The sequence below is a fragment of the Diospyros lotus genome, chromosome 3 (assembly GCF_014633365.1).
Source record: "Diospyros lotus cultivar Yz01 chromosome 3, ASM1463336v1, whole genome shotgun sequence".
In the NCBI taxonomy this organism is placed as follows: Eukaryota; Viridiplantae; Streptophyta; class Magnoliopsida; order Ericales; family Ebenaceae; genus Diospyros; species Diospyros lotus.
Window position 1 is genome coordinate 40,354,754 of NC_068340.1, and position 144,179 is coordinate 40,498,932.

At 33.7% G+C, this 144,179-nt stretch overlaps 11 protein-coding genes and 1 pseudogene across 24 annotated transcripts; 6 read left to right on the top strand and 6 right to left on the bottom strand.

Annotated features, from left to right (window-relative positions):
• The first annotated feature begins 2,350 nt into the window (after positions 1–2,350).
• LOC127797769 (SHUGOSHIN 1-like) lies at positions 2,351–5,505 on the top strand. Its single transcript, XM_052330910.1, has 10 exons — positions 2,351–2,523; positions 3,198–3,364; positions 3,444–3,481; positions 3,614–3,722; positions 3,845–3,868; positions 3,986–4,054; positions 4,148–4,189; positions 4,263–4,359; positions 4,444–4,501; positions 4,606–5,505. Exons 1-10 carry the CDS (start codon positions 2,463–2,465, stop codon positions 4,910–4,912), a joined length of 972 nt encoding a protein of 323 aa, XP_052186870.1. The 5' UTR covers positions 2,351–2,462; the 3' UTR covers positions 4,913–5,505.
• A 3,181-nt stretch (positions 5,506–8,686) lies between these two features.
• LOC127796224 (ras-related protein RABC2a-like) lies at positions 8,687–14,528 on the bottom strand. Its single transcript, XM_052328256.1, has 6 exons — positions 14,188–14,528; positions 12,905–12,973; positions 12,011–12,076; positions 10,238–10,359; positions 9,931–10,053; positions 8,687–9,255 (listed from the first exon to the last, which is right to left on the bottom strand). The coding sequence occupies exons 1-6, from the start codon at positions 14,348–14,350 to the stop codon at positions 9,142–9,144; spliced, it is 657 nt and encodes a 218-aa protein (XP_052184216.1). The 5' UTR covers positions 14,351–14,528; the 3' UTR covers positions 8,687–9,141.
• Positions 14,529–41,911: 27,383 nt separating this feature from the next.
• On the top strand, positions 41,912–49,490 carry LOC127797041 (NAC domain containing protein 50-like). 3 transcript variants are annotated; one of them, XM_052329516.1, is made up of 4 exons: positions 41,930–42,507; positions 43,244–43,521; positions 43,636–43,827; positions 48,600–49,490. In XM_052329516.1, exons 1-4 carry the CDS (start codon positions 42,315–42,317, stop codon positions 49,155–49,157), a joined length of 1,221 nt encoding a protein of 406 aa, XP_052185476.1. In that variant the 5' UTR covers positions 41,930–42,314; the 3' UTR covers positions 49,158–49,490. The 3 variants fall into 3 exon arrangements, with proteins under 3 accessions (XP_052185479.1, XP_052185476.1, XP_052185478.1); XM_052329518.1 differs by having other exon boundaries at positions 41,946–42,507; positions 43,642–43,827; XM_052329519.1 differs by lacking the exon at positions 43,636–43,827 and having other exon boundaries at positions 41,912–42,507.
• A 254-nt stretch (positions 49,491–49,744) lies between these two features.
• Positions 49,745–59,483, bottom strand: LOC127797040 (acyl-CoA-binding domain-containing protein 4). The gene is made up of 14 exons (XM_052329515.1): positions 59,315–59,483; positions 57,166–57,313; positions 56,082–56,159; positions 55,885–56,004; positions 55,692–55,758; positions 55,542–55,603; positions 55,214–55,353; positions 55,010–55,136; positions 53,659–53,773; positions 53,466–53,554; positions 51,691–51,774; positions 50,650–50,970; positions 50,504–50,563; positions 49,745–50,357 (listed from the first exon to the last, which is right to left on the bottom strand). Exons 2-14 carry the CDS (start codon positions 57,259–57,261, stop codon positions 50,193–50,195), a joined length of 1,524 nt encoding a protein of 507 aa, XP_052185475.1. The 5' UTR covers positions 57,262–57,313; positions 59,315–59,483; the 3' UTR covers positions 49,745–50,192.
• A 576-nt stretch (positions 59,484–60,059) lies between these two features.
• LOC127798220 (probable small nuclear ribonucleoprotein F) lies at positions 60,060–71,754 on the bottom strand. 3 transcript variants are annotated; one of them, XM_052331626.1, is made up of 6 exons: positions 71,607–71,754; positions 67,755–67,842; positions 67,239–67,276; positions 61,682–61,746; positions 61,252–61,341; positions 60,360–61,165 (listed from the first exon to the last, which is right to left on the bottom strand). In XM_052331626.1, exons 1-6 carry the CDS (start codon positions 71,610–71,612, stop codon positions 61,150–61,152), a joined length of 303 nt encoding a protein of 100 aa, XP_052187586.1. In that variant the 5' UTR covers positions 71,613–71,754; the 3' UTR covers positions 60,360–61,149. The 3 variants fall into 3 exon arrangements, with proteins under 3 accessions (XP_052187584.1, XP_052187585.1, XP_052187586.1); XM_052331625.1 differs by having other exon boundaries at positions 60,359–61,341; XM_052331624.1 differs by lacking the exons at positions 60,360–61,165; positions 61,252–61,341; positions 71,607–71,754 and adding an exon at positions 60,060–60,350 and having other exon boundaries at positions 67,755–67,866.
• A 5,131-nt stretch (positions 71,755–76,885) lies between these two features.
• Positions 76,886–78,038, top strand: LOC127797579 (putative glycine-rich cell wall structural protein 1). Its single transcript, XM_052330603.1, has one exon. It carries the CDS (start codon positions 77,124–77,126, stop codon positions 77,718–77,720), a length of 597 nt encoding a protein of 198 aa, XP_052186563.1. The 5' UTR covers positions 76,886–77,123; the 3' UTR covers positions 77,721–78,038.
• Positions 78,039–78,309: 271 nt separating this feature from the next.
• On the bottom strand, positions 78,310–85,729 carry LOC127797578 (3-isopropylmalate dehydratase large subunit, chloroplastic). The gene is made up of 15 exons (XM_052330602.1): positions 85,537–85,729; positions 85,329–85,436; positions 85,057–85,227; positions 84,569–84,721; positions 84,396–84,464; positions 84,197–84,313; positions 83,626–83,700; positions 83,372–83,449; positions 83,158–83,253; positions 82,573–82,622; positions 80,612–80,666; positions 80,372–80,503; positions 79,841–79,888; positions 79,598–79,756; positions 78,310–78,654 (listed from the first exon to the last, which is right to left on the bottom strand). Exons 1-15 carry the CDS (start codon positions 85,588–85,590, stop codon positions 78,514–78,516), a joined length of 1,506 nt encoding a protein of 501 aa, XP_052186562.1. The 5' UTR covers positions 85,591–85,729; the 3' UTR covers positions 78,310–78,513.
• Positions 85,730–91,740: 6,011 nt separating this feature from the next.
• On the top strand, positions 91,741–92,375 carry LOC127797611 (histone H2B.3-like). The gene has a single exon (XM_052330652.1). The coding sequence runs from the start codon at positions 91,819–91,821 to the stop codon at positions 92,236–92,238; it is 420 nt and encodes a 139-aa protein (XP_052186612.1). The 5' UTR covers positions 91,741–91,818; the 3' UTR covers positions 92,239–92,375.
• A 1,351-nt stretch (positions 92,376–93,726) lies between these two features.
• On the top strand, positions 93,727–111,312 carry LOC127797625 (uncharacterized). 3 transcript variants are annotated; one of them, XM_052330691.1, is made up of 7 exons: positions 93,727–94,069; positions 102,191–102,381; positions 102,473–102,518; positions 108,087–108,169; positions 108,269–108,385; positions 110,292–110,381; positions 110,931–111,312. In XM_052330691.1, exons 1-6 carry the CDS (start codon positions 93,847–93,849, stop codon positions 110,361–110,363), a joined length of 732 nt encoding a protein of 243 aa, XP_052186651.1. In that variant the 5' UTR covers positions 93,727–93,846; the 3' UTR covers positions 110,364–110,381; positions 110,931–111,312. The 3 variants fall into 3 exon arrangements, with proteins under 3 accessions (XP_052186651.1, XP_052186652.1, XP_052186650.1); XM_052330692.1 differs by having other exon boundaries at positions 110,936–111,312; XM_052330690.1 differs by lacking the exon at positions 110,931–111,312 and having other exon boundaries at positions 93,729–94,069; positions 110,292–110,598.
• A 7,029-nt stretch (positions 111,313–118,341) lies between these two features.
• LOC127797243 (uncharacterized) lies at positions 118,342–126,380 on the top strand. 8 transcript variants are annotated; one of them, XM_052329958.1, is made up of 9 exons: positions 118,342–118,610; positions 118,819–120,192; positions 120,897–121,015; positions 123,184–123,204; positions 123,280–123,810; positions 124,001–124,313; positions 125,032–125,197; positions 125,395–125,494; positions 126,082–126,380. In XM_052329958.1, the coding sequence occupies exons 2-9, from the start codon at positions 119,023–119,025 to the stop codon at positions 126,197–126,199; spliced, it is 2,538 nt and encodes an 845-aa protein (XP_052185918.1). In that variant the 5' UTR covers positions 118,342–118,610; positions 118,819–119,022; the 3' UTR covers positions 126,200–126,380. The 8 variants fall into 8 exon arrangements, with proteins under 8 accessions (XP_052185918.1, XP_052185920.1, XP_052185915.1 ...); XM_052329960.1 differs by having other exon boundaries at positions 123,187–123,204; XM_052329955.1 differs by having other exon boundaries at positions 118,819–118,855; positions 118,962–120,192; positions 123,184–123,810.
• A 103-nt stretch (positions 126,381–126,483) lies between these two features.
• LOC127797244 (non-symbiotic hemoglobin 2-like) lies at positions 126,484–127,911 on the bottom strand (annotated as a pseudogene).
• Positions 127,912–140,755: 12,844 nt separating this feature from the next.
• Positions 140,756–141,076, bottom strand: LOC127797006 (cyclin-dependent protein kinase inhibitor SMR13-like). Its single transcript, XM_052329398.1, has one exon. It carries the CDS (start codon positions 141,074–141,076, stop codon positions 140,756–140,758), a length of 321 nt encoding a protein of 106 aa, XP_052185358.1.
• Positions 141,077–144,179: the final 3,103 nt, after the last annotated feature.

Consider the following 144,179-nt stretch of genomic DNA (forward strand, 5'->3'; position numbering starts at 1 on the left):
CCCATCGGATAAATTTATCTGACTCTTTCAAAATAAGACTCAATTATTTATATGCCCCTTATAGGATAGCTAATGCCATTTAATGCATTTTAAAGATTTAAATTTATTAAAAAAATTATTTATTTAACTCTTATAATTAATATTATTTAATAAATTTTTAAATTGTTATATGTTTTGACAATTTTTAAATTTTAAATGACATTATTCATTTCATTGATTTTTAAAATTTAAATTTCTCTCTCTATATATATTATTAACTAATATAATTCCTTTCACCAATTTTTAAATTATTTTATTTAATTTTATATTTTATTACCTATTATGAAAATATGTTTTGGCCATTTTTAATTATCTAGGTGGAATTATTGTAGTTCTAACAATAATTATTTCTACTTTTTAACTCTTTTTAAATTTATTTTTGAATATAAATTTAGAAAATAAAATATTATTTTTAATTTTAATTTTTTTGACAATTCATATTAATCATAAAATACTATTTTAATCATAAATTTGGTAATAAAGATATTTTGGTAAAAAAAACTCTTATCTTGATATTTATCATATGTATTAACAAACATATAAAAAGAAAAAATACAATTATCAGTGGATTCTAAAAAATTTAACAAATATTTTAATAGAAATCTTGAAATACTTTCCAGTCTTATCTTATCATTCTATATATTAATCCAGAATACATTTTAAATTTATCTTAATATCTTTTATCTTATTTATTTTAATAAATATCCCATAAAAAAAATCGTCAACATAGACATTATGTATAAGAGATAGATGGCTTTAAGTGTGAAGGGCTCGTTGCTTAAGAATAAAGTTATTCATTGCAATTTTGACAATGAAGGTGTCAATTTCTTCAATCATTGTCACTTGTCATCCCTTTCTTCAATAATGCTCCCTAAGTGAATTATTCTCGTAATTTTATATCTTTTATGGGCTCTTTTTTTCTTCAACCACCTTACTAAATTCAAAATCCATTCATTATAATAATAGTTTTAGGGACTTTGATTTAATTATATGCTCACGTTATATGAGTAGCTATTATAATATATTATCTTAATTATTAGTTTTAAATTAATCATAAAAATAATCAAATTTATAATTTTATCTAATCATTTCAATTTTGACAATTAAAATCAGAATTAACTTGAGTATAATTTTATTCAATATGTAAGTTTGATTTAAAGAGAATGCATTCATATTAACTTAACATATCAGGTATTATATAATAATAATATTTATGAAATTCACACATATATATATATATAAGTTAAAACAGAAAAAAATATAATTTATAAAAAAAGTAAATAGTTCTAATTTTTTATTTATTTATGTGTATACGCGAGTCTTATAAATATTATTATTATATATACTTAGCATGTCGAGTTAGTATGAATACACTCCTTTTAAATCAATAGATAAAATTATAGTCAATTTGGATTTAATTGTCAAAATTAAAAAAATTATATAAAATTATAAATTCACAAAATTGATTGAATTATTTTCATAATTAGCCCTTATTTTTATTCTTTGACCAATATGGTATTTGTTATATGTATAATTCTTTTGCGGTCCTTTAGTAATAGAGTATATGTAGAAAGGTATTATAGTCTACGAATAAAAATGATTGAGATAATTTTGAATTGTAAAATTATTTTTAAACATTAATAATTAACTATTCTTATCTTTTTAATAATCAACTATTCTTGTCCCTTACCTTAATAACACAATATAAGAAAACCTATAAGTCTATAGTTCAAACCTATAACCCTAAATCCTGAACTTTGTTTTCATGCCTTAAAAATAATTGTTACTTGAATTAAGATGAAACGTACAAGACATAAATTGTTTTTAATTAATCACATGATTTTCTTGTCACGTCAACTCTCACTTTTTTAAATAGCAAAGAGACTTATCTTGGTCGAGTCTTACTATATCTTGAATAAGCTCACATAGATTGGTGATATTCAAGAAATATTACATCCGATTCATTTTTTATTACTCTTACCCAGTCTTGTTATTAATGAAAACTCGTAAGTATTATTTTTTTTTAGTATAAATTAGTAAACTTGTTATGTATATGCAAATTTCATTTTATTTTAAAAAATAAAAATTATATTATAATTATCAAGCATATATAATAATTTTTATTTGAAATATTTTATTTTTTAACATGGAGGTATATTGGTAAATAAATAAACTTAAAATATTTTCTGGAGCCAACTGTTTGAATACCATGAGCAGCCCAAAAGTGCCGAAACCCAACATTTGAGATATAAAAGCCCAAGCCCAAGGCTCGGGTTGAAAAAAATTCAAGACTAGGCTCGGGAAGCCGTGTGGCACCCGAGCGTCCGCTTTTCAGCGCTCAAATCCCGGTTTGAATTCAGTGCATAGCTTCCGAAGCAGAAAGGGAGGGAGGGAGAGAGAGAGAGGATTTAGCCTTCGTGTCAATGTCGCCGCCGGGAACGGAAGGCTTCTTCGTTCTTCATTCGGAGGGCGCCGGCTTGGCAGGTACTCAAACACAGTCCCGCTAGTTCTCTCGATTTCTTGATGATTTTTCCGACTCGCAGATGCCGGAATCAGTCAATTACGAGTCAAATCCCAAAAGATCAGAGCTAAAGAATACCCTAATGGGTTTTCAGTGTGAATCTAGAATGATTAGTCTCTGGTTCGGTGCAAATACTGTCATCTCACGTTACCACTCTTTTTCTATCTTCGGATCTTGGGTTTGTGGAGAAAAAAAATGAAATGGAGGGATTCAAGCTAAATTCAGTTTTTTTAGGGATTTCATAGAAAATGGGTTAACATGTGTCAGAATGTTTCATTTTCGGTTTGATTGGCTATGAAATGGATCCAAACATGCTATTGCTATTTCCTCTTTTCTGTTGTATTTTTAATCGGTTAGGTTAATTGACGCTTGCTGCAATTATCATCTTTCCACACTGACATTATTGCATCTCTGATTTAGGATGAAAAATTCATTCTGGTATTGCTAATGTTGTGTGTCTTAAAAACCCTAATGTGGGTGCAATTATTGGCATTGTTACCTTAATGGCTCTTCACCCCTTCTGTAATCTGATACTTTGGTTTCCGTATGCCCTAATTCATCTTTTGGGTGCATGTTGGGTATGCATGGAGATGTTTAAGGTGTGTCAAGTAATTGTAGAATTCGATATTGGAAACAGATAAACCTAAAGTAGAGAAAACAGCAAAAGGGTCTTTGGGAGGTGAGGCTAGGAAGAAGCTCGGTGATATAAGCAACTTGCCCCAGCAACTTAGACTGTCAAACCAATATGAGAAGGGACAGTCTGTTTCAAATTCGACTAAAGAGTACATTGACCAGCTCCAACAGGTGCTCTTCTTTTGGGTTTGATACTTCTTCCTTTTGCTTTTAATTCTTTAACTGAGTGGCATTATCTGAAAATTATCAGGAAAATATGATGCTGATGAAGCTCTTAACTGATAGAAAGTATCCTTTTATGATCAATTTGGCTCAGCTTGTATCGAGTCATTCTGATTGGATATAGACTCGTATGCCTTTTTCCCCAAATTTGGATGCCCGAACTTTTCTGCTTTGGTTTTCCCTTAATCCAGTTAACAGTAAAATCATTGAATTGAGTGGAATTGAGCTACAGAAACTAAGGATCAATTTGCAGAAATTTCAACAACAGAATTTGCAACTAGCTCAAGCAAATACACAGATGCTAGCAGTCTGTTGTCTTTCCTCATACTTGAAAATTCAATTACTAGTATTCTTAAAAAATCACATTGCTTTATTTCAATAAATTCCGAATCCAAGTGACATGGATTCCATTGTTCTATAAATTTGCAGGAACTTAATTCTGGTAAAGATAAGGTAAGTTATTTTAGATACCCAAGCGAGCGGATACTTCTTACACCAAGCGTAATCATCTCGTTCTTTCTATTTTGTTTAGCTTCTGCTAAGTTCTTTTAGAGGTTTGATTTATTTCAGCTAAAAGCACTACAACACGAGCTTGGTTGCAAAAATAGTCTGCTCAAAGTGAAAAAAGTGGAACAAACGGTTAGAGCTGCCAGTATCCTATTCCAATTATCAGCAAGCAGCCAAGTCTGATAGTCTCTTACATTGATTGGTTTATGCCCTTCTTTTTCTCAGGGGAAAGCAAAAAATAAAATATGTCAGAATATTGAGAATCAGGTACTTAATATATTTTGGGGGTATGTTGCTTTCCCTCTTGTTTATGCTCAGATTTCTCCCTACACTACTTCAGGTGGAAGCTAGCAAGTCTGAGGAGCAGAGGCAATGCTCAGAAGCAGATAGAGCTCTTAATAAACACTCTAAAACCAACAGGAAGCAGCGATCAAAGAGTAACCGCTGGAACCAAATTTTATATCTGAGATTTAAGAACCGATTTGGTTTTGTGACCTAGAACTCTCTTGTGGCATTTGCAGGTTTGGGCCCTTCTACTCTTAAAGAAGTTCAGTTGAAGGAGAAAACTGAAAGCAAAAGGTTTTGCCCATTCATGTCTTAATATTTTGTTAAAATCTCGTCAACTAAATAATCCTGCTATAAGATTTAAAAAAAAAAAAAATTTGCTTTTATTATCATATCAGGGTTTGTTTGAGAAGACAGTCTGCCAGATTTAAACATGAAGAATCAGAGCCTACGGAGGATGTTGTTGAGAAAGATACCAAATTTCCTGCGAGTTCTTTGCATGAAGATCAAATGCAGGAAGAGGGTTCAACTTCCACTGCTTCATCGGCAAAAAGAGATGGTGAAGGCAGTGGTCGTGGTCCAAGCGATGACGAGGCTCAGGAATTTCTAAGGCCATCTATGGGAAGACCCTCGCGTCTAGCAGCCAAAAAGGTTCAGTCCTACAAGGAGATTCCTCTTAATGTGAAAATGAGAAGATCTGAGTAAAAATCTTGTCTAGACCAAGCCTTCTGTATTCTGAAGAAAGGAGCAAAAAAATTGTAACCAAAAGCTCTTTAAACTGTTTTGTACCTAGTAGTTCTTGTTGGTCTCTAAATGATACACCTTTTGTAGAATTGAACCTAAAGTATTCAGACTTTATCATCTCTGGATGATTACTGTTAAATAGCAATTAGGTTTGTACCCCTCAAGTTTGGTCGAACTGTGTGTCTGTTTGTGAAGCCATATTGGGAATTCAATTACCTAATTAACTGCTTGAAAACCAGGATAATGGTTTCTTCTCAACTAGGCATCCAGGAGGAGGATCTCCTTCCCATGGTTGGTGTATTATTACTTGTGTTCCATACATTTATTCAATGTACATCCCAAGACTGAGTGAGGAGTAGTACTTATGGCTTTATTGGTTTAAGCAGTTTGGTCTAAATTGTGGAGTACTGGAGGTGTTATGTATGGCCTTCTAGAGCACGTAGGAGTTAATAGCTGTAATTATTGACATTTTTAATTATCTTTTGTTTATTGAGGGTAGATTAAAGTTGTTCTTTCTTGATTTCTGATGTTATGAAGTTGAAAGTGGTCTTTGTGCAAAAATATTAGAGAAATAATCATTCTCTTTTAAGTTTTTTCAATTTTCTTTTTAATTTTTTTAGTTTAAAAAATTATTCAATTGATTGGATTCGATTTTTTTGAAAAGGTTAAGTTTATTTGATTTGATCAATTTGATCATTTCAAGTACTCCCTAAAAAAAATGCGTTCTTTTTTCTATGTTATTAATTAAATTATTTATAATTATTATTAGTTAAATTATTTTTTTAATAATATTATCTGTACGTTAACATTTGAATTATAAATACTTTTTAAGAAATTAACAACACTCATTTATAATTTTAATTTTTTGGGTACTATTTCTAATTTTTAAATATTATAAACACTTTTTACTCATATTAAAATTTTATAAATTTTAAATGATTTATAATTTTTAAAAAGTCATCAACAATTGATGAAGAGGTATTTATAATTTTATGAGCATAAAATATTAGTATACATATAGCGTTATTGTTATTTTTTTATTTTTAAATATTTTATTTTTTAATAAATAGTCAGTTAGAATAATCCTTTTCTAAATATAAAAAATTCAAAAATATTATTCAAACACTTAAATTTAAGACCTTACATGGTATTCTATAATAATATTTGGTGTATTTATATTAATATAAAAAGTAAAAAAATAATTCAAAATATCACAATAAGTGTGAAACTTTAATCTATAAATAACAGTTTCGTTAATAAAAAATGTTATTTGTATTAATATAATATAAAATATCAAAAATGAATTTGGGGGACATCAATTTTAATAAAATAAAACCCTAATTTTATTGCATTGGGAAACATATTTTGGGGAATATTGGGGGCAATAATAGGCTTCCCATCGATGCAACGAGGCCTGGATGGGCTTATGCAGCAGCGCAGAGAAGAAGATCCCAGAGAATGAGAAGATGTACGGATTCGAAGCTCTGACCTTCAGCATCCATGGCGGTTATCTGGAGGCCATCTTGAGGGGCTACAGATCGGGCCTACTCACAGCCGCCGACTGCAACAACCTCTGCTAGTGCGAAACCCTCGACGACATCAAGATGTACCTCTCCGCCACGGACTACAGCCGCTGCCTAGTACCTGAGGAGCATGTTTATCAAAGCGTTTATTTTGGAGCCCTCTCGAGTCTTGTCGGCAGCTTCATCAGCCCATCCAGTGGCGGAGTCAGCATTTTGGTTCAGTGGCGAACTTAAATACAAAAAATATAATTTTAAAAATAAAATAATAATAATATTAAAATAAATTTTTTATAATTATTTATTACAGCTTTTTAGACTAAAAATTACAATTGTTTAAAAAAATTACATTGATTATTTGAATTTTTAGATTCGTCGTAACCATGAAAAGCTAGTTCTTATCATAAAAAAAAGTCGAACATAATCAATTGATGCATTTATCACATAGTATTTGTTTTAATTGTCCGAAGAAAATTATCTTAATATTTTGTTTTTAATTCATTAAAGTTTCATAGTTGTTTCGAATTTAATTGTGTACACTATTAGCATCTCTAACATAAACTTAAAATTTATCTTTTTTTAAAAAAAATTACTGAACCCTCTTTCATAAAAAAATCACTATCTTCTTGTTCTCCATTATTTGTTTTAAAAAAATAACAATATAAGTAAAATACAATATTTTTGTTTATATTATATTCAAACCAATCATCAAATTTATTAAACCAAACTGGAACGAAACGTCTTGATTTTAAGGCTAACATAAACCTCTTTGCAAGTAGGCTCTTCTAATTTGATCTTGAAAATTGACATTGTAATCCATTATTGTAATTTTTAGCCGAAATCTATAGGAATTTGTGCAAAATCAATTTGCTCAATTTTTGCTTTGTTAATTTGTTTATTTTCTTCCGTATAAATTTTTTTCATGCTTGTTTTCTTTACTTCACAATTTTTTTTAATACTTAATTTTATTTACATCATCATTATAAAAAAATAAAATTATGAACAAATTATAAAAAATGTTGTGATTGTTACTACTAGGCCATTATATATTTACTTTTTTCAATACTTATTTTTTTATTTCTAGTAATAAAATATAATATAATTTTTTATTTTTAATAGTAAATTATTATAAAAAATAAAATTTTAAAAAAAAATCTTGGCCCAGTGGGGGCAACTACCCCCATTGGGCCTCAGGTGGCTCTGCCCCTGAGCTGCCCATCTAGATTGTATTGTAAGTGCAAATCTCAACTACTGTTGCCTTCCTCAATTTGGAAGTTCTTCAGATGTGCATTCACTAATTCTCGTTGGCTGATCTGATCTAACCCGACATTCAAATCAAATCTGTTATCTACTAGAGAAGCAAGGTAAAGCCACAAAAGGGGCAAGTTCTCTGATCTCTGCAGCGTTCCGTCTCCCGCACGAGCGTGGGGAATGGAACGGCTGAGTGCAATTCGGAAGAATTTCACAACCTTGCAAGTTGCAAGCAGTCGGGAAACAGCCGAACCGGCAGAGGCTGTAACACTCGAACTTGGTAAACGGCCCGCAGCCTCAGGTACATTCGCAGCCCTTTTAACTCTCGTTTTGCTTCCACGTATAGTTGTACTTGTCGCCTTCTCTCTCCGTCTCCTGCTCTTTTTTCTTCTTCAAGGCGGCGCCTTCAACGATACCTAAACAGCATGGTGTAACATGAGATAATCCCAACCCAGCTTGCCATTTGGAGTGGACGAGGTAATAACCCAAAAGGATCCTTTTCTGATCGTATGCTTATAATTTTCTCACCTCTGTTCATATATAATGGGATAAGGATTGGCTTCCTAAACCAATGATGAGGATTTGTATTGTGTTCTAGTACTATGATATATAATGATGATTTCTTGGATTCAAATTTGATTTTGAGACAGGGTAACTCTGTTAAAATCTAATTGGATTGTGGTTGTGGACACTTGGAGACCTAATCTATTAGAGTTGTCGCATAGGTTCCTTCAGTTTATCAAAAAATAAAAAGTACCTTTTGTTTTAGATAAAACTATTGTAAATTTGAATAAAACTATTATAAATTTGTTATTTATGTAGAAGTATCATGAATTTGTGTGTTACGTTAATTTGTAAAAAAGCTATTGTCAAATTCATTTGTGAGTACAACATTTCTGAATAAACAAACAAGCAAACAAGAACACAAGCAATTTTCCTTTTCCCAGAGCATAAGCTGTACATATATCACCATCATCTATTGTATAGCACATAAAACTAAGTTACAGAACCATTTGTGTTCATATATTTCACTCACTCCTAATTGCTTAGTTTTCCTTTCAGATGTGTCCAACCATCTCAGCTCCAAAATTGACCCAAAAACAAAAGCCTAACAAATGAAAGAACAGCACTTGTGCGTGTGTGTGTGTGTAAGCTAACAATTTGCTACAACAAACCATAATTTTGCATATATATATATATATATATATATATACTTGAGCAGCAAAGCAAGCCCATCGCTGCCATTGGAAAACAGTGTCTCCATCTACGCCGACTGATCAAGGTTGTGTCAGGCCATGCCAACTGATTACAAAGGGTCCGGCAGTCGACCTGATCTATGCAGAATAGCCAGGGCATCCAGTATGGATGACTTGAACCGGGCTTGTGTTGTGCCTCCATTTAGCAGCGTATATTGATCGACTAGGAGGAGCAACAGTTGCCGGTATGTGCCTGCTGGCATGCTTGTTTCTGCTGCAAGATTTGTTTCTTCACAACTATCGATCCCTTCTCCAATAAGCTGGGCGTCTCTAGTATCTGTCAAACAACACAAAATTCATTTTAGGGATGTTGGGATGGAAAATCGAGTCGGGACTATAAGCATAACTAGGTTAAGAGTTATGGCCGAGTCGAGCACAACAATTCTTCCCAAGATGAAAGCAAAGCGTTGATGGGCAGTTTTAGGACAAGTTGATGAATCTAGGGCCTTGCTGTTTAAAAGGTTAGTCGTTAGACCGCGCTAACCAAGTGCGGTTTTCGAATGGTAAAACAGTTGGCATATTTCCATTTTTGATGATATAGGAAGAGCAGTCAGCACCAAATTGATGTTCATACAACATTACAGGCGTATTTGGCTTTATCTAAACGACACAAGTTAAGGTGAGGTGATGTGCGGTCTTATAAGAAAAACTAAAATTAGAAATGAGGATATTTGTAACAAGGCTTATGGTTGTGGTAACAACATTCTTTATCCTTGAATATATCTGACAGGCAATCTTTGTGTTGATGATGTGCATTATAATGCAAGTGTGAATGGCCAACAAAGCAAATCAAGAGACATCGATTAATTACTTATGGAATCATCCCAACTGAAAGGCTTGTAGAAGCAGCAAAAACTACTTTCTGCAATATGCATAATACAACAATGACGGCAATCCCAAGCCTTGATCCCACTAGGTTAGGATATAGAAAAGTATCAATGTTAAATTGTACCCGTAATATGAGCTCCTTGAAACATTGTCGCACGTTTTCACTAGTTTTAGCACTGCATTCGAAGAACAAGCATTTATGCTTCTGTGCAAGAGCCATCCCCTCTTCTATGGTTACAGCCCTTTCCTGAAAATAGAGTCAATAGGACAGGGATCCTCATTTTCCCAACAAGAGCAAGAGAAAACATGTATTAACACAAAACGACCCAACTACATTGACCATCAGTTTCGTAACAAATTACAGATTAAATTCCTGGCCTAGTTAATACCTCTCTGAGAACTATGCAAAAATGATAGAGCATACAGCTTACCCTGTCCACCTTATTCCCGACTAGTATCTTGACGCATTCCTGATTCGAAGAATAGAGCTCAACTTCCTTCGACCATACTTCTGACAAATTTGTATACGTTTCTCGCCTTGTTACATCATAAACTAAAAGGAGAAGTGTCATGTTAGGTACTTAACTTCAACCTGTGCTAGAGGAACATAATAGAAAACTAATCAACATGAATATGATTTAAATCAACCGAAATAGCAAGGAGATATGGAGCAGGTACAGAGTTCCAAACAATCCACCAAATTCACTCCACAGACTCATTTGGCATGTTAATTACTCCTCAATCCAAATGTGTGTCACAATTAAAATGATTACCCATCAGAATTATTTAGGTTTGAGTGTAAGATTGGCAAAATGACGATATCCTGATTAGGCCATGTTGCCCCTGCAGCTAATAATAGCTTATAAACTCTACCAGCAATGCGTTATGCATATTCCTATGGTTTCTTGAGGATGGTTATGGGTGTAGAAGTTAGATTGTCACAATAATTCGCACAATCATGCTGATATTTGTTTTCTTAACTTGCAAAACAAACAACATATAAATTGAAGTTTTACTCTTCTAGAATCTAATTAGTAGCCCATTTAGATTTGTTCAAGTAAATACCGGTTTTTCTCTTCCTATAGGAAAAAGGAAAGAGATATATATGAACATAAGCCAACTGATTGTTGGATGTAACTTTCATATTTATACAGACATGCAATAAAATAAAAGGGTCAAAAACATATTTATGCTCCTAAATTTTTGGCTTTTTTTTTTTTTTTTGGTGAAACTTTAAATTTTTAGTAATTTCAACTATGCTCTTAAACTTAAGCCAAAAATATATTTATCTCCCTAAATTTTTCGTAGTTTCAAATGTGCCATTGAACTGTACAAAATTATTCGTTTAAACACTTGGCCAGCAAGTGATACGTACGTGCATTGATATGGCAGTTTTTTGGCGTTTCCTCAACTCTCTCTCTCTTCGGCTGTGTCTCTTCTCACTTTGGTATTTTTTGCGTCTTCTTCAATTGGGCTACATATCATTTGCTGGTCGAAAAATTGTCACGTCAACACGTGTGCATATAATTTGCTGACCGAGTGTTTAAATGAATAATTTTTGCGTAGTTCAAAAGCAAATCTAGAACCATGAAAAATTTAAGGTCCCACAAGAAAAAAAAAAAAAGGCAAAAGTTGGGGGGGGGGGATAAATATATTTTTGACTTAAGTTTTGGAGCACATTTGTAATCACAAAAAATTTAAAATTCCACAGAAAAAGTGCAAAAGTTTAGAGGCATAAATAACTTTTAGTCAAATGAAAGCTAACAAGGTCGTGGTAAATTTTAAATCAAGAGAAGTAAACGTTGTAATGCAAACCAGAGTTAATGTCATAACCCTAACTCGAGTAAGTTTGAGTTGCCTAACACTGATAGCTCCAATTGTGCAAGCGACATGATTCTATGATTATAATCAGGCATGGAGTCTCAAATATGTCATTAAAAAAAAGTATCACCTAAAAGATCAAACTAGGGGCAATGTGACCAGAAGTTTCTCGTATACTTTTGATACTTTTAAATTGAGAATGAGTTAACATTCGACGGCAAATAACATGCTTCTAAGCCTATATCATGAATAGGGATCTTATAAACATATCATAAATAGAAATCATCATCTAAAATAACCAAACTAGAGGGAATTTAACAGGAAAAATTGATGCCATAACTAAAATTGTGGATTGAAAACATTTGATTTTTTCAAAAGCATACCAAGAATAATTCCATGTGCACCTCTATAGTAAGATCTTGTCAACGTACCAAACCGTTCCTGTCCAGCTGCAATGTAACAATAAGCATTAGCGAATGTAATTCTTTGGTAGATGTATTGTGTTTGAGAAATACAGATGGTAGCTCAGATTCCTAATTCAAGGTTTGAAATGGGTAACAACTGCTTTGGGTATTCTTTAGCACAGACCAAGAACTAAGCCTTTGCTGATAAGAGTGGTTAATACAGATTTTATTTGTTAATGAAAATAAGACACAAAATAATAAAAGTGCCTGCAACTCATTATTGATTTCGGTTAAATAGTATAAATAGTGATTGAACTTTACATTAAGATACAAAAATATTACTAAATTTTAATTTAGTATATAATTTTATAATTACCATCAATTGTCATTTAAAAATATTAACAGGATGTTGACGTGGCTAATTACGTAGATGGCTAAATAATATAAATGATTACTAAATTTTGTACAAAGATAAAAAAAAGTTATTGAACTTTGTTTTAAAATACAAAAACGTCAACATTTTTTTAGTCTCTTTTAATTGCAATTGACTGTAATTATAAAATTATATACTAAATTAAAGTTTAATAACCTTTTTGCTATAAATTAAAATTCAGTAATATTTTTGTATGTTAGTATAAATTTCAATGACTATTTATGTTATTTAATCTATTTTTTTCGTATGAAAAATGAGTTAACTCAAGTATGATCCACAATGAAGAACAACCTTGAGTAAGAATACCAATAATGAAATATTCGTCAAATGAACAAAATAAGTCTGGCAATTAGCCATCATGTAAATTACCCTAAACCCTAAAAATAAATATACGTGGAATGAACAAAATAAGTCTGATAATTAGCATCGATGAAAATTACCGGTGTCCCAGATTGTCAGTTTTACTCTCTTCCCACCAACCGTTAGCTGCTTAATCTTGAAATCAACACCTAGACATGGCCAAGAAAGGCAATGGGTTAACCGATAATGAACTTAATATGGTTAAGTTCACTGGGTAATGAAATTTAACATGAAAATAAATTACTAGTCGAGAGAAAGCATGAAAGGGATCAGTGTTTTTGATCAGTTACATACATAAACTAACTAGTTGGAAGAACTGGGAGAGACAGACTTTGTCTATTGCTTACACTAATGATCTGACAGAAAGCGAAACCCAAAGAACATGAAATATGTAGCAGATACTGCATATACGTTGTTGGTGAAGACGACTCGCTTACACAGCACAACCATTCAACAAGATTAGATAGGATACTGCTATTGATAAAATGAAACCAGCCCCAACATAATTGATATAATGCTTCGCCACTATTCGATCTCGAATTCTACAGATTAGCATAACATAATCCTGGGAGGTTACAAGAGTTTTCCATTGCTGGCCATAAAGATTAATTATCAGAACTTAATCACCAGAATAGACCTTGAGAATCAAATCAAGCTTTAGTTTCTACAAGGCTGTGCTTGTCATATGCTTTTATTCCCCAGTAACCATCCCATGGTCTGGAAGGTCAAGTAAATAGAATCAGGGTAGTTGATTGAATGCATTTATTAAGATGGGACAGCGATATTCAGTCCAAAAATTTGGACCAAATTTGTGGGTCGGTTGGGTAAAATTCCCATTTGACTCATTCTAGGAATGGAATTTTTGGACGGGATATCATTATTCATCAATATATGAACCATGACCATAACGGCCCAGCACCATTACAGGAACAGAGCAAGCATCTCTGTCTCTCTCTCTCACACACACACACACAGAGTTTAATCGACACTGTGCCAGATGTTATGGCCCACTCCAGGACTGAGGAAACAAAGTAGACAAAAGAATTTAAAAAAAACTGTTATAATCAACACCACCAGATGTTCGGGAGAGAACCCAAAATACCCATTTGAATGCAAAAATTAAACATCAGCTCAGCCGAGTATAGAGCAAGTGAATTAGGCATCAAACCCACAGAGTTTTCCAATCAGGGTTATGTCCATCAAACGGGCACGAATTTCGTTGAAGGCTACAAAAACCAACCGGAGAATTCCCCAAAACCCAGGTTCCAAATCTATGTATATATACTAGAACATCCACAACATACGTATATATAGAGAGAGAGACATAGAGAGGAAGAGAGAGAGATGGAGAGATTTATAATACCAATGGTTGGGGAGAGATTCTGGTGAGAGTGGGCGTTGGAGATAAAACTGAGAAGAAGGGTGCTCTTGCCAACGCCTGAATCGCCTATCAACAGAATCTTGAATGAGTAATCATAGTTGCTGTTGATGTTTCCTGAACCACCCATCACCATTCCATTCATCATATATATATATATGTATATATATGATCAGAGCCTTCTCTCTCTGCTGTAGAGAGGGAAAGAGAGAGAGCTTGAGCTTTGGAAGTTCAGGTTGAGCGGCAGATGGAGATGGAGGAGGAGGAGGCGGCTTCGTCTGGTCTTGTAGTGATTCTGAAGTTTTCTATATTTCGAATACGATTCGGACGCCGCGTGTCTGTAATGAATTGCCCTTTTTCATGAAATCTTTATTATTAATAAATGAATGAATGATGGGGGATTCCCACGTAGGGGCAAATATGTCTTTTTATCCCTTCAACTGCTTAATATAAAATTCGCAAAGTTCTCTTATAGAAGATCAAACTTGTTAGGGTAGGTATCGGATTAATCCAAGTTGGTTCATACTCTTTTTTTTAATATAAAATATATTATTATATGTATTAAGTATACACATTATTTTTTATTTTAAGTATTATTAATATTTAATAACATAATCGATTTTGATCTTGGATCATAATATTTGAGTTGGGAGGACAAAAGTCTTTTAAGTCTGTATATTAAAGTTTTTTGATATTATTTAATTTTTTTTATTTTAAAAAAATAAATATTAAAAATATAATAATTTATATACACAACATTAAAGAATTAAGAATAATTTTAAAAATTGAGGGACGGGGGAGGGAATTAGCCACCCTCACATACATGTAATTTTACCCATAATTGATATTATGATTTAGAGAAACTAAATCGAGTTCTTAAAATTTTAGACTAAATCTAACTTCTTCTGAACCAAAATTTGATCATTTCTCGTGAAAATGATAATTCCACTAGTCACATTAAGTCTCCTCATTCCTACAAAATGTCCTTATATGGTTCGAATTTATTTTTTGCTTTTGATGTTAAAAATAGTTAAGTTTAAAAATCGCAAAAAATATGTGCGTAGAGCGATCAAGTCCGACCCCTCAAGTTTAAGCAAACTAGCTTGACATTACCTATTTTAAGATTTAAGGACAACTTTAAAATTTTAAATGATAGAACAACAATATTGCATGAAAAATTCTGAGATAAAACTTTCTTGACGATGAAATACTTCAATGCCACTAAGCTCTCACCCAAAATGGGAAGTGGTGGCAAATTAGATTTTTTACTTTGTAAATAAATTATTTTAATTTAATTCATGATATTTCAATAAAAAAATAGTCTAAATGGCTCACCATACGTGTTCAGAAACTTTGTATACTATAAGATTGTGAGTTTAATTTTGTTATTGTATAATTTTGTACAATCAATTGTGTTTATCCGAATAACTAAGCTCTTGAGTTTTATTTTGTGAAAAATTTATTCGTTCATTTAGAATTGTGGAGCAAACAGATTGTGAGTTTTAGGGAAGATGAAATAAATCTAGATCAAAGATTGATTATAATTGAAGGACTATTGAAAAAATATATATTTATATATTAAATGAATTATAATTTATAATTTAACAAATACCTTGAAAGATTGCTAAGTTCCGTGGCGTTTCGTTCGGGTTGACAAGCGACGCGGGCGGGGGGAGAACGACGTCGTTGCATAAATTCGTGAAATTCACCTGCGAATGTCCAATTTGATAAAGTACACGCGTCTGCAGTGCAAGCTTCATGCAGACGAGCCACGTGGGCCCATCTGAGGAAGGTCTCCTTTTTGCCGCTTCTTTGGCCTCGTCCGGTCGTCCACTAGTGAGTGATCATATCTTGCCTTCCCTGGCATTTTGTCATCTCCACATAATTTAGAGGTCACATTGCCCCACAATTTCTTTTTCTAACCACAAAAAAATCACACATAAGACACATTACCCTCCTCCTCGTACCACCCAAGGTTCTAGTTTCAGAGTTCAAAAATATCTCATCTTGAATATTTAATTTCACGTATTATAGTTCATGAATTTAAGTAAAAAAATTATAATACGTGATAATACAAATTGAATGGAACTATACTAGCTAATTACTTTGGTTGGATAGAGATTTCGATGTTTTGAAATGCGTGACGATGATTAGAATGTCTACAAATGTCTCGAATAGAAGCAAAAAGGCTCTTATATGTTTAAGTTGTCAACTAAACAAATTCAAAAAAAAAAATAATGAAGTTATTAGCTAATTATCTTTGACGAATTGGTCAAAACATTTAAATAAAATTTATCTAAAGTATTATAATTTGCATGATAATTAATTTTTGTCTAAATTAATATATTTGTATCTATTGTTCGCGATGTGTCATAGATCAAGACTCAAACAAACTTAAAAAAGACAAAGTTCAAAGCCTATAAAGAGAACACCTCTCAAAATTCAGGAATTGATCAACTTCTTAAAACCTATCGACATACTCCCAAAAACTGTTGATAGTTCATGACGATTTTCAAGAGATTGTTCTAGAAACTATTAACAATCTTCCAAGATTGCTGATAGTTTCGACAGATTAAATTGTCTTAAAAAATTTATAATAGTCTCGAGAGGAAAGCTAATAAATAAGACTCTATAAGATTAGAAGATCTCCTGAAAACCTCTCATTCTCATAAGAAAGTTTCAACTAATGCGTGAATATGATGTTAAAAGTCCATCTGGAAAACTCGTAATAGATAAACTTCGTTCATAAAAATTTCAAATCTTAGTCAATCTTAGAATACTATGGATACTTATTCTCAAATCTCATACTCCTTTATAAATAGAAGATCTCCCATTCCATAAAAAAAAAAAAAGTATGCCACTAATATCGATTCAAGAGTTCTGCAACTTCTTTAATCATTCTCAAGAATTTAATTTAAATATCGAAGTGGTCACATAAAAACTACCATGCATCCTCTAACAATGCTCTTCTTTGCAAGAATCCATCGGCTTGTAGACGATTTTTCGACATATAGATTGTATTATTATATATAGACAACAATAATTCAGAATCATATTAATAATTTTGTCGAATCTAAAATAAAAAAATATTTTAAAATGTGAAAAGATTCAAATCTGCAATCTCTTATTTATCACTAGGAATGAGTCCATAGATATAATTTTTTGTAACCATATATAAATTCATAATTAATTGAACGAGCATGCAATATTTTAATAAATTTTGTAAACAATTACGTGTAAGTATGGCCCCACAAATAAGCCTAGGTAGTAGCCAAGAGAGAACGTTTGTGTGGCCTAACAAAATGTCCCATTTTTGGGAGGAAGTTTAGACCCAAAAAAGAAAAGAAAGTAACTAAATGCAAGTATGGCCTAACAAAATGGAAAATACTTACCTATTTTTGAAGCATGGGTTAGGACTACATATGGATTGGAATCACTTGATTTATATAGAATCCATTACCTAAACCTGATTAATATATATTATATAATATAAAGTACTTACATATATTTAAAATATAGGTTAGGGCTACATACAAGTTAAAATCACTTGTTTTAAATTTGAGATTCATTTAAGATTCTAACCCTTGGTATTAACTTGTTTATCTAATGAATTTGATGCATTGATCTATCTTTATATTACATTATTTGTGGCCCGATTAATATATAACATATAATATATATAAAGTATTATATAAATTATTTTTATATATTAAATCATATAATATTATTATATATGATATATAATATATTTTAAACAGATCCAATATAAATAATTGATTTGGAACAATCATATCCATATTCAATCCATTTAACTTATACTTGGGTTCAGATCTGAATCTATAGATCTAAAAAAAATACAGTACTCGAATAAAATAAAATAAAAATTAATCAAATTTAGAATTATTGAATAAGGTAGCAGAGTCCTAGTTCTATGGATAGAACCTACGTTGAATGTACATTAAGTATTGGCTCTATTTAGGTTCTTTTTATTTTTCACATAGTCCTAATAATTTTCAAATTCGAGTTTAATTAAATTAGCTCTATTTACTAAAAAAAATGTCAAAAATTAGGGTCTGATCCCTAATAGATATTCTAACAATTAAATTAGTCACTATAGATATAATAATAATATAATAAATCTCATATTTAATTTTTGAAATATTGCACCTTTATATAGGTAAGTAAAAAGTCAGTATGGATTAGAATAGTGTCACCGATCTAATCAAATTTATTTTATATTTTTTTATATATCTAAATTTTTAATCATTTCTATATTTTATATTTTAAGCACGAGAGATGGATTTTGAAGGAGGTTGTCGTTATCCTCAAATTTATTAAATTTAATAAATTTGGGAGTGTGTAAATAAATGAGGGAAGGAATTGATGCCTCATCCATCGCAAGCACCTGGGTTTGTGACACGTGTTTACTCGCCACCACCTCACTTTGAAGTGCGGATTGGGCTTTGACCACTTCGTGGTTTGCCATGACGCCAGTGTCCATAGGGTATGTTGCACGAAAATGAAAGTAAAAAAATGCAGAAACTTAGAAATAGAAACGGAAAAATGGTATTTTTTTAAAAAGTTAAGAAACAAAAATATGGGGTAAACTATAATTTTAAAAAATATAGAGGTGTATGTAAAATTAATATATAATTTATATACTATAACTAATATTAAGTTATAATTTTGCAAACCCTAGATTTGCTTTTCTCTGCCTTGAGAGAGAGACCCGTGCTGCTTGCTGTCAATGGCCGACTACCGTCGCTTTCTCCATCTGCTACCGTTACTGACTCGTTGCCTCTTTTGCCGTCAATGTGTCTGTTGCCCTCGCTCTCGATCTCGCCCGTCTCACAGTCGATCTCTGTCATCGTTGCTGCCTATCTCGCTATCGACGAGTCTCTTGCCCTCACCTTGCCTTTGTCTCGCCTCTCTCGCCATCAACAAGTCTCTTGCCCTCACCTCGCCTTCGTCTCGTCTCTCTCACAGTTGACGTGTCTTTGCTGCCGCCGTTCACCTCTCTCGCCGTCGACGAGTCTTTTGCCCTCACTATCACGTTCGATCTCGCCTCTCTTACAGTCAAAACATTTCTGCCACCGTCGCTCGCCTCTCACCCTCGTCGCCACCTACCGTCGTACACCATCTCTTGCCTCAACTGTCACCGCACACTCCATATCTCGCCTCGCCGTTGACCGTCGCTTCCTCGTCTTTCCGTGACCATTGTCTTCCTCGCTGCAAGTGACCGACCGTGGTCATTGGAAATGCGTTTCAAGTGTGAAATGCGTTTCCCACATTTTCTGTAAATTGCGAAACCACCCTGAGAACGTTTCACAATTTACAGAAACGGCCCAAAGGCCATTTCGGGCCGCCTTCTCATTTTCGAAATGGGAAACGGTTTGAAAACGCTGAAACGACGCCTTCGAGCCGTTTCCGTGCTTCATAGTCCATAGGTAAATGTCTCGAACATAGTTACATATATTTAAGTAATATTTAACATAATATTTTATTAAATTTAAGATATTACTAGAGTGAGGAAATATTTGACTCAATAAAAATTTATTTATATTTGATTCGAATTATAAATGAGTTAAAGATGAGCTCTAATTTAAAGTTTGACTTATAAACAAGTCGAGTTTAAACAAAATAAAACTCAATTCAATTTGACTTGTAAATTTCGTGAATAAGTTTGTTAAATAAATATTTTTATTATTATTTTAATTTTTTATTTATCCTTGTATGTTGTGTTAAGGATGTTTATTTTTGCTTGAAGAAGTTTATTATATTTATTTTGAGAATTTTTTATTATATTTTGTATTACATAAAAATAAATTTCAATAACTTTAATTAAAAAAAAATTTCTAGAGAGTCAACCTCGAGTTGAGTAAATCCTTAACGAGCTCGGATACATTTTTGAGCTCAAGTCAAGTTCGACTTCACTAGAATCCTAACGAGCTGAGATTTACTAAGCTTGACTCGACTTGATTGTAACTTTAAATATTGTTGTTGAGCCAATTTGCTCATATTAATCAAATTTTGATAATTAACAAAAATATTTTTATGATATAAATGTATTTCTTTCTCATATGAGAAAAATAAATTTATTTTGAATTAAAAGTTGGTACAAATAGTAAATTTATTTTGAATTAAAGGTGGATTGTCTTTAAACATGTTTCTTTCTTTTGATTATTTATGTCTCAAAAGTTTATGTTTGAATTTTTATTTATTGATAAATATTTTTATTACTTATGCAAAAAATATATTTATTTTGAATTAAAAAAGAATTATTTTTAGACATATTTTCTCTTTCTCATACAAAAAGTAAATTTATTTTGAATTAAAGAGAATTGATTTTAGACATGTTTTCTTTTACTAGTAAATTTATTTTAAATTAAAGAAGATTGATTTTAGACATGTTTTCTTGTTGTAATTATTTATATCTCAAAAGCTTATATTTAAATTTTCAAATCTTGATTTCTCATGCAAAAAGTAAATTTATTTTGAATTAAATTTGAAATATATTTTCTTATTGTTTGAGAAAATTTAAACATTTTTTTAAATTTCAAACTTCATATTAACCATTTTTTTAGTGGATAAAATACTTATAAATACCTCCAAACTCATTTTTTGAGTATCCATTACACATATTACACATCCAAAGCTCCCAAAAACTCTCAAGCTAATTTCCAAGTATTCCAAGCCTCTCAAAGATTTATTGTTCATCTATCGAAGAGTCACAAGGCAAGAGGAGAAAACGAGATCAAAAAGCCGAATCCAATCTTCTCCATTCAAACTGAGGTCATCGCTTATTTATTTACTTAAATATTATTACCTTATATAATTTGTTCTTAATTGCTTACTTGTATTCAAGTGTGAACAAATTATTTGTAATATTTAAATTACTATTGTGGATTGTACAGATTTCCTAAAACCGTTAAAATCTAGGTGAATCTAGTTTCCAAGGTAAGTTAGAGAGAATCTTGGTGTTGGTGGTTTTCCTAGAACCCATTGTAATCTAGGAGTATATCTAGTTTCAAATGTGAACTAGTGTGAAAACCTTAGTGAGATTAGTGGAACTCCAAGAGTGGTTGAGATATTGGGAGAATGGAGTAGGTGTGCGTGGAAACACCGAACCACTATAAATTATCTTATACCTCATTTATTTATTCTTGCTATATCTTATGGTTTGCAATTTATTAATCTCAAACTTACATATACATAGTTATAAAATCTTAATTTATTTAAAATTAAATAACAAGAATTTAATTAAAAGAAAATAATTTATATATATTCTTAGAGAAAATAATTAATTAATAATATTTATTAAAATAGAGAAAATTTTTAAACACTTAATTTACCCCTCTTTTGAATGGCCATACATTAAGGGACCAACAATTGGTATCAGAGCAGATCCTAAAATATTTGTGTTTCAAATCTCAACTCTTAGGATAAAATCTTATAATGGCCTCTTATTTTAGTCAATCACTAAGGGTGCGTTTGATAGACATGAAAAATGAGGATGAAATTCATTTTCTATCTAAATTCTAGGAAATTCTATCAAACAGCTTTTCAATTCCATGAAATTCGAATTCCATTTTAGTTCAAAAAGTGAATATTTTCCTTGAAATCAAGGAATTTGAATTTCTAAGGGTTGGGGTGAGAATTGAAATTTCATGGAATTTGAATTCCACCCTTATTTTCCAACTCTATCAAACACACCCTGAGTGATATCTCAATCCCTCTAGTCCTCCAATAATCATTAGAAAGGATTATGCTTTTTGAAAGATTAGGATGGAATCTTATGTTGAGCCAACTTGCTCATATTAATTAAGTTTTGATGATTAACAAAAATATTTTTATGATATAAATGTATTTCTTTCTTATATAAAAAATAAATTTATTTTGAATTAAAAATGGGTATAAAAAGTAAATTTATTTTGAATTAAAGGTGGATTATCTTTAAACATGGTTCATTCTTTTGATTATTTATGTCTCAAAAATTTATGTTTGAATTTTTATTTATTGATAAATATTTTTATTACTTATGCAAAAAGTATATTTATTTTGAATTAAAGGAGAATTACTTTTAGACATGCTTTCTCTTTCTCATACAAAAAATAAATTTATTTTAAATTAAAGAGAATTAGTTTTAGACATGTTTTGTCTTACTAATGTAAAAAATAAATTTATTTTGAATTAAAGGAGATTACTTTTAGACAATTTTCTTGTTTTAATAATTCATATCTCAAAAGTTTATATTTAAATTTTCAAATCTTGATTTCTCATACAAAAAAGTAAATTTATTTTGAATTAAATGTGAGACATATTTTTTTATTGTTTGAGAAAGTTTAAATATTTTTTGAATTTCAAACTTTATATTAACCCTTTCTTTAGTGGCTAAAATGCTTATAAATACCCCCAAACTCATTTCTTGAATATCCATTGCACATCCAAACCTCCCAAAATCTCTCGAACTAATTTATAAGGATTTCAAGTCTCTCAAAGATTCATTATTCATCTACTGAAAAGCCACAAGACAAGAGGAGAAAAAGATATCGCAAAGCCGAATCTGATCTTCTTCATTCAAACTGAGGTCACCGTTTATTTATTTATTTAAATATTATTGTCTTGTATAATTTATTCTTAATTGCTTATTTGTGTTCAAGTGTGGACAAATTATTTGTAACATTTAAATTACTATTGTGGATTGTATAGGTTTCTTGGAACCGTTAAAATCTAGGTGAATCTAGTTTCCAAAGTCAGTTAGGGAGAAAATCTTGTTATTTGTGGTTTTCCTAGAACCCATTGTAATCTAGGAGTATATCTAGTTTTTAAGGTGAGTTAGTGTGAAAATCTTGGCGAGATTAGTGGAACCCCAAGGGTGGTTGAGACCTTGGGATGGTGGACTAGGTGTGTATGTAAACATCGAACCATTATAAATTGTTTTGTGCGTTATTTATTTATTCTTACTATATCTTGTAGTTTGCAATTTATTAATCTCAAACTTACATATACATAGTTATAAAATCTTAATTTGTTTAAAATTAAATAACAAGAATTTAGTTAAAAGAAAATAATTTATATATATTCTTAGAAAGAATAATTAATCAATAATATTTATTAAAATGAAGAAAAATTTTAAACATTCAATTCGCCTTGCTCTTGAATCGCCATACCTTAAGAGACCAATAAATGCTAAATGTCAAATAGGATCACATGATTTGTCACCAAATAGTCTAAAATTCTATTTTCACCCTGGCCAATGGAAAGGTGAAAGTGGTATTTTACACCATTTGAGTCGAATGATCGCGTTGGACTATGAATGAGAATGATTATTCCATTTTATCACTATATTTTGCTATGGGTAAGAATGGAAAGATCATTCTATTTCATTATTATTAATAATGATAGAGATTACACTATTAATGAGTGTTTGTGGTGATTGAGATAAACAATTCTTCTTATCGAATTTGTAAAATAGAAGTTAGGACTAACTAGACCGCTTTTAGAATCGTCTTCAGATGCTGAAGTCAATACACAATGTCGAATTGTAATTAAAAATATAAAAAAGAGAAAGTGTAAGAAAAAGAGAAAATTAGATGGAAATGGAGAAATTAAAGAAAGAATTGACCTCCCTATATTTATATTTGGCACACTTTCATTTTAATGAAATGAAATGGTAAAAAGTAATTAATTAACAAAAATATCTTTTATATTATAAAAAATTAAAAATATTATAAAATAATATTTAATTCTAACAAATTCTACAATTACCTAAAATATGTTAAAAAAATAATTTTCTTTTAAATAAAAATAAATTTTTATTTAATTTTCAAATGAAATTAATTTAAGCAGATGGTAGCTGATAACGACAAGTCTATATTCGTGACACTACATAATTAGAAGAAAAATGTGAGGGTAAAAATATATTAACACATCTTGTTCTGTCCATTTTGTGATGAAAAGTTTTTCCATCATTTTAAAAGAACGGATCATCTCATTAGTTTATAACAATTAAATAGTCTTTTGTAAAAATCTCATTCCCAAACCTTCCATTCCACCTAACCAAATGTAATCTTATGTCATTTTTACAAATTTTCCCTTAAATGATACTTTATGATTTCTTTTAATCTAAAATGTTGTAAAATTCTTTCCCTTCATTATTTTCTAGTACCTAAAACCATTTAAATCCTAAATTATTTATCACTGAGCAGTCATTTAAGGGTCTTGTCTGATGATCTGGACTATTTTTCTCTCGACGATGAAGTTTATCTCCATCGTTTCACTAGTCGACCTTAAACCCTATTATTTTAAGGTTATATCTAATATTTAAAGTTTGCCTTGACTTGCACTAAAAGAGTACTTTACCCCTAAATGCCTATTCAATTGCTATGATTCAATAATATTGTTATTTTTCTTTAAATAAATAAAAAATAAGAATGTACAACTTAAGTGGATTTATATTAACTAAAAAACAAATCGAATTGGAAAATAGAATAAATTATTTCCATTGATGTGTTTTAAGCCCAAAGATATCTGCATGGTTGGGCCAGTCCAGTAGTGATTGGGCTTTCTCTAGATTGAACTCGGCCTATTTGAGTCCATATCCATAACATTGAAAACTGAAAATAAATTACTAAATAATAATTTAATAATTAAGGTGGTCTTAGATATTATTGAATAATAAATTAAATAAATTATTAAATAATACCGTCAACTAATAGACTATTTTTGGATTAAAAATGTTTACGTCGCCCTTTGAAAACAAAACTTAACGAGAGCCACTATTCCACCATGTAGCACTTTTAGGTAAAGACTTATTTGATGTTATAAATTAGATAGTGCTATATTCTAAATAAATCAAAATAAAACATTAAAATATCAAATCTTTAGTGAAATATCTTTCAATGGGGAAGCAACAAAGCTCACAACACTACCATCTACTTTTACACTACAACTCCCAATCTTTGATAATCCTTCTTATTTTCTTTGTCTATTTTGTAGAGATTGATTTTTTACAAATGTACTTATTAGTCTATACATTACATATCCAAATTATCTATCTTAGTTAAGTCTCAACCCTCTAGATAGCGTAAATGGTTTACCGAATACATTCAAAAGTTTAAAATACCGTGAAATTGTGGGTTCGATTATGTCTTCAAACGAGAATGAGCAATTGATTGTGTTTATTCGAGAGGCTAGGCTCTCGAACTTCAGCTCATGATGAACCTGTCCGTCCACCTAGAACCATAGAATAGATGGACTGTGGGTTTTAGAAATAGTGAGATATGTCCGAAATGAAACTTAACTGTGATTAAAGGACCTCTCAAATTTTTCATATTATAAAATAATAATAATAATAATTAACTCTCACGTTTTATTTTTAATAAGTATCACTCTTAACTTTAGTCCAATAATTTTTTTTTTAAAATTCTAACTCTATATCTTTTTCTTTATAAAATTAATTCAATTGTAAATTGGATGAAAAATATTTCTCTTTTTCATTTCACACAAGAAATTACAAAAAAAACATATATTCAACGGGGTATAGAAAGATTTAAACCTATAATCTCGCATTTACCGAGAAGTGATAGATCATTATCAGAATCATATATAAAAATATGTATTTCTCCTCGTTCAGAATAGACATTTAGAATTCATCTAAATACTTACTTTTTTTGTCTTCCCTTAATTTGGCAAAAATAAATCAAATGGAATCTAATATTTTTTTTTTTCTAAAGTTTAGGGATCAATTAGTTGTTGAAATATTAGAAAACATTGTTTAATCTTCTAACTCCGAATGCACAACTAAACATAATCCAATGTTCTATGTTTCAAAATCATAATAACAATCATCTCTAGAAAATTTAGAAAATATTTTTTTTATATTTTCTTATTCATAATATAAAGTCTCTCTATATTAGATTTAAAAAATATTTTTTATAACTCATCACTAACTTAAATTTGTAGTTAACTCTATCATGTTCTATCTTTTCATTAAAAAGATATAATGACCATTTGATGATTTATCTCCATTCCCATCCATTGCAAGGGATAATATTTTTTATTATTGTTTATTCCTCCTTGTTGATTTTTTTTTTTTTTTTACTAAATCTTACTCAAATAAAATTTTTGATATTTTCTAAAGATTTTAATCTGAGTTGTTATCGAGTCGAATCAAGTCTAGTTTCACTAAGTTGAGGCTCAATTTAACTAGACAGTTTCTAAATTCAATCTCAAATTTATTTGTATTAACTAACATTTTAAAGATTATAATAAAAAAACAAAGTAAGATAATTATGTCATAGATAACTTTCTTTATCAAAATTATTTCACCTAATTTGGAATAGACATTTGGAATCCACCAAAGGCCTACCTTTTTGTCTCCCCCTTGATTGGCTAAAAATAGATGTTTTTGTCTTCCCTTGATTGGCTAAAAATAGATGGGAATGAAGTTTATAAAAAAATAATTTGAGTTTCCACAAATTTTATAGCCTATTAAAAGCTTAGGATCCGTTTGGTTGTAGAAAATATTTTTTAATTTTTTATTCTAATTTCTTTTATCTAAATATACCAATGATAAAAAATCACATGGAACCTAAATGTCTCCCCCACAAAGCCTTTAAATCCTCAGGCCCTGTTCTCTTTATTGTTTTCAATTCGTTTTTAGTTTTTTAATACAGAAAACATATTCTCTTTTCTATTTTTAAAAATACATTTTCAAAAATAAGAGAAAAATTTGTAAAGAAAACTTAAAACAACATTTTGTTGTTTTGAATGTTTTCAGTTAAAACTAACTAAAAACACCCAAAATATTGAAAACCCAGAAAACACCAGCAGCCCCCTCCCTACCCGCACATACCCACATCTCTCACCTTTCTCCTATCTTCTCTCCATTTTGTTCTCCTATTCCGGCCATCAACAACCATCCCCACCACCAACGCCGTTGACCGCGCCCCCCACTGTCACTGCGACCAGCGCTGTCGACTGCACCCCCCACTGCCACCGAGATCAGCGCCTTCAACCACACCCCCACCGCCATCGCGACCAACGCCGTCGACTACGCCCCTCCTGCCACCATAACTAGTGAAGTCGACCTACCCCTACCGCCATGGCCACCACGACTAGTGTTGTCTACCCGCCCCCACCACAACCACCGTCGTCTACCACCCCCATGCTGGTTACTGGTTTTGTTTACTCTCTCATCTCTTGCTAGATCTAAGGAGATTTGGCTATTGAATTTTATTGATTTTTAGGTATATTAGTCGATGAGCCCTTGGGGGTCAAGTGGTTGCCTCTGATCGGTGGTGGTTGCCAGCGACGGAGAAGATGCAGGGTGCTAGAGAAGAAGAAATGAGAAAATAAAGAAAAGAAAAGGGATAAAAATAAAAAAAATAATAAAAATAAAAAATTTATTATTAAATTTTGAAAATAAAATTATATATTTATTTAAAAGTTTAAAAATAAAGTATATTTATATTATAATTAATAGTATAAGATAATATATGTTATATTATTAAGTGTATAATTTAATATAAATTATTATTAAGATGTATATTAGTAATTTATTAATTAAATTTATTATTTTATTTTAATAGTAGAATTTTATTAAAAAGAGCTAATTTTATTATTTAATAATTAAATTTATTAAATAAAATATCATAATAACCAAAAAAAGTAGTTTTTTAAAATTTTAAAATATACGTGTTTTCTAATTTTCTATTTGAAAAATAGTTTTTTAGAATGATAAGAAAAATATATTTTTAAAAATCTCAAAATAAACACTTAAAATTTAAAATTAAAAATGAATTCAAAATTTAAAATTTAAAACTAAAACACAAAAAAAATATTATCTTAATATCTTGGAGTAATATAGATGGTCCATCACACATGCCTATAATCAAAGAATCGAGTTTGTCTTTTTACAATTGTTGACAATTTAGTGGAGTCATGGCTTAAATTTCAACTGAGGACTCACTTGTTTGAACAGACCCATATAAAGTGTAGCAAGCCGTGATGTACAAGGAAAGTAGACTGTTCCGACCAAAAGTTATTACAGTAGGAACCTCTCGATTTTTGCATTTAAGAAAAAAAGGGCCTTTGGACCCTTATTTTGACTGTAGTGTCCAAAGATTTGGGTGAAAAAAAAAAAAAAAGTGTTTTTTAATTTTTTATTTTGAAAAATAATTTTTCAGAATGATAAAAAGAATATATTTTTAAAAAATTTAAAACAAACACTCAAAATTAAAAATAAATTCAAAATTTAAAATTTAAAACTAAAACAGAAAAAAATTAATTCCTTAATATCTTGGCGTAATATAGATAGTCCATCGCACATGCCTATAATCGAAGAATCGAGTTTGTCTTTTTGCAATTGTTGGCTATTTACGTATATAAGTGGAGTCATGGCTTAAATTTCAAATGAGGACTCACTTGTTTGAACAGACCCATATAATGTGTAGCAAGCCGTGATGTATAAGGGAAGTAGACTGTTCCGACCAAAAGTTATTACAGTGGGAACCTCTCGATTTCTGCATTTAAAAAAAAAAAAAAGGGCCTTTGGACCCTTATTTTGACAGTAGTGTCCAAAGATTTGGGTGGAAAAAATAAAAAAAAGTAAAGAGAAAGAAATGGAGAAAGATGTGACGGGGCATTGCACTGATATGCATATCAAAGATTCAAACGATCGTTGGATTCCACTTTCCACAGCATACGCAAAGTCAAATGTCATATGGTAAGACCCAATGCACAGGAACCCTAATTATTTACGCATGTCTCCATCATCTCTCCCTTTCAACGTTACTTCTCCGTTCACTTTTCTTCTTTGATTTATCAAACTTAACTTTGTCTTTCTCTCTCTCTCTCTCTCTCTCTCTCTATTCTTTGATTCATCAAACTTAACTTTGTCTCTCTCTCTCTCTCTCTCTCTCTCTGTGTCTATACACATTATTATACACTAAGTGCTGTTCGTGAGATGAGAAGAGGTTTTCGAAAAGAAAGGCACTTGAGGAGACGCAAGAGAGGTCGTAAAATTATGGAGTTAGCGTACATATATATCACTTATTGATTAAGTGTTTAAATAAATAATTTTATATAGTTTAAAGATACATTTAAAATAATAAAAAATTTAAGATTTCATAAAAAAAATTATAAAAGTTTAGAGGTAAAAATATAGATTTAGCTCTAAAGAGTTGTTCGCGTAATATATATATATATATATATGTGTATATTAAAAAATAAAAATAAATTAAATAAAGATCCAGGTACTTGAAAATTATGGTATAGTTTTACTTTATTTTAGGCGAAGTATTAAATAAAATAGGAATTTGTATAGGGGGAAACCGAGTGTTTATAAGTTAGTTATAATTTGAAATCTTAAATTTAATCAAAAATTACCTAAAGATAACACCAAATATATTGGGTGACATTTAACCGTAATAACTTATTTTAAAATTTTTTTGGTAGTATAATGATAAAGTTATTTAAAAAATTAATAAGACCAACTCAAGGCATTAGTCACGAAGACATGTGCATAGGGTCCTTAAAATAGAAAAGGGGGAAATGGCACACCAAGAAAAGGACGAGAGGCGCCAGAAAAGATGCCAAGGGAGAAGACATCGAAAAATGAGAGAGATACTAGAAGAAGGAGATTGCAAACGTTAACAGAAGGAGATGGTGAACGCCGACAGGAGCCGTGAGACTAAGAGACGCAGTTACCAGTCAGGTGATGGTAATGGCCCACGCACAGTCATCAATAACATGACAATGATGTTGCCAGTGTTTATACAAGACGGCGAGAGATAGTGCATTATAGTCGGTTATGCCATTATAGCCTGTTGCTTAGGGCCCTTAAGTTAGCCCTAGAAATTAATTGTTATAACTTATAAGAGCTCGTGACTTATCTTTTTAACATAATTTTATAACATAATATATATATATATATATATAGGAGTGGAGTAGTTTGGTAAGAGCAAGCAAGCTTCCTAAGAATCCTTATTGCGTGGGTTTTAAGTAAGTTGAACGATCAAACATAAAAGTTATTCTTATCCTTTCCAACCTGATCTGACATAGTGAAATATAGGGTTAAAGCCACCAAGCACTCGTGGAATTTAAAAGATGTAAATATTCTTGGGGTGAATATTCAATCAATTTAGTTATTGAATTGATTAAAATATTAATATTAAATAAATTTAAATTATGTAAAAAATTGAATGAAATCGATCGAATAAACAAAAAGTCAAATAAATTGAAAATTTTGTACAAATATGAAAAAATCAAACAAAATTAAAAAATTGATCAATTTGATTATTTTGACTTTTTTTTTAATATAAAACTAAACTGGCTGAACAAACAAAAAAAATATTCTACAAAAAAATGAACAAATCGAAAATTAAAAAAATTAAACAATTACGAAAAAACCAAATCAACCAAAAAAATAAAAAAATTCAGTCGATTTAATTATTTTCAATACAAAAACCAAATCAGACATGCAAATTTGATAACAAAACCAAACCAACCCTTACCTGAAATTGAATAGGCAATTTCGATTAGTTTGGCTCAATAATTTCGATTAAATTGAATTTTTGCACACCCTTATTCACATTAGAGAAATAATAGTAATTTTTATTTTACAATTCTAAATGTATTTTTTTATTATTGTTAAAATTATTATTATTATAAAAATATTTTCACATTTTCTCTCACATCCCTCTATCCAACAAATTGATCGAAATCCAACAGTCTATAAAGAGAAACCGATAGACACTTGAATTTCAACTAGTTTGTGAGAATAAAGGGAATGAGGGAGAAAATACGAAAATCTTTTCATTACATTACAATTTTAACATTTGTGAAGTAACTATCATAGGAAAGTGTTGAATTTGTGATCAATCCACACAACCAAATCACGGTAGTACCAAAATCCAAGAATACCCAAACAAAATAAAAAAAAAATGAAAATACAAATACAACACACACAAAAACAATAAACACAACGTTTATGTGTTTGAATTCAAAATAGATCCTACTCACGGCAAGGCTTTATTCTAGTTAATCCACTAAAATGATAGACAATAGATTTACAGTGATTACAATGAAATCAAAACCAACAACCGAAGCAAGAAGATGATACAAACAACGAATACAATGCTTAATCAACCAAGTGATTCCAGCACTCTCAAAATAATCTTCTGTATATCTCTCACACTTAATCCCATGAAAATACAATAAAAGATCAATACTTGATTCTCAATTTAGGATTTCGATTTGTCTAATATAGCTTCCCTTTCACGCAATGAGCTTTTGTTTGTGAGTGTTGTGCCAATGAGCCTTATATACAAAGAGGCTTTTAATGGCAACCGTTTGATTAAGGATTTCCAAGGAAGATCAATAACTTAGAAATAATAAGTCATTTAACATAATATAAAATGCCACATATTATATATCATAAAAATGAAATATGAATAAAATCCATATATATAAAATATATCAATTTATTTTGAATTACAAATCAACAAATTCCATCTTGATTCAATAATGGATTGATAATGAATTTGACTATAGACCCTGCAACTCTCCTAACTACTTCTGGAGCACATTGAGTAAAAAAATAATGTTTTGCTCAAACTTATAACTTGGGATAGACTTTAGCTATTATGGGCTTCACTAAAGGCAACATAATCATCTAACTCTATCAAACCTACAATGATTAGGGCGTCAGAGCTGACACTAGGGATCAAACATGGTATTTCCTAAGGTTCCATCTTGAGATTAATATATTTCCGCCTCAAATTGAAAATTATCAATTTGTTTAAGTTTGACTAATTCTTTGATATTAGACACATTAATTTCTAGGCCGATTATGAATTATTAGAAGTTTAATCCTATTTTCTGTTTGATATTCAACTAAGATTTTTTTATTTCTTAAATTTCTCAAAAGCTTCACTTTTATATCTAATGAAGTATACTTAAATCTTTCTAGAATAATCATCAACAATGGAAAGAAAAATATTAGGCCCTAGAAAAAAAAAGAACATGGCGAGAACCCCAAAAACAGTGGAAGCAGACTACACTCTATGAGATTTACCGATAACATAGGATTCACAAAACTCTAGATTACTAATTCTTTTTGAAATTCAAAATGCCTTGTTTTCTTAACTCTTACAATTGGTTTAAGCCTATGCACCCTAATCTTTTATGCCAAATCTTCTAAAATTGTTAGCCCTTCTCCACTCTCATATCCATATGAGATTTTCTTTTTCTTGCCTATAATTCTTTTGCCTTAAAGGACATTTTTTTTCTAAGATGGACTTATTTCTTACAAAATTAACAAATCACTGGTTTTAAATTTTCTCTACTCTTAGATTGAGATCCAGACACGCTCTTATCTTTAGAATGTGATTTGTGTTAAGACTTTTCTTTAACATATAGACCTTCAACAAGACTAGATTTCTTCTCTTTCTTTGTTTCAAGATCTCATGACTTTAAGGCTACCAAAACATCTTCTAAAGAAAAGGATTCCCTTCCACACTTTATAGTAGTTTTCATATCTTTATATGAATCTAGTAGGGATTTCAAGAGTATAATTGCATGGTTTTCATAAAAAAAAAAAAATTCATTTATGTTTGCTAGGCCTATGGTGATAACTTTGAAATCATCTAAATTTTCTTCTAAGATTTTTGAATGATCCATCTTAAAACTAAAGAGCTATTCTTTAAGATATATTTTATTTGAAAAGGACTTGGTCATGTAAAGGGATTCTAGTTTAGACTATACCTTTGCAGCTGTATTTTCTACATTTACCTATTATAAGACGTTGTCTGCCAGATTCAAGATCAGGAGACTGAATGCCAACTCGTTCATTTCTTCATTTTCTTGGACAGTCATTTTTGTCGGTGTATCATTTTCTTCCTTCTATTCTATCAAGGCCTTTGCACATAGGTGTTGGATCACCACGACCTTCATCATTTTTTGCCACATGTGGAAGTCCCCATGGCCATCAAAATTTTCGAGCTCCACTTTCATAGGTGTCATCTTCGATTTGGTTCTTGCAAGGAAAAACAACAACATAGAATCGAAAAAAAAATGGAACCAGAACAACACTAGATGAACGACGTACACATAACACGAACAGTAAGAAAAAAAGGAATCAACAAAAAAATGATCAAGAATAGAAAAAAAAAACTAGCTGAAATTCTTATAACCCTAACTAGTTTTCAAAGAAAATCTCCAGAACATTACAAATATCATATTACAATTCTCTAAATACACCAAGTGATAATCACGCAATCAACCTCACCAATCTCTCCCGCATAATCAAGCGATTCACACTTACAACAGGATGAAAACAGAAACGCAGTAATAAAAGAAAACAACAGCGACAATAACAAAAAAATTGAGAAAGATAGCCTAAACAGAAACTAAAGATCTAAAAATAAATGAACACTCGCACTCAAGAACCCAATGACAGGTCAAGGCACAAAAGGATACAATACACTTATAGAGTTGAAAGCCAATTGTGGTCTCTGATCTTTCCTGAACGATGCGACCTTCAAATCTATTGATCGCTTTTGAACTTCTTTATTCTTGGACCTTGATCTCCGATGGATCTTATAGTACGTGATCTGAATCGCCCTTAAATGGCTCTAAGACCACTTGTTAAACCTATGATCAGTCCACACAACCAAACCACAATAGTACCAAGATCCAAGATGTTGAGCCAATTTGTTCATATTAATTAAGTTTTGATGATTAATAAAAAGAGATATTTTAATGTACAAATTATAGTATTTTTGGTGATTAACAAAAAAAGTATTTTTTTTAAATATATTAATTATAATACTGAATTATTTTTTATTAATTTATAAAATATTTTTTTTCATAGCATATGTATTATCAAAAATATTATTTCTTGTTAAAAATATTTTTAGATTAATTTATAAAATATTTTTCATAGCATATGCATTATCAAAAATATTATTTTCTATTAAAAATATTTTTAATATTAATTTATTAAATATTTTTTTTATATATCATATGTATTATCAAAAATATTATTTTTCATTAAAATATTTGTAAATATATTTTAGATTAATTTATATAATATGTATCTGTTATACACATTTCCCGCATCACTCCTTATGGGCCAGGCTCAGTCCAATGGGCCAGCCCAATCGCCCAGAGCCTAGAAGATCCAGGCGACCTCGTCAAAGAAAACCCATACACTATCGAAATCCACAGCTCATAAAGCGAGCTCCTTGCGAGCTCCCGGTAAAGCCCCTAGCGAGCTCTCAACGATTGACTAACGAGCTCCTAGTAAAACCCTCAGTTTATTGGACCATCCAGATAGCTGACTTAAAACCTTCAGCTCGCATAAGTGGCAAAACTGCTGAGAAATCAGAGGTATGGTCCATTAATTTAATCTATAACAGCCCATGCTCCTCGTAATGAGAATCCCACTCCCGATTTTTTGTAGATGATAAGGGTTGTTTGTCCCATGTTATGTGATCTTCATATTTCTATATGTTATCCAAATTGTAAAGACCCCTTAATATAAATAGGAGTGAGAGATATCATGAGGGGTACAAAGAGAATAATTAGACACGGTCATTCTGAGAGAATAATCAGAGGGCGGTCGTGGAGTAGGCATCGTTCTGCCCGAATCAGGTGAAAATTGCTTGTGTTGACTCATATCTGGAACCTTTGTTTTCTTCCTCTTGGCATTTTGGACTAACTCACCGCGCGGCCCAAAATGAATCACGATCGGCTGAAATTGAACGTCAACAGTATCTTAAAAATTATTTTAACAACTAGGTGCCTGTGCTTGAGTTTGAACCCAAGACCTCCTATTTGTCCAAACATTCCCTTACCAGTTGATCTATAAATCATCTTGAGTATTTAAGTACACATATTAATTTTAAGTTATACTAAGTTTTCCTACTATAACGGTCAGATCTTTTATCGTTGAAAAAGTGCCCAAAATGACTATAAATACCCCACAAACTTATTTTCTAAGCATCCAAGTGCTTTCATTGCATATTCAAAGTACCCGAAAACTCTCAAACACTCTCAATCAAAGCATCCAAGCAATCTGATACTCTCAAAACATTATTACACATCTACTGAAAAGCCACAAACCAAGAGGAGAAAAGTTCATCAAGTCTTCTATGACAAATATGAACTTCTCCATTTGAAATTACAAATTTATTTATTTATTTAAATATTATTGTCTTGTATAATTTGTTCTTAATTGTTTATTTGTGTCTAACTGTGGACAAATTATTTGTAACATTTAAATTACCATTGTGGATTGTATAAGTTTTCTAGAACCATTAAAATCTAGTTTTCAAAGTAAGTTAGGAAGAAAACTTTGGTGTAGTGGTTGTCTAAAACCAATTGTAATCTAGGTGTGTATCTAGTTTTCAAGGTAAATTAGTGTGGAAACTTTTGGATTTTGATTTAGTGAAACTGCAAAGGTGGTTAGACCTTGGGAGAGTAGATTAAGTATGTGTAAAAATGCAAAACCACTATAAATTGTGTTATGCCTTATATTATTTATTCTTGTTACATTTTGTGGCTTGCATTAATTATTAATCTCAAATATAATTTATTATATTTATCAAATATATATTTTTAAATAATTATTAATTAAGAATATTCATTAAAAGGGAGAAAATTTTAAACACTCAATTTACCCCCATCTTGAGTGGTCATACCTTAAGGGACCAACACAAGAATACCCAAACATAATCAAAGAAACGAAAATACAAACACAGCGCACACAGAAATAATGAACACAATGTTTACGTGTTCAAATTCGAAATAGATTTTACTCACGCAGGGCTTTACCTTAGTTAATCCACTAAAATTATAAACAATGGATTTACAACGATTATAACGAACCAATAACTAAAGCAAAAAGATGATACAACCAAATAATACAATGTTGAATCAACTAAGTGATTCCAACACTCTCAAGATAATCTTCTATATATTTCTCACACTTAATCCCATGAAAACATAATGAAATATCAATACTTGATTCTTGATTTAGGGTTCTAATTTGTCTGATATAGCTTCTCTCTCTCGCACAATGAGCTTCTATTCGTGAGTGTTGTGCTGATTGGAATGATAAGGAGCCTTATACACAAAGGGGCTTTTGATGGCAAATGTTTGATTAAGGGTTTCCAAGGGAAGATCAATAGCTTATAAATAATAATAAGCCATTTAACATAATACAAAATACCACATATTATATACCATAAAAATAAAATATAAATAAAATCTATATATATAAAATATTTTAATTTATTTTGAATCACAAATCAATAGAAAGTGCAGTTACAGTTGAGTCATGAGAGATCCTTATCTTTTTTAAACATCGGAGATCTCTCTGTCTTTTTATCAAATCTCGAGAATATTCAATATAATATATACTTAAAAGTAATATATATTTCATACAAAGTATACCATCATGGTAGTATATATAATAGAATGTCCAATTTTTTTATAAATAATATTTTTATTTTTTCATATATAATAAAATGATATTTTATAATAGCATAAGCCTATCTCCAATGCACATTCTTATTATATTATAAACAATTCACTTCTTATTTTTAGTTTATCTCGAAAACTATGTGTGCTCTAACCTACACTTCTTATCCCACTTTCTATTTCATTCTATATTTTATTTATTTATTAATAAACTTTAATTCTATTAATTTTGCCTTGCTTATAATTTTCATTGCTACTATTTTGAATACACAAATAAATAATCAAATATACACCTACACAAAATAAATAATCAAATACACAAAAAATCATATACACTAGACCGTCCAAGCCCAATCTCGACCCTCTCCTTAGGCCCCAATCTCGACCCGATCTTGGCCTTATCTCTTTGGGCCCAATCTTGGTCCTCTCTCTAAGCCCAACCTTGACCTAGTGCCAATCTACCATGACATCATTACAACCTAAACTGGGTATCCGCACGGTCGCTTCAGATCTCATCCTCATTAATAACGGATCTCATCCACATTAATGAGGGTCTCGTCACCACCATGCCACCACCTAGGAACCTCTACCGACGCCGGATAGTCAGTCCAATCACCTACAAACGCACGACGCATGCATGCAGGAGGACGTCTCATCCTCTTATATCAGTCAGCTCTTCTCAGAGCCAAGGTATGTTCCAACCTCTGACCTACTAATATATTGTCATTTCTTTACTCTCTTACTCGCTGGAGCGTCGGAGTGCTTGCAGGTGCCAACATCCCCCTGACGGACCCGTCGTCGGAGCCTACACCCTGCCATTACGACCTCGCCTCCAATCGTCCTTTTTTGGTCAGGAAGGAACATATACACATATACATAATTAATAATCAAATACACGCATATACAAAATTAATAATCAAATGCACAAATCAATAACAAAATACACAAAATATCAATCAATCAATACAAAAACAAAAAATATATATATATTGAATCACAAACCAAACTGATTTTGCACAAGAAAAAGATGTTGTCGCCACTATTGCCACCGGATCTAGTGTCTGCAAGTCATCCACGCGCCTACAACTATCATTCTTTTTCACCATTGCCGCTGCTACTGACCGTCTTCTTTCAAATATGGATCTACGATTGCTTACCATTGGGACAAGATGTATAGGGAGCAATTTCTTGCTCCACAACTATAACGAGCAATTTGAAGCTCAACAAATTTTTGGTGAGAGACAAGACAATTAAGGAGCACCATTGGAGTAAGAGTAATGGCAATTGACTCTCCAAACTTTGGCTTAGCAAGCAATTTTTGCTCGCGTTAAAGATGGCCTAACAATGTAAATGTCATAGATGATATGTCATACGCAAAAACCCATTAAAAGATTAAAAAGTCTAATAGCCCAAACTAATATTTTGGGCTCTTCTTGATTTTGGGAGGGGGAGTCCCAAATAAAGCGCAAACAGAATAATTTCGACATTTGAAAATCTATTCAGGAGTTTTGTGAAAAAAATAAATATTATTCATAAGAATCTTAATTTTAATGAATAACAGAATATCAGAATAAGTATTATCCATAAAAATCTTAATTCTAATGGATTTAGAATATCAAGATAAATGTTATTCATAAAAATCTTAATTCTAGTGAATCTCGAAATATTATAATACATATTATCTAAAAAAGTCCTAATACTAGGGGATTTGGGAAAACTTCATGGTCATCCATAAATAAATGAGCTCTCATTTCAAAAGATGTATGTCTCTTATACTAATTTAAAAACAACATTCAAGTCTTCAGTATCTAATTTAAACATCAGAATACTTATGTGGAAACTTTTCTATTATCTCTGACTGTTCTCTTTCTTACACAATTCAAGCAGATTGACGATGATGTTTTCAGCCAATAATTTTATTGTTATGTTCAAGCGACAACAACAATTATACTAAATATTTTTTATTTAATAAGATTAGTTTTTTATTTTCAATATATGTTTTTATTTAAAAAAAATAAGAAGTTAACGTATTGCTTAGTAATTGTATTGTTTCATTTTTATTTTTTATATCCACCTTTTGTTTTCATTTAAAAATAAAAATTGAATATGTTTCTTTTAATTGCAAACAAACATATTTTTCTTTTCTTTTGAAAAGTTAATAAAACAAAAATGAAAAAAAAAAAGGCTGAATTTGTACACCCTTTAAGAGTTCAAAGAGAATGCAATTAACTTTGATATCTTACTATTAGTTCATTAAATCATCAATTTTTTTTTGTTTTTATTTTTTAATAAAAAATTCACTTATTTTTTATGAATTATATTTAGGAACATATAGAGTCCCATCCTTGATAAGGATTACCTAAATAATTGAATCTATCTTCAATTAGATAGAAATCCTCACTTGTCCAATCTAACCCATGGACTGAAATTTTAGGGTCCACCTGGCACGATTATGGCTTTCCCTTCACAGCATCTCTATATAAATGCACAAATTTCAAAAAATAAGTCAAGGTATTTATTATGTATAATTATTTTATTTTATTTTTTTTATATTAAATCGAACTTGATCGTCAAATAACATATTAAAAACCCGAGCTACACTTTTTATAAGTCGAGCAAAATTTAAACAACCTTGAGCTCAAAACACCTATTATACACACTCAATCTTGGACAAAATTGATATGATCTGCTTCAACCATCACAATACCCAACAAATTTAAATGACTCTTCCTATTTGCTTGAATATTTTCAAATTTCAAAAGCTGAAGCTTTTTTGACAAAGAAAGCTTTCCTCTTTTTGTTTCTTTTAATAATTCAATTCAGGTGTTTGGCATCTCCCCGCAAGATTGTCAACTTAATCATTAGTTGCCTCGTCATTATTGTCATCAAAAGATTATATTTTAATAGCTAAATCCAATGGTCTAGCTCCAAAATTTATTTATTTTTAAAGAGTTTAATTGAGTGACAAGAAATTTAAAGGTAAACTTTATTCATTGATCAGAAAATGAATAATTATGTATTGAATGTGTTAAAAATAGAGTTGTAGGACAAATAATAAATGCTTTGGATAGTGCAGATGATCTATTGTACATGTTTAGGAGTTTAAAAAATCGCAAAATAATAGGGTTTAATTCAGTTTTTATGTAAAATTGTATAATTGTTTATGTCTATTCAAGATGACAGGTCTCAAGTTTCGCCTATAATATGTTTGTTATTCAGATTGAGTACAAACAGATCATGAGTTTTAAAGAAGATATGAGAGTTCGGATAAAAGATTGTCAATACAATTTTATAAGAATATAAAAATAATAAGTCATTAGGATAAGATAAACTTTATGAAAAAATTATTATACTCTCTAAATTATGGGCATTTGGTTTTGATTGTCCAGTTAGTTTATAATTTTTTCAAAATTAATCATATCAATCGCACAACTTTGGACCTTTAAAAGGGTACTGTGATTAATTTTAAAAAAATTTTAAAAAAAAAGAGTAAATTCTAAAATTTGTTCACATAAAAGTGTCAAAATTCAAAGAAGGCACCGCCAATATACCCTAAAAGTATAAAGCAATACCCAGACCATTCTTCTAAATCAAAATGGATAATATAGATTACATCTTGCTATATTTATTTTACCTAATTTTGGAAATAAAAATGAATTTTATATAACTAAAAAATAACACTTCAATTAAAAAAATATGGGTTAGTGGGGTGACAAGTAACACCCTGCCCACCATGGTCCATTTGCCTAGCTAGCATTTTATTAAAATATTCTGCAATCCCTATCCACATAATATGGGAAGACGGTTTATCTTTTACTTATTTATTAGGATTTCTTTGTCACTCGCTTGTTATTGTCACTCTTTTTCTTGATAAATTACACTAGTCACCTCAAGTAAAGTCTCATTCAAGATATCACTCCTTTATTTTAAAAATTGCACTTGATAACCTATGCTAATAAAAAATAAAACAAAATGACTATTACACCTATGCCCTTCAAAACTCTCATGTCTCACTTTTTCCCTTATTTATCTTTATTCTCTTTAATTACATAAAAGAAAAATGATAGTTGCTAGTCTTTTTTATCAACTATCATTAAATTATGAAGATGTTAGCATTTACTTGATTAACGATCATAAATTAACCATCGTCAATTTTTTTTAGTAAAATCCATTGTCAACAATAATTTAAAAGAGAAAACAAGAATAAACAATATTGTCAATGAGAGATTGTTGGAGTTGACAAGAGATCTAGGGCATTTTGGGGATTTTTCAAATTTTAATTACTATTTATATTATTTATAAGGTCAAAGGGTTATAATTTATTAGATCTTAGGGTACTTTGTCTAATTTTTTAAAATTAAAGCCTCAAAAGTGATTTATGTATTTTACCCTTGCTTTCTCTATCTGATCTAGGTAATTTCCCATTATTTTTGTAAGTTTTTTTAGTTTATTATTCAACTCTTTTAAAGAAAATAAATTGTAAAAAGCTTTTTAAATAATTTTTATGGACTAATTCTACTCTCCTCAAAACAAACTCTTTTATAATATAATACACTTGATGTGTCATGTAAAACGAGAATAGTTATGTTATATACATATCAAATACATTTTTATATAGAAGCTCGAACACATAAGTATTGAGATATATGTCTTCAATGTACTTGCATGATGACAAAGTATAAAAACTCTAGCATGTAAATTTGTGTATTTATCTTTTTCTTTTTTCTCTTAATAATCATAAAAGGATAGTTATTAAATATGGTCTACGACGTCGAATAATTTAGAATAATATTCGACTAACTACAATTTTTCCTCCAAATAGGATAATATAATAACTCGTAATAGAAAAATATGTTTGTGGAGAATTTTTTTTGATACCAACTTCTTGGACACCCATACTTGTTTAAGTATAAAGGGCATGTATCAATCAATATATAACTTATCATTTTTTAAGTGCCCTCAGTATATAATTTTTAGAGAAGGTAATGGCGAATGAAGAAAAATCCGATTGATTTTCGTAACGGGTTTCGAGTTTTCAGTTGGAAGGTGAGATATGGGGGCGAGTTGAGTTGAGTTGAGTTGGGAGATTGGGGAGAGGAGAAGTGATTGGGATTGAGTTTTAAAAAATGGCCGTCGTCGTCGTTATTCTCGAGAAAATTGAAGAGAGAGAGAGAGGTTTCTTCAAAAAGCAACAAGGGAGAGAAAATAGAAAAGAAAATTTATCATCACTTGCGCAAAAAGACACCACCACACATGTTCAACCACATCATCATCGTCAATGAATGAGAAAAACCCGAACCAACACACATATATAATTAATATTATATGTATATATAGAGAGAGAGGGAAAGATAGATATGGATTTACAAGAAAGAGAGTTTGTTCGAAAATGAATTGATTTCCGTGACAAGCAAGCTTCAAGAGGTTTCTTAACCGACGGGCAATAGCTTGCTTCACTTGCAACCCTAACCCACCAACTTTATCTTCCTCCTCTCTCCCGTGCACAATCCCTAATTTCTGCTGATTAGGGGCTGATCGGCTGAATTTGGCACCTGGGTGGTCGTCATTTTCGTCTATCTCATTTGGGTTGTTATTTTTGCGTTCTGCTGGGTTGTTTCTTCGTGATGGGTCACGATTTGGGAGCAATCGCCGCCGCCCCGACGCCACCGACGTCGCTGGCTCCGGGCTTCAGGTTCCATCCGACGGATGAGGAACTGGTGCAGTACTACCTCAAACGAAAGGCCTGTGGGAAGCCCTTCCGCTTTGAAGCTGTATCTGAAATCGACGTCTACAAATCTGAGCCCTCGGAGCTTGCAGGTCTCTCTCTCTCTCTCTCTCATACATATAGATGCATCTGCACTTCTTTTTTTTTTTGTATTTCTCTATCAAGTTTATGTATTTATTGTTTTTCTAGGATAATTTGGTTGTTGGGCTGTGGATTTGATGTCTTTTGGGTTTAATTTTGTGTTTCTTGTCTGTTGATTTGAGTTCTTTAGGAGATTGTGTTTATGCATTTGAGGTGTTCCAGTTTCAATTATGTGATTTCTGTCTTCTTTTTCTTTTTCTTTTTCTTTTTTTTTTTTGTGGGAATCTGTGGATAGGAGAGGATTGACAAAATTGGAGCTGGAGGACCTCAGGACTGAGAATAAACTTGATATCCCCCCAAAAATTAAAAGATTACGCTTGATATCCCCCAAAATGAAAAACATGAATTAGATACAGAAACTTGGTGGTAAAGAAATTTATAAATGCTTTTATATTAACATTCTATTAACATATGTTTAAGTTTATGTATATGTGCAAAGCTTTTTATCCCCTCTTAATAGTTCTTGTTCATCCATGCGTTGAGGTCTTACTGGGTTCTTGTATTTCCATTCTGGCATTTCTCTGTATATAAGTATGCATTTACATGGATTATTAGTATATGGATATCGAAATCTTTTGGATTTACTTAGGTATCAATGCATCTTAGCTCTTTAATAGCCATGCTGCGTTGTGCATATGTTTGTCTGCATTTCAATTGATATATTTTTTTTGGTTTTATGGGATTTAGGTCATTCAAGGCTAAAGAGTCGAGACCTAGAGTGGTACTTCTTCAGTCCCGTAGACAGAAAGTATGGGAATGGATCTCGGTTGAATCGAGCCACTGGGAAAGGATACTGGAAGGCCACTGGAAAGGATCGGCCAGTGCGTCATAAGTCTCAAATAATTGGAATGAAGAAAACGCTTGTGTTTCATAGTGGGCGGGCTCCAGATGGCAGGCGGACCAATTGGGTAATGCATGAGTACAGGCTTGCCGATGAAGATTTAGAGAAAGCTGGAGTGGCACAGGTGCAAATTGCATTGTGCAACTATAAATTAGTGCATATATTTCACTTGTTCTGCTTTATTTAGGGAATCCAAATCTCATGTGATGTGTCTTGTGACTTGCTTTTGTTTTGGGAGGGAAAGGATGCATTTGTGCTTTGCAGAATTTTCCAAAAAAGTGGTTTAGGACCTCCAAATGGGGACCGATATGCTCCGTTTGTTGAGGAGGAATGGGATAATGATGCGTCATTGGTGGTTCCAGGAGAAGAGGCTGGGGATGACATGGTACATGGTGATGATGCACAAGTGGAGGGGAATGAACTTGAGCAGGTTTGTGCTCACATCACTTTCACCTTGTTGCATGAAAATCATGTATGCTGCTTCCATTTGCCTTTTGTTTGTTGTTCCCATATTTTGCATGCAAGTTTAGTCTAGTGCCTGCAGTGATCAAAGCATGATAATGTTACCCAAAATGAATTGAAGCAGTCAATATGGACAGTGAACTTTGGGGGGCTTTGGTAAGCGGGAGAGGAAAATGCTTGTTCTTTTTGAGAACTTTGGTTTGGGTTGTTGGAGAATGGTTGAGAGGATGTTTGGCTTAGCTTATTTCTTTGTCAAAGAGAATTTTTGAGCTCTTCAACAGCTTAATATTTTTTCTTACCTATTTGGCAAGGTTGGAAGAACTTATAAGTTACCTAGCTTATAAGCTTTTCCAATGATTTTATCAAAGTTGGTGCCCCTAAATTTTTCTTTTGGAGAGCTTATAAGCAGTCTAAAGCTCTTGTTGACCAGGTAAAAAACAAAAATACACCATCAGATAAGTTCATACAACTTATAAGCTCTAGAGCTTAAAGCTCCTATGATATTACCTAAGCCAGACACCCTCTGAATCTTCAGTTGATAAAACTATTTCAGTCATTAATTATTTGAGGAAACTGTGACTAAAAATAGATTCTGTTGAAACAAACTATGAATGTAAGGTGAAAACTAAGAGACCTAGATGCAGCTGTTTATGTCCTTTTAGACAACTTGTATGGGAAGGAGATTGAATACTTAGATGGGTGGATTGAGTGGAGAAATGGTCAAATGGCTAACCTAGCTTCATATTCTATAAAGCTAATTTTTTATTATTTAGGTTAGACCATTAGAAAATGTCCACAAAGTTTTTTCATATGTTGTTGCTGGTGGTGTTTAGTTTTTTCCTTATTATTATTAGGCAAGAATGTTTGGGTAATTTTGAAATTCATTGGACATGGGCGAGGGATGTGCTATGGCTCACAGCTAGTCTCAATTCAATTTATTTACCTTTGTGTAGTTATAGATTGGATTTGTGCATTTTCAGTCATAGTCCGATTCCAGCTACTGATCATACAGGTCTGTTACCAGTGATATAATGCTTTCAGATAGCATACAAAATACTGAGAATTTTCAGCAGCTTTATACCTCTTTTGGAATTGTATGATAAATTCTAACTCCTTTAATTTGTAATACTTGAGGAGCCCTAGACCCCAAGTGTTCTTTCCTCAACTCTTTCTCCTGCTTTTATTTTATTTGCTATCATTCTGGCATTGAAGGTTAGAACTGGAAACCAAATCTGTAGTTTTATTACTGAATACACTTTGAGTCAGATCTTCAAGTGGAGAGAGAGAGGGAGGGAAGGGGGGGGGGGGGGGGGGGGGGAATCATACGGGGGTCTCTGTGTAAACCCAAACCACAGGGGGTCGAGGGGCAATTTACCCGATTACATGCATACACTATCATGCTGATGCATCCTCAACTTTCATGAAGAATTGAATACATTATAAATGAACGTGATTTCCACCAAGCATCACCACCACAACTACTGTTCAGGCACCCCAGTGTGTCTTTCACTCTATGTACGCACCCATGTGCAAGTGGGTTATGTGTGTTAATTTTGGATCTATCTGTATAAATAGACATTTACCTCCATTAATGTATTTACCAAATTGGTTCTTGATGGTAAAAGTGATAATTGGGTGATGGTTTTGTTAATGGAATCAGTGTGATGAGAGGAGGCAGTACAGCAATTGGGTCTTGTAATCATATGGTGACAAACTTATTCAAAGATGGAGTCAGTGGAGCAGTGGTGGTGGTGACAGATTTCATGGTGGAAAACTCTAATGAGGAAAAGTAATTTCAAAAGGATGTGATAATAGATGCACTGAATGTTAGTGGAATAACATTCTGAATTTGGGGTTAGTAGTAAGTTTATGGTTAGCCTTTAGAGGGTGCATAATGCACTTCAAACTGAAGTCCACACCTGACCAACGAGGCAACAAGCCTTAGTCCCATTAGGTGAGGCTGGCTACTTGTTTTATAACTCGCCAGTCATCTCCATTTATGGCCATACTTGTGAGGCAATTATATCACCTTTGTTATGTCTCAGAGTTTCTCACCGAGTTTTTTACCTCTGGTCTTCCTCTACACTTTTTGTCACTAATTTCTTTCATTCCATCTATTTTCTTCACAAGTGCATCTATGGCATTTTCTTCTCACATATCTAATCATCTGAATCCCATCCCAAACATTTTGTGTTTAATAGGTGCTACTTTAACTTTATTGTGAAGAATCTCATTTTCAATTTTTTGTATGGATGCATTCTTGTAACTTCTCATCTCAGTTATACTCATATAATGCATATATTAGTATTTAATTGCCCAAAATTCCATGCCGTACTATGAAGTTAGTGTTATAGCCAACTAGTAGAACTTTCCTTTAAAATTGAAGGGATTTTATAGTCATACAAAAAATGTTGAAAGCACTTCTCCACTTTAATTATCTTGCTTTAATTCTTTTGAGTAACATCTTCAACAACTTCTCTTTCTTTTTGATTAACTAATCTGACATCTAAGGTAATGCTTTTTTAAAATAACTTGATCTTTAAGTCTCACTATAACATCATCTCTACTTCTATTTTTATTGAACTTATAGTGTTCGACTTGATTAACTTGAAGCTTTTGGATTCTAATGTGGCATTCCATGATTCGAGCATAGTATTTACATTTTCTTTTCATCTCATCGGCCAAGGCAAAATTTTCTAAAGCATCTTTTCCTGGATGTGTTTTTTGACTTTATCCATCACTAGAGTAATGATGTAAGGGCTCGGTGCAAATTTTTTATATAATCCAATTGTAATTGAAAAACTCTCAATAGCTCTTCCACATATCCTAACACATATAAGCCTCTATAAGACTTCTTTAGTGCCTTTATCATGGGTATTTTTCAAGTTTATAAACATTTTACGTAAATTCTTTGACTTAGCTCTACACTTTCTAGATAGTTTTGATTGTTAACCTATTAGGCATGATACTAAATTGATTTTCAGAAATTCAGTTTCTCTTTTTGACCTTTGCTCAATCACTATCTGCTAAAGTTTTATGGTATGCTTATTAGCTTGATTCTATTGCAGTTTTTGCAACTCTATGAAAAAACAATAGGATCTATAGTACTTTTTTTTCCCACTCATCAGGCATTTTTTTTATTTAGCTCTTAATAATTTTGTCTACTATAAAATGTGTTATACTTCCTTGCATTTAGATACTTATATCCGGATATCACATTCAATTGCCTGATTAGTCTTCATCTTTTTTATTGCTCCTTCACTTCTTTTGGAAAAAGACGTTTATAAATCATGTATAATTTATATATTTTTTTAAATTGCCAAGTGTTTCAACTTAATATTTGTTTCCTCACATTCATTGAATAGCTTGGAGAAATGTTCTTCTCATCTTCTTTGTTTTCCCCTCATTTATGAGCATCTTTTTGCCTTCCTCTTCTAAGCACTTCACTTGGCTCAAGTTGTTAGCATATAAATATTTACAAAACTTTGACCTTAGTTTGCTGACTGTTTCTTCACTTAGTTTTTAGCCAAAATATATATTTTTAGTTTTTTTCATTATGCATGTATAAAAGTCTTATAGCAAGCTCTATTGATCTTTATTTATCCTGTGCCCAAAACTTAATATATTTGGAGATTTTTACCTCTCAAAAGTTTTGAACTCCATTAAGAATCCCTTGTGTCCCCATGCATGTCCACCTATAAATCATTTGAGTCGGTTGTGTCCTAGATTACCCATGTTGACATTGAAGCAAGTAATTCTACAATTGTCTTGTATTGAGTTTACCTATCTCTGAGTGGAGGGCTTCAAAGTGGAACCATATTTGGTATGCACAGAGGGCTCCATTTAAGATATATATATATATATATACAGGGCATCAATTTTTTCCTCGACCACTTATCTAAGAGTTGAGATAGAAAAGCTAGGACTGAGGTTACCGGTTTTCAGATTTGTGAAAATTCCCTGGAATCCTATCCAAAGTTTTAAGTATGAGAAGTCAGCGCAATTGTATTCATAGCTTTTTCAGCTAGATACAGACCTCCTGACGAGCATTGGGCATATAAGTGAAACAGGTTTGAATATTTTTTACAACATAACTGGCTGAGATGATGGAAGTAGAGTCGTTTGTTGTCGCCAAATGTTTACTTTATAAATGCTTCTAGGATTGTATCCCTATGGCTTTCTCTGCACTCTCCCTTGGAGTTCAATGCATCTCATGATCCATTAAGCATGTAGTATTGGACTAGAATTCTATGATATTGCTTGCCTTTCTGAACTGATGTTCTGACTCTCAACAGTTCCATTCTCAATTGGAAGTCTGAAATTATTTGGTAGGTTTCATTGCAAGTATTGATTATGTCATGCATTATTCTGAAAATTTCAAGTTTAAACCTCTTGTTGAACTACTTATCTTCCAAGAGTGATTCTGCAGCAGCTCTGTTCATACTTATTTATGGACGCTGATCTTTTGCATGATGTCCATTGCTCAATTACCATGGAGGATATAGCTTGTCGTTAGCCTGTGGCTTTCAGTTGCAATAGTTGTATTATATAGAAACTCAGAAAATATGTGATATCCTAGGTAATTAAGTGCACATCTGATGAATGCACGGTTTACAGCTTATTGGTTGCTTAAGAAACGCAGCGATCCATGCTTTCCTTAACCCCAAAATGTGTAGCTCGTACTATTTTGACCTATATGATCTATTTGGATGGGATCTAAAGGCTGGCTTATGGTTACAGGACACTAATTCCATCAACAAGGCTCCACTGCAACTAGCTGAGCAGCTTTCAAATGTCACGTTTGCTTGCAAGAGGGAAAGGTCCGAGGACTACCCTTTACCATGTACAAGTGATCAGAAACCCAGCTTGTTTGTCCAGGATAAACGATCAAAGCATGACAATGATCCGAAATCCAGCCATGCAAATGGTTCAGAAGATTCGACTACAATGCAGGAGCTTCCTATATCTACAACCACTACTACCACCACCACCACCACCACAGCCAATTTCTCCTCTGCGCTCTTGGAGTTCCCGTTGTTGGAGAGCATCGAAGCCAAGGGAAACAATGCTAATAAGATTCTCACATTCGATGCTGCGAACCTTGAGAAATCTGTACCACCCGGCTATCTGAAATTCATTAGCGATTTGGAAAACGAGATCCTTAACGTCTCCATGGAGAGGGAGACACTGAAGATCGAGGTGATGAGGGCCCAAGCCATGATTAACATCCTCCAGTCACGCATCGATCTCCTGAACCAGGAGAACGAGGACCTGAGAAAGGTTGTTCTAGATGCATAGCTGCTTCCAGTGGGTATGTGATCTGATTTTGTTCTTGTCAACCGAAGCCATGAGGTGTTCTTCAGTTGGGTGGTTATCGATCATCTGAAGAAGAAAAACAGTGGCCTGGACTGGGCTGTTTGAGATGTCCAGCTATATTTATGGCGCTTATGTGCTAGTAGTTATTGACTCTGCTGTAATCTCAATCCTGAACCAGTGTACCTTTGGCCATTGACGATGCCTTGCAATGCCTGTCGAATCAATTAGAATAAAATGTCTGTTTTCTCATCCTTTTGACTGTGTTGTTCCTCAGCAAGTCTGTTGAGCCATTGCAATAAAATGTTTGTTCCGCCTCGTCTTGAGTTTGTGCTTCATTTTTCTTGCTTCCAACCCACTTTGCTGACACATCTACGGCAGGTTTACCATTATTTCTAGATCGATCAGTGAGTCTTGATGACAACGTTAAGTTTGCTCCTTTGTGAAGGATATGCATACGAAAGGTAAATTGTAAAGATTATATAACTTTAATGTTGGGCCGATTGACTGGAATAAAAGAAGGCAAAAGGTCACTTTGGATACACCAACATTTGGTCAGTTTGATATAACAATTAATGCAAAACCAAACTGCAAGCTTCTCATTAACTTGGTTTCAAATTCTTAAAACACAGATTCCCACTATTACAATGACAAGAATCAACCGAATGCAGGTACAAAAGTGAAAATGGTCTGATCTAATACTGTTATACGGCAACAATCGCGCATATAGGTGTCAAAAGGTAAAGTTACTACAAAGAATTGAGTGACTGGTATTGAAAGACAACAGAGAGATGTTCTGAAAGCAATTTACTATAGTGATGAAATTCTCCTCTACACAATGCCGCAATGCTTCCAATAGATAACAAATACTCTTTCTGCATGAGCTAAAAGTGACGATAGAGTTTGGATACTCTTAGGGCAGCAACAATTTTGGTTGATGAATTCTTAGTTTGGCATTTCGATCCAATTTTGGTTGAGGTATACTGACCTTGCAACTGTGATGGACAAAGTAATTCCCTTCTATCCAGCTATCCACTTCCAAACACCACCAGATTTCTGTCTCTGAACAGACGAAGCAAGCTCCATATCCCGGTCCAAAGCAGATTTTTGGTTCCTGAGTAATTTTACCTCTTCTTCTAGGGATGGCAATGACTCCAGCATGTTGTGTAGCTCTGCAATCTGTGCCTGAAAGGACCAAAACATAGCAAACACAATTTAACGAGGAAGCTAACCCCAGATAAGAGCAGAGAATCATGGGATGATTCCGCGATAAGAAAAATGTTAAATAAATTATATACAGGTAGAAAATTTAAAAAAATAGGAAGGCAAACCTCCAGTTTAGCACATCTTGATCTCTCTGTCACCAGTTGACCTTGGACTGATTGGAGTTCCTGGAGAAAAATGAATGAAAACTATTAGTAGTCGACAACTGACGTATCAGAGATATACCACAACTAGTTCACAACATTTTGCATACTTTTGACAAGTCAGCGTAAGTAGTAGCAGTATCCTCGATCTTTCCCTTGAGACTTGAATTTTCCGCTTTGATTTCTTCAAGGGCTGCCTCCAACACCACCTTTTCTTCTTTAACTGCATTGATCTCACTCAAAAGATCACGCTGGGAGCCATTTTCTTCCACTACCTTAATGTCTGAATCCTCTGCCTCAGATAAGTCTAACTTCCCAGATTTGGTGAGGGCATACGCAGCAGTTACAGAGGCTGCAGCTGCTGCGGCTGCCGGTGATTGAAAAATTTTGGGATGTGGAGAATTCCTTGGCTTGGGTCTCATAACATACACCTACAATGTCATTACAAGTACGAAAAAACCATAAGCAACAATGGCCACTTTATATCAAGTGTAAGATTAAAAACATTGAAGATTGTTTCACGCCAAGGATGAAGCATGAGGATCAATACAAACACATTTAGAAAGTTGTGGCTATACTTCAAAAACAAGGATCCATGAGAATTATTTTTAGCTGTGTTATTATTATTGCTGTTATAATATTTTATTTTATTATTTATCCCTATTTTTTAGGGGGAAAAAGATTGGTGAAATTCTGACCCAAATGATGCAATTCTTAGTAGATGAGAAGGAAGCTTAGCTAGAAACTATGCTAGATAATGTCCCTAACAGGAACGCAGTCCACACATCTCAGAGGCAGACAAAATTGGTTACATTTATGGGCCATTTCAACGTTGCAACCCAACGCACATTGTCCCAGAATCTCATAAATGGCAACAGGAAAAGTAGCAGGAAAGAGAAAGTATGATGCAGCAATTCTTCGGTGAAACTTTTGTGCTTTATTATGTACATTTTCGTTTACCAATTTGAATATATTAAATACATGCATGCAACAGAGATGCAGGTAAACTTATTCCACATAAAACTAAAATTTGAAACATTTGAAATAAATGTTATAGCCTTGGAACAACTAGACGTCAACTAAGGAACACTTCATGTGAGTGCATAGCCTCAACTAAATGATTAAAAGGAAGCTGCAGGGGAAGCAGATACCTCGTTGTTATATGTCCCATTGTAGCCACCAAACGTAATCAAAATCTTCTCTCCGTCTAATAACACTGAAGAAACACTGAGTCCCTGTTTCCAATATGCCATACAAACTCTATATATTAATTTAATATAAATGCTTTCATATCCAGATGCAAAATGTACATGACATAGAAGTAGAAGGGATGTAGATTAGACCACACAGTAAAGATGCGGCTGCAGGGAAAGCCAAACCAAGTCATGAACACCAGTTTAGGGTTAACTGAATGGGGACAAAAGCAAATAGGATTCCTTCCAGTGTCCACTCATTCAATAGCCGAACAAATTGGATTGGATAAGTATATAGAGGTAAGGATAAGCATTGCTCCAGAGTGGACATTAAACACCTTGAAATAGCACTGAAGTGGGAATCCTAGAGTTATATGTCTTGAAGGTTTATGTTTACCATGGCGTGCCACCCAAATGAATTGTTTAGTGCTAGAAGGCCAATTTGATTGGACCGGAATTTTGTTTCAATCCCATTAGGAGAAAGGCTCTAAGAGATAGGGCAGTTAGTTTATGGTCTAAACACATTCAGGCGGGTTACATTTATCTTAAGGTATTTACTACATGCATGCTCACGAGCATTATTTCACCCCCAACATTATTGGAGATGGAAAACCACAAGGGTGTAAAAGATCTTAGGCAAACTACACTTAATAGCGATTGCTTTTAGGATGTGAACCCATGACAAAGTTGTATTAAAGAGGAACAGTTGCATCCTTCCTCATCTACCATTGTGGGCTCCATTCAGAATTGAGGTAGGGTGGTCCCCACCACTCCCTGGGGAATGGAGAGACAGTATGACAAGAGCGTCAAGTGATTAGGTGGAGATCTAATGACTGACTTTTGAAAAGAAACATCATATGTCTAATAAAAAAAGAAAAAATGAAAGCCAAACAATATTCATTTACCTAACAAATAATATTCCAAAAGCATTCATTGTACTAATGGATGAGTTATTATGAGCACATTGCATGCAGAGTGTACAAATAGCCAGCAAAGTAAGTGCTACATCTATGATCTATGGTCTCAGATGCATTTAATCTTTATATCCAACAATACAAAGACATGGCTAGATTTAATATTTTCAAAATCATTATTTCATTTACCAAGCCGACCCCATCTAGTGGGATTAAGGTTTGGTATGTTGTTGCTGTTATATTTACTAAATAAAATGATTTTTTCAAACTAGCAATGAACTTCATATGCATGGAATAGGTTTAAAGTGATGGAGAGCCCTTGGTAGAAACCATAAGGTTGCTCCTTTTTAACTAGAAGGTCACGGCTTCAAATTGGTGAAAAACTCTCTTAGCAAAAGTAAAGGGAAAGCTGGTATAAATATAAACCTCACTGATCCTCGAAAAGCATTTAAATAGACATGTCTTATCCAAACTTCAACTGTTAGCATTGGAACTTCATAAAATTTAAAATGCATATGACATAAAGAAGAATAACACAAACTTAGCTAATTTGTGCAATAATATGTGACCCTTTAAAAAAACAATGGTCCAGATAAGGAACAACTTAACAATATAAATTTGTGAGAAGTCGGTGAAACTAGTATGTGCTCATTATAATATCCAGTTATGACGTCAAATTTCTGCAATAAGAACTTATGAGCTTAATCTGTCTTATTCATTACTCAAGCATATTACTTGATGCTACCATTATTACTTATATAGATCCTATTACTTAAAATTTCTTTAAAAAAATTATTAAGAGAAAGAACAGATAGTAACCTCACTGGCAAGTGGATCTCTTCCATTTACACTTGCTAAGACTGAAACTACAAGAGTAGACATATTTAACAGAAGAGTTTCACAAGCACCTGTAAAAAGATGTAGTACATCAATTAAACAATAATTATTGTGCCCAAGAAGAAAGAAAATTAACATTAGCCCAAAAGAAAAGGAAATATAAATGTATGCATACCACTTCTATTATCACCACCACCAACAATATACCAGTTCTCATCAATGGTGATGCCGCTATGACCAGCTCTAGAGGTCACAGTACTGCCTTGAATTTGTGGTTGTGACCATTCCATCTGGAAACACAAAGGACCCTGTCAAGCTAAAATGAGGGGCAAAAGCAAAAGATTTTAGTAAAGAACAGCATTATTAGCAATTAGGCCTCATTTCTCAATCCTGATAGATTTCAATGAGCCTAAAAGGGATTCCATTTTAAGTTTCTGTTATGACAGATGAGACAATGCAGCCCCTCTTTTTCATTCATCACACTCCATCATCGTGGGCCTAATAATTAGTTTACAACAAAATTTCCAAAATGTCATGATCCAGTCCCACATCAATAGTCTACTAGGAGGTCTTGGGTATATTACTTGATTCCATGAACTCAAGTGTCACCCTCAGCTAGCACCATTCAGCGAGGATTCATGGTGATACTATTACATAAAAGATGTGATCCTGAATGCCCTACTAAACGATTAAACAGCACAATATCTTCACAAATTGTTGTCATGGAGATCTTACATAGACTGGTGAATTGGTGATCGAACCTTGGTAGTGTGGTATGGAATGGTGCATTTAGCATTTACCCCTTTTGAGATACCATAGAAGAGTACTTCACAACAGAAACATAATAGAAAATTAAACCAGAGTTTGCCTCCAACAGTATTTGACCATCCTCGAAAGTGAAACACTCTATTTGCATGGGAACCGATAGAAATAGGCTTTTGAATGTCAACAAAGTAACGCTGCTAAGACCAATGACCTTACCACATCCGTTAGAACAACATAATAATTTGAGTTAGACCTCAATTTATACATCTTATTTATCTATAAGACCTTCACCATCAAGGAGAGAATATACTCAAAGATTGTTCTAAATGTCAGCTTACATCTAACAGATGATAAGTCAGAACAAACATAGTAACAGCCTAAAATTGGAGGAAGAGATTTTTTTTTTTTGCTAAGTAGAGAATGAGAAATTACTAAACGTAACTGAAAATGCCAAATTCATAAACCAACAGAAAACATGATCAAGATATTTGAGGCCCGCCCACAGAAAAAAACTAGGGGTGCATCTAAGTAAAGTACACAGACTATCATCAATCTTATAGAAGTTTATTGGAAAGATCTGTGAACACATAAAATACAGGCAGGAGTTCCCAAAATAATCAGCTAACAAATAAAATGAAAATGGCAGCACTTAATGTTATAGTAAATCAAACCAGGTGTCATTATAGAGAAATCAAAATTCTTATTGCTTGGCAATAACTCAATAATGATTAAGAACGAAATATCCCAAAAGAGACACTTACAGTCTGCAAGTCCAGAACGTGAAGATCATTGAAGAAGATGGAATGAGAACAGCCACAAAAAATTAGAAGGTAACGCTCTGAATGCACTGCTGCTGTGTGATCAAACCTTGGAGCTGGGGGTGTCTGCCTATAAAGTGCAACAAATTAATGCAGGAATCCATCAAAGTGCCACACTAGTCAATATAAATGTGCTATGTTACTTACTTAGTCTCCAAAACATCCCAAACCATTGTCTCAAGATCAAGTACATGGATATCATTGAGGAGCCGCCTCTGCCTGTCTTCCCCACCAAACATTATCAGTCTAGAGCCAACCAGTGTTACAGACTGCCCACCACGAGCTAACTGGGGCATATCACAAAAGCAACCAGCCAAAAGACATTAACCCCCATTCTTCTAACATATAAAGTGGACAAAAATTGGTCTCAGCACTGATTTCCCATGCTACTAAAGTAAAATAAATACCAGTAGCTAAGCCAGTGAAATGTAAAAGCAACATCCCCGAGAACAGAAATAACTGTAGAGTCAATTACCGGAACTTTTCCAGAGGTCTCCAAAATACCACATTGGTTTGATTCCAGATCAATGAACCACACTACAACAGAAATGTTTACCAGGAATGAGATTCAGAAGGTAAGAAAGAGTTTCACCTCCGATATAGATATCCTCCCAGGGAAACAAACCTGTTATGCTATCAGAAACATTCTTTGAATGCCCACCAAGAAGCAGAAGTTTGTTTCCCCATTTAAACTGCCAATAGGAAGCACAAGGGTGAACAAATTTAAAAATCAGGACAAAATAACAATAAGCAGAACTAACAAATAGGAGTCAGATGAAATTAGATAGCCAAGGGGAAATTCTGCCACAGTATCTTACCATACTATGACCAGACGTGGGGGGAAGTATTTCCCCTGCAAGACTGTCTTTACTGTTGTCTGCATTTTTTTCAACCTTCAGTTTCAGAGGAGACCATGCCAAAGTTTTAAGATCAAGAACCTGTATAGAAAGAAGGGCCAATTATCACTGGAGAACAAGGGTTTTAACATGCAGAAACATTTGGGAATGTCAGGTACCTGAATATCAGATAGGTAGCGACCATTTCGACTTCCACCAGAAATGTATAATTTGTCATCAAACACAGCTGATGCATGCTACAGACCAAGAGATGAGATATAATAGTAAATTTCTAGACCACAGATAATAGCAGCAACTAAAAAAAATTGCACCTAGAAGAATGGAGCTAGCATATAATCAATGGGATCTATTGACACCACTGAATTCTTTTTTCACTTAACAATGTAATGTAAAATTTAATGTTAATTATAGTTTGACCCCACTAAAGAATGAAAATTTTCAACTGAATCCACCCGTTAGAAAATTACAAAAAGTAATCAAGGAAATTTGGCATTTGCAGTTGGTTCAATCCTTTGATTTTGTATTTAATGTAAACTTAATAAGAAATGAGATTGGAATTAAAAAATGAATCATCAAAGGCTCTACATAAGAAAGATAAAGATATTATCACCACTGTGATTAGTTAAAGTATTCAAGTAAAGGCTTCAAATGATTAGAGGTGATGGATGGGATGATTTTTTGTTGAGGTTTCTTCATTTATAAGAAACACAAAATTATGACTCCTAACATGGATGATATGTATGTGGTTCCCGAGATAAAGGTGCAATGCTACTACAATTTTGCATCATTATCAATTTGAATTGTGTTATGTTATTATAGATAGCTGGCCAATTTCAAGAGCTTCACACTTGTTTTGATCAATCAATTCTAAGTTGCTCATTTGTTTTGCGTGCCTAAATGTCAGGGATTCATTCTCAGCTTTTGAAAAGCATAAGTTGGAGTAATCTTGCTCAATTTTATCCTTGTGACTTTTCAATGGTGGATATCTGATGCAAAAAAATTTAATACTAGTTTATTTTTATTTTAATAATATTTTAAACTTAATATATTGATTGAGCCACTGGCCTCATATCCTGGCTCCACCATGGCACCTAGAGCAAGGAAGAAAAAAGATGACTAGGTAAAATATGGTTTCTATTTCAAAGCAAGAGCATTTAATTAACTTAATTTGGCCAAATATCCAAAGGTGCAGAAAATAGTGAAACAACATAAAGCTTAGATATATTTAAGAATGAATATGACCTTGTAACGAGCTGAAGGTCGTAGACCAGAGACAGATAGAGCTGCCCACTGGTCATAACTTAACTCCGAATGCCAGTTGCTATTCTCTGCTCCCATACCAGCTTCTGCAGTTTGTCCTAAGCTTGCCAGTCAGGAAGCTTTATAAATCCTATAATCAGAATATTATACAAACATAAAATTAAAAATTAATCATAAAAGTGAAAAGAAAAAAAAAAGAAACACACGGTTCTATGTTTGAAGGCAAATTATGACCAACCAACGAACAAACATGGTAAGTGTGCACCAGTATACAATAAACTAGAACTCGAGTAAGAGTACTTTTGTCTCAAACCCATTAGTTATTTCTATAGAGCATCTTAATTGGCAGAAAAAAAAAATTTGTATGTGCATATGCACATCTACCACTATTACAGGACACTAAGTACAAGGTTGCCCATGCACAACTATCATCACTCAACCAATCCAAATGAATAGTACCAAAATGAGAAAATGAAGGGAAACAGAATACAGCTCATGCTATGTGAAATGCCAAGAGATCAACAAGCTGGATGCATTAACACATTTTTATCTTTGGATGTGTCTAATGCAAAACTCATGAACAATCTCCCATGCATGTATCTAGTTCCATTGTCAATCTAATTAGACCAAACACGACTGAAACACTTAAAACAGGACAATTTGTCCATTGTTTAAAAGCAACTGCAAGCCTGAAAAGTAAACCTTGGAATTCAATAATGAAAGAAACACTCCGTAAATTTAACCTATGAACCCCTTGTCCTCTGACTTTAACTTTAGCTTTTAAATTTAACCTGTCAAAATCTAAAATTTTCATTTTGTCTAGTTTTCTAAAATAAATATTAGGGCCTTTTTCACACTACTTTTTCCAATATAAAGAATGCGAAAAATGATTTTTGACCGTACAAAAGCATCTCTCATTTCTGGAATCATTACCATACAGTATAAATGTATTTTCGGCATAAAATATAGGAAAAAGTGAATTAGTTTCATAAAGCGGGTATAAGGGTACATATTTACTTATTGCCATGTTTATGTCCTTTATGTACCATTTATCAGTTTCGTGATTCATGTAAAGTACTATACTTATTGAGCATTTTTTTCGTCTACTGACCTATATTTTCAGAAATTCATGTGCCAAAATACTGATAAAGCATGGATCTATAACATAACCATTACCATAATGGAGTCTAGAGATGCTTTAGATATAGCTATGTGTTTGGCACATAACTAATGGTTTTTGACCTTGAGGAAAAGAAAATAAAGAATTTTCTTCCTCCCCATTTGGTTTTAGGGTAGAAAAGGAAAGGACAAAAAATGGCAATAGAGAGACAACAAAATCATTTTCCTTCTCACTTTGTTGGTGTTTGCTCTCCCACTTCTAAAAAATTATTGATCTCCAAGATTTTTCTTCAGGAATCACACAATGAATAGGTACTGTCTCAATGAACTTTTCATCTTCTTCACTATACATTTTCCCTCCATTCCACTCCACTTCACTCTTTTTCTTCTTCCCTCCTGTAAGTGCCAAACAGAGCCTAAACTTGATGAAACTCATCTGACACGACCTCAGACAAAAGAATCTAGTTCAACAATCTCAAAATATTAAAAGAGCGGAAAACAAACATCCACATTATGCCAAAAATTAACAGAGAACTTCATTCTTTCTTTGTCACAAAGATGATAAATTCGAACATTTGATTTTGATTTTTGACTCAAGATTTTCCAAGCAACCAATCAAGCAAAACTATCCAATGCTCTGCTCAAAATTCAGTACGTTCCCAAATCTTCTCCAGTTCAAATATTAACGGAGAAGTCGACTTTTTCTTGGCTACGAATACCTTAAATTCAAACTCTCAATTTCACCTCAGGCGCCAAGATTTTCTCAGGAACCGATCAACGAAAGCGATTCGAACGGTCCTAACCCAAACAGTTTCTCGATATTCAAAACAATCGCAAATCGTCTTCTCAAACTCAAATACAAACGCTATTGGCACCGAATTCAACCGAAATCACATTGCGACTGAAATCAGATCGAAGAGCAAGAATAACAACGCAGTCGCAGAAAGATGGACACAACCGTATGGAGATTGAGCAGAATTCAGATGGAGAATCTAGGAGATAGAGTAAATACCTGAATTCGGGGGGATCGGATCGAGATTTGTTGCCCGAGATTCGGATCTGAAGCGGAGAGAGGAAGGGTGAGATGGCAATGCGGCGAGATCAGATGGTAATCGTCGCCTTTGCGACTTCTCTCTCTCTCTCTCTCTCGCTCGCTCGCTATTTCTGTGATCGATTGTCTTAAAATCACTGGCTTCCGTTATAGCGTCATGTAACGTAACGCCACGCCAGCTCGATAAAATTACAAATTAACAAGAACGCCACTCAATTATCGTTTAATTCTTTAACGTCCCTCTCCGTGGTGAGGTAATCGAAATGTCCTGTTATTACGCTTAAACGGGCTTAAGGGCAATTAAACCAACGGTACTACAACTCGTGATTATAGTGAGTTTTATTTATAATAATAATTTGAATGACACTATTATATGTAGCCTGGGTAAAAGAATGTCAAACTAGTTGTGGGTTTAAGTTCAATTAAACCAACGATACGTACTAGTAGATGATTATAGTAGATTTTATTTATTTGCTTATTATATGTAGCCTGAGTAACAAAATGTGGTTTAAATGCAATTAAACCAACGATATTACAACTGATGATTATAGTGAGTTCTATTTATAATAACTTGAATGACTATTAGCAACGGAAACACAAACTACATTAAGTAATACTACAAAGACATTCACAGTCCCATCACTTTAATCCCTTTCTTACTCAAAAACATAGACCACACTACATTAAGTGACCAAAAATAGGATGCTTTTAAAGAAGAACAATTCATCTCCATAAATGATGATAACAACAGGTGAATTCTTCATGGCATGGAGAACAATTTTACCCATCAAATAATACTACTTCCTGGATGTGATACAGATACAATATGTAATCTACTTAAAAGGGTAAATGACATTTGTTTCAGATAGAGATCAGAAGGTCTATTTGGAGAGCCATGACTAGACTACTACACTCAAAATCCACTTCTCAGTCTTGTTCAGCCTCTTCTATTTCCTCATCTTCAGGCACCCCGCGAAGATACAGAACATTGTTACATCTGCAGATGGAGTAAACATGAGTTTGTTAACTCTTCTCTCAATAAAAATTTCCAAGAAAGACGAATATGAATCACTTTTGCCCAATCATAGGGACAGGTGATATGAGCGATTGAAACAATACTCAGCCGCTTTTGTGAGAAGACGACTTTGTAAGCAAATATCAGTTTCAGGCGCAAAGAGATCTCCAACGAGAATTACTATTTCCAATTTCGCATCATAAAGAACGATGGATATCAGGCACAGAATGACTGGTTTTTACACATCATAAATGTTGTCAAACAGTTTCCTTAGAACAGTTAATTAACCACTACCTGCAAGCATTGTTGGTATAATTTAAGCCCACGACTAAAAGGACTAACCTAAATTAGACAACACACAACCCCAACAGAAAGCAATTCAACCCAACTCTTGTAATGTGCTCTGGGTATAGACCACAGACTAGCATGCTCAAAAGGCTAATAACAATATACTTCATTTTACTTGGCATTCTTCTCAGTTGAGCTGGGTATGGTAGTTACAGCAAATAGATATTACACCTGATGAGAGAAATCTATCTTACACGGTTAAAAGTTCTCCACAACCAGATAAGCATAAGGGTAACGCAAAAGATCGGATAAAAAAGTGAGAGAGATACTAGTGACTCATTTCGTTAAAACAACAGATAAATTGCATGGGCATCATTGTTTGCCTGGTCTGGCACCTCAGCAGATAGATTGTATGCGTCACGATAGAAATCAGTTCCATCAGGTTTGAGTTTTCAACCACCAGAAAAGGTATTGCATTAGGCAAACCCTCAAATCAACAGGTGATGTACCTGGTAGATCATTTTATTAAAGCAACTCAACAAACATAGGAATCAGAATTTAGCTGGTCTGGCACTTTCACAAATAGATAGTGCACCTCATGAGAGAAATCTCTTCCATCAGGATAGAATTTTCCACTCCAGAAAGGCAGAAGGGCACGCCCACAGGAGAGATATCTAGTACATCACTTTATCAAAGCAACAGAAAATTATGTAGGCAGGGACGATGGATAAAGCCAAAAAGGGTGAAAAGGTGGATAAGAATGAATAGGCAACTCAAAATCATACAAAAAAACACATTAAACCCAGACACACACACACCAGACTAGATCATGTAATCACTGTCCTAATTTCTTGAAAGAAATAGAACTACATAATAGAGAAAATAACAACACAGACTAACCCATCATTTGTAATATGTGCTAAATCTAAAGGAAAGATCATGCAAACTTGAAACTGAGGCTTACAGACCAAGCTATACTACACTATTATGGTTCAAAAAGAAATGTAGCATTCAGAGGACATTACCTGATCAAAATCTCCCCAAGATTTCCAGTGAATTGTCCTTCAATGTACTCTTCACTGTTGGCCAGCTGCAAACAAGATTCAGTTTACTACACAGGTGGATTTTAGGAAATGTAGCAAATATGCAAAGAAAGTTACAATTAGCTGCGTACAAAAAAAATTCCTGTTTTGTAAATTTGGTAGAATTGTAAGAATACTTGATTCAATAAGCAAGAGTTTCAAACCAATTACATTCTCTTAACGGAATTAGAATCCGCACATGCAGGTTGTTACAAAACCTTGCAATTCCTGCTCTACCCCTCCTCTAATAGCTAATTTCCCTAATTCCAAAACTATCCCTGATTCCTTGGCCGCCTTTGGTATGTCCAGTGAATCGGTGGTCTATCAATACTCCCTCCCCCAACTTTCACCTTGTCCTCAAGGTGGAAAAATGGAAACTGCTGCTGGATCACTGAGTAGGGCTCCCAAGTGGCTTCCAATGGTGGCAGGCCCTTCCACTGAATCAGCACTTCTGCTCTTTGCATGCTCCTACCATTCCCCGAACGCACTCCTAGCACTGCTGAGGGTTCCACCACCATTTCCAGATCTTCAGTAAGCTGTTTGGGCAGCTCCCTCGTGGCCTTCATTGCACCCTTAGCCTCCCGTAGTTGGGACATGTGAAATGTTGGGTGGATTTGACAATGCGGTGGCAGTTTCAGTTGGTAAGCCACAGGGCCTACCTCCTCCTCAATCTCAAACGGGCCATGATAGCGTGCCGCTAGTTTCTCATTTGCACGGGCAGCCAAAGACCTTTGCCGATACGGCCTTAATTTCAAATATACTAAGTTGCCTACCTGAAACTTCACATCCCTTCTTTCCCCATCTGCTCTCTTCTTCATTATTGCTTGTGCCCTCAAAAGTTGCGCCTTCAATTCATCTAGGACCTCATCCCTTTCAATCATCTGCTGCTCCACCATCGAGATAGGTGTAGTTCCCTTCTCAAACCTCCCTAAGGGAGGCGGTTCCCTCCCATACACCACTTGGAAGGGAGTTAATTTAGCAGCTGTGTGATAGGAAGTATTGTACCATAATTCAGCCCATGGTAACCAAGCGAACCAGGCCTTTGGTTTGGAAGAAGCAAAACATCTCGAGTAGGTTTCCAAAGTCTGGTTGAGTACCTCGGTTTGCCCATCCATTTGTGGATGATAAACTGTACTTCTTTTGAGTTTGGTGCCTGTAGCCTAAAAATGTCCTCCCAAAATCTGCTCATAAAAATTTTGTCTCTATCCGACACAATAGACCTAGGAACCCCATGGAGCCTTACCACTTCCTTGATAAAAGTTCCAGCCACCTCCCCAGCTATAAATGGATGTTTTAAGTCCAATAAAATGCCCATATTTACTAAGTCGATCTACCACGACCAAGATTGGGTCTACCTTGTTAGATTTTGGAAGTCCTTCAATAAAGTCCATGGCAATGTCGTCCCAAATCTGGTTAGGAATTGGTAGTGGCTGTAACAGTCCCCCCGGTGACAAGGTTATATATTTGTTTTGTTGACAAGTCGAACACTCACTTACATACCGATGCACATCCTTCTTCATACTCGGCCAATAGACATTCGCCGCCACCCTTTTATAAGTTTTTAAAAACCCCGAATGACCTCCCATGCTCCCATTATGCCCTTCCTGGAGTATCAACGAAATTAGTGCGGATCCCTTGGGTAAGTAAAGTCATCCCTTGTAGACAAGGTGCTTGTCCACCAGCTGAAAATTAGGATGGGAGGGGTCAGCTTGTAACTCTTGGATAATTTTTTGCAGCCTTACATCAGTGTTTACCTCACTTGCCACCTGCTCCAAATGGACCACCCTAGGCACTGTCAAAGCCATCAAAGTTGTTGTGTGACAGATTCTGGATAGCCAATCAGCCGCCTTATTCTCCATCCCAGCCCGATAATGTATCTCAAATTGGTATCTCATCAACTTCACCATCCATTTCAAATATTCCGGACTTACCTTCCGTTGCTCCATCAAGTACTTGAGGCTTTTTTGATCCGTTCTAATAAAAAAATTTCTGCCTAACAAGTAGTGCCTCCATTTTTTCACTGCAAATACTATGGCCATGAGCTCTCTTTCATAAACGGATTTCTTACTCCCCAACTGACTAAACGCTTGGCTGAAATAAGCGATCGGCCTCTGTTCTTGCATCAAAACAGTCCCCATTCCATGCCCCGAGGCATCAGCTTCAATGGTGAATGGCTTCTCAAAGTCAGGTAAAGCTAAAACGAGTAAGGATACCATTTTAGCCTTGAGTTGTTGGAAGGCCTCTTCAGCAGCCACATCCCACAAGAAGTTTTTTTTTAATTTATCAGTTAGAGGCCGAGCAAGCTTACCATAGTCTCTCACAAAGCGTCTGTAGTACCCCGTAAACCCAAGAAACCCCCTCAATTCCTTTACCGTTGTTGGAATAGGCCAATCTATCATCGCTTGCACCTTGTTGCTATCAGCTGAAACCCCCAAATAAGAAATAACAGGCCCAAATACTCAATTTCCAGCTGCCCAAAAACACACTTCTTGCTATTGGCCACCAGTTGGTTGTCCGCTAACACCCTTAACACACATTTTAGGTGTTGTTCATGCTGCTCCAAATTGTTGTTGTACACCAAGATATCATCGAAAAACACCAACACAAAACGCCTCAAATGATCTCTGAAAATTTCATTCATCAACGCTTGGAAAGTAGCCGGAGCGTTCATCAACCCAAAAGGCATCACTAGGAACTCATAATGCCCTTCATGAGTCCTGAATGCTGTCTTTGGGACATCCTCGAGCCTAACCCGAATCTGGTGGTAACCAGATTTTAAGTCAAGTTTAGAAAAAACCCTAGCACCATGCAACTCATCAAGTAACTCATCTATTACCGGAATGGGAAATTTGTTTGGAACCGTTACCTTGTTCAAATCCCTATAATCGACGCAAAAGCGCCACCCCCCATCCTTCTTCTTGACCAATAATACCAGGCTAGAAAATGGGCTGGAGCTGGGTTGAATGATCCCCGCGACCAACATTTCACCCACCAGCTTCTCAATCTCATTCTTTTGTAAATAAGGATAACAATAGGGTCTTACACTCACCGAAGATGATCCCGGAATGAGGTTTATGGCATGGTCTCTATCCCTGCTTGGTGGCAGCCCTTCCTCAGCAGTAAACACTCCTCTAAATTCTACCAATACTAAATTCTGCCAATGAGCCCTTTAAGAATTCTAGAACTACCCTCAGATCTTCCTCAATTTCAGCTGCCAATGTCCCCAATTCCAGCAGCATTCCTTCCCCCTCCTCCTTAAATCCTTTCACCATAGCCTTTAAGGATACCAAGGTCTTGCTCAAGCTAGAATCCCCCTGCAAAGTTACAGCCATATCTCCTACTTGAAACTTTATTGTGAGAGTCTTCCAATCCACATTCATCTTAACTACCTCTGCTAGCCATTTCATTCCCAGAATCTCATCCGAGCTTCCCAGCTCTAAAGGTAAGAAATCTTCCACAATCTGCAAGTTTTGGAGCTAAAGCTTCACCCGCTTGCAAATTCCAACCCCTTAAACTGCCATTCCCGTCCCCATAATCACACCATAGCCTGTTGTTTCCTCCCTACTTAGGCCCAACAGCTACACCAACTCCACAGAAATAAAGTTATGGGTTGCTCCTCCATCAATCAGGACCACAACTTGTTGTTGCTCTATCTCCCCTTTTAACTTCATCGTTTGGGGTGCTGTCAATCCTACCACAAAATTTATGGACAGCTCAATAACCTCACCCCCTTGGACTGGTTCCCCTACTTCCTCCCTCTTTTGGCTGAGGCACTAGTTGGCATCTCCTTCCTCCACCCACTGCTCCTCCTCCTCTACTTCTTCATCATAAATCATCATCACCTGCAACTCTTTATTCTTACACTTGTGGCCGATCGTATACTTCTCCTCACACCTAAAACACAAGCCCTTATCTCGCTTGGACTTCCATTCGGCCTCACTAAGTCGTTTCCAAGGCTGGTTACTCACCCTCCCACTGTTTTGGGGCCGAAATGGATAGGGAAAGTTTGTTGCCAAAGATTTAGGAGTAAGTTGTGCCTGGGGCTGAAGACCCCCACGCTGGTAATTTGGAATAGCGAGTAAAGCGGTCTGACCTCTATTCGAAGACGATCCAGCTACATTTCCCCGGAGCACCAGGTTCCTCTCTTCTATTCATTGCACCAGGTCCATCATTTGCTCCAAACACCTTGGCCTCAACACCCTCAACTCAACCTTGATCTCCGGAATTTGAGACCATTGATGAAGTGCCCTTCTAGCACAGCTTCTGGCAGATTCTCCAGAGGCAATGCCAGCGCCTCAAAGCTTTGACGGTAGTCCGAGACAGTCCCTCTCTACCAAAGAGCTAAAAATCGCTCTTCTATCGACCCTTCTTGAGTGGGTCGGAATCGGTTTCGCAACAACAGCTTGAAATCCTCCCAAGTCCTCATTCTCCGCCTTTTTTCTTCCCACTGAAACCACAAGAGGGCAGGTCCTTCCAAACATACAACTGTTGTATCCACATTCTCCATATCAGTCAACCCATTCACCGAGAAGTATCGCTCGGCCGTGAAAATCTAGCCATCTAGGTCACCTCCATTGAAGAGCGGCATATCAAGCCGACGTCCGCGAGATTCTGATCGCCAGCCACCCTCGACCCCCTCCGTTTCAGCTTGCCTCCCAACCCGCCTCAGGGGTCGCCTCCGAGTCACCTACCCCAGGTGATTGTTCTCCCTATTTCTCCTTGTTCTTCATTTCTCGTTGTTGCTCCTCCCATCTCGCTCTCATCCATTCGAACTGTTCCAACAAGGAAGCAACGTTCTTCTCCACCGATAGAATCTCACTTCTCATGGCATTCGATTCACTCTTCATGGCGTCCACACCTAGTTGTACGCTATCCAACCCCTTCTCTAAATCTCCCACTCGATCCGTTAAGTTCACCATTGGGATCACAATGCTCTGATACCAAAATGGTAGAATTCTAAGAATTGTAAGAATACTTGATTCAATAAGCAAGAGTTCCAAACCAATTACAGCCAAAGGAGAAAGAAAATAGGGCAATTCGAGAGGCCTTTAATCTCTCCTACTTTCTGGAAAATTCTTCACACCTCCGCCACCTCTCTTTTAGTCCTCATTCTCTAACGGAATTAGAATCCGCACATGCAGGTTGTTACACAACCTTGCAATTCCTGCTCTATCCCTCCTCTAATAGCTAATTTCCCTAATTTCAAAACTATCCCTGATTCCTTGGACGCCTTTGGTATGTCCAGTGAATCGATGGTCTATCAAAATTCTTCACGTTGTGTGGAAGGAAAGATGAAACATATTTCCAAGCATCAATTTAAACATCCTTCAATTTTAAAAGGCATCTTAAAATGCAGCTATTCAATGATTGTTTATCAACTGCAAATCAGCCCCTGATGTGAGACAGATGACATACATGTTTACAAACAGATGACACTTGTATGCATGAATTACGTAATGGATGAGCAAGAATAAACAGGAAAATAATTTTCCCATGGTACCTGCAAGTTCATGTATGAATCCACTGAGACGAGGAAACCTGAAAATTAAAATTTTAAACGAATAAAATATAATTGTTTAAATAGATTAACAAAGATTAACAAAAACCCAACTAATCAAATCAGCGACACAAAGTAAGAAAAAGGGTGTCCCAAATTCACAAGGCTTCCCACGTTACGAGAGCCAGGGAGTCATCTTTGTATATAGCCGTATCCTTGCTTTTCAAAAAGGCTGTTTTCATAACTTGAATCTATGACCTTCCAATATTAAAGTCATCTTTGTATATAGCCTTACCCTTGCTTTTCAAAAAGGCTGTTTTCATAATTTGAATCTATGACCTTCCAATATTAAAGCAGCAATTTTATTGCTGCCACCAGGGCTCACTCTCAGTGAGACAAATTAAGAGATACGGTAAATTCAATCCAGAACAAGAGAGGAAAGGAATTTAATAAACACACACCACACTCATAGTCCCACAATTACAAATAAGAATCAAATTTTAACCCACTGATAAGTACCTTTATATTCCATTCCCCACTTGAGTTTCACGATGACCTTCTTCCCAGTCAAATTGTTCAGGAACGGTTTGGGATTAACTGGTACAGTCTGCAACATTGAGATACAAAGATTTGAAAAGGTAATGCAATTATGCATACTTCAACCAAAAAATAAAAAACAAACAGCAAATATAAGGAATATTTGGCAAACTGGCGAATGGAAATTGACTAAAAATTATGCAGTCAAGATACTCAAAAGCATAGCCCCTGAAGGAGAGAATGAATGTTAGCAAGATTTTATATCCAATATGTTGGGAAAGAATTCAGAGAAAACAAAATATATATATATATATAATGTATCAAAGATACTTTCAACAAGGTGTCATGTTTTGTTGAACACCAAAAATTGGTACACACCAGATACTTGTTCAAAATGTGTCCTGTTATTTTTTATTTTTCTAGAACAAACACCTTTTCTTTTTATAAATTAACAAATACATAGAAACAAACAACTTGTTTAAGGAGGTAAATCCTAGTCAAAAGAATTGACAAGAACCAAGAAGTTAATGCAAATGAAATGCAAGTAAAACATCCAAAAACTGCACAACAGAGAACAAAAAAGGGTGTATCCATTCTTAACCACAAAAGTAAAGTAGAAATACTCTAATCCTTCAAATAAAACACCAAGCTCTCTGATCCTTCAAGAGCTCTTCTATTTCTTTCCTACCATATTTTATAGAACCAAACATTTGTTGGACACTCTGAGGACAGCGGTCCCCATTTTAAGAACATGCAGGTCCATCAACTTGAGTTTTTTTTCCCTCAAGATCAACTTGAGAAAAATAGACCATGTGTTATAAGTTTAAAAAAATAAACTGAGAATACAACAAAAACAAATAAATAAATAGAATAGTTTATGTATATGAGCAAAACTAATAATTATTTCTTCAATTTTTACAAAAGATTTTGTGTTCTGGTAAATGGGGTTTTAAAAGGTTTTTACAATTATTCTAACATTTTTCAGCAAGGGGATTCATTAACCCTTTTCCAACTCATCTTGGTTATAGAACCTCCATGATCTTTGCTTGAGAAGGTAGAGTTGATAGGTTGGTCAAGGGGCTTCCTTGTTGGGCCTAGGGAAGGATCACATCAGGTTTCTCACTTTTCACTCTAACAGATTATACCATCATCTTCTATAAAGGAAGTGATATTCAATTGCACTATCTTAATGTAGTGCTTTGCTTTGAAGTCCTCTCGGCTCTGCAAGTTAATCTCTCAGAAAGTACGTCACTACAGATGGGCTCGAAAGTGAGCTTTCCCCAAAGGTTGCAAGGCTGACTTTTGTAGTTATTTGAGTTTACCCTTAGGTTCAAAGTTCAAATATAAAGAAGCTTGAGACAGGGTTGTAGAGAATTATAAGAATAAACAAAAATACCTTAAATGGGATTTCAAACTATCCAATGTTGATTCTTTTAGCATCTGCTTCAGTAACCAATAGGCTAGAGAGGATTCAAAAGAACTTTCTTTAGGAGGGAACAGGCGAGGAACACAAATAGCAGAGAAAATCTGCAACTCTCTTTTACTTGGAAGCCCAGGAGTTAAAAACAAACAAAAAAACACTTGGTTTTATAAAAACTTTTACTCAGGAAGTGGAAGTGGAAGTGGAAGTTTCCAGTAGAGCCTATATTTCTTGGAGGGATGGCAGTGGCTACTAGATAGATTGCTCAAGGGATAATTGGAGCACAGAAAGCCTTCAACCACAAGTGAGTTTGGGAATTTGGAGGGGCATTTTTTGCCTTTGGGAGCTTTTTGCAAAACATCTAGCATGTGATGTAAAGAATGGATCAAAGAAAATTATCACATGACTGTTAGTGTTGGCACAGACCTCACTAAGAGACCTTTCCTGACCTTTTAAAGATGCAAGGGACAACAACACTTCTGCAAAAGACTTGTTTTCTTTGACATTGCAGGGATAGTATGTTTCATACATTTAGGTGGAATCTCTAGAATCAGGAATTAGACTCCACAGTTATCTTCTTAGGATTACAGATTACTTCAGCACCAGCCCATTACCGGGCAAAGGGAAGATACTTGGATACAGCAACCATCAAAAGATAGAACCTTTAATGTCAGTCCTTTTAGAACGTTCAATGTACTTAAGATTCTTAGAGCTGGCTGGCACAATAATTTTCTCTGTAACACTATATAAAGAGTGAGAGCACCTCCCACTAACTTTCTTTGCTTGGTTGTCTTCTCATGGACCTATCATGACTATTAACAACTTGGAAAAGAGGGGGTGTGCTTTAGTTGATCAGTACTACACATTTAAGGAGGGACAAGAGTTAGTGGACCATCTCCTCTAGCATCACCCCAAGTTTCAATGGCTGTGGGATCTTATTCTAACTGTCTTATAGGCCAGTGGCAAAACAAACTTGGATTCATATGCAATATGGCATATAGAAGCTATCCCAAAAAAAAAAAAAAATCTAAATTGCGTTGGAACATCACTCCTTTTGCATCTCTTTCACATTTATCTAACTTTTTTTGGGTTGGGGAGTGTTACGAAATTGAATCAACAACAAACCAATCAATCACACACGAACACATAATTTAACGTGAAAAACCCAAATTGGAAAAAACCACGAGTAGAAAGAACAAAATATCACTAACCAAATATTGATAATACAAAAGTGATATAGCTGCAACTAATTCCAGAACATTGGACACCTATTTATAGACCTAAAATCATTTATAGATAAATACAGGAAATCATATCTTGATCAGAAGATGATGCATGAAGATATTCCTCCAGATGAGATAAATCTCACATAAAATCAAATTTGACAACATCATAATCACAGTCAAATTCGAAATCATAATCACGATCAAATTAAGAGTCCCAATCTTAGTCAAATTTGAATTTCGGGTCACAATTGTAACAGGGGTAGAGGCTGGTTCACATTGAATAAATGATTATAAACATTGTAAAAATGACAAGAATTCATACAGTTTCATTAACATTTTAGCACCTTACTAACAGCGCGCCCCCCCCCCCCCCCCCCCCAAAAAAAAAAAAAATGTTAAAATGGCCAGAAGAAGGCAACGGAATGACCTCAGCCTAATTCCCCAAACAAAAGAGATGTAAATATTCATTTACCACAAAGAGTCCTAGTGAACTTGCAATATATAGCTGCCATCAATTAGCTACCAACTCCACATTCCACAGACCGTCATAGCCAATCTCTTGTTCATTGGCATGCTTAAGAAATCACCCTTATCCAGATATTTCAACCCAATCCAACAATTTACTTAAGATAACATCATCTTACATGACAAGAATTCCCTCATTTAGGTTAGCTTCTCAAAAAATTAGCTTGCTTTCACATAAGAACTCCTTTCCATACTTAAATGATTCAGTTAATCAGATGAACCCAACAGCACGATACAATTTCAAATCAACCCACAACTGATACTACACCAACATCTTTGAATCTAATGGATATCAGTAAACAAGGTCAAGAATCAAGATAGATCTCTGTCTCACGCATGTTGCAGACGCTACGAAAAAAGCAAAATGGGACGCCTCAACACCGGATTATAATTCAGAAACACGATCTGTAACTACCAACAATTAGCAGGAGTAATTTCTAGAACATAACGCCATCGTGAACGATACCCAGCCCGAAGGGCATGGTTCCCTTTAATTGAGAACCACTTTAGAAGCATTTCCTTCCCAACAGGCAGTATACACAAACACACATCAACCATCTCGGGCTCAAAGACTACGGAATTGAAGCGTAGAGGGTCTTGTAAAAGAACAATAGCAATGTCCTAAGGAAGTCAGAAGTGTATTTTTGTTCATCGATAACTCACCGCCATTGGGAGAAGCTGCTCGGAGCAAAAGCACGGACTGGATTTGAACGTCGAAGTCGAGCGAGGGTTTAGGGTTTTGAAGCCGAACACAGCGTGTTATAGTCGGAAGCCGAACACAGCGTATTTAGGGTTCATAATCACAAGCCCCGACGAATAGAAACTTCCCACGTGTCACGGTGACCACGGCATCAGTTTTACCGAAAATAAAAAAATAAAAAACTCAAGATTAATTATCTAGAAGTCATATCATTAGTTATGCATAGTATTTTTATTAAAGGATATATTAAACAAAAAAATAATATCACATAATTTCTTGAGATATCATATAATTGATGATTCATAATATTATTTTTTAAATTATAAAATTTTATAATATATTAGTTTTATTATGAATTTAAAATTTTGTCAATTTTATATTAAAGTTATTAAAATTTAAATAACTAATATTCATTGGATGCATTTATTATTATATATATATATAATAATAAATTAAATTTAGAAATTTTGTCTCAAATTTTTCAAAAAATTAAAAAGAAAATCGACTTAAAATAAAATTTGTTGATTTTTTAAGAAAAAAAAGAACCTGGCAGTAGCCCTTTCACCATTGGGTGTTTGACACAATTATTAGAGCTGACAAGTAACACAAATATTAATGCTAGTAGAATCAGGCATTTATTACTACGGCAAAAGTTCAAGTTGTCAGCACAACCAGAGTCTTATTTTCTTGACAGTAAAAGGTGAATTCCCTCTCTCTAACAAATTTTCACACATTGTTCCAGTACGTGAGGGGGTAAATTGCTATAGACAGTGGCTTCTTAAGTTGGACTGATATGGTGCTCACGAAGAATCACTCCATAAGAAAATAAAATATTCATATTATAACTATCATGACTTGAACCTGTATTCTTGGTTATAATTTACTACTCGAATATCAACCATGCTATGTCTACAGAAACCATAATCTTATTTTCTTATAATGTAACAGCCCCTCACACCATTATTTGATTATAACTCGATCCAATTTCACACACACACACAAAAATCTCTTAGGGCGCGTTTGATAGCCTAAATTTTTCAAGGAAAATGTAATTTTTTCACCCATTTTCTAACTTTTGCATTGTTTGATAGCATTTTTTTTAGGGAATTCATTTTCCAACTTTTACTCACGTGATGTCATTTTTCTTCAAATCAAGGAAATCAAATTTTTTGGGCGGAAAAGATGGAATTTTCCAGAAAATTGGAAAATGGAGTTGGGCGGCTGGAGTTTTTTTTTTGGGGGGGGGGGGGGGTGTGTAATGTAATAAATATATAAATATATATATAAAAAGTAAATAAGTTAAATTTAAGATGATTATTTAATAAATAAATATTATAAATATATGTATAAAAAGTGAATATGTTAAATTTATGATGGTTATTTAATAAATATAAATATTATAAATATATAAATATATATATAAAGTGAATATGTCAAAAATTTAATAATTAACAAATATAAATATATAAAAAGTGAATATGTCAAAAATTATATATAAATTATTTTTTTAGAAAATAAAAAAAATTAATTTTGTAGTTTCATTTTTTGAGAAAATAATTTAACTAATTTAAAAAATGTTATTATTTTAATTTTTCTATACAAGATTTAATATTTTTTAATACATTTTCACCATTGAATTCCATGGAAAATGTGTCATTTTTTATGAAAAATAATGCCTATCAAACACGAAATACCAGGAAAATTATCTAATTCTATGGAAAATATTACCAATCAAACACCAAAAAATAAAAAATAACATCATTTTCTAAATAGAAAATTATACCAATCAAACAGCTTAAATTTTTAATTTTCAGGAATTCATTTTCTCTAGAATTTAATTCCCTGTAATTCATTTTCTTTCCACTCAAATTCCATCATTGCAATCAAACGCACCCTTATAGTTTTATCAACTTTTTTCCTTAGTCTTATATTGTTTTGTTTGGTCCTTGGTGCCCCTTGTAATGTCAGGGGGGTTTTCTTTTCCTTAATCTTTTATATTTTATTTTATTTAAGGATTAGTATTCAATCAATTCAGTAATAAATTATTTAAATTAAATTTATGTCAAAAATGGAATTAAACCGATCAAATAGATACTCAAACTGAAAAATCAAAAAAATAAACAAAAATCAAATTGACTAAAAAAATCTAACAAATAATATTTATATTATACAAGTTATTGATACACTCGTTAAAAATTTTCAAAATTACCAAATTAAAAATATTATCATGACACTTTAATAATATTTATATAGTAATATAACACAAAAATATACCCATAAATATTATAAGAGTGTCTAAATAAATTTTGTTGTTTTTCGATATCAAATAGGCTTAAAGCATAAAAATGCTCATGAACCTTGTTATTTTGGATATGTAACACCTCAAATTCAAATCTTGATATGTTGTGTCACTCAATTATTTAATTTTGCAATAATTAGACATTCATCTATCAACATGATTACACGCATTACATGAGCGAGTTTAAAGGTATATATATATGGGCTTAAAGCATAAAAACAACACTAAAATTTGTTATTTTGACTTTGTGACACTCTCAACTCAGATTTTGACATATTTTGTATCTTAATTATATAATTTTTCAAAAATTAGGTACCTATTTATTTGTATGATCACACATGTTACATGACTGAATAAAAAAATGTCTAACTATTACGAAATTGGACAATTAAAAAATATAACGGGTCAAATTTAAGTTGATGGTGGTACACTACCAAAATTTCAGAGATATGCTCTAAGCCATATCAAATATGAAATATTAATCATTAATTAATTTGAATGAATATTTAATAATTAGTAATGGAGAAACGCGTGCCAATATAATATTACGCATTTGGGATAAATTCTTTCTTCACATCTATTAGCAAATTGATTTGATCTCTCTCTCACATCATTAAGGTTAGATCAATCATTGATTACACAGTGCATGTGGACTCATCAACCATGCATGATCTGAATTAATCATTTGTTTAATTAGTAAGATAGTGTTTAATAATCAATATATGTGACAAGAAAATTCAGATATAAAAAATATTTTAAATAATTTTTTTAATTATATTTATTAAATTTATCTGTCAACATTTGAAAAATAAATTATTTGACTTGTTATTTGAAATTATCTAGATAAATTTATCTATCTGTCTCCCCCTTCGCATAAATTTATTTTAGACTTTACAGGTAAAATTAAAATTATATATATGTCTTCTAACGTATTCAAAAAAATATTAGAATATTCAATGTCCTTATGTTAATCATTTCATATCTTAATTCAAAAAATATTTTAATTTTATTTTAATATAATCTTATTTTACTTATTTTAACAAATTTTATCTTATAAAATGAGTAAGATAAGCTGAGTTTATGAACAAATCCAACAAGCTAAGCCCATAAACAAGTCTATAGGGATGAGCTGAGCCCTCAGATGAGTCAAGTCGTGAACTTAGAAATGTTGGACTCGATCGAATCATATATAAATGATAAGTCGAATTTGTCTCTTTACAACAATAAATCAGATTAAATAAACGCACAAACCAAAACCAACTTATTTCTTTTATGTAAATAAGATTTTATTGAAAAAAATCACAAAAGGTCAATATTTTGGGATGAAAATACTTGATTGCTCATAAATAAATGTTTAAAGAGCACAAAGTCTATATTTCTTTATTTTTTTCTTTTTACTCCCTAAATATTATATAATTTTTAACATAAATATTAATATTTTATAATAAAGACATCAAATCATATAACATCTCTACTCGTTGCTTTAAGCTTAGACGCCACGCAAAGGAGACAAAACAGCTATCAGTCCACTTATATGGGAATTTGGGTAGGCAGGGAGGGTGTAGTGGCCTTTAAGTGGGGGGCTGTGGCCTTGGATTTGTAGGGTTACTATCGCCTCCACTTGTATCAAAGTTGCTAGAACAGACGAGACAAAGGTTTTGATCATCGTACCACCTAGCTTGCACTATATATATATATATATATATATATATTAAAATTATGTCACACGTGAATTAAGTAGGAGTGAGTAAAATTTAGTTAAATTAAAATAATTAAATTGAATTTGTCAAAATTATTAATTTGATTTAGTTCGATTTAATTTTTAAAATTGAGTTTTTTAATTATTTTGATTCAATTCAGTTTCTTTATTAAAAAAATTAAAATAAATAAATCAATCAAAAAATTAAAGATGATGTTGTTTTTTATCAAAATTAATTGGTTTAATTTGGTTATTTCAATTTAACCAAAACTTTACTCGTTTTTAATTACTTCTATCTGTTTGTACTTTGTCATTTTTTATTTTTATTATAATTTTATATTTTTTGAGATTTTTTTATTTGAGTAACTATTGACTTGTTTAGTTCAATTTTTGACAAAGGTTCAGTTTATTTAATTTGAATAATTTTGTCTCGATTCGGTAATTGAATCTACCAGATGTTCACCCTTATAAGAATTAAAAAATTTAAATAAAAATTTATTGAGTAAAATTTGATAACTATAGTTTATTTTTAATTTTTTCTAGTCAAAATTTTAAATAAACAGTGATAAAATTATTTTAGAAATTAATTATTATTTAAAATTCACAAATTAGTTGTTTTGATTTTTTTGGCAAGATTAAGATATACAAAAATTAATTTTAAAAAACATTTTAATAACAATTTTTATAACCACATAAAAAGGCTCTCTCTCTTAAAATTACTGTCCCCGCGTGGTTTCTCGCCTCTAGTATTCTTGATTTTAACAAAGAAAATAAATTACAAGTGAAAATTTTACCTCGTTACGTAAGATAAAAATTAAATTCATAATCTACTAATACGAAATTTAATTTATTATGAAATACACATAAAGGGCGCATATATATATATGTATATATATATATATAGGGATTAGTTGAGACTCTTATCAAGATATAGCGACTAGTTAGTCGACTCCATCACAAAAATGCTCAACCTCCCATCCCATCCCATTATCCTCCCAAGCGTATGAACACGAGTACAAAATTTGGAGCGAGTCCAATTGGTCCCATCCCATTATCCTCTCCACAAGTCAAAATTAAGTGGAAGCAAACTGTATTATTTGTTGTTATCATCATTACATTATTATACTATTATTATAGAGAGTGAGAGAGAGGGAGAAGACTAACTAATATTGCTGCATGGAGACAGATGGGGAGAAGACAGTCCACTGCGTCCACTGCCACTATCATATTCACAGCACCACCGCCACCACCACCGCCACACGCGGCTCACCAGCACCACTAGTACTTACCCCGTCCACACGCATCATGACTCTCCACATCTCAAGAAGAACATCCTAAAAAGAGTGGAACCCCTATATATAGCTCTCCCCTCCCCTGCCTTCGCCTCCATAATTCCCTCAAACACCCATCTCCTTCACACACACACACACATACACAGAAACAGGGGTTGGCTTTTAACCCATTTTGGTTTGTTTGAAGGAGATGGCTGGTTCCAAGGCCATTGTTGCTGCGTTCTTGGTTATGTTCTTTGTGGACCTTTGCTTTGCAGCTAGGTTGCCCAAGGTGGGTCTTCGCAATGGTGGCGGAGGTGGTGGAGGCGGAGGTGGCGGTGGTTCGGGACATGGGTCTGGGCCTGCTGGCTCGGGTTATGGTTCTGGGTACGGTTCTGGGAGTGGGCTTGGAGGAGGAGGGTACGGTAAGGGAGGAGGGGGCGGTGGAGGTGGCGGAGGCGGTCAGGGTTCTGGAGGCGGTTCCGGGTCTGGCTATGGATCGGGCTCAGGGTACGGGTCGGGATATGGGTCTGGCGGCGGGAAGGGAGGCGGCGGCGGCGGCGGTGGGGGAAAGGGTGGGGGAGGAGGCGGCGGCGTAGGTTCAGGCTCCGGCTATGGGAGTGGCTCTGGCTACGGGAGCGGCTCCGGATATGGAAGCGGGAGTGGCCATGGCGGTGGTGGAGGCGGAGGAGGAGGCAGCGGCGGCGGCGGCGGAGGTGGGTCGGGCAATGGTTCTGGGTACGGGTCCGGCTATGGCTCGGGCTACGGGTCTGGATACGGCGGCGGGAGCGGCGGCGATGAGCCGTGAACATTTCTTTAGGAGTATGCTCAATGATCTTCATTTTCATGGGCAAATCTGAAATAAACATCCCCATGACATACATACATATACATATATGAGGCGGCGCGGTGGTGGGGGAGGACGCTGCAGTCAGTCTCTATAGTTCAGTCTGTTTCAACACGTGACCATATATAGTGTTACTCTGCATGAGGCTATATATATATATATATATATATACTTTTAGATTACAAATACTACTTGTATTTTGTACTTCAGTTTATTTCTTTATAAATAAACTGAAATATTACTTGAATAAACAAAATATTACTTGATTAAGAACTTTTACTTTATTTGCAAACAGATTTCGAAGGTTCCATTAATTTAATTTTTTTTTCAATAAGATGATTAAAACTGAACCAAAATAACTAACAAATTCAAATTTAAAAATTCAACTAAATCGGTCTATAAATTGAACAAAACAAAACCACCAATTTTAGTCGATTCAATTTCATTATTTCAGTTTAACTAAAATTTTACTAACCCCAACCTGCCCACACACACAGACAAACAAAAAACAACAGAAATTAAAGAAATCCAGAGTCAGCTCTTCAGCTGCTTGCAGCAATAATTATTCTGGCGGCTTTGTTCTCTCTTCATTCATCAACAGGATCATCACAACACGACAATACAACCATCCTCTTCAATGTCACATTACAAACCCACAATACAGCAAAGCAGTTTCAGAATTTTGAAGAACAGGTAACTGAGTGCAGTGTAGTGCTATGCTTTTGTGTCAGGTATACGTCAAACGAACGGCTGCTTACTGCAAAAACTCTCTTGGATCCGTGACAAAGCCAGTTAAAGCAGAGGCGGCTGCGGTGTATGGAGAAGCTAGATAGATTTGGCCCTCTTTGTGCCCCATTCGACCCGGGAAGTTCCTGTTTGTTGTTGACACACATACCTGCAAGGTTTCATCCACCCAACACAAGATGTGAACAGTTCTTCCTCCATCCTATTAACTACAATATCAACAGTATTCTAACTAAATAACATAAATAGTCAGTAAACTTTCTACTAAAATACAAAATAGTCACTAAACTTTAATTTATAATCAAAACATTGAACGTCAATTTAGAATATAATTCTACAATTAACGTCAATTACCGTTACAAGAGACTAGCGAAATACTAATGACTTTATATTTTAGTGCAGAGTTTAATAATATTTTTTGTACTTTAATGCAAAATACAAAATTGAATGACCATTTATGTTATTTAGCCATCCATGTTATTAATCATATCAACATTCCGTTAGTTTCTTTTAATGACAATTGATAATGGTATAAAATTATATATTAAATTGAAGTTTAGTGACTTTTTCACTATAAATTGAAATTTAGTAATTTGTTTGTACCTTAATGCAAAGTTCAGTGACTATTTATGATATTTAGCTGAAATCTTCTCAGTAAATCATCCCTTGGAAAATAAGTAAAAATTAGAGAACAATTGCTTGCTTTGACATATGCTTCATTAGTTGAAGCTGAATGAGGTTATTGGGAGTCTATCCACTGAAAAGCAACCACCAAGAGATAACAAACTAATGACATTTCTTTACCATTTAAACACCAAGGGTAACTAAGGATCGATCCCGTTCGTGCTAACAGAATCAAATACCTTATACTCAAAACAATGAAGGTTAAGAGCCAGAGCTACTAATGCAAATCATTCACGGAGAACTTGCAACGAAGCAGTAAGGCTCTCACTAAGTCGTGGCATAGCATAGAGGTATCGTACTCCCTAGAATAGTTTTTTTTTTATTTTCTTTTTTATCTATTTGGAGGTTAAAGGTAAGAAAGCTATGGCTGTTGGGGGGCAATCATGTTCAAGCAGAAAAGTATAACTTGCCTTAGGCTCGTTCATGCGTGCGTAAGTGTCTTTAGGGCCACCCAAGCAAGCACCACAACTAGGACTTGCAGGTGTATCACAACCAGCCTCCTCAAATATCTGGGAGCAGGTCTTGCCACCAGATCCTGGTACCGGAAGACTATATACGTCCATCCACACCTGAAAATTTGAACATACAAAAATAAAATATTATATTTCCAATCATATTGGAAAGAGTTGAAAAATGTCCCTAAAATAACAAACCTTTTGGGTGGCAGGAACAAGGAATGTGGGAACTTTCACCTTCTTGCCCTGCTCAATATACAATTGCTTTTAGCTCAAGAATAGGAAGATCTTCCACATGCAAACCCTTCCAGCTCTATGTTAATGAATAAAAAAAAGTCTTACAAAACAGCCTAAGCCTAAAACATAGCTTGTCAATATAATGAACGTGGGAAAAAATACAAAAATATAAATATCTTGTCCCATCTTCATCAGGCGCTACAAATTAGATTTGCACCTAACCACTCCAATTTAATACAGTTCAACAAAGAACAAACAATTCATTTCAAGAAAGGCAAAATGCACCGAAAAATGCTTCTCATACCGTAAAATGCACCAAAAAACCAATTCGATTTAAATCTCAAACTGTAAACACTAGAAGATGCCATGTTATTGTTTTCACTACCCAAGAGAATTGATTAGTAAAGAAGTGACGTCTATGTGATTATCAGCATAACATCAGCAAAACTCCATGATAATGGAAACAAATAAAAGAGGTATTTCATATCTTACTGAAGCCAGGAAAACTTTTGCAGCAGCAAGAAAATCTTCAGTTTTTCCTCCAGTACAAGATCCAATGTAGACTCTATCAATTTTCACATCCTTGCATTCCCTTGCTAAAGCCCGATTGTCAGGAGAATGAGGCTGTGCAATTTGATAGCGTATGAGTAACTAAAATGGACAGAACTACCAATATTTCAAAAACTAATAATTTCTTAGAAACTAGAGCTCAGAATATCACTCTTAAATCACCTTTGCCACCAATGGCTCCAGTTTTGAGACATCAAATCTATACTCTGAAAGAAACCTGGGAGACAAAGAAACAAAGTCGCCACTAATAATTATGTATCTTAACGCAAAACAATAGAAAACATTTTTTACTCAGTGCGAGAATAAGAAAACGTTTTTTCTTCCACACAGTCATAAACTAACTTGGATTTTTTTCCCTATCCTTTACTCAGTGCAATGAAAGTAATCTAACTATTGAATTTTTATACCACGGCAAGCAATTACACTCTTGTAGAACAGAAGCACGTAGATTCAAAAGGGTTTGCACCATATAGATAATACAATGATGGCACTATTACAAAAGAAAATGAAATCAAACTATCTGAGGCAGTAGCACTTTGATGTCTAATAGCAATGCCTTAATGATTCAGCTGAACCATTAATGCCATGATGGTTGGAGCAAGGTCAGACAATGCCATTGGGCGGATCTTTGAAAGCAGGATAAAATGTGTCTACATTGATGAATTTCATAAAGGCTCCACTAGTCCTCACCTCTAGTCAGCCACTGCATAGGTGGTATAATTTAGTCGGTCTCATAACTCTCAGCTCTATTACCACCCTATTTAGAAACCTTCTACATACTAGGCTTTTCCATCTTTAGCCTTATCAAAAAAAAATCTCCCATTGCGGATCCCACTCTATGGGTGTTGCCATACAAAGGCAAAAGATTGAATTGAGAGGTGATTGCCTAAAAAGTAGAGTTTGGTGGCTGCACCTATATAAGCATTCTAATCACTACCTTTCTCCCAATACAATTTTCTTCCCCTACCCTAATGGAGGAGAGCGGGGAACGAAACAGCAGTAATTTAATCATTTAAGAAATGGATGTTCACTGCATAATTCGTGGAGTAAAAGAAAGTCTCTAGCAGGCATATGGCAAAAATATGCATTTTCATTTTTCTTATAATTATTTCTATCCTGAATCCAATAAGCAGAAAGACACTTCTCTCTCCTCCGTCTATCTCTCAAGCAAACAAGCATAGTGATTTATGGAAATCCAGAGGAAGACTAGTTTGTTAGTGGATTTATGGAAATCTGGGCCAAGTGAATATTATCACAAGCAGAGTAACATTACTAAACTAAATGACATAATCATGACGTTAGCAAACACAACCGATGCTAAGCTTGAATTAAAATTTCCAGTTCTTCCTGCAGAAGTGAAAAAATGCCATATAATTTATTAATTTATTTCTCAAGAAAAAAATACTAACAAGCAGCACTTTATCTTTCTTGCAGGCAACAATTCTCTAATAGGATGATCAAGTCTCATCCACACTCCATGTGTGCCCTGATATGCATGAACCCTACAGGAGGAAAACCCCTGTATAATTTCTGAACATGTTTCTCAAAATTTACCAATAAGCATATAAGTTTCAGGTAGGCTACATTTCTCTAGGAGAACGATACACTCTCATCCTACTAGATTTTTCAGTCAAGCCATGTCTGCCCTGATATTTATCAACATTATGATATAGGGACCTACATATTTCATAGACGTGGACCAATATTGGAGTGCAGTTTCTTGGATCAAAAAGGTATAATCAAATATTGCAAGAGTTGAAGTCAAAAGTTGTCAAGGTCATTCACTTAGATTTCAAAAGAAAAAGTTCTACTGCATCTAGGCAAATTAACATTTTCACATTTATGTAAACAATATCATTTACTTCCTATAATTATTAATATAATGCTGATGCTCAGGTTCTCAACAGCTCCATGCTCAACAGAGGATTTATAGCATCAATTGCATTGAAGAAAAGAAATAAACCGATCAATAGCTTAAGATGACAAATAATTCTATGGCGTGATGTACATACTCATCGCGATTCCAAAAAATAAGTATGGGAGATAGATCATCCCATATATAATGGTGAAATAAATTTTCTGCACTGAATTAGACTTAGGTAAAGGATCCAACTATTTATTACCTTGCGTCATCATCGCTGTAAACTGGCTCATAGGGCATAGATGTCTTATCCTGTGCAAAATAAACAACAAAACCATTAAGCCCTGTCAAAACAACCTATCAGATAAAACTATCCCTGCCCTGAAGTAACTACTGCCCATATACAAACATTTTTCCCAGTGGTTTCGGAATAAGATCCAATGAGGACATCTATTATTGCTAATTTGTATTTCATTTTGAAGTTAAAAGTGGCCCGTATTCAACTAATGTTTTTTGGATTACAGTAAGTCCACCAATTCTAGAGGTAGCTATGCTATAGTGTGAAATGTATTTATAAATACTTGTTGATATTGACCATGAGAAAAATATTATTTCAGGAAATCTAAAGGCACAACAGGGAATATACATCCATATGTTTTTAACTGAAACTAATCAGACAGATTAACCACATCTAAATGAAGAACCTTCCAGACAACATATAGTCATGTAACAATCACTCAGAGAGAGAGAGAGAGAGAGAAAGGGGGGGGGGGGGGGGGGGGGGGGGGGAGGGAGAAGGAGATGAGAAGAAAGGGAGCTTAAATGAAGAGAGATGACAATCATCAACCTCAAGATACTTATAAGTAGTACTGTCAGCTGGTACAACACCATTCTTTCCCCCAGCTTCAACAACCATGTTGCATAAGGTCATCCGTTCTTCCATCTTAGCAGCACAAGATCAATAGAACAATTGTTATAAGACTGACATAATGTGACAAACCAAACTGATAACAGGATATGGATGGCCATAGGTAACGCATCAGAAGGTTAAGTAAACTCACAGTTAAACTTTCCACAGTAGTGCCAACAAACTCCATTGCTTTATAGGTTGCACCAGACACAGATATCTCACCAATAATCTGCAAAAACCATCAAATGAAACAATAGAAGTAAGCAGCTTTGACAATTGAACAAAATCTGAAACAAACAAAAATAAACAATTAATTCTCATCTTAATAACGTAATAATAAACTTAGTACAAAAGAAATGTATGCCCATGCAAAAACAAACAATAAAAATTCCCAGCAAAACTTGCCTGCAAAATCAAATCCTTCGCAAGCAGATAATCTGGCATTTCACCATCCATTACAAATCTCAGAGTTGGAGGCACCTGAAATTTGAATATGTAAGCAAATTGCATGTAATTGAAGTAAGAAAAGCAATATTAGAAAGGAAAAATAAGGGCATCCCCAGTGCATTAAGCTCCCTGCTTAGCCCCTAAAAAATCACTTAAAGAAACAACAAAAAGTAACAAGCAGAAATTTTGACTTAAAAGAAAGTCGACCAAACACAGGAGCAAAGAAATTCACGGTGAATGAGTAAGTCTAGGTCCAAAGGAAAAGGCCCTGATTTGGAAGTGTGATTATCCATGCAAAATTTGTTAGCTAAATAACACATATCCAAAAATAGTAAAACAATACTCCATTTGCACCATATTACCAATACCATAAGTGGCATAAAAATGAAACAATGCTAAAACATTCACAATATCCAAGATGGGAAACTTAATTACAATTAAAATCATATAAAATTAGCTAAAGAGTACAAAGTTATAGCATGCTCAATCAACTGAAACATAATATAACAGAAAGAGATCACTTGCAGACCTTTAGCAAAATCTTTCCAGCGCCTAATACAAAACCAGCATCAGTATTGCCAATCCCAGTAGCAAACTGGCCAAATGCTCCTGCAGTACATGTGTGGGAGTCTGTTCCAAGGAGGACCTGAAATTAGGGTGCAGCAGCATAACTGTTAAATAATTTTTATTAATTTAGAATAATTTAGAGAAATGGGTGGGGAGGGCACCTCTCCAGGCCTGCAATGACCTTCTTGGGCAAGAGCAATATGGCATACACCTTTGTAATCAGGGTTGGCCTGTAAAGTTTTTAGATCAAATTTATTCTCAATTTACAAAGACATTCAACATCAATTAACAGTCTAATCACAGCAATTCACAGTATAAATACCAAAAGTTATACCTTGAAATTCCCAAGATCTTTAATATCATAGAAGTACTTAATATTCTGTTCCATGCAGAAGTCCCTCAAGATATCAACATTTCGATTTGCTCGTTCATCAGCTGTGAATATATAGTGGTCAGGTATGATCACAATCTTCTCCCGGTCCCAAACCTACAAAAATTGGAAGGATAAGCAGCTTCAGTCTTCTTTAAAGCAGAGGGGCAAGAAAAAGAATGTAAGATCCTTGACTTCATAAACTCTCAAATTCGAGTGCAAGCTCCAGTAGTGCTGCCTAACTTTTTCAACATTCAACTAACATAAGCCCCATACAAGGTTAAAGTTCCAAAACGTTAGTTCCACAGGTTGTCCTATTTTTCAGTTAGGATACTTAAAGGATGCACTTTGATTGAAAAGATGCAGACCACATCAACCAAATAGAACAACCCAAAATACTAAGCCTTCAAATGCTTAATTGGTTACAAAAATCAAAAACAAAGTATGGTTACCTTAGCATCCTCGCCAAACTCCCGCTTGAAGATTCCAATGGAGCCAGGTCCACAAACATCATGAGTCATCAAAACATCCACGTTGACCCAGACATTCTCCCCCGGGCTCAGCTGGGGTTTCTCAGAAGCCCTACTCATGATTTTCTCGGTCATCGTCATCCCAGTCTTGACCTAAACCAACAACAAACGCAAAAGCCATCATTAAAGCTCACGAAATCGCAAAACCCACGTCGCAAAAGCACCAATTCAACAGAAAAACAACAGAACCCAACTGAACCAGTGGTGGCTGGCATCCGTTCAGACTGCTGCGGCGCCATGACGGAAACAATTTTCCTGGAAATCCGATTGGGAAATGAGGGCTGCAGAGAGAAAGCATGTTTCTGAACTCCGACAAGGAAAAAGAACACAAAAGATCAGACGTTAGTCGGGCGATAAAAATTTGGGGGAAAAGGAGGATTTTTTGACAGGCCTTCGGGGTACCTTGTTGGCGAACAAGAACTTCGTGGAGCTTGATGAGATTGCAAATGAAGCCATTGTTGACAGGGTTCGTAGAATATGAGGAAGATTTGAGGTCTTGATGGGTATCGGGCAGATCAGATGAAAACTTTGATTGGCAGCAGCTGTTCATATACTGAGAAATTTGGGATGGCGGCTGGAAGCCTGTAAGCCGTCCTCTGATCATTCGTGCGGAGAAAAATCAGCGGCCGAAAAGTGTTGTGTTTTTTATTTTTGTTATTCGGAAAAATTAATGTTACCATGTTGAAAAAAAAAAAAATTGGTCTTTCTCTTAAAAACTATACAAAATGAAAATCAAATTACAATAATTATTTCTAAAGGTTAAACTGAAATTTCTATTTTTTTATTTTTATAAATAATAATTTTCTCACCATCAAATGATATGTTCTATATATTATTGAAAAATATTTTATAATACAATGAAGAGATTATGAATCTTATAATTGAAATAATTATATTTTATATTGCTATATTAACGTCAATTTAAAACATATATGTTCAATATTAAGTATCTCATAAAACTCTCCTGAGGCAAATAATACATTAGCTAATATTTGAGATATACGTTTAAAAAATTATAACAAATAATTCTGAAAGATGTAGATGATTCTTCACCTAGCAGCATCAATTTCTATAAGTAGGGAATAATTCTTTTAATTGATCTACATTATAATTTGAATTAAATTATATTTTTATTACTTCTACATATTATCTTAAAAACTATTATGGGTATTTTATGGATAACTTTTTATAGGCTGAACTCAACCTAGCAGATCGACCCAACCTCTCGAAATCCAATAAACTCAAGGTTAAGATCGTTAGAGCAAGGTTGCACATTACTAAAACCCAATCTTAGACCGCGAAACCAAGCGAGCTTCGAGCAATACCGTTAGCTCGCTGGCCAAATCGTTCAGCTCGCATAACAAAAATATCGCAGAATAATCGAAGGCGATGTTCATCTGTTTTATTTGAGCCAAACCGATCCCTCATAATGCGGAATTCATTCCCGATTTTAAGCAGTTGAGAAAGACATATTGTCTCAATAATATTATCCTCTTGTGTTTATATTTTATGAGAATTGTAAACATCTCACAGTAAAAATAAGGGTCAAAAATCACTGCATAAGAGATGAACAATAATAATATACTATTATTTTGTCATAATAACCAGAGAACAATCATGAATTATGCATCATTCTAGCAGAATCACGTAAAAAAATTTATACGTACTATTTGTTATTTGTTTTATTTTATTTCTTCTCTTGGTATTTGTACTCATTCCTCATTACGGGTTGACAAATCACGGTCGACCAACTCCCAGCGTCAATAAAAATTAACTCAAACATAAAAAGACATGTACAAAAAATACCCTACATCTCAAATTATTTATTATTTCACAAGTCTTTCAAAACTCAAACTTTGTGAAAGGCACTCACTTATAATTATAAATTTATTATTATATTTAAGTAATAATAAATATAAAGGCTAATTTATGCAAAGCATAAAGTTTAAGTAGAGCCAATGTTATTTACTCTAAAATATTTCTCTTAGAATAAATTATTTAAGACTCAATCCGTTTTACTTTTAAATTTTAATAGTTAGTTTTTGTTTAAAAAATAATCTGTCAATATAGTAAATATATATTTACGCCGAACCAAGAGTATAAATAAATCAAAGAAAATAAAACAGAACCCTGATTAGACTGAAACGCAACAACACTGGTCAACTGGGATGGCTCAATGACTCAAGTCCAATACCCTAAACACAACAAGAGTAGCCAAAACTTAAATATTAATTTAAATATTCAAATAAAAATTTTAATTTTAAAATACAGATACGAGTGTAATTAAAATAATAAAAAATTTTAAATTTTAAATAAAAAAATAAAAATAGAGAGAAAAATATGAATTTCACCCAAAACTTCTATGATTTATTCGTACAAAGAAGGCTAGTGATCTGAGAAATTTACCGTTCACAATAATTGGATGAAAGGGAAGCTCACATCGTTTGAATGTGAACTGCTCTGCTTAACTTATAAATGCAAAAAGAATGCTCCAATCTGGGGTCCTGCTAGAATTTAGATAGAGAAAAATATTATATTATCAATGTCGGACAACATAATATTTGATCGATGCGGGCAAATATAAGAGGGCAGGCGTGAACCCCCCTCCCTTCCTTCCCGCCCCTTGCTAGCCCGCGTCCGGTTTAAACCCGAGCCAAGCAACATAACAGAACTCATTAGATTGAACCTATTACATTGCGCTGATAGTTCACATTAAGGGAATGAGCCATTAAAACATCTACTTTCAGACGATGCTATAGGTTCAACCTGCTGGAATAGGTTCACATTTGCTTTCTGGTCCGAAGTTCCGATCGAAGACAATATGCCATCACTTTATATACACTAATCTCTGTGTATTTCTGGAAATTCGGACCAGAAAGTGACTACACTGTTCATTCAAAGAAAACTGACCAGTAAATACACCTTCGAGCAACAACTGAATTGTAGAAAAACAGCTGAAAGCCAAGATGAGGTCCGCGAGGAAACCACTAATGAATAGTATAAAAACAGCTAGAAAGCACATTTACGTGTTTCAATCCACCAGTGAGCCAACAATTTTACCTCAATTGAGCCAGTCACACCATACTTACCCAAAATCCACGGAATCTAGGGCTTCATTTATGGTTAAAAGAGTAACGAGAACGCAAATAACCAAACTGAAAACAGATCAGCGAGCGACCACGGATCTCCGTGTTTTGTCTGTGCGTTGTTATAGAGACACAGAGTTCAGACCTCGATCCGGTGACCTTGTCGGTGAATATTGCTTCGAAGAGGCCTCGGCGGATGAACGAGAAAACATCTCCGACGTACGGTTCCATTGCGCTTAGTCTTCGTTAAACTTCATTGCCGATAACATATACCTATATATGAAGAGAGAGACAGAGAGAATTGTGAAGGTTTACTGAGACTCGAGTATCTTTGCTCCCCTTTCAGCAGCGAAGACCGCCTCTTTGCTCCACTTTGAGCCGCCTCTTTGCCAAGAGCTCTTCTCATATTTGTTCATATCATGGGCGTGAGCTTCCTTTGCACGGACGCATCGGCAACCATTCTTAGCTGGCAAACTAGCTTAGGCTCTCCAAATTACATATTGAGTCTTGCTACTTTGCGCCGAAGCCTCATAAATTAGCCTATCGAGGGGGGTCACAAACATAAAAATGTTCCTCACTTAGCCATAGGGTAAATCGCTGGCAAAGGATGTATAAGAGTACTCTTTTTTGAGTTCTCTGGTTCAATATTTGAGCCCTAGCTAAGGGAATCTCAATAATTAGAGCAATTCTAAAAATTAAAAATCGCTTGCTGTCCTTACATTTATGACAGAGCTTAGGATCGAACTGATCGCTGAATTCTCTGATTTACATTTTTTGTTGATATCGCAAGGCCAAACAATGAGGCCGCTTGTGATAATGCGTTAACTAAAAAATAAATATGTTCCTCACCCAAATATAATTTTATCCCCTTTGTTGCAACCTCTTATCTCCTCTAGACTTCCCATAGCCGTTGCCTCCGGCACTTGTTGGCTTCCTCGCACCACTATGCTGCCTCGCTTAGAGTCGCCCTATCTTGCCTCAAATCGCTCGCTGTTGTATCTTTCTCATTCTCAAAGATGGAGGATGCAGTGATGATCGACACTAGGAAAGCGACAGGTACTGTAGCTAACTAAAGACAGCAACTATGGGAAGGGGATAAAGTATAGGGAATGTTATAGGGAATGGGGTAAATTTACATTTAGGTAAGAGACATTATTATTGTTTTTTTTTTTACCCCTCTTAGTAAACCTTTCTACGAGGCTCTCAAGTAAAATAGCATTAACCTTACATATTAGTTTCTTAATTTGTACTTCATACAAAATTAATTATTATTATTATTAAACTCTAATTTATGCTATAATTAAATTATTTTGTCAATTTTTGTTTATCAAGTTTTGTTAATAATAATTGAGGTGACATAAATTAATAAAAAACCTAAAATTATTTTATTATTGTCAAAATATAATAATAAATTTAAAAATTGTAATTGAGTGAGAGTGTTATCTTAAGTTTCTAATATTTGAGAAACCTGTAAAGTATAAGACAGTTAGAGGTATAAAATGTCTCTAGTGCAGAGCCTTTGAGAGCCTTTGATGCTTAAATTGATCTTAACACAAAAATATGAAAGTATTCATGTAGCTTGTATATGAGTTATTGTTTATCTCAATTAAATTGATAAGTCCTGTTTATGGATATTAAATTAAAATTGATAGGTAGAAGAGCATTTGTTGTTTTAGGGTTGTTTGTTCTTAACATTTGGGTAAGCATCTCGTAAAATGATTTGACTAATTTTTTATATACCATAATCTAAACGATTTCTTGAAAACTATATCTTATAACCTCAAAAAGACCAATAAAAGGGTCTCCTAAGAATACTCGAGAAAAAACCCCAAGATGGAGATCTCTTGGGATTTTTTAGCTTAACTATCTTAGGTTGAACCCATTTTCTTGGTCATATTATATTTGATTATAGAGATTATGTTAATTTTAATATAATTTTTTGTTAATAGAACTTGACAAAAAATTAAATAAAATACTGAATTTTAATACAAACTAAAATTTAATGACCATGATAATAAAAATTAAAATAAAATGATTAATTTGTTATGAACTACAAAATTTAAGTACTAATAATGATGCTAAATAATGTAATGAACAATGTGGAAACTCATTATCAAGGTAATAAAAAAAAATAATTATTATTAAATTGAAACCGAAATTCCTAAGAATAATTCTAATGTTGGACACTAAATCTAGCGCCAATTTGGTATCCAATAGTATTCCGCACCAATTTTTTCAACACCAATTTGGTGTTGTCTTCAATGTGTAATATCAAATTGGTGTAAAGATAATATTTAAAGATTATTATATATATAAATATTTAATAAATATTATTTTATTTATTTAACTTAGCATAAATATTAAATATTAATTAATTGATTTTTTATATTAAGAATATTTTATTTTTATCGAGTAATTATTGAAATACAAAACTTTCATATACATAAATAAACTTAGTTATTTTATATTAACATGATATTTATGAAATATATTAAATATTTTAAAATATATTCAATATTATACTCATTTTATAAACCTTAATAAAATATTTTCATCTATATATATATTTTATAATAATTTAATTTATATTTTTAATTATTAATCAAAATATACAAATATAATAAAAATGATCAAGAATATAAAATGAATAAGTTGTTTTGAAATTATATAAAAAGGGGTAAAATTAAAAATAAGAAAAAAAAAATGATATTCGTGAATAATGTAACACTAAATTTAGTGTTATATTGCTCACTCAACACCAAATTTGGTGATTGAGAATTGTGCCCAATACTAAAATGGTCTATTTGTTAGAGAGCTCTTGGATACCAAATTGAAGTTGTCATTGGATTTGGTGTATTCATTGGAGTTACTCTAAGAATGTCAAATTAAAAATTGAAGATAAGATCGAACTTAAATATTATTTTATTGGTTTTTAATATGAAAATTTAAATATATACATTTTTATATTTCATTCAAACAAATTTTTCATAAAACAATTTAAATAAAAAATAATTAGTTTACACGTTAGTAATATATTACAAGTATATTATTATTTATTACTAATAAATAATGCTATTTACTAATAAACTCTAAATTCTAAACTTTAAAAACATAGACGGAATCAAATTTCAGCCTGTCCGAACTGAAATTTGAAAACTCCGAAACGATGCCCTAATTTTTTTTAATAAATTACACTTAAATTATATATAATTTAGATTATTTGTAAGGAGATATCTTATGTTTAAATTTTTGTTTGAAAGTTCTTATAATTACGCATCCCAGGCGCACGCTAGCACCACCTTCCAATTTTTTCAAACGCTACCGCCAAAAGAGACGAGTTATTTCCAGCCCCGAAAGAACCGCTCGGAATTCAATTTCAAAAGAATTTAGCCGCAGACAATCCTGAGCGTCCATTGCCACATCCGAGAATCTACGGTTCAAATCCACGATCCGCGTCCAGAAAACCCAACGAATCACACTCCACCTCTAAACCACTATATAATGACTGCGTCGCCACTTCGCCAAAGCATCGTTCTCGTTGCTCGATTAAGCTCTCGTGTTGTTTCAGCGAAGTACAGTTATCTCCACTCCATCTGCAATGGCAAAGGCTGATAAGAAGCCCGCTGAGAAGAAGCCGGCGGCGGAGAAGGCTCCGGCGGAGAAAAAGCCAAAGGCTGAGAAGAAGCTCCCGAAGGATGGATCGTCCGCTGGGGACAAGAAGAAGAAGAGAACGAAGAAGAGCGTCGAGACCTACAAGATCTACATCTTTAAGGTCCTGAAGCAGGTGCATCCGGATATTGGAGTCTCCAGCAAGGCTATGGGGATCATGAACAGCTTTATCAACGATATCTTCGAGAAGCTCGCGCAGGAGGCCTCGAGGCTCGCTCGCTACAACAAGAAGCCGACCATTACCTCGCGCGAGATCCAGACTGCTGTCCGGCTTGTCCTGCCCGGTGAATTGGCCAAGCACGCCGTGTCTGAAGGTACCAAGGCCGTCACCAAGTTCACTAGCTCTTGAACAGTTAGATAGGGTTTTGTTTTGTGCTGAATTGTTGGATCTATTGGATGTAAAGGTTTGGCCGCTTTACAAATACAAAGCTCTGTAGTGTAAGTCCATTTCCAGTAATTAAAGAAACTCTGGTTTTGCTTTCGGTAGCATGACTGTGTCTTGTTCATTTGGAGTATGATTGATTTGATTCTCAACGGTGAATTTAACGGCATCTGATGCCTTTTTCCGGCTAGAGCTTGAAGGATGATTTCACCGGGAAACATAATTTTTGAAACCAAAATCATGTGACGTTGGATTGGGGTAAGTATCTGGTTGGTTTGGTCTAAAAATATTTTTCAATTACAAAGTTTATCTCAATTTTTTTGTGAGCAGATTTTAGTTTAGAAATATTTATGGATTAATTTATATAAATAGATTTTAGTTTAAAAATATTTTTCGATTAAGAAGATTTGTTACTCAATAAAAATAATATTATTCAATTACAAAGTTTTTTTTATTTGAGTAAAAAAATGATACTTTAGTTGGATTGATTATTTTATTTTTTTAATATAAAAATTAAATTAAACTAAAATAAGCGAATTACAAATTTAAGAATCCAACTGACTCTTAATTTGAATCAAATCAAGTTGAAAATTTTGGTTAGTTTTGTTTAATTATTTAGTTAAATTGAAATTTTACTCACTCCTATATATACATAAATATTGTATCGAATAAGATGTTAAATTTATTAATATTACGATACAATATAGGTTTTAAATAATATTTACTATCAATATGAATTTAATTATTGTAATTAGTTATTTTTTTAAGTTTTATATGTAGATGGGAAAAAGAGAGGAAAGGAGAGAAAAAGAGAGGAGAGAAAGTTGTAGTTGTAATAAAATTGTTATATTTTTTAATTTTTAGAAATAAGTGAAATTTTGGTCATTTTAAATTAGAAAATAAATTTTTATAATTAGACCAAAATTTATGAATAAGTAGAAGCTCTCATGCAAGAAAACATTAAAATAATTGAAATAATATCGTTTTGGTATTTATGAAACTTTTCTTATTTTAAAATATTAAATAAATGTTATTAAGCTGTTTATATAATTTTATAAATATTTTAAAGTTATTTTGTAATATTATATAATTATTAAAAATATGTTTTTAAACATATTTCTTTTTATATCATATTAAAGATGAAAATAATTTCTGTTGATCCAAAGATCATGTTAGAGATAAAAATAACTTATGTTTATTTTTTTTAAATAGATGATGAAATTTATATTTATTTTTTGTTAAATAATTAAATTTTATATTAAAAATTATATTTAAAAAAAACTCATATTTTTTATTTATTTATCTTTATACGTTTCTATTTCGTATCCGTTTATCCTTTTCGTCTCCAGCGCAAATATAAAAATGTCCTTACAAATTTGGACTTCTTGAAGCCGGACCCACTTGCCAGTCGGTGGCGCAGGTTAGAATTTGAAGGGGGCCGCCGCTAACATGACGCAATAAGCGTCACTTCGCGGAGTTAACACAACCCGTGGGCTTATCCTTGGCCACACAGCGGTTTCCTCTCGAGCAGAGAAGTGCCAAAGCAAGCAAATTCTCGTATCCGCTGATAGCCTAATGGCGCTAAGTTCGTCTTCGCATTTGTCTTCGATTTCGTTCCAGTTCAGAAACCCTAGGGCTCCGCTCTGCGTTCGACACCTTCTCTCCAGTTTGGCCTCTCCGTCCGACGACGAAACTGCGAAGCCTTCTCTCCGCATTTCGGCTGAATCCGTCCCCAAAGCGAGATTCGTCGCCCGCCGGAGACAATCCATGCCGGTCCGGCAACTACAACGGCCTTTAAGTAATGTTCCGCACATTTTGTCTCCCGTTTTATGATTTAACGTATTGTTTGAGAACGTGGTGCGGGAGGGTTAATCACGTCGAAATATTTTTAGCTAATACCTAAACCCTTGATCGGAACAGAAGGTCAGTTTCACCATTTTGCGTCCACAACAGAGTCTGGTTTGAATTGTGGACAAGTAAATGCATTGGTATGGATGTGAAGTACTAAATAAATGTTACCACTTGTTCATGTCTGATTCAGTCATTCAATTATCTTCTTGACGGTGCCCTTGAGAGCACTCTGAATGAATTGTGACCCGGTCCAATGGGAGATGCCCTGACACTGAGTTTAGTGAAATAGCTTGAGTGCTTCTTCCAAGACCTGCAACAGCATTGAAGTTCTGTCCCGGGGGTGTTTCAAGAGGGGCATCCGATGCCTATGCCTAAGTCAGCCAAGTTAGGAGGATTGAGGCGGTTTCAGGTTAAAGAAGAGTTTAGAGGTCACGAAAAATGGGGTAACGGGAGAAGCCAAAGAGACGGAAGAAGGAGAAGAAGATCCTAGTTTCAAGAAAATTTGACCATTTTATTCCTACAGCCTATGTAGGGATTTTTTTCCGTCTTTGCTTTCATATCTTATCAATAAAGTCCCTTTTCTCCGGGAGTATTGACACTAGGGCTTTGCCGAGATGGTCATGGGTGGCTTGTTGTTGGAAACCTTACTAATGTCTATACCTCCTTATAATTTGTCCTGTGGAGTTGTTTGTGTGTCGGGGATAGTTAGGGATGGCAATGGGTCATCCATTACCCATTTACATACACATTTTCAAATAATCCTTTTGCCTATATCTCAATTTTTATACTTGTTTTATTTTATAAATGGCTAATTGGGACCCATTGCCATCCCTACCGCATAATTTACATGCATGATGGGAAGCTGGTGTGTCTAATGGTCTGTCAGGTTTATGGGACCATCATGCCATCCATTCCCGTTCGAATGCCCATATCACTTTTCATGTCATATTTAACATCTTCATAAAATGACAACCATTGGCCTAGCACTGACAGACATGTTGATAGTTGCCTGATTAAAGTGCAATTCATAATGTTAAAACAATCGATTGAATATGTAATTCTCCATATTCTATGAAAGAACTTGTTGACGGGATAAGTGCGTGCTTGTCAGCAGGATGTTGTAATATGTAGAAGCACACCATGCCAGTATGAGCAATATGAGACCTGAGGTTATGCATGTCCTTATTTGGAGTTATTTCTAAGATCTTGTAATTTTGAGGCAAGTAGATGATGTTTCTGAGATAAATATCTACAATTATTGCTCTGCCTATAGCACCAAGGTCTTTGCATATTGGTTGGGAACTTTTCTCGAAGTTATTTGCCTTGAAAATATCATCTACTTGTCTTGGAGCCATACAACAATAACAACAACAGGCCTTAATCCCGTTAAATGGGGTTATCTACATTGATCTAGCTGTTAATCATCTCTTTGATACCATCTTTTATAAGGTTATTATATTCTATCTCACCTGAGTTTCTTACTATTTATTTTGTTTTGTTTACACTTTTTGTTACAAATTTTTTCTATTTCATCCATTTTCCTCATGTGCGTCTATTGGTGTTCAGCTCATATGTTCAAATATGTCCAAAATATTTAAATGCATCTGTTACATCTTATATTTAATTGGCACTATACCAACCAGCATTAGGAAAACTAGATTGGACCAGCCGGTTCATCCAAAAAGACTGGGAACCAATCCCCTCCAAGCCTAAAAACCAGCGGGCAAAAAGCCAGCCGGCTGTTTAGTGGCCCAGGTGGTTGAATCAGGAACTGGAGGAAATAATCTAATTCATAATGTTAAAGATGCATTTCATAATATTAAAAAATCTAATTCAAATATACAAGGGTAAATTATATGAAATCCTCTTGCACTTAGGGTCATGTGCAACTTATCCTCTTGTACTTTTGATTGCACCAAAAGACCCTCTTACACTTCCTAAATATTGCAATCAGCCACCATCTGTTATTATTATACAGAATTTTGTGCAATCTATTAGTTGACCAACGCAAAATTTTGTATTTCGTTGATATGCAGAATTTTGTATAATTCTAGAATTCTGTATTTTTTATGTAGATTGCTGCATAAAATTCTGTATGATAATAACAGATGGTGGTTGATTGCAACATTTAAAAAATGTAAGGGGGTCTTTTGGTGCAATAAAAAATACAGGAGAAGTAAGTTGTACATGACCTTAAGTGTAAGGGGGTTTCATATAATTTACCCAATATACAATTTATATTACCAAAAGGGCTTGCTGAGGTGATGTGATTAGATGGTGAAGCAAATAATGCTAGTATGCATGATTTGGAATAGGGGTGTCAGTCCAGACCTTCAATGGATTTAATTCTAAACTTTTGTAGTTCCAAGGCAGTTAGATGATCTTTCTAGTTTAAAAAATTACAGTGATAGCCCACTTGTAGCACAAGTGGTCGCTAAGACCTTTGCATACTGGTTGGGAGATGTGGTTTAGCTGTTTATCCTGTAATTATCATTTATTTGCCTTGAGCCTTATGAGTTTAGAATTAATTCTATAGAAGTTCCATACTAACATTGCCTCTGATTGCATCTTATGCATATTTTCATTTTTTTTAGTAGGTTGTTAAATCCTCTTGTGCAGTATGATAAAATGTATATTAAACTGGTTTAACATTATAAAATAGATTTTCAATATTTTATGTTTTTGATATATTTATGAGTTATTGTTGGGGCTTTGTTTCTTCGTTTCAGGTAACACAATTAACATTGTATCATGTGATGTGCTCATCATCATTACTGCTTTTTTCAGTTCCAAGTTTTGGTATTTGACAAACTGGATCTATTGGAGAGTCCTAAGTGAAATAGGAGTGTTACAAAGAGATAAAAAAGACTGCTAAAGTGCTGGAAAGATAAGCAGAAAGTTTGAAGATTGAAACTCCTAGAAATCAGGAGAAATAATAGGAGTAGATTTGATTGTTATCTTTTATTGTTTATTGCTTAAGTTCTGTTATAGTTTATCTTATTGCTGTATATTATCTCTTAAATATTAGGATTAGATAGCTTAGAACTTGTATAAATAGATGTCTATTCTTTGAATCAATTAACAAGTTTGAGTTCTACAAACTTAGTTGAAGTTCTCGGGTGTTATACCCTTAGAACAAAATCTGTTCATGGTATCAGAGCTCGGCTCTATCTAGCCTCAAGATCCAAGACAGATGGATCCGCAAGGCCGTGGGAATACAACTCCAATTGCAGCGAAGTCATTTGATAGTTCGGCTCTTCAACAATCCTCAATTCCAACGACTGTGGTGTTTCACAGCACCCTGTCATTGGACAACAATACCTTGCAAATCACCCAACATAGGTTAAACATGAGAAACTTTAGAGAATGGTTTCAATCCGTAACCTTGGTGATAAAAGCAAGGGAAAATATGGCTACCTAACCGGGGCAATTCCAACACCACCAGAAGATTATCAAAGATGAGAGGCAGAAAATTCAATCTTGATGGCTTGGATCATCAATTCTATGGAGCCAAAGATAGGTCGACCCTATCTTTTCTATAAAACAACAAAGGAAATTTGGGAGGCTGTTCAAGAAATCTATTTCGATCTTGAAAATACAGCCCAATACTTCGAGGTTAGAGCTGCAATTCGGACTACTAAGCAAGGTAGCCTCGGCGTGACAGAATACTATAACAACCTAATGGAGTTATGGCAAGAGATGGATCTGTTTTATGATCCTAACTGGAAGTGTGCAGAAGATAGCCAAAAGCATAGCAAGATGCTAGAAAAGGAGAGAATTTTTGATTTCCTCCAAGGGCTCAATCCAGATTTGGATGAGGTAGGAGGCAGACTTCTAGGCACTAAACCATTACCATCCCTTCGAGAAGTGTTTGCAGAGGTAAGGCGGGAGGAGAGTAGAAAAAGTGTAATGCTGCCATCTACAACGGAACATAACTCAGGATCAGCCCTTACTACTACAAAGAGGGAAGATAATTCTAAGGAGAAGCAATGGTGTGAGCACTGCAACCGACCCTATCACACCAAAAGTACATGCTGGAAGTTGCATGGACAACCCCCAAACTGGAAACCTAGGCCTAAGAAGGAGAAAGAGAGATCAGCCTATGCAACAACAAGTGCTCCTACTAGTGAAAATAGAACAGGTATGAGTGTAACTCATGATCAGCTTGAATTTCTACAGAAGCTGTTACAAAACTCTCATATTACAAGGGAATTGGAGGATGTTGCACCAAGTCACTCAGCATCTATGGCACAAAAAGGTAATCAGCCTTTGTCTTTGACCACTATAAAGATAAATAAGGATTGTTGGGTGGTAGATACCGGAGCATCCGATCATATGACCGGATCTACTGCCACACTTGATATTTTTCAGATTGAAGAAAAGGGGCTAAATATTTTGATGGCTGATGGAACACAATCATTGGTAAAAGGAAAGGGAAGTGTTTATGTGACTGATTTATTGCTCAAATCAGTGTTATATGTGCCAAACTTAGAATATAGTCTGTTATCAGCGAGCAAATTAACAAAAGACTTGGATTGCATTGTGACATTTTTTCCTTCATATTGTGTTTTTCAGGACAGATTCTCGGGGAAGACGATTGGCAGTGCTGAGGAGAAGGATGGACTTTATTGGCTTTCCAATAACAAGAATTCTCCTAGTCAAGTTCCACATAGGTTTTCTCTTACAGTTAGCTTAGATTCTGAAATTTTATTATGGCATAGACGTCTTGGTCATCATAGTTTTCCATATTTGAAACGCTTGTACCCCAATTTATTTATCAATAAAGAAAGGTTGGTACTCAAGTGTGATCATTGCATTCTTGCCAAACAAACTCATAGCACTTATCAACCAAACCCATATACTCCATCTAAACCATTCCATTTGATTCATAGTGATATATGGGGCCCAGCTAGAATTCCAAACTTAAATGGTGCAAGATGGTTCATAACATTCATTGATGACCATACAAGGTTATGCTGGGTATACCTAATGAAAGAAAAATCCGAGGCATGTGCCATTTTTCAGATTTTCCATAAACTCATTTTGAATGTTTTTCAGTCTTCTATTTGCATTCTTAGGACTGACAATGGCCGAGAATTCTTTTCTTATCCATTCACCCAATATCTAACTACCAATGGGATCTTTCACCAAAGTACTTATCCTTACACCTCTCAACAAAAATGGAATAGCTGAAAGAAAAAATCGACACCTACTTGAAGTGGCTAGATCCCTTATGTTCACAAGTTCCGTTCCAAATAGATATTGGGGGGAGGCAATCTTAACAGCTGCTTATCTCATCAATAGGCTGCCTTCCAAAGTCCTAAAATACCAAACCCCCTTGCACAACCTTACATCTATTTTTCCTCACATTCGGATTCTAAACAATCTTCCTCCCAAAGTATTTGGATGTGTAGTATATGTCTACCAAACCAGTCCAAATCGTCATAAACTTGAACCAAGAGCCTTAAAGTGTATATTCATTGGGTATCCTCCTACTCAAAAGGGTTATAAGTGCTTTTGTCCAACATCACAAAAAGTTATTATCTCATGTGATGTAACCTTTGTGGAGAATGAGTTATACTACTCAAATACCACACCTCAAATGAAGGACAACCATTGGGATCCTACTATTCCTATGCCCATTTTATTTCCAGTCCTTCAACCCATTCCTAATAATGATTCAAATCCAACAACTGCTGCTGATTGTCCTCAGCCAGTCTCGTTTGAGCCTCACTGTCCGAGCCTTCCTTCTTCTCATGAATCTCTAAACCCAGCTGGACCTATGGAAACTGATATAGAAGAAGACTTGAACATGGAAAAACCAATAAAAGTCTATTCAATGCGAGGTAAAAGTTCAGCTCCTCAACTCAGCCAATTGTTAGAACCGAGGGAAGGTCCAGCAACTGAGGGAGAAAATAATGCTGCAAACAGTGAGTTAGATCTTCCTATTGCTATAAGAAAGGGCATCAAATCCTGTGTGAAACATCCAATCTCCAATTACTTGACATATTCCAGGTTATCTCCTAAATGCAGGACCTTCATTACTACTTTGGATGGAGTGAGTATACCTCGAAACATCCAAGAAGCCCTAGCTGATTCTAAATGGAAGGAGGCAGTGATGGAAGAAATAAGGGCACTCAAAGGCAATCACACATGGGAAGTGGTTGATAGTCCGAAAAATTAAGAAGATCATTGGCTGCAAATGGGTGTTTACAATTAAATACAACTCAGATGGAAGTGTTAAGGCTAGGCTTGTTGCCCAAGGTTACTCTCAAACCTATGGAATAGATTATGAAGAAACTTTTGCTTCGGTTGCTAAATTAAACTCCATTAGAGTATTGTTGTCTATTGCTGTGAATTTAGATTGGGAGCTATTTCAATTTGATATCAAGAATGCATTTCTAAATGGAGAATTAGAAGAAGAAGTGTATATGAAAATTCCACCCGGGTTTGAGAAAGAAGAGAGGATTGGCAAGGTATGTAAGCTTCATAAATCTCTTTATGGTTTAAAGCAATCTCCTAGAGCATGGTTTAAGAAATTCAGCTCTACTTTGACTCAATTCGATTACACACAAGGGAAGGCTGACCACACTTTATTTATTAAACATACTAATGGAAAAAGATGCATTTTGATTGTGTATGTAGATGATATAATTGTTACAAGGGATGATGTTAAAGAAATTGCAGCCCTAAAATAGAAGCTAAAGGCAGAATTTGTGCTAAAAGACTTGGGAACAATGAAGTATTTTTTGGGGATGGAAATTGTAAGGAGTAAAGAAGGTATGATAATATCTCAAAGAAAATATACTCTTGATCTTCTAAGAGATACAGGAATGATTGGATGCAAACCAAGATACACTCCTCTAGAAAGAAATTGGAAATATGTGAAAAGAGATAATGATCCTCAGGTGGATAAGGAAAGGTATCAAAGACTAGTTGGAAGACTAATCTATTTGTCTTTAACTCGTCCAGACATAGCTTATTCTGTGAGCATCATAAGCCAATTTATGCATGCTCCAACACAACAACATATGGCAGCTGTATACCACATTTTGAGGTACTTGAAAGGAACACCAGGTAAGGGATTATTGTTTCAAAAGAGTAATGAAAGGGGGGCTGAAGGATATTCTGATGTAGATTGGGCAGGATCAGTGATGGACAGCCGGTCTACATCAGGTTTTTGCACAAAATTGTGGGGCAACCTAATCACATGGAGAAGCAAAAAATAATCTGTAGTGGCAAGAAGCAGTGCTGCGGCAAAATTCAGGGCCATTGCCCAAGGAATTTGTGAACCAATTTGGTTAGTAAGATTAATGGAGGATCTACAACTACCTCTAACAAAGCCAAAAAAGCTCTATAGTGATAGTAAATCAGCTATATGTATTGTTAACAATTCAGTACAACATGATAGAATGAAACATGTCAGGATTGACCGAAGTTTCATCCAACGAGAAATTGAAGAAGGAGACATCAAATTGACATATATTCCTACAGCAGAACAGGAAGCAGATGTGCTCACCAAATCCATGACAAGATCAAGTTTTGAGACTCTCATCAACAAGCTAGGAATGAGAGATATCTATTCCTTAGCTTGAGGGGGGGTGTTGGAGAGTCCTAAGTGAAATAGGAGTGTTACAAAGAGATAAAGAAGACTGCTAAAGTGCTGGAAAGATAAGCAGAAAGTTTGAAGATTGAAACTCCTAGAAATCAGGAGAAATAATAGGAGTAGATTTGATTGTTATCTTTTATTGTTTATTGCTTAAGTTCTGTTATAATTTATCTTATTGCTGTATATTATCTCCTAAATATTAGGATTAGATAGCTTAGAACTTGTATAAATAGATGTCTATTCATTGAATCAATTAACAAGTTTGAGTTCTACAAACTTAGTTGAAGTTCTCGGGTGTTATACTCTTAGAACAAAATCTGTTCAGGATCAACCCGAGAACTCAAAGTTAATAGATAAAAATATTTGAGCTCATGTATAAATTTCTTGGTATGTTCTCAGAGGGCGTCCGAGTGATACTGGAATAATTTTACTTATTTGTTTGTTTGGATGTTGTTGCAGTTGAGTATATGAGCTTGCCTGCTAGCCAGTACTCTGTTCTGGATGCAGAGAGGATTGAGCGGGTTGATGATAACACCTTCAGATGTTATGTGTATAGGATAAAGTTCTTTTCTTTTGAAGTATGCCCTGTTCTGTTGGTCAGAGTTGAAGAGCAAAGAAATGGTTGTTGTATTAAGCTTTTGTCATGCCAGGTCAACATATGCTTTTGGTATTTTAGGCTATTCAATGTAAATGGTCATTTTCTGTTAATGTTTATGTTTTAATGTGTTTGTTTTGTGGCAGCTTGAGGGCTCACCAATTGTGGTTGCACAGAATGAGCGTTTTCATGGTAAGGAATTTATTAGAAAATTTCTCTACCATTGGCTCATCTGTGAATTGGATATTTAATGTGTTAGGTTGTAGAAATGGAACAACTAGATACATACAAATTTTAATTTCTGAGTTCTTTTACGAGACATTTTTTTCTGGACCTATATTTTGCCACAACTTGAATCATTACAAATTGGCTTGTTTTGCATTTGTAATTGGAAATAGAATAATTTCTTCATTACAAATTGAAGAAAGAATAATTCTTTTACTAGACTTTTTTTTTCTGGACCTATATTTTCCCCCAACTTGAATCATTATAAATTGGCATGTTTTGCACTTGTAATTGAAAATAGAACAATTTCTTCACACAATAAAATGGAAATTATGGAACCAATTGACCTATTTTCTTGACAAACTGTTGGACAAGTTAATCTTCAATTATTTTTTTTGAGCTTTAAGTATTGAGTTGGAATAGTTCCTGAATTCCCTCCTACACCTCTGGTACCACGATCCGGATCTCACACATTCTGAATTTTGGTTCTTTGCATACTGGGATCACTAGGAACGCAATCCAGATCCCCAAGAATTGGGATCCCAAGTAGTGTACGAGTTTAGTTAAAATAATAAACAAACTAGGGAAGAAACTTAAATTCAGAATAATTTTCCTCAAAAATTAGAGAAAAGAAGGCATGTCTACCTCACTTTCTTGTATATTTTATTGCATTTTGAATTACATTCAAAGCTAACTTCGTTTTCTCAATGTCCATACTATATGCTAATTATAGTATGATTTATTAACTTCACTACGTGTTTTCTCGTTTCTTAATTCAGATAAGTCAAAACTATATTGAGAGGTTTCTTATTTGGACTCATTGTGTGCGCTTGCACCACTAGTATATTATAATAAGGTAACACTGGTTATTTTGTCTATAAGAGAATTCACTTCTCTCACAAGAAATTTTTCTTGAACTCTTTCTTGATCAGTGTCTTTATCTCTCTCTCTCTCTCTCTCTCTCATGGACACACACACACACACAAGCCTTATCAATGCACACTCAAGAAGTTGAATAAAGCTCAGAAGAAAGAACAATCAATGAAGGAAGGCTCGAGAATTAATCATTATGGATTCTAAACAATGAATGGTTAGATGATCTTCATACATTAAGGTATTCACTTCTTTTATAGGTTGCTACAACTGTTTGGCCTCATTAAATGGAAAAAAATGATTGAAGTTCTTTCTATATTTTCAACATATCTTAAGAAATCTCCGAAAAAAGCGGCAACCTACTTTTATTGTTCAAGCACTTTTGAACTTGCAGCACAATAATGTTGTCCCTGTTTTGGCTTGGTATCTACCCTTTCTGCTAGTCAATTATTTAGGAGCTTTCAGTGATGGGATATCAAGAAGGCAAATTCCATACTTGCTATTGTAGGAGAAGAAAGGCAAGAATCAAAGATTCAGATTTATAGAATTTACCTTTTTCAGATTAGTTACCTAAAAAGTTTGATTTTCTATTTGAATTAGTATATATAGGAAAGAGATGTGCAGAAGACTTAACCTAATTGATTGCATATACAAACAAAAAAAAATTATTCCCTCTCTTCCTCTCTGTATTTCTTCTTCTGTATTTCTCTTTCTTTCATGTCAGGAACCCGAGCTTGACTTGTGATTATCTTGAAGATAGAATCGGGAAAATAGGAGAAATAGAGAGAAATGGGGAAAAATCAGATAGAATAAAGGGAGAATAATAGAGAGAGATGGAGGATTAGACGGGAATATATATATATATATATATAGAGAGAGAGAGAGAGAGAGAGAGAGAGAAATAGACGGGGAAAGGGGAGAATTAGAGAGAAAAGGGAGAATTTCAGATAGAAGGGAATAACTTTTAATTCATACAAAAAAAAAAAAAAAATCAGCCAAGAGGTTACAACTTTATATAGGTAGTTGACTAGTAGTTATTTGTGGTAGTTACCACTCCCCCACTACCAATAACTGCTCCTAAACACTACACAACTATCTCTAATCTGTAAATAACTAACTAATACAATTTTGCTAAAATAAAAATAAAATGTAACTAGCCTAAACTGTGACATTCCCTCCCCCTTAAAGATTTCTTGTCCCCAAGAAACCTCATCATCTAGCCCACTGCGTCAGCCAATCCCTGCAACATCTCTCCCTTCTTCACCTTCATCCAATCCTTCCATATTCAGTAATTTCCTTTTGCACTGGTGGCCTGGATTGAATTTCTCTCCACACCTGTAGCACAACCCTTGCTGCCTCCTCTGATCCATGGCCAGGGATTTTGCTGAAGTATTAACCCTAGGATTCCATCTTGATGTTGCAGTCCCCAGATTTCCTTCCAACTACTGATCCGTTGAAGGTTGAATTTTTGCTGGGATGTGATGCCTTTTAAAGATTGCTTCCAAGGCCATTTCTTGTAATCTTGCCTTCTCGACAACCTACTTTACAGTTTCAGACTGCATCATCTTAACTGTGATTTCTCCCCAAACCTGTCACAGAGGTCTTCCACAAATTTGGTTAGTTTGCCTCCACCCTCACCTTGCTCCACCCTTGGAACCAGGTATCAGCCATGTCATTGAAGTAAGCTACTGCAAGGTTAATCTTCTGAGTTTCGGCCACATTATAATATTGGAAAAACCTCTCACACCTCCTAACCCACCACCTGGGTCTAACACCTTCAGATATGGGAATTTCCAACCTAGGTAGAGGTGCGTGTTGGTGATTTGGGTGGGATCCCCTTACCTGGAATGCCGGGTCTATTACCAGTTGTTCCTTATCTTCATTTGACGTGGAAGCATGAGGAAGAATGCCTACTTGTGTCAAGATTGGTTCTGACACGGCTCTTGGAGGAAAATCTTCTGGCAGGCTGGCCTGGGGTAACTTGGAAAACATCCTCAGGAGCCCATCTAACTTGTGGCCCATGTTAGCTACTTCTCCAGCGATTGCACAACCTCTCTGGTGGCTGTGTTCTCCTCCGACAGCGACCCAACTCTTCCTGAGTCTATCGCAAACCCATCTCCATAGCCTGTAGTCTTGTCTCTATTTGCTTTGTGCGGGTTTCCTTTGCCATTTCCTTAGTCAATTTCTTCCAAATTCACCCTGAACAACCAACGTAATTGCCTCTAAATTCTAGTCACTGCCTTTGAACTGCTTCCAGCAACCAACTTGTCCTGCAACTTCTTGAGTGAAAATGCCTAGGTCCAGCCAAGAATTGGTGCTCTGATATCAATTTGTTTGGAACCTGAGCCTGACTTGTGATTATCTTGAAGATAGAATCGGGAGAATAGGAGAAATAGAGAGAAATGGGGAAGAATCAAACAGAATAAGGGAGAATAACAGAGAGAGGTGGAGGATTAGACAGGAAAATAGAGAGAGAGAGGGAAATAGATGGGAGAAAGGGGAGAATTAGAGAGAAACTGAGAGAAAGGAGAGAATTTCATATAGAAAGGATTAACTTTTAATTCATACAAAAAACATAAAATCAGCCAAGAGGTTACAACTTTATATAGGAAGCTGACCAGTAGTTATTTGTGGTAGTTATCACTCCCCCACTATCAATAACTGCTCCTAAACATTACACAACTATCTCTAATATGTAAATAACTAACTAATACAATTTTGTAGAAATAAAAATAAAATGTAACTTAGCCTAAACCGTGACATTTCCCTCTTCCCTGTTTTTTTTTTTTTTTTCCTTTCATCTCCATGCTTTCTCTCATTGATTCTACACCAATTTTGGTATCAGAGCAGTACCTTATTGGTTACTCTCCAAAGGCAAGTTCTCAGTTGTGGAAAAATGATGGGGATCAAGAAGGCAATTTGTACTTACCATAGGAGAAGAAATGACAATTAAAGATTCAGATTTATAGATTTCACCTTTTAAGTTTAGTTGCATAAAACTATGGTTTCCTTTTATTTCTTTCATAGTTGAATTAGTATGTTGGAAAGAGATGTTTAGCAGACTTACCTTTGATTCATTCATTGGATTAACAAGGAGTTCTTTTTTATCTGCGCCCCCCCCCCCCCCCCCCCCCCCCCCAGCAGGGCGACATCCTGCCACCCACATTTTCTTTTCTTCTTCATCTCTTTGCTTTTCTTTTTTGGTTGACCCCATTATACTTGGTGAACTTTTAGGCTCTGTCATCATTTCATATTGATTCGAAAATGGTACTGATCCTATTGCTATCAGACATGAAGCTGAAACTTTAATACCTTCAATCTTGAGCCTATTTAATGCCTTGTTAGCCCCATGACCTAGTAAACCTCTCTTAAGCCTGAAACACTTGGCAAATGCATCAAATGCCCTCCAACACAAAACTAAGGAACATAGAATTTTGAACTTAAACATTCTATGATGTTACATGATGGAGGATTTTGAAGTTAAACATATTTTTGAGAAATGAGAAATGTTTAGACAAGTGAAAGTATTCTTCTGATTGTTAAACAAGTTACAGTTAAAAAATTTCAGGGAGCTGTTATCATCATAACCATAATTTTATTAACTAGTGAAACCTTCTGCAAAGTGCTGGAGATCCATATATTAGTATAATAAATACTAGAGGCGTAGCCCGGGCCCTGATGCACACTTGTAAAAAAGTAGAAAATTTCAAATGAAGGCTCACTTTTAAGGGGTTTAAGGAGATAGAGCTCATCTGAAAGTTTGTGTTGAAAATCAGTTTATGGATTCCATTGCACTCTCTCTCCTACAGCTGGTTATGGACAGCTCATTTCATATCTTTTCACAATCCCTGAATCTGGATGTTCTCTCTCTGTTTGATTGGCATGAAAGATTAGATGTTGGGTAATGGTGAGGACTCCAAAGGTTTGACTTTTTGAAAAAATGGAAGACGGGAAAAATGTATTGGCAAAAACTGGCAAACTTTAGACCAGTATAAATACATCTCAAAACCTATCGCCTTCTTCTGAGATGTACTTCTACATGGTAATTGTTATTTGGTTGAGTATATCCATCTGCACTCAGATTACTTATTTAGAAATTTTTGTTATTTGCCTCCTCTCTAAGTGCATGCTTGTGGGTGGGAGTGGGAATTATAGTCTGAGCTTTCTGACATTATGTTAGTTTTGTTTTTATAGGGCAACAATCATATAAACTGCCCAGTCACACTATGGGGCTGGCCATGACAGAGGGAATTTTTCTGCTTATCATGGATAAGAGAGTTTAGCCAATTAATAAAATTTTCTAATTGATTAACCTGGTTTTTTTGCCATATCAGTCATTAAGAAAAGATGGAGTGACTAGATAATGCTGTTCAACAAAATTATAGTGCAAAAATATTGAAAAATTTGAAGGGAGTAATTTTGTACAGTTGGAGAAAAAAAATCATAAATCCCACACTTCCAAGTTACTTAAAATGCTTCCAAGCTAATCTGGACCACCCAAAATTTGGATGCTATATTCAGGGAAGAATTTTTTGATTTTATGGTCCTAAGTTAAAAAAAGAATGTTCTACTTCATCTCCAGCACAAAATTTTTGGTTCTAAGTTCAATTATTTAATGATTTTTCAGGATTGCATTGACACTGATTTGGTATGGGCATGCAGCTTCTATGGAGAATAGAATATCATGTGATAGCAAACGGAGTAATTCATCAGTTGCTGAACTCACCTCAGATGCTGTTATTGAGGTAATTGCTAATTTTCTTCTCTTCTAGTTGCATCACCTCTTTGTAAGGTACTTTTTATGTTTCTCCAAATTTCTTTTATTTCTGTAATATGAATCCCAGGTCAGCATTGATGTTCCTTTTTCTTTTCTACCAATTCCTGTGCGAGCCATTGAATCAACTGGAGCTCAAGTACTTGATCAGCTATTGAGGATTATGCTTCCCCGCTTCATGGCACAGGTCTGTAGAAAAAATACAAGTATACCCCATGAGGAGATTCAATGTGAAAACTTGGTCCTGTGTAATTTTATCGCTCTGCCATTTCAAAGCCACATTTCAAAGATTAAATGGATGTTGAATTTTGTTTCTTGTTTCCATGATATGCTGATTATGTTGAATATTTTATGCTCTATAAATTTGGAAGATATAGATCACCCTTTTAAATTTTTGAATATCTCCATTCTAGATAATAGTATTTATGAGATCAAGCACATATTTATTTTCCACCTTTATGCAATCAATTCTTACAAGTCAATGCCCTAACAGTTACTACTTTTGACCTAAAGTTTCTCCTTTTCTATTCTCCCTCTTTTTAAAGTAGGTTTTTGTTTTGGAAATTTTATGCTGTTGAAATGGCATCACATGATAAAATATCTGGAGGTAGGCCTTCATTCGGGGAAATAGATACTGACCAATGTCCTGAGGCATAGCACTTTTATGGAGTAAAGAAGAAGAGGAACGGAGATAAAGAGATGAAAAGCATACCACTGAGTTGTAGAGCTTTAGATGATGGTTGCATGAGAAGAGAAGCACAGAGTGCAGGGAAAGAACTCAGAGGAGGAGAAGAGAGGGAAAGAGCAGAGACAAGATAAAGGAAGCCGAGAGAGGAGGCATAGTAATGGTGGTAGTGTGTCAACTCTGCCAAATACAAGCCTTTCTACCTTAATGTTATCAATCATCGCTTGTGGCTTTATTGTTCCATGCTTGTGAGGTGGCTGATGGACAACACATAATGTGCCTTCATGATCTCTTCCAGTGGCTTTTATGAGGCTTGACAAGATCATGGGGAAAGAAAACTAGGGAATTGCTAATTGAGTGGGATTCTGTTTATTTTATCTGAGAAATTAATCATACCACAATTCCCAAAATAACCATGGTTGAGAGAAAGCTCTACTCTCTGTTACGAAATAAATTTGGACAGCTTTGGTGGAATCTAGTTGCCAAGTGCAGGAAAAGTAACACAACTTATCCCTGTTATGAACCAAGTTATTGTTTATTTATTTATTGATTTCTTCTCGTACTTCTCTGTTGGTAGTGGATCCTATATTTTTGAATGACCTAAAAAGTGGATAGAGCAAAGATTCTTATAGAGAACCAAATTCGAATATCCTAATTAGATGAGGCGAAGAAGTATGGAAATGGATTTGGGACAGGGACATGATATGGACAACTGGAGATGACATGAACACAGACATGATTAGTTCAAGTCTTCAACTGTTGGTATATTTTGTGAATACATGTTTGATACTTAATGAAGTAATAAGAAACTAATGTTTCATTGTTGTCAATTTACTGCATGATAGGATTTCATTAGCAAAATCCCTTTCCCTGCCACTATTATATTTGGATAGACCTTTATCATAGTTTTGACTTGGAAAGTGTTCATTTATTCCTATATCTGCAAGCATTACCTTGATGCTCCAAGATATTTTGTATAGGAAATTTCTGACTCGGTAGTTTCAATAACCTTCTGGCAGAAGTATTTGTTGAATCTTTTTGTTGTACTAGACCTTGTTGCTTATGCTTGGAATGGTTGGCAGTGATGTACACCACCCCCACTGCCAGCCACCTGTCCTGCTGAAAAAATGTGTCCTCAGTGGAGACCTCGCATATTTGTATGCAGTCTTCCCCTTGCTTTTTTCTGCCAAGAGGCTGTTTAACTAAAATCTGTGACCTTTCAGTCATAAAGGAACAAAATTCAGGCTGGTTGGCTACCTGATATGCCAAATCTGCCTCACGCTTCTATTCTCTTCCCTCTCTGCATCATTTACTTAGAGTCATCCAAACTTAGGTTTTTCTTCTATTCTTTTTATTTTTGGTTGATGTTCACTTCTTACTAGTTTTGTTTCCTTGTATGGGTTTACAGCTTGAAAAAGACTACCAAGCATGGGCTTCAGGAGACGCCTCAAGGCAGCCCCTCGGAACAGGTCAAATTTAGGATTGCAACAAAATTTGGGTACACAGCTTTCATTTGAATTTTTTGTGCTTCTTCAGTTGTAACTAGTGTTGTGCCATAACCAAGGAAAATATGTTACTTGATACACCATTAATGAAAGTACTGCTACTTCAGTAGTCCCTGGCTTCTTTATTCAGGAGAAAGAAACAAATAAAGATGTAATTAAAAAAAAAAGGGAACTCTTGTATCTCGTAGCAACTATCCCGTTTCATATTTACACCTGTTGTTATGTTTTCTTTTGGCTCTAATATATGTTTTGCCTAATTTCATGTTCAATTATTCAAATTTTAATACTCAGATCATCTTTCATGGTTGTGTTTGTTGTTTATCCGAGTAAAAGTAGGTAATCTATTTGAGGATACGGAGCCAATAGAAATGGGAATTATCTGCTCTGGATAAAACTGATTTTTTTTCATGGGTTTTCTCTTTTATATGTATACATATTAATAAATTACATCATTTTAATTAAACGTTATATAAAAATTGTCTAATGCTATTGCGTCAATTACTTTGTAACCTTTTTCTTTTGTCGTTTGTTCTCCAAACAAGGTTAGATCTGTCCCGGTTTGAAAAGGCTTAGGTGTTCTTAAAAGGCCCAGTTTTGTGGGTATGGAGGTCTCTAAATCTGGGCTGGGCTTCTTTCTAACCAGTCCATTACAGCCCCACAAAGTCTGCAAAATTGTGGATTTTATCATGTTAAATTGAAAAGCGCCAATAGAGTATGCTTGATGGTAAGTGGCTATTATTTTTCTATTTTGTCAGTAGAGATTGAACCTCCTTGCGAGAGTACATATAAATTTTGTGTCCTTTTGGCTTGCGTTGTTTACGGGTTGTTAATTGTGTTTGATGAGTGTATTTTGTACACTCAAAGATGGTGATTGCTTGCTTTTATTAATATAAACAAAATAGGGGAATGGAGTAACAAGTCTTGTGATTCCGGTTGAAATTTAACATGGACTGGGGTTCCCAGCCACAACAATTTCTTATATTTTTAACTGTTTTTTTTTCTTTTTTAGGCATTTCTTTGATGGATCGTAATATCTACAAACTATAGTACATACATACATATATACAGTGATTTTTATGCATAGTATTTGTCCAATGTATACCTAACCCTATAAGTCAAATTCTTGGCCATTCCATAAATTGAAAAGATTTCATGTGCTATAGTTCAAAGAGGAACACTAGATATAGGCACAACTGTTTTAAGTTAATTGCCATTGTCCAGAGTGTTTTTATAGGCTTAAAAAATAGTGTTAGTAACAAGATCAGGGTGAGTGCACTGATGTGGTGTTTGGACCATGCAAAATGTGGAGATATTAAAATCACCAACATCAATGCATGGGCAACCAAATAAAATTAATAATTATTATATTAGTCCAATCACAAAATATCAAATTATTAAGTCTTAATCTTTTTCGCTGCATGAATTTTAACTTTTAATCATTTTTATTTATGACTAAGGCTTTTCTACCAATTTTTTTTTTACTTTTTATCTATCTTAAGCACTTATTTCTTTCTATCTACAGTTTTTCGTAGGAATCTCTATTGGTCTCCGCATGTTACTTAACTATTTTAATCATGTTTTACGTATTTTATTTTCGATAAGAGTCGCACTCAAACTTGATTATGTGTAATTTTATTTTTAATTTTATCCTATTTTTTATATGGCAAGTCTACCATAACAATTGGTCTCTCACATTCATATTTTTCACACGTTAATTTTTTACTGTCTAATATTTTATTTACAAAAATGTTGGTTTAGCCCTTACAAAATGTTATTGTCACACAGAATGCAGGACGCATATTTTCACTTCAACTCGACTCTTCAATCTAATGTCAAATTCTCATTAATCTCCTTAGCCCAATCATAGAATAAAAAGAAACAATAAAAAACAAGGAGACGACGAAGATATCTATCTATCTATCTCTCAGCCAACACGTAACCTTGTCTTTGCCTTTCTTTAATTTCTTATTTTATTCTTTTCTAAGATCCATCGATTTGAAAAACAATGAAAGTGCATGTGAGTGATGGAACTGGAAGCAGCGAGGTTGGCCCATCATGTAAATTGTAGGCCATGAGTATATTTGGTAGATCTTTGCAGTGTCACTTTTGAGGAACAAAGCAGAGCAAGACAAGAAGAGGCCTCCAAATGACCAAACTGGAGCATGTTTTCTTCAAGGTTAATCACTCATCTTGTCTTCTGTAATGTTATGCCTATCCAATCTCTCTTTTTCCCTCGTGATAAAATTTAGATGTCCTATAGGCTACAAACCAACCTGTTGAGTCACTTTCGTTTGCATTATTTGGGAATCATAATGTATTGACATTTTTGCATGAACAATTTTGTTTGGGTAGTGTTAGGCATCGAGTAAATTCATTAGACATGTTCAAATTGCCTGCAAATTATAGACGTCCATTAACAAACTAGAATTTGTTTGTGGGCTCACTTTAGGGAGATTTGAGTTTATTTTTTGTAACAGCATGAAATTAAAGATCATCATCTGCAAGTGTTACTTGAAAGTGACTTATGAGTTAACAGAATCAAATAATTAATATATATATATATATATATATAACATTTTTGGAGTAGACTATTGATATGAAATTCGGTCACAATAGATTCTCCTCACCGGGCCATAGATTTTTATCTCATGAATTGACACAAAGTTAGTCTGAAAAACATTTGGATGGTTTGTGCTCATTTGATGGGGTCATGGGTTATGGCTCGAATATCACTTATAACATTACTAGCTAGTAATCATTTAAAGGTTTTAGTGGAACGTGAGTTATGAATTCTGTAGAATTAAATAATATAAACTCTTCCCAATGTTTTTATATTGAATCGTGATAATTTTAGAGAAGTAAGCTGATTATGGTTTTAGGTATAATTAGGAATTAATGTGTGTGTGTGTGAGAGAGAGATAGAGATTCCTCCATGATAGAACCAGATAGCAACAGCCATGAAGAATGCAACAACATGATAATTTCCATCATATTCCAGCAGCACAATCTATCAACAACTTAGGATTCTAATCCCATGCCCCACTCGAACATCGCCACCAGCTGAAGAAGAAGGCTCTGGGGAATGTGACTTGCCCCCCAAAAGAGGCCACCATTTCTGACCCATCTCATGTAGCTCCAATGGAACAGTGTTGATGTTCAGTGGAGGAGATGGCTTTCTGGCTGCTTGGACATGGAGCCTTCCTAGAACCCTAGAAAATGATGATCAGGAGAGAAATGACTACATTATTCTTTCTGGCTCCTTGGAGGTGTAGTTTTGCTAAAGCTCTAGAAAATGGTGAGAGAGAGAGAGAGAGGACAGAGAGAAGACTACACTCCTTTGTGTTGCTTTGTTTTCTTTATTTAACCCCATGCCTTTGTCCTATGATGCCTCATCAATCTCCTTATATTTTATGGTTATTTCACATTCCAACCAATCATTCATGCATGCATTCATACTTTCACTTCCTTTAGTGGCTTCAATCAACTTTCCTGCACTACTTTTTATTAATTTATAGGGTTTATTTTGTTGATTACATTAATTACTAGTTCTCGCACTTTACAATTTATAATAAAACTGTACTCTAATTTTTGTTACCATAACTATTAAATTTTATTTAGTTCATTTTTTGATTTCTTATCAAATCATGTTAACGAAAATTGACATAATATATATTAATATAAACCTAAAAATATTATTTAATGTTAAAATTTACATGAATCTTGTAATCAAGTGATTTTGAGATTTTATATTAATGTATAACATGTTAGTTTTCGTTAATAGAATTTGACACTAAATTAAAAAAATGATTAAATTCTAATAAAAATTAAAATTTAGTCCTCCTGGTGACGACGAAAACTAAAGTATAATGACTAGCAGTCTAATTTATCCCAAATTTTTGTATTCGATTTTTGTTTCTAGTTGAAAAAAAATAATGAAAATTGAATTTGTTGTTTGATTTTTGTTGTCATCTTAAAAATTTTAAAGACAAAAATAGAAAATGTTGTTTCATAAATGTATATGTTAGTTATTTTTTTTTCATATAATGATAGAACTTTGGCAAATCCATATAAATAATTTTATTTTGCATATATATTAATTTTTTATTTTGTATTTACAATTATTTGTAAAAATATATATTTTACATAGATATTAAAAAAAATCAAGTACAAAAATAAAAGACTTAAACAACCGAATATAGTTTTGTGGTTTAGTGTTTTGTCGTTTATTTAGAATTTAGAGTTTAGAGTGATTTTTTTTAATTATTATTTTTTGTTTTCTCCAAAAATAAAAAGTTAGGGTAGGTATTAGATTAGCACCTAGAGTTTATTATGAATGCACCACTCAATCAAACAAATCAAGCCATTAATGGGTTGGCCCCATGCCCTATAGATCCTAAAAAGCAAGCTAATAATTAAGAGGCCAATGTTATTAATTGTCCTATGAAATCTTTGCATGGTGTTCTTAGTCTTTGTGGTGAGGATGGCCAATGAGAAGTGTCCTCCATTAAAGCAAGAAAACTTTCAATTAACTCTAATCAATCATTAATTTTCTTGACTTTGATGAGAAAAAGGGAAAAAAAAGCCATTATGCATTATCTTTATTGTCCTTCACCTGCAAAAGGTGTCCCAATCATGGTTTCACTTGTTTGAGTGCTCCCTTCCTTCACACATTGGTAAGAAGTTTTGGAATCAAATTGACAAATTCATCATTAAAATATAGCAACTCCAATGTTTATTTCATATGTGGAGCAATCTTAAAAATATAAGAGAGTTTGAGATTGTGGTTGATAAATTTTTTCTCCAATGAGAAATTCTTCTTCATTTATAATAGTTCAAAGATAATTTTTTATTTAGAATTAACGTTCTTTGTTGATCGATGATGACTAGGAATAATTATTGTAGACAATTTTAAGGTGATTAGTTTTATTCTTTAGACCATTTTTTGAAGATGTTAAAAAAAGAGATTTATTTCAAGTTTATAGATTTTACAAGTAATCATTAAATTATAAAAAATAATCTTATATCATATTCCGACTTTATCTCATAATTTTAAGAAAGAATCATAGTTAGTTCAAGAACAATGTTATGTTGTTCAGTGTTGGACAACATAGCATTTGCCCGACAATGAGAGAGGCGGGCCCCACGTGCATGGGACCCGCACCCCTCTCACTGTCGGGCAAATGCTATGTTGCCCGATACTGGGCAACATAACAAAGCCCGTTAGTTCAGATGAGTCAATTATGAGTAAAATTAGTTTGTTGTTGGGTTTAAAGAAGTCATTTATTATGGGCAAAGTCAAGACAACCTATTATACAGATCGAGATTAAATGTAGTCTCATAAGTATAATTTCTAAGTATATCAATTAAATGGGATAATTAATATAAAAGTTATAAAATCTAATCGACCCCATGGAATAAGATTTAAGATTCTAAATTTTTTGAAACACAAACTCCATTAACGTTTTCTTTTCTTTTTTTTTTTTATGAATTTGTCATTTTGATTATTATATCAATTTATTTTTATAAAAAAAATCATAAAAACGTACATAATTTTCTTAGCCCTTCTGGCTTTTGAAAACTGCTTGCCAACGCACAAAGCTGAGTTGCTTGAGAGTAAGACAAGGGCCTGACTGCCCCCAAAGGACCAATCTTACAGGTGCCATGACCTAACCTAACTGCTCCTTCAGCCATTAATCTTACTTTGTGTGGTGTAGGTGCCCTTGTCATCCAACTCAAAAATATTAAGGTATGAATTCATATCTTAATTTGACTAAGAGCTAAAGCTCATTTGATAGTGGCATCGAATTAGTTCTTATAGCACTTGTAGCATCACTAGTCATTACCTAAAAATTCCACTTGTAACATCACTAGTCAAATTAGTTTTTAGATTTATAATAGATCTAATAAATAGTAACTTATGTAAGATCTTGTAACATTCTATTGATGAAAAATTGAATCTTGACTCGTGTGAATTATCCTTTTATATGGTCCAAGATTATTGAATATACACGATGTGAAATTAACTTGCAAATGATTTTTTTGCCTAATTCATAGTATTTTTGTCAAGAGTCTTCTGTAACGACTTCGACCCATTTGGTAGTTTCCTAAGTGACTCCAATATTATTCATTTTGAGTCTAACTTTCAATCCAAAATCAATTGTCGTTGATAAATTGTGCTGTCTATCTTTTTTTTTTTTTTATGAAGTTTAAGATTCAAATCAATATTCCTCTTATTACACATAAATTTATAGCAATGACATTTGAGTATTTTTTTAAATCAAATGAGAACGATGATAATATAAAAAAATTAAAACCTTAAACGAGCTTCAATTAGGTCATTTCTATTCTAAATCTTGACAAAATTGACAATCAAATCAAATTCTAAAAGTTTAGAGAAATCTTGGGAGGAAGCTTCCTCCTTTGAATTGGAAGAAAGACAAAAGATGATAATATTAACAAAAATAAAAGGAATTTTTTTTGGATAGTTTTTTTTTTTTGACATAAGAAACTCGAAAATTTTTGATTAACACATAGTTTTCAGTGGGACCGTCTCATTTTTTTCTTGGGGTACTTAATGCAAACATTTAGAAGTAAATTAAGCTATTAGTTGTTGAACTTTAAACTTAATAAATTTATCATTGTACATAAAATTTTGTCATTATGATTATAAAATTTTAATTTATGTTATCATTCAATCATTCTTTTAATTTTTTATCAAATTTTATTAAAAAAAACATTTAGTACAAAATATATTGATGTAAAACTTAAAAATCACTTAATATTAAAATTAACATAAACCCTAAAATAAAGTAATTTTTAAGTTTATATTAGCACGTACTATATTAGTTTTTTTTAATAAAATTTTAAAACTAAAAACAAAAACTTAATAACTATAATAATTAAAATTAAAATAAAAATATAATGACCCATCCATCAATTATAAACTACAGAGTCTCAAGGATTAAGAACTTGATTGACTGCAGCATCTGGTTTAGCAAATGATTAGCCCTCTAAATAACTATGCCACGTGTACGTACCTGATTGAAATGATTGAAATCGGCTTTGGATTTGCTGTCCGATGAATGATTGGTTGACACCGTCGATCTCTGATTAAATCACTTTGACCCTCAAGATCCCGAATCACTGTCGCCCTTGCATGACTTGCTAACTACTGTAACCAACGCTTCCAAGCTTTTGGCTCTTCTTTGCCTTACTAGCCTTACTTTGTATTAATTAATTAATTAAACTACTAACTTTTGACTTTTCTCTTACTTATTTATTTATCATTATTTATAATATCTAATAATCTTAATTACACTTGAATCGAATAAGACAATCGTTTCACTATATTAATAATGTTAGATAAAATAAGACAAGATATTAATAATATTAAATTTTTCGAAACAACATAAATAACTCATTGTATGCGTTTAGAGACCTGAGATACTGTGAAGTTGTGACTTTAATTTTAAAAAGAAATTGATTGTATCTATTTAAGGGGGTTAGATTTTCTAGTCTTAACTTGTGGCAAGTTTGTTCTTTTCAACTAAACGATTCTTCAAATTTTTTATGTTACAAAAAAAAAAAAAAATATTAATAATATTAGATAGGTTAATATCTAAATCATTATTAAGAAATTTGAAGCTAATGTTGTTTAAGAGGAACCTAATCTAATCAAATATGGATTAAATGAGGACAGTTATCTAGTAGTAACCCACGCCACGCGCACCAGTAATAATTCACATGCACCGTCAATATTATTATTTTAGTATAAAAAATTAATTTGTGAAAGGAAAGGGCTACGTCGTGGTGGGGGTGCATCCAAGTGGGAAATAATCTGACGTGGAAGGGTGAAAAGGATTATTAATCTAAAAGAAAGAAAAAATAAATAAAAAAAAAAGGAAGAAGATGACGTGTCAAATGTTAGAAAAAGCAGCAGATGGGCGCTCCTCACCTTCTCTCTCTCTCTCTCGGCCCCAAAAATCCGCGGCCTTTCGCTTCACAAAACAAGAAAACGAAAACAAGAAACCAAAGACCAAACCATCTCTCTCTCTCTCTCTCTCTCTCTCTCTCTGTTATTTATAAATTCTCACTCAACGCTATCTTGTTTCTCTGCGTCTTGGAGTAAATTTTCGTGAATCATTGGGCGTCCTGCGATTTTTGGCATCTGCGGAAGTTAGGGCTTCGTTTCGTTCCCACACTGCGGCGGGCGAAGCTCCGAGGTAGGGGAACGTTTTTCGCAATTCATAGGTTAATTTCGGTCTTATTTGTGTCCTTGGATGTGCATTCGCAATTCGTTGTTGTCGATTTGATTTGATTTGGTTTGATTTGATTTGATTCGATTCGATTCGGCGCGAAATTTGATTGTTATAGGCCGTACGGGTCCGATTTTGACCTGAAAATTTGTTGTTGTTTTTTATTTTTGATCAGGCGATATGTTTCGAGCTATCGATCTCAATCTCTTTAGGTTACTGTTGTTCTGCGATTTCGTTTCGTTTGATCTGGAATTAGGGTTTAGTTCTAATTTTTGCGCGTGTGATAGAATTTTTTTTTAGGCAGATTTTTTATTGTAGGGTTAGGAATGGTCGGTGGCGTGTATTGTGGCTGAGGGGGGCGGGGGGATAGTGCGCTAAGATGACTGATATTAGGCAACAGTTGCAACAGAAGCCTGAGAGCGAAGCGGAGGATGCAAGGACCGAGTTTGAGCGGGGACTGGAGGAATTGATGCGTGGGCATTTGGATGATTGTATGTCATTTGCTTCGTGTAGCTCTCCACGTAATACTGAGGATGAGGACGATGAGGGTGATCAGCTTGTGAGGAGGAGGAGGAGGTCGGATCTTGAAGGGGATGATCTGGCCGAATCTTCTGCTGCCCGGAGGCGCCAGTCACGGATTTTGAGCAGGTGGGCTGCCCGGCAGGCACAGGAGATGATTACCACAATTGAAAGGAGGAATAGGGAATCGGAGTTGATGGCACTTGCAGGTCTGCACACGGTTTCTATGCTTGATTCCTCGTTCTTGAGGGAGTCACAGTCTCCGACTTCGAGGCGGCAGGGCAATGTTGAAAGACTGAGCACCCGTGCATCCTCTATTTTGCAGATGTGGCGGGAGTTGGAAGATGAGCACGTGCTAAGTCGTGCTCGGGAGAGGGTGAGAGAGAGGTTGAGGCAGCAGGGGAGTGTTGGGTCAAATACAAATGCCTCCAGCACAAATATGTCAGAAAGCCGGGAGAGTGAGAATCAGGGTAGCTTGGAGGATGCCAGTGAGAGTGAGAATGACTTTGGAACTTGGACCCGTCATGATCAGGCAAGGCCACGGAATGAGCATGGAGACCAGGACAATTCTAGCCGTGAGCAATCTCCTGACCTAGGTGAAATTGAGAGGGAGAGGGTCAGGCAAATTGTTCGCGGTTGGATGGAGAGTGGCATAACTGATCATTCATCTAATGTGGCACAAAGGAGCAATAGTCCAAGAGCAGAATGGCTTGGTGAAAATGAGCGTGAAAGGGTAAGGCTTGTCAGGGAGTGGGTGCAAATGACTAGTCAGCAGAGAGGTGCGCGGGGTGGTCGAAGGGATGAACAGGCTGCTGAACACGCTACTCAAGCTGACCAGGTTCGTGAAGGGATGGTTGTTGACCATGAGGAAGGCCAGCAGGAGCATTTTCGCAGGGATATGCTGAGGTTGCGGGGGAGACAAGCTCTAGTTGACTTACTTATGAGGATTGAGAGGGAAAGGCAGAGGGAACTTCAGGGTTTGTTGGAGCATAGAGCTGTGTCTGAATTTGCCCATCGCAATCGCATCCAGGTCAGCTGCTTCTCATTGATCCCTCTTTTTATCCTTCCATGTTTTCCATCATGCTTAATAACTGTATTTTCTGGATATGGAACTGCAAAAATAATCTAAGATGTAGATTAATGTGATATCTCTATGAATCCGTGTGCTTTGATTTGGAGTTTTGGTTTCTCTTTTGTATAGAAAGTATATCAAGTTCCTATTTGGTAGATGGTCAAATCTAGTAATTCTGTGAGAAACAGAGCCATGGTTCTAAATGCAGGATAGGGAGCAGCTATATTTTTTTTTTTTTTTCCTTTTATTTTGCTGATTGGAGAAGAGTGCTTTTCAATTGATAAAAAGTAAAAAGTAATGGTTGCAAACCAAGTATTGAGATTATTTCGCAAGTGTACGCAGTGCTTCTTCATTGCATACACTTGGTAAAAATAATCAAGGTTTACTGATACCCTATCTGTCATTAAGATTTTGATACTTGCTTATGTAATACAGATCTTATTTTGGTACTGAATAAGCTGTTGTTACTTGTAATAGAAATGGATAATCTTTGGTTATTGGTGGTTTGTCTTCTTCTTTTCATTATTTTCAAAAAATGCAGCTCTCTAAGCATAGGGTTTTGCTGCTAACAAGTAAACTAAATGCAAAAACATTTCTGGATCTGTTTGATTGTCTAGTTGCATATTTAATTATTACATAATATTTTTATGCAAAATTACCAGTCGTTGCTCAGAGGCAGATTCTTGCGAAATGAAAGGCCTGTTCGGGATGAGAGACCACCTTCAGTGGCAGCAAATGAACTGGTTCAGTTGAGACAACGACAGACTGTTTCTGGCTTAAGGTATGCATGTCACATTCATGTATGTTTTTTCTTATTAATTTTACTGTTGGTTTGAACTCCTTTTCTTCCGTATTTTCCAGTTATTATTGATCTGGCTCTGTAACAAGTGATTTTATTCTTCTAATATGGTCTCAGGTGGTTAAAAAAGAGGACCATGAAAATTCATGCTTTTATTGTGTCTGGAAAAACATTTTGTTTGCTCTATTTTTGTTGGTACAAGAGTTTTCGATTGACTGGTACTTTTTGTGTTTGCTTTAGGAAGTGCTTGAGACGGCATTAAAACTGCTGGATCTTGTAAATGATTGATGAATAGAATGAAGGTTTTAATGCTGAATTTTCATGCTGTGTGTTTGCATACTCAGTTTTTAGTTAGAATAACAATAAAGGTGCATCTTCATGAACTTAGTAACTTTATTGTTTTGATCTATAGTTTTACATCAATAAGTTTAATGGTTTTCACAAAATAAAACATCTACTTTATGTGGTTTATGTTAAAGGTTAGATCTGACCCTTCCCATTACCCTTGGATAATTGGGAACAGCACCACTGAAAGACAGAATGGTGATTAAAAAAAGGATGAAAAAGCACATTACTTCTATAGCCACATGATTTGGAAGTGAATGGAACCTATCATCCTTCTGTATAGTCTGGCTATCTATTCTTTGGGAATTTTTGTTCTCTTTATAATCTCAGGATGTAGTTCTAGACATCAAGTACCCGACCCTGCATAATGGTATAAAGGCTTGGTATTTTGTTATTATTTTCCTGCATAACCCTCTCATCCATCATAACATTCTCAACTCAGTTACTGGGCTACAGGTTTGCCGGGTTGTCAAAAGTTGTCAAACAACCATCTAATTGACAAGCAGTAACAAACTCACTGCCATCTTTGAACAGCTAACAAACCACAGTTATCCATTGCCATAGTAAGCAATTGCTGGAAAGTTGATAATGAACCTTGCAATGTTTCTTTATTCCAGCCCATTATCAACCTTAAAGTTACCTGTGGCATTAATAACATGGTCACTGTCACAAGAAACATAGGATTCGTTTTTTTTTTTTTTAAATATTTTTCTATGATAACCAAGAAACATGAAGATGAGACTAGGGCATTTCTTGTGATTCAAGATGATGCTTCTTTTGAAGATGAGCTATGGAGTTATCTAGTTCATGCAAAATCATTTAGACGTTTACATTATACTGATTTTTGAAGGGAAGATCTATGGTTTCAATCTTGGATATTTTGAGTTCTAGCACTGTTTGAACTGGAGAGGAGAATTTTAATTAGCTAGGGAGAATGATGGAGATAAAGAGTTTCATATGGTTTAGGATTTTGTAATTCTAGTTATGTTAGGATTTTAGGTGCTTTAGAGGAGTGGGAATTCTAAGGTTTAATTTAGATTCCTACCCCTGCAAGGATCAACATGTTTTATTTGATGTCCTAGTGTAATTAGATTTGCCAACTTGATAGGGTTATATAAGTACATAAATTAATTCACAATGTAAAGATTTCATTCACTTCTATATGATTGATAAAATATATGGAATTTAGTTATTAATATTCTACCATCTTTCTTGGTCCTGTCTGTTCTTCTTCTTCTTCTGCTGATGGTATTCTTTTCTGAACAAGTTGCTGCTGCAGCAAAGAAAGGAAACCAGAAGGATTCCCATGCTACTTGAAATACTTTTTGCTTGTATTAAAAAACTTTTCATAAAGCATTTGAAATAAGTCTTGTTTTGACTAGACAAGAAAACTTAATGTGATTCAACATTTGGAATAGATGACAGTAGTGATCCAGAATGCAATGACTTGTATTTAGTTTAAGCATATGAACAGGATTTTAGGTATCTGTGAGTATCTAATAATGGGAGGCATGAGCACAAGCATGTAAATGCTCATAAACATTCAGTTCTTGGTGATGGAGCTTTTATTTGCCACAAGGCAGTTTAGTTCTCTATTTCCCTGGACTATAATAGTAATTTTGAGATTTTATAGTGTCAATTCTAGAGAAGTCTTAGGCTATTTGGCATCATTTGACTGGTTTTTTGATGTAGTAATATTATTGGAGCTTATTATGTTAATTGAGATCTTGATTTACTTTTTCTTGAACAACTTTATTTCATCTTGATGATGGCTATAAAATGACGTTATGAGCACATATTTCCAGCAGGGAAGGATTCCGCACAAGGTTAGAAAGTATAGTTCGTGGTCAAGTAGGCAGCAATTCTGACAACTCATCTACTAATAATATCACTGATTCTAGAAATGATCAGATCCATACAAACATCCAACAAGTGATCCAGCAAGAAATTCATGAGCAATCACGACCTGGGAGTCATGAAATTGACATCCAACGATTATCAGATTCTACAGGGAATTCTGAAAGCAACACAGTTGGTGAGGGCACTAATCAGCAAGCAATTGTCAACCAAGGAGATTGGCGGGAGCAAGGAACTGAAGATGGAAGTGGAAACTGGCAGCAGTCTGCATATGATCAATCTAATGAATGGAGAGATGGCGCTGTAGAAGATATGGATGGAAACTGGCAGGAGAGTTCAGTTGATGATTGGCCCCAGGAAGCTTCGGGGAATGAAGGTGCACAAGAAGTTCATCCACAAGAAAGTGGTGAGGTCTGGCATGAAAATGGATTGAGGGAAGCTGTGGAAAATTGGTCGGAAGCCCCTCCTAACCCACCAGGAGTGCATCGTTTCATTCCTATCAGAAGATTCAACAGATTCCACCCTCCCGATGATGATAATGTGTATAGCATGGAACTTAGAGAACTCTTAAGCAGGTACAACTATAATATCTTTTACATTTATTTTTGAATATGATTAAGCCATGTAGGCTTTTATTTTTTATCCTTCTTTTTCTTATCAGAATCTGTATCCACAAAAAAAGTACCCATTGTCAAGGGCTTCTCATCTTCCATTTTGTTATGCTCTTTCATCTGTCTTCTTAACTGGGTTCTCTATTCCTTGTAGGAGAAGTGTCTCTAATCTTCTTCGCAGTGGGTTCCGTGAAAGTTTGGACCAATTAATACAGTCGTATGTGGAAAGGCAATCCCAAGCTCCAATCGACTGGGATCTGCACAGGAACTTACCCACTCCAACTCCTGCTTCACCTGAGCGGGATCAGGAGGAACAGAGGGATGAACAGAATGGGGATCAGAATGATGACATGGGCAGACCTTCATTGGCACTACCATCCCCTCCGGTGCCCCCTCCACAGCCTCTTTGGCATCAGGCTTTACATCATTCTAGTTGGTCTCGACAGAGTATGCACCGCTCGGACCTTGTGAGTCTTCTTTTATCGATTAGTACTTTGGTGCTAAAACCTTGAAAAGAAAATATAGTCCTCTTCTCTAAAATAGGTGTCCTCTCATTAACTAGTGCTTAGTAGTATATAGACGTTCCCTTCTTTTCTGAAGGAAAGGCATTTTCTCAAAATCACAGCCCATGTTTCCTTTGTATGTTAATTTTAGTGTGAGTGCATATTTGGACATTCCATCCAAACTGGTTATCTCCATTGTCTTTTTTTAATCACTTGTGGATGCAAGTGTTGTATTATATTTGTCATGATTTGATTCATATAATCTATTATACACATTTATCTTCTGTAATATCCATGTTAGGAATCTTAGAATTATTTGTTGTTTTCTGTTTATTTTTTTAGCCATGGGGTGGGGTGGGGAGTTGTGGCATCAATAGGTGGGTGGGGAGTAAGCCGTGTTTGTTTTGACTAGGCGCGGAATGCGACCACCCTTGCTAACCATGGTTAATTGTTTGGGTTTACTTTTAGAAATCTGGGAATTCAGGAAAATCTTGATCATTTTTCATCTTAAGAAAGATTAAAATTGTCTTCTGAATTCTTTATTGGAGTGAATGACTCTCGAAGTCTTGTTGCAGTTTTAATTTTCCGACTCTGGTGAAACCTATACCTATTTGTAGTGTTCTGTTTATGCATCTGCCCTTCGCTGGTCTTGAACTAAATGTGGGAATGCTGACTGGAGCAGGAATGGGAGATGATTAATGATCTAAGAGCGGATATGTCAAGGCTTCAACAGGGCATGAACCACATGCAGAGGATGTTAGAGGCCTGCATGGACATGCAACTGGAGTTGCAACGCTCCGTAAGACAGGAGGTCTCTGCAGCTCTGAATCGGTCAACTGGTGGACAGGGTCTGTATTCCCTTCCGACTTTATAGCTCTTTCACTTCTTCTTCAGTACCACTTTATCAACTGATAATTAAAACCTTGCAGCCGTGACAATTTCTGAATTGTGCTTTCAGTTTAAATGATCAAATAGCAAGGATTGCTTTTGTTTCACCTTCTATTTATACAAGAACCTGTGTTGAAGAAATTTCAATACGCTGCAGGGATGGCGGAGACATCAGATGATGGATCCAGATGGGTTCATGTTCAGAAGGGAACTTGCTGTGTATGCTGTGACAGCCATGTTGATTCTCTTTTGTACAGGTAAACTTGCTTGTTTGTTTGACTATTGATATGTATGTACATGGATATATACATACTCAAAAACACAACAGTAATCCTAAGCCTTAATCTCACTAGGCAGGTTTGGCTAGATAAATTGATAAATACTAGACTTTCATGTGTCTCTTATCTATGCCTATATTTACTGTGAGCCCATTATATTTTTTTTCCCAGTCTCCCTCTCTCTCTCTCTCCCTTTTAAAATGCAAAAGTCTTCCATTTCATCTACCTGCTTCTGTCGGTCTTTTCACATATTCAAATTATCTTAATCATGAGTTTTGCATCTTGTTCAAATTATTTTTTTGGTTCACGTTTCTTTTTTTTTTTTTTTGCTGAGCATATGACCATGTTTCTTACTTGTTTATTTATTTATTTTTTTTGGGAATTATGGAGACAACCTTAGAATTGTATACGCGAATGCTCATAACTCGTCTGACTAAATACAACTGAAACAAATAGAAAAGCCAAAAAGTAAATTAAAAAAAATCTAGTGTGTTTTGGACGTCACTCTTTTTTTGGTTGTTGAATTTATTTTGGCATCGCTCTCTTTGTGTGTCTAATACGTGCAGATGCGGGCACATGTGCACTTGTATGAAGTGCGCAAACGAGTTGGTTCGAAGCGGAGGGAAGTGCCCGCTGTGCAGGGCTCCCATTGTTGAGGTTATCCGAGCTTACTCCATACTGTAAAAAGAACAAAAAAGAGGAAAATAAAACAAAATGTAAAGGAATGAGTGAGAGAAGGATTCAAAGGGATTCGCGACTGCTTGCTTTTACTTTTCCTTAAGTAGTTGGAAAAGCAACAGCCCCTCAAAGTTTGCCGCTGTTTTTCTGATTATATACATATGTGGAAGAAGAAGAAGAAGAAGAAGAAGAAGTGGATCACTAGCTTGATCTGTGTAATTGGATTAACAAACGGCACCCCTTTTTTGATTCTTAATTCATTCGTAAATAAGATGCCCTGCAAAAATTATTTTTTTATTTCTTTTTTTTTTTTTTTTGTTTACTTACATATGCACAAGGCATTGTTATAAAGTCATGCGAAGTTGTTCATTCAGTTATATGTAATGTTGTTATAGCTAATTAGGTGCATGATTGGATGCCTCTTTGTCTTAGGTACACTTCGGCTCTACTTTTAATTAACTTTGATGATTGTCTTTTGATTGATCTCAATAGAAATTGAGCTGCCATATATATATATATATACATATATATATACATACATATATATGGGTCATCTATTGCTACAAAATCTGGCTAAAATTTAATTTAGTTGATAAAGCAAGCTACTGTGACATTAAGCTTTTAACCAAATTGTGGTTGGGTGGTTGGTTATATAAATAACCCTTGTTTTGAAAAAAAGACTGTTCATAACTCAAATTCTTGGTCTTCCATTTATATTATCAGGCCACGGGGAAGAATAAAATAGTGCTGTTGCTTTGAACTTATTTTTATTTGACGAAATTGGATAATGTTATTATTTTTTATATTGGCAACACATCATCATTAATAAAAGATTGATTTAAGGCATTGGAATGGAGGGATGAGGAAGAGCAGCCTCACGCTTCATCTCAGCCTTGATTGCTGCAGCCCATAGGTTTCACCCCATGCGCCATTCATCTCCTCCTTCCACTTCTCCAACATCGCTTCCTTCACCCTCCTCAGCAATGCTTCTTTCACCACCTATTCAACCATTAATCCAAGTTTTTCTTTTTTTGTTTTTATTGAATTTATGATGTGGAATGGAATTAATATATATATATATATATAGAGAGAGAGAGAGAGAGAGAGAGAGAGGGAACCTCAAAGTGGGGGGGATCAATGACTCCTTTGTGAAGATGAACAGAGCCCAAATACTTGAGAGTTGTATCAGCAACTACCACCTCACCTTTCTCTCACAGTTGAATGGCTGCCTCACATGTCTAAGCACAACACCACCACATAGCTATCATGTTATTTTTTGTAAATTTTCTATGTATTTTTAAAATAATCTAAATAATTATAAGAAAATGTGTAATATATATATATATATATATATAGTTATATACACATGCACACGAACCATCTTGAAGACTTTGACAGCATGAGCCTTGAGCTTGGGATTGTTCTGAGGAATTTCATCAGAGTCCTTCAGAAATGAGAACATGCTCTTGGCTGCTGGGGCTATCTCTAAGATCCTAATATCCAGACAAGGAATTATATATATATAGTTACCATAGGAGAGAGAGAGAGAGAGAGAGCTTATATACAGTGTAAAGAAACGAAGGCTGAGTTCTGGAATGCTTTGCTTCATCACCTCCCATGATTCCTTCACCAGAGCTTCCTGCGTCTCACTGAAATCCATCTTCTCTCCCTCGTTCTCTCTCTCTCTCTCTCTCTCTCTCTCTCTCTATTCTCTCTTGTCTGCAAGGATAAGGCATGAGGAAGGCCATATATATATATATATATATATAACCCATCACCCCACCCCATTTACACATCCATGACTCATCCCCCATTTACACATCCATGACTCATCCATATATAACCCATCACCCCACCCCATTTACACATCCATGACTCATCCCTATATATATATATATATGGCAAAAGCTAGTTGATTGCAGATATATATATTGGTATATTCGAGGAAGGTTTGTTTTCTTCCTGAACATGGATATATATGTACACAAATTAAGGCTGTAAATATGAATAATGAATTGCCTTTTTGTAGTAAACGACAATATATATATATATATAGGTGATCAAATCCTTTGGATTTATTTAACATATATATATATAGCATATCTGTATGTATAGTTTGAGTTTCACATGCTCTCCACCTGTCCTATATGCCAAATATATGGACAATGATGCATTTATTGCATCATATTTTTATTTTATATAATTTTATTAATTAATAATAAATACATCAACGTACGTGTTTACAGATATTTAATCCACCAATATCTCCATATATATATATATATATATATCATTGCTTGCAGCTTAGCATTACCCAACCTATGTATATATCTATCTCAGAATATTTTGACACTTAAATGTGATATTTTTTTGTAATATTCAGTGCTGAGTGCTCGGACCTGATTTTAGCAAGTGTTATTTCATTCTTCTATTTTTTTATTGAAAGAAACTTTAGGCTTAAATAAACGATGAAGAGGAATTTTTAAGTTTTTTTAATTTAAAAATTATTTGGAAAACATTAAATGAATAAATAAAATGATTTAAATTAACAATTTTTTATTTTTTTTCTTTTGTTGAAAGAAATTTAAATTAAATCACATTAACACTAATATCTTTATACATTTTAAAACTGTTTGAATAATATTAAAATCACATTTATTCACATTAAAATCATTTTTTTTTCTATTTTCTCATTTTCATCATTCAAAATGATTTTTTTTTGTGTAAAAGTAAATATAAGAGAATTTTAAATTTTTATAAATGTAAATAAATTTATTTAAAAGAAAAAGTAACTACTACTATAATTTTATGAGTTTTTAAACTAAATCATTGTTTTTTTCTTTAAGATATTATTAAATATAAAACATTACACTCCATGCATCTTACTATTCTAAAATTTTGATTATAATTTCAAAAAATTAATTAATTAATAATAACATATTTAATTTATTATTAAACATGTTATTATTTTTATTTGTTGATTTGAATCGCTTATGGTGGTTTGAGTTATGAGTATGCACATGCACTTTAAGTGATTATTTTGGTCAATATCTTGGGTTGTCATACTTAAGCCAACATAATCTTTAAGAAAGTTTATGAATTAGCAGTTCATTCTAATATTTGTTGTCTACTCTATTGGTTTGAACTGCTTAATAATTTGGAGGTTGATATCACAAATGACAACACTCATATACAATGGTAACTAGAGCTATGAGTATGTTTATGCACTCTAAGTGATCCTCAAAAGAAGTTTTTTCTAAGGTAGTGTTTGTTAAAATAAGTAAGATAATGTTACATCAAGATAACTTATTCGAAAGGAAAGAGAGATAAATTTATCTGAAAAATTTAAGAAAAGAAGTCACATAATTTTTTTTAAGATAAATTTAATAAATACAATGGAAAACACTTTTGTTTAGAATGCTTTCCATATTTTATTTTTTTCTGTCTATATTTGAGTTAACAAATACTACCTAAATGGATTCAAAAGATAACGTTGATGAAGATTTCTCCCGATGATTGTATATATTTCTCTTAATATTAAGAGAATTATACATTTTTATTAGTTGTTTAAATCTTCTAGTTTAGTCTTTTTTATAAAATTCGAGATATGATCTATTTTAAAACTGTAGACGCTTTTTGATTATTTTCAATGAAATAATTACTTTTTTAAAATTTAAATTTGTTAAATATTTATTAATAAAATATACTCGTTTCCTTCCATGTATCTAAAAAGAAAGCCTTCCTCTTAAGCAACTTAGCTAAAATGTAAGCAACTAATCACTTAATTGAGAATCTCTCTCTCTCTCTCTCTCTCTCTCAATCACTTCAAATGACCTTATGGCTATAATATATATTCAAAATATTATTTAGACACTTAAATTGGACACTTATATTAATATCTTTCATTGATATTTTATACATTTATCTCATAAATGTCAAACTTAAAACATCTAAATAGCATTTTTGAACGTTATATTAGTTAGTTGATTTAATTTGCAAGTTAATTATCTCTAAAGCCTCGATAAGTTGTAACCCCCACCCCTAGCCCCACTTTAATCACAACTTTAATGTGTAAAAAGGAAGGGAAGCTAGCGATTTTGCTCTCCACAATCAATTTTTAATATATCTAAAATATCCTCGTTTGAAAATCCATTTTTACCCTCACCTTGTAGCGACTTTCTCCCTTACCATTGCAGCCATTTTCTTCCTCAATGAAGTGCCTGCGAGCCACCATACGCAATTGCCCATTCACGTCGGGAACGATGTGGCGAAGACAAAAAAATGAATGAAAATACAACTATGAAATAAAAGAACAATGGCGATGCATCTGAACGCATATACAAACACACACACACACATACATATATATATATATATATATATAGACACACATAATTGGAGAATCGGAGATTGTCAGGAAAGCGATTGGAAAAGAGGGTCGGCCATAGCAGCCATGGCGACAACCATATACATCGGTTGGCAACGACCGCCCTTCATAGCACCCTGAACCTAGGGCTTTGGGGTGCTATGAAACACCCCACACCAAGTGGTTCGACATTGTCTGCTAGAGAACCCACCATTGTTGTTCCTCCAATGCTTGTTGTTGAGGGTATTTTTCCACTCGCCTATTTTATTTTCATAGCTTTGTTGATTCATATATGTATTAGTTTTTTTTTTTCTTGTTTTGATCTATGTATTTGTGTTTGTACATTATACAATGTTCTTGCTTGATCTGGCAGTTTCTCGATTAATGTTTCTTCATTGTTTGTGGTTCTTTTTAGGCGGGTCAATAAATCTTCTATTTATTTGCTCTCTCTCTTTCTTTCTCTCCCTCCCTCCCTCTCTTTGAATGGCTGAATTCTTGGCTAACATTCAGTTATTTATGTTGTTTATATTTGTGTATTTATGCGGTATCATGATACTACTCTCAGTCGAATCAAAGGGTATCTGGCTTAGCTTATTTTTTGGGTCAAAATTTGTAAAGATTTAGAAAGAAATAAAAATAGAAATAATAATAATAATAATAATAATTTAATTCTGAAAACATAAATAATAAATAAATAAAATAATATATATATTTATATAAAGAAATGAAAAAATAAGAAATATAAAAGAAAAGGGGGAGGCGCGCGGGAAGCACCCCCAAAATCTCTCTCTCTCTCTCTCTTTCTCTTTCTCTCTCTCTCTCGGATCTTGCTAGTTCTTGCGATCCAACCGTTCGATCGCCCATTCGATCTCATTTTCACCGTTAAAGTGCCCACAATCTTCAAGAAGGTAAGTGTTTTGGTTTAATCTTAGTAGTTTTTCTTTGCTGTTTCGGACGGGGTGTATGTATAGGCATGATGTGAGTTTTGGCCAGTTGTTTAAGATCAGATCTATGAAGATCCGATCATTGGATTTTGTTGGTTTTGGGATATATTGGTCGGATTGTTCAAGGGGGTTGGATGGCGGTCTTGGATCGTCGGAAATTGCTGGCCACGATGGCCGACGACGTTGGCAGTGGGTTTGTTCTTTTGGTAAAAAATTTAAACCCTAGATATATGAAAATCTAGTAGTCTGATCTTGGTTATTTTCAGGTATGTTGGTCGCCTAGGTGCTGTGCACCTCGTGGTAGCCTCCGATCGTTGAAAAAATAGTCGGCGGCCGGCGGCCGACGAATGGCAATGGCCAGAACGCGTCCCTATTTAGCCAAAAATTAATTTTTAGATTTGTAAAGATCTAGTCGTCCGATGGTTCTCATTTTGAGATATGTTGATGTTCGTGGTGAGAGCTTCGAGTTGGTATGTTGGTTGGTCGTTTTTTGCTAGCTGACGATGGTCACTGACGGTGACAGAATATCGGGAAGAAAGAAAAAGAAAGGAAGAAAAGAAAAAAAAAAGAAGAAAAGAAAAAAAATATAAAGAAAAAGGAAATGAGGGCTTTTGGGGTTGGGCAGGTCGGGTTAGGTTTTGGCCTAGGATAACGGGGGCCGATTGGGTTATAGGATGGCCCAATGTGTGGGGCATGGCTTGACCCAGTTGTGGTAGCCCTTGGGCTGGCCCATTCGGTTTGTTCTCCCTTCTTGTCGCTTGTCTGTGAACCTAGGATGACTGTGAACCTATGATGACTTGATTAGGTTGGTCCTATTTAGAATATCGACGTCGGTCTTATTTGGGTTCTCTTTAGATTTCTTGGAATTGGCAATGTGACTGACGAGTCACTTTGTTAATCAGAGTCATAAGGACGAAGCCCTATTAGATGACTCGAGGCCGAGCAAGACTGACCCCGAGTGCGTTCTAGGCTAGCCTATGATGATGATGTGGGTTTATCCCGAATCCTAATTTTTGATGGATTCATTTTATTCTAAGGCTAGAACATTGCAATTTATTTCTTTTAATCCATTTATTAAATTATTAGTTAATTAATTATTAAGTTTTTAAAAATTTACCAATTTAGTTATAAATATAAATATATATGTATTTTTGAAAAAAGAGAAATTTAAATAAAAATATATTATCTATATTAAAAGAAAACTAGTTTAAGGGTAAATATAGAAATATATATATATATATATTATTTTATTGCAGTTTATAAGTGGGTATGTAATTCCACCATATACTTGCGCGTAGCATGCAAGGTGAGGCATGATGACGTAGTCGATAACTAAGCTCGATGAATTTCATGATGTCAAATTTGAATATTGTGTAGGCCAATGTATAAAATAACCGATTCAGGGTGTTAGGCAATAGTTAGGATTTTCGATAATTTTATCACGTCGTTATGTTTATTACCCAAATGTGACCACCCCATTCTATTTTATTGTAGACTTGAATTCCCAGGATTTTGCTTGATCTTCTCCTCAGACCCGGACTTGAGTTTTCGTTTCCCAAGCGAGTAGACATGATATGTTATGTTTATATTATTTTATGCACGTATATATATTGTTCCATGCATAACCTGTATATGATTTTTATATGCGAATCACAGAAAAACACTTTTAAATATTTATAAATTGCATAAAATATTTTCATTCTACTGAGGAGAGACATAAACAAAAAGATACCCTAACTGATTTCTTGTCTTGAGAATGTGAAATATTGAATGATATGGTATGTATTTTAGGCACCACATGAAACGATAAATGATTATAACTCCTGCATAAAGTATGGTATAATTTGCATTATTATTAAAGGACTATCTAGTAGATTCCTTGGTAACTCACAGCAGGAAAAGATTATGGTACTGTGAGGCTTGACATGCCAAGGCCACGAGAGACACGGATAGTATGTTTCAGCACTGTTATCACGTGGGATATTATGGTATTATAGTATGATGATGATGTATATGCCAGTATATATATTTGTGTGCATGGGTGTATAGGTGTTAGGCCAGCTTCTACTAATGTGTCTTTAGAATCAGTGTATGCATCGCATATAAAATGTATAAGAGACTTAGGTGGTTAGGTGAGTAACTTATGGGAGTTGTCTCTAGGCACCTATTTCTCCTACACTATGTTTTCCTTTTGAATCTCAAATTATTTAAACGTATGGTACATATTCTCGTTGTTCATATTATTATTATGTTATTGTATCCATGATATTCATCCTAGCATTTTTATTGCATACTCTCATAGTGGGCATGACATACCTTATACTCGCGAGTGCACAAGACTCACCTTTTTTTATTAAAACACTAGTGGTGAACTCTTGTGATACACGGAAGAGTTTAATTTAAAAATAAAAAAATAAAATTGTTATTTTAAATAATTTTAACAGAATTAATAATTATAATTTTTTTAATTTTTAATTATTTATCAAAATTTAAGTTTAATTAATTATTCGCTATTCAATATATTAATGGAGAACACTTTTAATTCAATGTCCTGCCATTTAATATGTTAAAGAATAATTAATACATCAAGTAGGTCACTTGACAAAATACTTATAAATTTTATTATTCATTATATTATATCTTTGATTTAATGCAAGTTTTTGAGGGAAAAAATTCACTATTGATTGACACTCGATAAAATACTTTGTTTGACTATCATATTTTAATATAATATAAATATATATAGACTAAAGATATAAAGATAATATTTTAAATAAATGGACAATTTTCTATAACTTAATTAATAGTTTAAGTTGTCTATTAATATATCTCATAAAACCCATGCAAATTTAATACAAATATTAGAGGCAAAAAATAGTTTGGCAGATTTTTGGAGTGAACAAAAATTTGCAAATTATTATACTTTAATATAATATATTATATATTATTATATTATAGAAAGATAAGATTTTATTTAATAGATATTTTTTCATGACTTAATTAATATTTTAAGTGTCTATTCATATTTCTTATAAATAGTATTTATTTTTGATTGATTGACGAATTAATTGATGAGAAGATCTAACAGAAAATATTTATTTTTGATTAATTAATAACATTGAAAAATTCATGCAAGTTTAATACAAATTTTAGATGTAAAAAGTAGTTTGGCAAATTTTTGGAGGGAATAAATATTTGCATACTATTCTACCATATATTATTATATTATATTATATAAATATATAATTTTATATAAATAAACAATTTTCTTCGAGTTAATTAATAGTTTAAGTGTTTATTCATATTTCTAATAAATAGTATTTATTTTTGATTGATTGACGGATTAATTAAATATTTAATATTCACATAAGAATGTATTGAAAATTCCATAATTAGTATCAAAAAACTCGTGTATTTAAAATTCATTATTAATTTTACAATAATTAGTACATATTATTTTAGAATAATTGAAAGATTTAAATTATTAATGCAATAAGTACTAAATGCAAATCATTAATGCAAGTTTTAGGGGAAATTTTATTATTACTTATTATTTCAAAGTAATTGAAAGATTTAAATTATTAATGCAAATTACAATTATAAATTATTAATGCAATAAGTATTAATTGCAAATCATTAATGCAAGTTTTGGGTGAAAATTTCTTTTTTCAAGACTATCATACTTTTATATATATAAAGATTTTCAGGGGACCCTTCTTTTGAACATTGGTCCAGCAGATCTTCTGGTATAATGTTCCCTTTTAATTCTTGATGTGATATAAGATGCTCTGTGGAGACATACACGTACTGTTGAGTCTGATCTTTTGTCTTTTATTTTTATGGTACATAATTGTGCCAAGGGTCCGAGATATGGGACTGTATATGTATTTATGATAGCAGTATGATGTATATTCATATTTTTGTACAATTGCTGTATATGAGATATTAAAATATTTTGTGAAAAATTGAAATGGTATTTTATTTCATATTTCTATATTTTGCCAGTAGTATTAATGCTTTTAACAAATCGAGCTAGAGAAAAGGTTTACTAGTCCACTGTGGGGCCGTTGGGTCTAGAGATTAGTGCTGGTCATGACTATTTAAAAATCGGGTTGTGACAAAATTAACTTATAAGCTCATTTAACAACTTATACGAACAAATGAATGCTAAAGATCGATAATTTTTTTTAATTAAAATTGTTAAATAAATAGCTCTTTACGTGTTTTGGCTCCATTCATTCTGTTGGAGTTTGTCTTTTCTATTACCTAGTTATGTTTTATTAGAGAAGACATACATACATACATACACACACATATATACACACACACACATACACACAAGGTTTCCGAACCTTAGGGTTCGGGGGATTGCAAGTGCCCCAAATCCTTGGGTTCAGGGGAGTTCGAGTTCCTTGAACCGTGCTTGAATTCCAAAATTTCTCCAACCCTACTAGAATTTTTTTGTAATTTCTATTTGATTAGTTTGTTTTTCTTTTTATATTAGGATAATTGTGAGAATGAAATTGACTTGAGTAGTCATTTGATGTTATTTAATCGTTTACTACTTAGGGTGGGCAACAGATGGCGATAGCGAAAGAGTGAGCGAGAGATGACAATGGTGATAGAGGGCGGGATGTGGTGTGAAGAGTAAGATTTGATATCAACAGTGGTTGTGGGTGTGTGTGGGGTGGCTATGCGGGATGAGTCTCTATACGAGGGTACTTTTAGAATATAAATGATTGTAAAGAGTAATAAGAGTGATTACAAATAATAAATGTAAAATTTTAATTAAATGTGATTGTGAAGAGCAAAAACACTGACCGCAAATAGAATATCTCAAAATGGAAATTGATGATTTAATTATATTATTTGGCAGAAGGATAAATATCTTTCGTATTTATATAATATTATTCATACATTAAATAATGTCACATACATAAACTATATATATAACTTTGAATTATTTTAGTGATAATTTTTGTAAAAAGGCCATTTTACGGGTTTCTCTTTTGCAACCTAAAAAGTGCTTCTTCTCCTCTTTTTTGTTTTTTTAATTACTTACAACATATTATAAATTGTAATTTTGTTTTTTTTAAATCTTTAATTAGAGATTAGTGAATGGTGATCCCCAGCTTTACAGGTACATCTCTCTCCCCAGTCCCCTCAAAGCATTCATTCCCTTTATTGGCAGCTTCTCACTTAAGCTAAAGGCTAATGAAAAGCAACTAATCACTCTATTATAGACTATTGTATATATATTAATCACTTTCTTTCTACTTAAATTGATTAATCCCATTAGAGATACAGCAATTATTTACTTCTAATCACTGTTCGGACTGTCTTAAATTTGTATGCAAACAGTGAGTTTAATTATCGAATCTATCAAAATTTACTATCCGATTAAACTAAACCAATGAGTAAAATCGAATCAAACCGATCGATGAGTCCGAAAAACTAAACCAAACAAATTAAATTGAAAAAAAATAAAAAAATTGAAATAACTGATGAATAACACACATAACTAAAATAAACGACATTGTTTTATAAATATTAAAATAACATTATTTCAAAGTTAAATCGGTTCAGTTAATTTAGTTCTTTCAATTAAAAATTTAAATTAAAAATTAATTTTTTAAAAAAATTAACCAAATTGAGGTGACATTCAAGCGAATCAATTCAATTAACTCGAATAAGTCGAACTTTTATTCTCCGTATCAATGAAAATGTTGAGTGCATTTGCTAACACGTGAAAATGTTTCTTTTGCTCGTCCTAGAGTTAACGTATTTTTTTTTTTTTAATTGTGGATGTGAATATTATTATTTTTTTAATTATATAAATTCTGATAAAGTTAAGAACTTATGATTGTCTTCTGGTACGAGTAGTAGTTTTTCTGTCAAATCAGTTGGTTTGAAGCGACCACCTTTTATCACAATTCATCTCTATCTCTAGGCCTATATATATACACGTACAAATATGAAGTTTGATTGATTTAATCAACTTTTATATATACATATATATATGAATGAAAAATTATGGGATATATTCTTGAGATTTAAAATAATTGTAAGAATTATTAATTTTTAATTTTAAAAAATACCTTTGGAATCTAATATCCGTCGTAATTTCTTCTGCCATTAATTAATTTTTGTTAAGTATTTATAAATGAATAAAATATATTTTTATATTTAAATTTTTTTTATCTTTTATGTTTTCATAGACAAATCGTTAATTACTTTTAATCTCGTTTAATATAAGGTAATTTTTCTTTTTCTTTCTTTCTTTATCTCTTTTTTTTTCTCCTTCCTTTTTTATTTTGACTATCAAACTTAGATAAATTTATTTGAGTTTGACCAAAATTTATAAATTATTTAGATTCGATAGTAAAGCTAAAAATCAAATAAACCTAATAGTCAACGAGATCTTGTGACCATAGATGTTTATTTGTTTTTTTTTATTCTAAAATTAAAGGAGAAAGGAGAGATAGAGAAAAAAAATAAGAAAGAAAAAAAAATATTTATTTGTTTTTTAATAATAATTTAAAAATAATTCTTGTGATTATATTAAATATAAGAAATTTATATATATATATATATGCGAATTCAGAAAGGGAGCTTTGCTATGTTGTCTACTGTCGGACAACATAGCATTTGCCCGATAATGAGGGAAGTATGGGCCCCATGCACGTGGGGTCCATGTGCAGGCGCGTGAGGCCTTCGTCTCCCTCACTGTTAAGCAAATATTATGTTGCTCGGTAATAGACAACATAACAAAATCGTTCAGAAAAGACGAATTTAGAGGAGAGCTAAATTTATAAGTCATTTCAACCCCCTTTCCTCTCAAATGATCTAAATTCAAAGGACAGATTTAAGGGAGAGTTAGAGGCTAGCATCAACTGCAGCTCATATATATATATAACATCAAGGTAGCTGTGATTGGTGCATGGGGGCAGGCTTCAATTAGAGATGCTGGCTGGCTGGCATGGCCCAGAAATTTTAATTTGTTTCTTTACTTTTTAGATCATCTATCTGTCACTGATGTGATCTAAGCCAATTTCCTTAACCAACGTCACATCTTTATAATTAATTGCTTTTTAATCACACACACGAGCAGGTGAAGATTAATCAGTTGTGGCTAACATTTAACTTACGATACATAAAAATATCTATTGTGTGTTATTTTAGTGTTTTTTAATCTTACACATATACAAGCAGGTGAAGATTAATCGATTGTGATTGATGTTAATCTATGATACACCGAAACGTCTATTGTGTGCTATTTCGGTGCTTTAAAAATGTCAAAATAACGATCTTGAAATTTGTTCCAATGTATTATGAAATTTGTGTTATAAAAATTATATTTACAAAAATATCTTTATATATTTTTTTACTTACATGTTTTTTGCGCATTTTCATTTCTTAATTTTTTAAAAAAATTAATGTCATTTTTTTCATATTCATTTTGTATTATATTTGTTTTTCGTTTTCATTTTCGTGCAGCCTAGACATTAACAGACACATCTTTATGTAAAAAAATTTCTTCACTTTTTAAAATAAATTTAAAAATTAATAAATTTAGGGTTTATAAACTCGATTTAACTCAATATAGGTGAAATATATATAGAGAGAGAGAGAGAGAGATAGATATATATACAGACATGCATTCCTCATGAATTAAGCCCGGAGTCCAGATTCCAATGTGAACTCTCTTTGCTAATTTGGATCTTTGCCATGGAAGAACAATGTGACCTTCTACGCATAGGGATCCCCAAAGATTAATTTATTTGTTCCTTAAGACAAGATTTTATATATATATATAGTTTGCACAAGTATATAATATGATAATTTTATTTATAATTAATTTTTTGTGATTGATAATAATTGGGACTATTACCCAAAATAAATTTATCAAATATATATGTATAATAACTCATAAATCACACATATAAATTACGCGCACATATAACATGCGATCGTCTTTAGAATCATTAAGTGTATATAGAATGAAACGGAGTAAACGAGTTAGGGAACTAGTGTGAAAGTTATTGCTCTTTCTTTTCTTTTGAGAGAAACGAAAGGTAAGATGAGCATGAATAAAATGAGACGGAATAATTAAAATTATAAAAGTTAAGTGACAATTATACCCTTTACTTGTGGAGTAAATTTACGTTAGGTGAACTTTTGGATTGAGTTGCATCTTGCTTTCGAGTATTACCCGGAAGTAATACTCAACTTCTATCAGAAAAAAGAAAAAATAAGGACTGCACTGTAAAAAAGGAAAATTTGGGTTATGAAGAGGGAGAGAGAGTTTAATTTACCTCCCATCTCCCTCTATTTTCATTAATTACGATCCCCTCCCCTAATAAGAGAAAAAATAATAAGAAAAAAGTATTTCGTCTTGGTTTTTTTTTTTTTCCTGATAATATCTATCCAAACAAAAGAATAGAGGTAGAAGGGCAAATTGTATGTAGTGTTATGTAAACATAATATTTACAAAAATTAGTTAAAATTATGTAACTTTTTCATATTTACCCCATAAAGTTGACTTATTGTCACAGAAATGGTGCTGTAAAATTATTTTCCATTATCTTCTATATAGTTATATATATATATATATGCATGTATATATGAAATGTGAAGTACTTAGCTAGCATGGATAATGATAGAAATTACAGAATGGATCCAAAGCTATCCATCGTCAATTAAACAGATGAATACAAATCAACCAATAACAATAAGTTCACAAATTTGCAAAAATGAACCCCCAATTTGGAACTTCTGCTTCTTCTTCCTTCAATCAAAAGCAACCCTCTCTCTCTCTCTCTCTCTCTCTCAAACCTCAATCTTTCTGTCTTTGTCCTCTCTGAGAACCCATCAAGAACACAACAAAAGAATTACAGACAAAGCCACAAGTAATTAAAGCCAATATGGACAAATCAAATAGAATATAAAATGCTTACAATTTAGAGAAACTCAAGCTGATATATATATAAAGTATAATTCACTTCCGGATTCCCCGAATTCCCCAGACCCAGAAATAAAACTCGATCGAATGTAGAACCGCAAGATATATAACATTCGTGTAATTGTATCATAAACGGTAAACGTGAAAACTGTAAGAGACATACATATATATATGCGCGCTTATATATAATTCCAGAGCTTTGCTATATATATATATATATATATTTGGATAGAGACCGATCGATCGAGAGTTTGTTTGGATCCCCTGAAAATTCAGCCGATCCATATCTTTCATATACAAGAATATTTTCTCTTCAAGGCACCGGCAGAAAAGCTCGATCTGAAGAACGATTCAATCTCTTCCCTGGCCACGATCTCGAAGAATTGGAGCTCATCAGACAGCCTTCTCTTGCACGAGACCCTCCTTCTCGGCTTCTTTGGCGCCGGCGGGCAGCTACGCACCTCCGGGATCCGGGTTTCCGGTGAAGTCGGAGTGTGGCATTCGTCGCTGTTCGGCGTCTGAACGGTGGCGGGGGGCTCTGAGGGTTCGATTGTGATGGTGGGTATTCGGAGCTGAGGCAAGCCCTGCCGGAATTCTAGATCTGTGGACATACTGCTGGCGGCGGCTGCGGCGGCGCTGACGGTGGGGATGATGGAAGAGGGAGAGGCTAAGAGACAAGAAATGGTGAGAGAGGCGGGTACATATACATATGTATATATAGTTGTGTGCAATAAAATGAGTGCTTGGAAGAGACGTGCAATGGAAGGTAAGGGAGAAAAGGTTGTCGTTATTTCTTTCCTTCTTTATATTTATATATATAAACTCGATGTATAGAGTAAATAATTTTACAAATACGTATAATAATTGATAAATAATAATTATAATTATTTTTAATATTATTTGTATATGAAATTTATATATTCTAAATTTATAAATATTTTAATAATACTTTCATAAAATAAACATCACGAGTTTTATCGAATTTATAAACTTAATTTGAGTATAAATGGAGTTTCGATCTCTATTCTTGAGCTTTTAATTTTCATATTTTTTCTGTATATTTCTTATTTTCTACCTTTAAACTCTCTTTAGTTTAGGTGAGACTTACCAATGAAATGGTTAAATTTCCTACAAATTCATTAATAAATTTTAAGGGTCCCAAAAACTTCAAATTAATTAATTGGTGATATTAAATATGGTTGTTGGGGTAAATAAAGAAAGAGATGTGTTATTTACACATTTCTTTATCTTGTAAAGCGAAAAATTCAAGAAATCCCTTGATCATAGTTAGTTTTTAACCCTTACCTATATCATATTTTCTAAAACTTTTGCTCCACCTTCTTTATAGTCCTAGGTGAACACACAAATGCGTTACGTGACAAGCTTGAGACGTAATCTCTCAAATAAATACAATCGATTATGCATTCCTACAAAGAAGTAGAATCAAACTCACATCTCATAGTATCCTGAGCTTCCGAATGCTTGCGGGGGACCGTTTGTGCTACTTTGAATGGTTTCTAGTTACACATTTATTTGTGACATTTTTAATGATATTTGTGTATCAATATATTATATATATATTGATGTATACGAAATATAACAAATTAATATACCAAAGATATAAGAGTATCACGATACGAGTGAATGTCTAAATAACATTTCTGATATCTAAAATCTTGTTATTTAATAATAATTTCTAAAATTCTCCTGACTTGACTGATTTTTCTCAATTCTGAAAGCTATGGGACATGCTACCCAATTAAGTTGTGTCCTTCTTTGGGCTTATAATTAGATATATATATATAACCTATATAGGACTGATCATACATATATATATACATATTTATAACTTATAATTAGATATATTTTTTATTTTTACTAGTTAAAAAATAAAAGGGCTTCTTAGCATATACATATATATACATATAGCAGCTTTACAATTATTACTATAATAATTTACATTGTAATTAAAGTTGAAATTATATGGAAAAGTAGTAATAATCCTCCACAAAATAGAATTTTTATACAAAATTGGCATGCTTTAATTTTTTTAAATTTGTACACAACAAATCTTTCAGAATACGTACAAAACGTATTTATTACATCTTATTCTCAGTATCTAAATAATTTATTAATCGATGATAAATGAATCATATTTCAAACCATTTAATAATCAACCAATTAAATCATTTGGATGTTAATAAAAATGCAAATAAGGTGCATAATTTAATGTTATTTAACTATTGCTCGTCAAAAATATTATTCAGACACTTAAATTTGATACTTAAATATTTAAATAACAATTTGAGCACCCTTTTTAAATTATATCATGCTAAGGACATATATATATATATATATATATATAGATAGATAGATAGATAGATAGATGGTGTGCCCAAAAGAGTTGCATAGGATACCAAGAGGAGTGAGGAATAAGGGCATCAAGTAGATGTAATAAATTACTAATAAAAAAATGGGATTAGGGGTATGGGTTGGGTTGGGTTTACCAAATACCCACCCAAACCCAATGGATGATATCTCTTGAAATGAATCTTTCCACGTGAAGTGTTTGTTTGGCTCTCTCTCTCTCTCTCTCCGTTTGGTAGCTTCCATTATATTTCAGAGCTACAAGACATTGACTTGACAAAGATTACAGTGAAATGATTCTTCGTTAGCTTCAATCTCACAAAATGATTTCTTAATTGAATGAGAAGCAACCAAACACTCCATATATACATTGTATACATACACACATACATATATATATAACAAATATTTCAACTGGGTTCACTGTGTTTGGCATTCGAGAAAAGAAAAGAAAAGAAAGAGAGAAAAGAGAGGGAGTTGAGTAATGAGTATAAACTAGCTACAGAAAGTCGTTTGTTTCCTTCCAAATTTCCTTTTACCTTAATAATACTATATTATTTCTTCTTTTCTTAAAAAAACAACATATATTTATATACATACATACATATATATAATTATCTTATTATTAATTTAATTACTTCAATTCAGTTCGATTTTTCTTTTTTTCTCCTTCCTTTCTTTTGTCTTTCACTTGCCCATGTTCCAAAAAGTGGGTTCATGTGACCAAAAGTGGGTGTAACAAATGTTATTCCAACACTTTAAGTTTAATATTTGTAAAGATATTTTATATTAATGTTTTGATCAAATCTATATTTTTTTTTATACTTTTATATTTTTTTGTGTTATCACAAATTTATCATTATTTCGATTACATCTTTAGATCTATATTTTAAACTCAATTTGACCCTTATATTTTAATATTAATAAAATATGATGTATATTTTATCATCTCATTTTATCTTTTTTTATTTATAAAAATACAAGGATTATATTGATTCAAAAATATAGATCCCAAAGTGTAATCGAAATAACGAGAAATTTAAGTTGTCATACGAAAAAAAATGTCAAAATACTAGAGTTATAAATTAACTTAAAAATTAAATTTAATAATATAATTAAAATAATAAAAAAAATTAACTGACCACATAAAAAAATATAAAGAGTATAAGAATAAAAATATGAAATTTCACACCTTATAATCAAATTTAGCATAGAAGGAATTAATTATTTATTTATTTTTTGCCATTGACTGAGCTGCCATGGTGAGATTGATTGAATAACAACATAAAAAATATAATAATTTACTACACACATGTATGTATGTATATATATATATGTGAAAATGCA

Coding starts and splice junctions, on each gene's coding strand:
- LOC127797769 (XM_052330910.1), top strand. CDS start 2,463: ATGTCGCCGCCGGGAACGGAAGGCTTCTTCGTTCTTCATTCGGAGGGC. Junction 2,524..3,197: donor GGAGGGCGCCGGCTTGGCAG/GTACTCAAACAC, acceptor TATTGGAAACAG/ATAAACCTAAAGTAGAGAAA. Junction 4,055..4,147: donor TGAAAAAAGTGGAACAAACG/GTTAGAGCTGCC, acceptor TCTTTTTCTCAG/GGGAAAGCAAAAAATAAAAT.
- LOC127796224 (XM_052328256.1), bottom strand. CDS start 14,350: ATGATGAATGGAATGGTGATGGGTGGTTCAGGAAACATCAACAGCAAC. Junction 12,974..14,187: donor GAATCTCTCCCCAACCATTG/GTATTATAAATC, acceptor GGCCATGTCTAG/GTGTTGATTTCAAGATTAAG. Junction 10,054..10,237: donor TCGGGAATAAGGTGGACAGG/GTAAGCTGTATG, acceptor CTCTATTTTCAG/GAAAGGGCTGTAACCATAGA.
- LOC127797041 (XM_052329516.1), top strand. CDS start 42,315: ATGGGTCACGATTTGGGAGCAATCGCCGCCGCCCCGACGCCACCGACG. Junction 42,508..43,243: donor TGAGCCCTCGGAGCTTGCAG/GTCTCTCTCTCT, acceptor TATGGGATTTAG/GTCATTCAAGGCTAAAGAGT. Junction 43,828..48,599: donor AGGGGAATGAACTTGAGCAG/GTTTGTGCTCAC, acceptor TTATGGTTACAG/GACACTAATTCCATCAACAA.
- LOC127797040 (XM_052329515.1), bottom strand. CDS start 57,261: ATGGGAGCAGAGAATAGCAACTGGCATTCGGAGTTAAGTTATGACCAG. Junction 56,005..56,081: donor GCTACCTATCTGATATTCAG/GTACCTGACATT, acceptor CTTTCTATACAG/GTTCTTGATCTTAAAACTTT. Junction 50,358..50,503: donor CAAGATGTGCTAAACTGGAG/GTTTGCCTTCCT, acceptor TGGTCCTTTCAG/GCACAGATTGCAGAGCTACA.
- LOC127798220 (XM_052331625.1), bottom strand. Junction 61,747..67,238: donor ATTCATACATGAACTTGCAG/GTACCATGGGAA, acceptor TCTTGTTTGCAG/CTGGCCAACAGTGAAGAGTA. Junction 61,342..61,681: donor CTTGGGGAGATTTTGATCAG/GTAATGTCCTCT, acceptor GCTTTGATAAAG/TGATGTACTAGATATCTCTC.
- LOC127797579 (XM_052330603.1), top strand. CDS start 77,124: ATGGCTGGTTCCAAGGCCATTGTTGCTGCGTTCTTGGTTATGTTCTTT.
- LOC127797578 (XM_052330602.1), bottom strand. CDS start 85,590: ATGGCTTCATTTGCAATCTCATCAAGCTCCACGAAGTTCTTGTTCGCC. Junction 83,450..83,625: donor CGAAGGATTTGATTTTGCAG/GCAAGTTTTGCT, acceptor TGGTTTTTGCAG/ATTATTGGTGAGATATCTGT. Junction 78,655..79,597: donor CACGCATGAACGAGCCTAAG/GCAAGTTATACT, acceptor GAAACCTTGCAG/GTATGTGTGTCAACAACAAA.
- LOC127797611 (XM_052330652.1), top strand. CDS start 91,819: ATGGCAAAGGCTGATAAGAAGCCCGCTGAGAAGAAGCCGGCGGCGGAG.
- LOC127797625 (XM_052330691.1), top strand. CDS start 93,847: ATGGCGCTAAGTTCGTCTTCGCATTTGTCTTCGATTTCGTTCCAGTTC. Junction 102,382..102,472: donor TTAAGCTTTTGTCATGCCAG/GTCAACATATGC, acceptor GTTTTGTGGCAG/CTTGAGGGCTCACCAATTGT. Junction 102,519..108,086: donor ACAGAATGAGCGTTTTCATG/GTAAGGAATTTA, acceptor ATGGGCATGCAG/CTTCTATGGAGAATAGAATA.
- LOC127797243 (XM_052329954.1), top strand. CDS start 119,023: ATGACTGATATTAGGCAACAGTTGCAACAGAAGCCTGAGAGCGAAGCG. Junction 125,198..125,394: donor TCGGTCAACTGGTGGACAGG/GTCTGTATTCCC, acceptor AATACGCTGCAG/GGATGGCGGAGACATCAGAT. Junction 125,495..126,081: donor GTTGATTCTCTTTTGTACAG/GTAAACTTGCTT, acceptor TAATACGTGCAG/ATGCGGGCACATGTGCACTT.
- LOC127797006 (XM_052329398.1), bottom strand. CDS start 141,076: ATGTCCACAGATCTAGAATTCCGGCAGGGCTTGCCTCAGCTCCGAATA.